This window comes from Mus caroli, unplaced genomic scaffold (genome assembly GCF_978045245.1).
Source record: "Mus caroli unplaced genomic scaffold, Mus_caroli_1 scaffold_15, whole genome shotgun sequence".
Lineage (NCBI taxonomy): Eukaryota > Metazoa > Chordata > Mammalia > Rodentia > Muridae > Mus > Mus caroli.
The window spans coordinates 3,970,716-4,091,419 of record NW_028227270.1 but is presented as its reverse complement, the minus strand read 5'-3'; the positions used below and the strand labels follow the sequence as shown (position 1 = coordinate 4,091,419).

General features: G+C 39.3%; 1 long non-coding RNA gene and 1 pseudogene across 1 annotated transcript; one reads left to right on the top strand and one right to left on the bottom strand.

The window, feature by feature from the left end:
- Positions 1 to 31,936: 31,936 nt before the first annotated feature.
- On the top strand, positions 31,937 to 88,125 carry LOC147000849 (uncharacterized). Its single transcript, XR_015045488.1, has 4 exons — positions 31,937 to 32,066; positions 81,972 to 82,054; positions 84,852 to 85,058; positions 88,037 to 88,125. It is a non-coding gene; the product is annotated as an uncharacterized LOC147000849 (long non-coding RNA).
- A 22,556-nt stretch (positions 88,126 to 110,681) lies between these two features.
- Positions 110,682 to 111,316, bottom strand: LOC147000848 (protein kish-A pseudogene; annotated as a pseudogene).
- Between the last annotated feature and the right edge of the window lie 9,388 nt (positions 111,317 to 120,704).

The window sequence follows — 120,704 nt, the reverse complement described above, 5'->3', positions numbered from 1 at the left end:
GCCTTAAGTAGGACATTTTCCTTGTTCTTTGCCATTGGGGTTTGGACTTCAATAGTGTCCAGAGGGCAGATCCACGTGGTCACAGTACAACACCGCTCGCTACCTGCATGCCTTTGTGGCTCATGGTTTCTGGGTGCCTTTACGTGCCATCTCTTTCCTGGTACCATACCTGGCTAAGTGTGTAAAAATGCATTATTAGTGTTTTACAATAATAATTCCTTTGGCTAACATATAGGAGTACTAGTGCACTATTTTTATGTTGCTGCGAATGCCTTAGACTTAACTTTAAAACCGTATCTGAGATACTTTATGACCTCAGTAGAACCAAATCACTTCAGCATTTTAATGGACATGGAAACTTGTCAATGGCTTTAAATGAAATAAAATGTGCCTTGGATGGTTGGATTAAATGTCCCTTGTGCTGCTGGCTTTTGTGACACACTGCCTCGGGGAAAACAGGGCTACAAAGAGAGACCAACTTGGGATGGTAGTTACAAAAAACAAAACAAAAAAACATGGTTCTTGGTGATTCAGGGATTAGAGGTTGGGTTAAAAGAGTCCACTGGTTTAAAAATGGAAACTATAGAAATGTATGCCTTTTGTGTTAGTTATGAAAAGTGTAAGATTTCTGGTGGGGAAAATTACATAGCATCTTATTTGACTAATGTTTACCAATGTTTATTAGCAAAAATAATACATAGGAGGTAGTTATGGTAGCTGCTTACTGTTGTCTGTTGATGAAACAAAATTCAGTATTTTCTAATAAGACATGTTAACTGCACGTGTGGATTTTTACTGAACTAGAATGTACCTCTTGGTGGTAGATGTTACCTTTTTTCCCCCTTTAGTTTTATTAGCTACACATTTGTTTACCCTTAACTCATGCTTAGTTTGACAAGCTCATCTTGATGCTGGCAGGGTAAGTAGCCTAAACATTTTTAACCCAAGGATTTAAAACAGTGTAACTGTGACTGGATACATACAAAATCCAAAGAAGTAACTTTTCTTATGAGGATTCATCTATTCTCTTTGCCACCTCTATTTAAGTTGAAATAGTTTTCATGAGAAAAATATGCTACCGAGAGGTAAAATGATCTGAAATACTTATGTAATACTCTGAAATGTTAACAGGCATCTGTGCTATTTATTATTCTAAGAAAGATAAGTTATCTCAGTAACTTGGAGTAGAAAAAGTTGTCAAATATTTAAGTTCATTTTTGGCCCTTCAGAGTCTCTCTGGAGTACTTCTGGAAAATTTATTCTATCACTGTTAGATGAAAATGGAATGCTTCTATTAACTAGCTTCATGGAATTGAAGAGTGGATTGTCTGAGGACCAATTGTAAATTGAATGTAAAAGAAACAAAGGCTGAAGCAGGAAAACTATCCTGAGTTTATAAAGTGGACACCTGGGAAATTCTGTTAATCTTTTCAATAGATGGGGTTTTCCAGTGTAATAATTAGATTTAATGATGCCATAAACTTTCCAGATAATCTTAAATTTGTTTTACGTTAAAATATATTTCCTTCTGCCATCTGTTTTCCCCTAGCTACTTAGTCCTTCGGGCTCAAACCTAAAATTGTTTATGCTCTTTTCTTCCTTATTTGGCTGGCTGTTTGTTCCTCTGACTCTCCTAATCTTTCATTAATCCTCAGGGCCTCTCCCACCTCGCCTCCACCAGCTGTAAGGCTATGGTCTAGGTTTCCCTACCTTAGCCTCGTCCATCCCTCCATTTTTCATGGTGCTTCTCCGTCTTTCCCCTTAAACACAAAAGACTCACACTGATGTCTCAGGTCAGGCCAAACCTTATGCAGCTCATTTTTGCCATTTCTTAGAACTATGCTTCCCCTGGTCACCATTTGCCTTCCATTGTCTTGAATCAGCCCAGAATCCGTCTCTGATGCTCCTCCCATGCTGCTTACTCAGCATGTTCAGGCTTAGAGGAAATTCTCATTATCAGTGGGGTAGGTAGTAGCAGCTCAAATCCATGTTTTTTTGTGTGGTTGATCTCCTTCCTGGATTCTGACTTTTAGTTCTGGGTACAACAGGGAAAGTGTTACAGGTGTCATACAATGTATTTGGAGGAGTGTGAAGCTTATATTTTTAAGAATCACTTATGCCTATTTTTAGGAAACTAGTTTTAATTATGACAATTAAGATTGCAAATAAAATATGGAAAAGCAGGTTGTGTTAAACCCTTCAAGTGTGGTACAGGTACACCACACACATTCTCTGGTGGGTTTTTGTTTCTATTGCCCTTAAAGTCCCATGGCCACTGTGTATGTCACACATAAACCTAATTTTTACCTTTTCTTTAGTAAGGTAACAAATTGGCTCTAATTATACAGGATTTTAGTGGTTATATTTCTTGGTATGGGAAGTTGAGATCCGGCATTTGTGCTTGCTCCACTAATATCTTTCCACCCCCAAGTTTTGTACAGTACCTCAGAATTTAATATTATCAGCAGCATGTCACAAAAGGTTTTAATACATTTTGATCATCCAAAGCATACTTGGTATCAAACTGATCTGTAGAAGAAGATACCCTGTCATTTCTACCAGTTTGCTCCTGGTCCTCATCTTTAAGGCACTTAATTCCCTCCCCCCAAATTCCTTGCTACTAAACTTCCCCATATGAAAATGAATCTTTCTATTTGAGTAAAATCAACACAAAAAAAATAGGGAATTCCTTCTCAGTGGCTCAGCTCTTGAAAGAATGATTTGAAGTATGTGTTTCAGTATTAATTGGATGGCATGGTGCCTGCTTGTGGTATGCTCTGAGAAAAAAAAATTCCCGAATGGGTGAAAATAGGAAGACTTGATCACTTTGCGATTTTAAGTTACACATATTTACACACTTACGACTTTAGTGCCAGCTTATTACCCATGAATTTATTCTACTCTGTCGTCGAGAGAAAGACCTGAAGCTATGTGCCCCTTCTTCCTTTGTTCCAAACCTAGATAGTGACAAGTTCCATTAATCAAGTTCCCCATTAACGGTGACCCTCCTATTGTTGAGTCCTGGTCCCTGACATTTGTTGTATGTGCCATGTGCTTGGCACTCACTGTTGAAACCTGCTTTGAAGTGTTTGGTTGAATACTCATTCCATCTCATGACATAAACACTGTTTTCTCTTTTTCATCTACGCGCAATTCCAAGCTTAGAGACGTTGAGAAAATTGTCCAAGCTGCCCCGATGCACATGATCAGAACTGAAATCCACATTTGGCCTCAGCTGACTTGACCTACCTTGTTCAACTGCCCTGAACTGATAATTTATTACTTCCTAGAAAATGAGGATATTATCAATTATCTTTTGTCTTTTAGGTAGCCAGTCATTGCACAAGATCAATAATCTTACTGTAGTTGGGGAGACCGCCGTGCACCCCCCACCCCCTTCACCATTCCTGTGGCCCCACGATGGTGCTGGGGAATACACCAATTTAGGACTTTTATTCTGGCTTGATTTGTCAGTAGTAAGCATGAATATAACATTTATCATCCACACGCTGGAAATGAAAGGGGATACTATATACAGCTTCACGGAGATGTGGAGAGTGGCCCCTCCGGTCTCACATTTAGCCCATGGCGAGGAGCTGGCTTCTCTGTGGTTGTTCTCACAGTGCAGCAGCAAACTGGAATGATTGATGGAAATCAGCTTTCACGGAAATAACTGACTGTAGGTAAGGCAGGGAAATCACCAATTTCAGTAAATGTCAGGTGAGTGCCACCATGGCGAAGTGCCTATAATGGCATCATTTGCCCAGCTTCAAGTTTTATTACTTTAAGTATCTTCAGATGACAGGGTTTGCTGGCATTCGGAAAGTGGGATGCACAGGATGTAAGAGCAAGAAGCTGGCAGAGAACATTCTGCTTTTGCTGCTGTGTGGACTAACTGGCCGATTCCTTGGATTTGTGTATTTTCCGGTTCATTGCTGTACTAGCTGTGTGTGTGTGTGTGTGTGTGTGTGTGTGTTTACAAAAAGTCAAGAATGGCAGATTATGCCTTTACTACAAAAGTTAACTGTGTGTGAAAGTACAAATAAAATGGGCACAAGTACTTTTAATTCCACGAATGATTTATAGTCTGTATTTCTTACTCCTTTGCACCTCAGTGGGAACCTGTTGTGGAAACCTGTTTATAGACTGTTGGAGATATATATACATATATATATTCTTGTTTTAAGGCATTTTCAAGAAGAATTAGTTATAAAATTTTCATTTCAGAATGTTATCACAAATTATTTTTCTAAAGTTTATTTGAGAATCATGAAAATATTAGATTTATTACATATATAATTAATGATAATGCTATTTAATGTTGCAAAAAGAATAGCTGCTTATATTTTCTACCTTTTTTTTTAGATGTTTAATATTTTTATTACATATTTTCCTCAGTTACATTTCCAATGCTATCCCAAAAGTCCCCCATAGCGCCCCCCACTTCCCTACCCACCCATTCCCATTCTTTTGGCCCTGGCATTCCCCTATATTGGGGCATATAAAGTTTGCAAGTCCAATGGGCCTCTCTTTCCAATGACGGCCGACTAGGCCATCTTTCGATACATATGCAGCTAGAGACAAGAGCTCCGGGGTTCTGGTTAGTACATCATGTTGTTCCAACAATAGGGTTGCAGATCCCTTTAGCTCCTTGGGTACTTTCTCTAGCTTCTCCATTGGGAGCCCTGTGATACATCCAATAGCTGACTGTGAACATCCACTCCTGTGTTTGCTAGGCCCCGGCATCGTCTCACAAGAGACAGCTATATTTGGGTCCTTTCAGCAAAATCTTGCTAGTGTATGCAATGGTGTCAGCGTTTAGAAGCTGCTTATGGGATGGATCCCTGGATATGGCAGTCTCTAAATGGTCCATCCTTTCATCACAGCTACGAACTTTGTCTCTGTAACTCCTTCCCTGGGTGTTTTGTTCCCAATTCTAAGAAGGGGCACAGTGTCCACACTTTGGTCTTCATTCTTCTTGAGTTTCATGCGTTTAGTAAATTGTATCTTATATCTTGGGTATCCTAAGTTTTGGGCTAATATCCACTTATCAGTGAATACATATTGTGTGAGTTCTTTTGTGATTGTGTTACCTCACTCAAGATGATGTCCTCCAGGTCCATCCATTTGGCTAGGAATTTCATAAATTCATTCTTTTTAATAGCTGAGTAGTACTCCATTGTGTAAATGTACCATAATTTCTGTATCCATTCCTCTGTTGAGGGACATCTGGGTTCTTTCCAGCTTCTGGCTATTATAAATAGGGCTGCTATGAACATAGTGGAGCATGTGTCCTTTTTACCGGTTTGGACATCTTCTGGATATATGCCCAGGAGAGGTATTGCTGGATCCTCCGGTAGTACTATGTCCAATTTTCTGAGGAACCGCCAGACTGATTTCCAGAGTGGTTGTATAAGCTTGCAATCCCACCAACAATGGAGGAGTGTTCCTCTTTCTCCACATCCTCGCCAGCATCTGCTGTCACCTGAATTTTTGATCTTAGCCATTCTGACTGGTGTGAGGTGGAATCTCAGGGTTGTTTTGATTTGCATTTCCCTGATGATTAAGGATGTTGAACATTTTTTCAGGTGCTTCTCTGCCATTCGGTATTCCTCAGGTGAGAATTCTTTGTTCAGTTCTGAGCCCCATTTTTAATGGGGTTATTTGACTTTCTGGAGTCCACCTTCTTGAGTTCTTTATATATATTGGATATTAGCCCCTTATCTGATTTAGGATAGGTGAAGATCCTTTCCCAATCTGTTGGTGGTTTTTTTGTCTTATTGATGGTGTCTTTAGCCTTGCAGAAGCTTTGCAGTTTCATGAGGTCCCACTTGTCAATTCTGGATCTTACAACACAAGCCATTACTGTTCTATTCAAGAATTTTTCCCCTGTGCCCATATCTTCAAGGCTTTTCCCTACTTTCTCCTCTATAAGTTTCAGTGTCTCTGGTTTTATGTGAAGTTCCTTGATCCACTTAGACTTGACCTTAGTACAAGGAGATAGGAATGGATCGATTCCCATTCTTCTACATGTTAACAACCAGTTGTGCCAGCACCATTTGTTGAAAATGCTGTCTTTCTTCCACTGGATGTTTTTAGCTCCCTTGTCGAAGATCAAGTGACCGTAGGTGTGTGGGTTCATTTCTGGGTCTTCAATTCTATTCCATTGGTCTATTTGTTTGTCACTATACCAGTACCATGCAGTTTTTATCACAATTGCTCTGTAGTAGAGCTTTAGGTCCGGCATGGTGATTCCACCAAAGGTTCTTTTATCCTTGAGAAGAGTTTTTGTTATCCTAGGTTTTTTGTTATTCCAGATGAATTTGCAGATTGCACTTTTTTTTTTTTTTTTTAAGATTTATTTATTATATGCAAGTTCACTGTAGCTGTCTTCAGACACTCCAGAAGAGGGCGCCAGATCTCGTTGCGGATGGTTGTGAGCCACCATGTGGTTGCTGGGATTTGAACTCTGGACGTTCGGAAGAGCAGTCGGGTGCTCTTACCCACTGAGCCATCTCACCAGCCCCCCAGATTGCACTTTCTAATTCGTTGAAGAATTGATTTGGAATTTTGATGGGGATTGCATTGAATCTGTAGATTGCTTTTGGCAAGATAGCCATTTTTACAATGTTGATCCTGCCAATCCATGAGCATGGGAGATCTTTCCATCTTCTGAGATCTTCTATAATTTCTTTCTTCAGAGACTTGAAGTTTTTATTATACAGATCTTTCACTTCCTTAGTTAGAGTCACGCCAAGATATTTTATATTATTTGTGACTATTGAGAAGGGTGTTGTTTCCCTAATTTCTTTCTCAGCCTGTTTATTCTTTGTGTAGAGAAAGGCCATTGATTTGTTTGAGTTAATTTTATATCCAGCTACTTCACCGAAGCTGTTTATCAGGCTTAGGAGTTCTCTGGTGGAATTTTTAGGGTCACTTATATATACTATCATATCATCTGCAAAAAGTGATATTTTGACTTCATCTTTTCCAATTTGTATCCCTTTGATCTCCTTTTGTTGTCGAATTGCTCTGGCTAGGACTTCAAGTACTATGTTGAATAGGTATGGAGAAAGTGGACAGCCTTGTCTAGTCCCTGATTTTAGAGGGATTGCTTCAAGCTTCTCACCGTTTACTTTGATGTTGGCTACTGGTTTGCTGTAGATTGCTTTTATCATGTTTAGGTATGGGCCTTGAATTCCTGATCTTTCCAAGACTTTTATCATGAATGGGTGTTGGATCTTGTCAAATGCTTTTTCCGCATCTAACGAGATGACCATGTGGTTTTTGTCTTTGAGTTTGTTTATATACTGGATTACGTTGATGGATTTCCGTATATTGAACCATCCCTGCATCCCTGGGATGAAACCTACTTGGTCAGGATGGATGATTGTTTTGATGTGTTCTTGGATTCGGTTAGCAAGAACTTTATTGAGGATTTTTGCATCAATATTCATAAGGGATATTGGTCTGAAGTTTTCTATCTTTGTTGGGTCTTTTTGTGTTTTAGGTATCAGAGTAATTGTGGCTTCATAGAATGAGTTGGGTAGAGTACCTTCTGTTTCTATTTTGTGGAATAGTTTGTGAAGAACTGGGATTAGATCTTCTTTGAAGGTCTGATAGAACTCTGCACTAAACCCATCTGGTCCTGGGCTTTTTTTAGTTGGGAGACTATTAATGACTGCTTCTATTTCTTTGGGGGATATAGGGCTGTTTAGATCATTAACCTGATCTTGATTCAACTTTGGTACCTGGTATCTGTCTAGGAACTTCTCCATTTCATCCAGGTTCTCCAGTTTTGTTGAGTATAGCCTTTGGTAGAAGGATCTGATGGTGTTTTGGATGTCTTCAGGATCTGTTGTTATGTCTCCTTTTTCATTTCTGATTTTGTTAATTAGGATGCTTTCCCTGTGCCCTCTAGTGAGTCTGGCTAAGGGTTTATCTATCTTGTTGATTTTCTCAAAGAACCAGCTCCTTGATTGGTTGATTCTTTGAATAGTTCTTCTTGTTTCCACTTGGTTGATTTCGCCCCTGAGTTTGATTATTTCCTGCCGTCTACTCCTCTTGGGTGAATTTGCTTCCTTTTGTTCTAGTGCTTTTAGGTATGTTGTCAAGCTGCTAATGTGTGCTCTCTCTAGTTTCCTTTTGGAGGCACTCAGAGCTATGAGTTTTCCTCTTAGAAATGCTTTCATTGCGTCCCATAAGTTTGGGTATGTTGTGGCTTCATTTTCATTGAACTCTAAAAAGTCCTTAATTTCTTTCTTTATTCCTTCCTTGACCAAGGTATCATTGAGAAGAGTGTTGTTCAGTTTCCACGTGAAGGTTGGCTTTCTATTATTTATTTTGTTATTGAAGATCAGCCTTAGTCCATGGTGATCTGATAGGATGCATGGGACAATTTCAATATTTTTGTATCTGTTGAGGCCTGTTTTGTGACCAATTATGTGGTCAATTTTGGAGAAGGTACCATGAGGTGCTGAAAAGAAGGTATATCCTTTTGTTTTAGGATAGAATGTTCTGTAGATATCTGCCAGATCCATTTGATTCATAACTTCTGTTAGTTTCACTGTGTCCCTGTTTAGTTTCTGTTTTCACGATCTGTCCATTGGTGAAAGTGGTGTGTTGAAGTCTCCCACTATTATTGTATGAGATGCAATGTGTGCTTTGAGATTTACTAAAGTTTCTTTAATGAATGTGGCTGCCTTTGTATTTGGAGCATAGATATTCAGGATTGATAGTTCCTCTTGGAGGATTTTGCCTTTGATGAGTATGAAGTGTCCCTCCCTGTCTTTTTTAATGACTTTGGGTTGGAAGTCAATCTTATCAGATATTAGAATGGCTACTCCAGCTTGTGTCTTCATACCATTTGCTTGGAAAATTGTTTTCCAGCCTTTCATTCTGAGGTAGTGTCTATCTTTTTCTCTGAGATGAGTTTCCTGTAAGCAGCAAAATGTTGGGTCTTGTTTGTGTAGCCAGTTTGTTAGTCTATGTCTTTTTATCGGGGAGTTGAGTCCATTGATATTAAGAGATATTAAGGAAAAGTAATTGTTGTTTCCTGTTATTTTTGTTGTTAAAGTTGGCATTCTTTTCTTGTGGCTGTCTTCTTTTAGGTTTGTTGAGGGATTACCTTCTTGTTGTTTCTAGGGCGTGGTTCCTGTCCTTGTATTGGTTTTTTTCTGTTATTATCCTTTGAAGGGCTGGATTAGTGGAGAGATAATGTGTGAATTTGGTTTTGTCGTGGAATACTTTGGTTTCTCCATCTATGTTAATTGAGAGTTTGGCTGGGTATAGTAGCCTAGGCTGGAATTTGTGTTCTTTTAGTGTCTGTATAACATCCGTCCAGGATCTTCTGGCTTTCATATTCTCTGGTGAAAAATCTGGTGTAATTCTGATAGGCTTGCCTTTATATGTTACTTGGCCTTTTTCTCTTACTGCTTTTAGTATTCTGTCTTTATTTAGAGCATTTGTTGTTCTGATTATTATATGTTGGGAGGTATTTCTTTTCTGGTCCAGTCTATTTGGAGTTCTGTAGGCTTCTTGTATGTTCATGGGCAATTCTTTCTTTAGATTTGGGAAGTTTTCTTCTATAATTTTGTTGAAGATGTTTGCTGGTCCTTTGAGTTGAAAATCTTCATTCTCATCCACTCCTATTATCCGTAGGTTTGGTCTTCTCATTGTGTCCTGTATTTCTTGGATGTTTTGAGTTAGGATCTTTTTGCATTTTACATTTTCCTTGACTGTTGTGCCGATGTTCTCTATGGAATCTTCTGCACCTGAGATTCTCTCTTCCATCTCTTGTATTCTGTTGCTGATGCTCGTATCTATGGTTCCAGATTTCTTTCCTAGGGTTTCTATCTCCAGTGTTGCCTCATTTTGGGTTTTCTTTATTGTGTCTACTTCCCTTTTTAGGTCTAGTATGGTTTTGTTCACTTCCATCATCTGTTTGGATGTGTTTTCCTGTAAGGACTTCTACCTGTTTATGTTATCCTGTTTTTCTTTAAGGATTTGTAACTCTTTCGCAGTGTTCTCCTGCAATTCTTTAAGGGATTTTTGTGCTTCCTCTTTACTGTCTTCTACCTGTTTACCAGTGTTCCTTTGTATTTCTTTAAGTGTGTTATTAAAGTCCTTCTTGAAGTCTTCTACCATCATCATGAGATATGCTTTTAGATCCGTGTCTAGCTTTTCCGGTGTGTTGGGGTGCCCTGGACTGGGCAAAGTGGGAGTGCTGGGTTCTGATGATGGTGAGTGGTCTTGGTTTCTGTTAGTAAGATTATTATGTTTACCTTTCGCCATCTGGTAATCTCTGGGGTTAGTTGTTGTCGTTGTCACTGTTTAAAGATTGGAGCAGAAGCTGTGTTCCACTCACCAGCAGTCTCAAAATCCTGTGGCGGGGGTCCTGTGTAGCTGGCGCTGTCAGCCGACCCTGCGCTCTAGCTACCCTGGTGCTGGTCAGGCCGGAAGAGGCCTGTGGTCCTACTCAGTCCGGTTTTCTGCTTCCCTAACTAATGCAGTCTCAGGTCCTGCGCGCAATTGGATTGGAGCAGAAGCTGTGTTCCACTCACCAGAAGTCTTAAGATCCTGTGGCGGGTGTTGTGGGTAGCTGGCGAGTGTCAGCCGATCCTGCGCCCTTGCTTCCCCGGGCGCTTTTCTGACCGGAGAGGCTTGTGGCCCTACTGAGGGCGGATTTCTGCCTCCCCAACCAAAGCAGTCTCAGGTCCCGCGTGATTGGACTGGAGCAGAAGCTGTGTTCCACTCACCAGCAGTCTCAAAATCCTGTGGCGGGGGTCCTGGGTAGCTGGCGGGTGTCAGCCGACCCTGTGCTCTAGCTACCCTGGTGCTGGTCCGGCTGGAAGAGCTATTTTCTACCTTTTAAAATAGATATTTATGCATGTTTAGTTTTACTTAAGTCAAGGACCATTAATTATATCTTTTTAAAGTTGTGTTTCTCTTACATGTGTGTTTAGGTTCTTGTCACTGACTTTCTATATTATGTAAATGTCACACAATTATCAATACAGGAGCACTGTGAAAATGTCCGTGTTGCATACAGATTTAATGTACAATTAAGCTCAATAAAATATACTCTGTGGGTTAAAACTTTAAGTATTGGGAAATGTATTTTCAAATTCTTCATTTTAAAAGGAATTAGTTCCTTTTGTATGTTGTGTGTTTGGGTGGGGGCTTGCACCACCATGCCCCGCACTTCTTTCCCCATTTTTGAGATGGGATTTCTCTGTGTGGCTGCCCTTGAACTCCTCTTGTAGACCAGGCTATCCTCACACTCATAGAGATCCACCTGCCTCTGCCTTCTGAGTGCTGGAATTAAAAGCATGTGCCACCATTACCCAGACTTTTTTTTTTTTTCATTTTTAATAGTGTAAAGGTGGTTGCATCAGCCATAGGAAACATTGGTTTTTATTCCTGTGTGTATGTTAACAAAAATTTATGTTTTATTAATCAAGGTGTTATCCTCAAGCCCAACACATAAAAAAGTCCTAGCTGGGTCTGTTTTAACGTGTTAAATTGAAAGTCAGCCAGAAAGCAAATTTCAAAACAGTAAAAACATGCTTTGAAAGTTTAAATTACACACACCCATGTCCATGATTTGTTTTTTGTAAAGAGTATTTCAAATGAACTAGTACGTAGATCATTTTGCTTCTTTTCTTGGGTAATTTCCTTTCAGCTTTTTGTTACCAATTTAGATTGCTTCAGCAAAAAAGGGCTGCAAAATGGTTTAGCTTTTTGAAAAAAACTTCTATGAAAACATCTACTGTTATAAAAGAGATCTCAAATAGGGCAGATTAATGAATTCAATAATCCCAGAAAAGATAAATTATTTAAGGAAGTCACTAGGTTAGTTGATTACATATTATATTTGAGTCCTATCTTTATGAAAGTAACAAGACTAGTAGCTAACAAAATAAGTGTTTCTCATCACTAGCATGTGAGACCAATTTACAGGAAGAGAGCAATTGCATTTTGTGAGTGATTTAAAAACTAGTGGCTTGTGGTCAATTTGTAGACAGACAAAACAGACATGTTTTTACTGTGCTCTTGGTAATTGCAGCTGATTATGTTAGGCCTCATGAAACAAAAAGTAAATGAGTCTCACTTTAATCAAATACTACTACTAAAATAAAATTTCAAACTTGCTGAGGCATGTGACTAATCCAGCTGTCAGGAGGGTGACAGTGAGTTTGAAGACAGTCTTGACTACCAGGAAGACCCTGTTCCCCAAAACAGAACTGGGGCAAACTTAAGAAAGTAAATGGAACAGATTTGGCAATGGTGTATACTTAGATATTCACAAAAGTGAAGAAACCTCAAACAATAAGTGAAATATGCATCAGGATACATGGTTTTCAAAATTGAGGAAACAACTTAATCTCTCAAATACCTAATGTATATAGCCTGTATGTGTGTATGCATGCATGCTCCTGTGGAGGTTAGAAGAGGACATTGAATTCCCCGAAGCCAGAGCTGCACATGAGTGTGAGCTGCCCAAGGCATGTGGGACTTGAACTCTGGTCTTAGGGAAGAGCAGCAGGCACTTTCAAGTACTGAGCCATGTCTCAGCGCCAAGACAATGATTTTAACAGATGTTCGCTAGAATCAGCTACAGGGAAAGGACAAACTGAACAACAGCCAATTTGTGACAAGAGACTCTGACATACTCCCACAAGTGTCACGATGTTAGAGTCCCATTGATACGACCAATTCTGCATGTCCAGAATAGACCCTTCATCAGTGCAATGACCATCAGGACATTTTAAGTGGAGGACAACAGGGATGATGCTCAGTAGTGGGCCACTTGCATCATCTCTGGATGATGTTCCTAGCTTCACAGGAAAAACAACTGAAATTCAGCGAGGGACAGCTGAGTGCCTTCATCACTAGTAGGCCAACCTGGAAAAATGTCTAAAGAAAGTTCTCTGAAGAGAAAGGGAGCAATGAGAGATTTTAGAATGACAGAAGACAGGAACAGTGGCCACAGGTAAAACCAACATTTTGATGTTTCTGTTGGGCTGGACTGGGAAAGCCCAAATTGCAGAATTGCACTGCTTATCAATATAATATAAGTGTAAATAAAATGACTGTATTTTCACCAGTGGACTAAAAAAAGGACATAAAAAAGGCAGAGTTCCCAGAATTCACTTCAGCTGGTAAAATGTCAACAGGAGTAAATTTAAACCATGTGATATTGCACAATGATCCACATAATCCTTGGAGGGCCCACTAACACAGTTGTTTAAAGGCCTGTGGCCAATCATTACAAATACAATGAAACTATTAGTGTTTGGGACTGGGATATGGGGTGAGATAAGAGAGGGTGTATGGGAGATAGTAATCAGAATGTATAGTGTACACGTATGAAATTGCCACACGAAATTATCAATGAAAATTCTAGAAGATGTTCTAGTTACCCCTGTACTACAGGGAAAAGCCAAAACAAGCAAGTCAAAACAGAAGACAAGAGACAAGTTAGCAGTGTCAGGACTCACTAATATCAATAATACCACAAATCTCAGTAGACTTCCATATCAATAACAGACATTTGCAGACCCAGAAGAACCCAGCTATCTGCTTATGAGACGCTGAACACACAGGTCTTAACTGAAAGAAAGCAGGAAAGGCTGTATTGATGTTACATCGACTGGATGTAGGGGGAGAAAATTACCAGAGACAGAAAGGAACATTAGGCAAGGGTGAAAAGAAATTGACACATCAAGAAAACACATGCCAAATGAGTAAGTTGTAGAGTGTACCAGGAGATCTTTAGCAGTCACTGATAAAACTGAAAGGCAGATGTATAATTTTCGCCAAAAAACCGCAACACCCATCTCTCCGTTACTGACAGAACAAGTAGGACATCAGTGGTTGTCTCTGGGAACTCTGCCTGTAACCCTAGCAGCTCCAGAGGATCAGCCAGGAGTATTACTGCAAGTTTATCCTGAGGTACTGAAAACCACACACACACACACACACACACACACACACACACACACACACGGCCATGCAGGCACACACATGCTAAAATGCACGCTCATGCATGTATGCGTGCATGCACCCACAGACACAATAAGGTATAACCTAAGGAGAATCTTCAAAGGGAAACTTAAAAAGTACACTTGACAGAAACTAAAAACACGCAGTACTTATGAAAACTCATATCATGAGAGACATATGTGGCTGTAAATTCTCGAGTTGGCCAAGAAAAAAAGAGCCTCCTAGTGTAAAGAAACTAGAAAAGAAAAGAGGGTCCACCATAACTGCCTTTCCTTTTCCAGCTAGTTACAGGCATGGCCACATAAGGCATGGCTGTCTCAGTCAGCGGAAGAAAGCATATAATGAAGACAAGGGGAGAAATCAATGAAGCTGAAAACACAGGCTACACAGAAAATCAATGACATAAAAATCCATTTTTAAAATAAAGATAAATAAAATTGGCAAGCTACCTGTAAGACTGAAAAGGAAAAGAAGTATGTCTCAAAAACTAAATAGGTAATCCTGCTGTAAAGGACAATAAAGGAATAGTACAAACAATTCTTTTTACCCTTTTTAATTTTTTGAGATTATAATATAATTATATCATTCCCCTCCCCCTTCCCTTTCCTCCCTCCAAAGCCTCCCATGTACCCCTCCCCACTCTCCTTCAAATCGGTGGCCTCCTTTTTACTGTTATCGCATGTAAATATGTATATTACTTACATGCATCTTCCTAAATACAGCCATTCCTGTCTATATAATGGGCTTGTGTGTATGCTTTCAGGGTTCACCGTTTGTCACTTCCCTAGGGAGCACATCTCTCCCACCTCCAGCTTTCCTCCGTTGCCTGTGTATGACACTTACAGATAGGTTAGCAATTGTCAACTGTCAATTTGTCAACTGTCAAACCATAAACAAAATTTGTCAAATAAATGAATAAATAAATAAATAACGGTCTAGAGAGATGGCTCAGAGGTGAAGAGCATTGACTGCCCCCCCCCAGAGGTCCTGAGTTCAAATCCCAGCAACCGCATATATGGTGGTTCATAACCATCCGTAATAGGATCCAATGACCTCTTCTGATATGTCTGGAGTGACAATGTACTCACAGACATTTATTTAAAAATAAATCTTAAAAAAAAATAAAAAGAAAGAAACCAGAATTTCAAAAGCTATAAAGGTTTAAGGGACCTCAAAGGGGAACATGTTCACTCTGGAAACATCCAATGGGGATAGAAAAGGGAGAAAACTCCACTTTGAAAATGAATAGCTAGGGAGATATCTAGCATTTAAAGCGGTTCTGGTTAGTTTTAATTTTCAAATAGTGTCTTATTTGTTTGCATATGTGTGGGGGGCACGTGCAGAAGTCAGAGAACAACCTGTGGGACTTAGTTTTCTCCTTCCAGGATGTGAGTGCTAGGTATGGAACCCAGGTGGCCCGGCTTCTTAGGAAGCCCTTTACTCCTGAGACATTGCTCACCCAGGATTGTTACTTTTTCTTTATTGACTAAACACAACGTAGAATTACCTGGGCATCAAGTCACAGTGAAAGATTTAAGCAGGACTCCGCAGACCTTTCAGGCTTATCTAGATTCATTCCGTTCACTCAATTCTATATGCTTTCCTCATTCTCTCTGCTTCTTGCCATTTTTTTCCCCTACACATTTGAAGAAAGTCCTTCTTAAAGGAATTATTCATAGATTGGCTTGCACATAAATAAACGGGGATAGATTAGAGGGACCTCCCCCTGTCCCCCAAGCACTGGGCAGGAGTTAAGCATTGTTAAACACCGCTAAGGAACTGGTAATGGTGTCTTTCTGACAAATCCATTTTTAATGTGTACAATTCTTTTAAACCAGCTAAGGTGTTGGCGACTGGGTGATTAGACTCCCTCATTAACTGCTATTAGGCCCTTCTTAGGCGTTGCAGTTTCCATGAGCAAGATTAGGAGTCAGGCAGCACCTCATATTGCCCTTATGCCCTCAGATGCTTTGCTGACTCTACCGATGCGTTGAGGAAGGCCTATCACAGCCACAGCTGTTTGTTCTTAAATCTTGCCCTAAATGGGATTACCTTGGCCACAGCTGCTCTAAATAGCTTTCCCAGACTTTTGCATTCACCAGTTCTAACAAACACCCGAACAATGCTGCTGCCATTTTTTTGTGAGGCTAGAAATGCAACCTTTCTTTTGTTATTCCGGTGGAAGGCTTGCCAGGGAAGCAAACACCATGTTCCTATTCATAGGGGATTCTGTCATGACTGGTGCAAACTTAGTTCTTCATTTGCATGTCTGTTTGGTCCAAACATTCTCGATATAACCACCCCACTCCCCCATAAATGGCTGTTTAGCTTCCTTTGCAATTCAGCTGGAAGACACGCTCCTGTCAGAAGCATAAACTGTACCCCCCCCCAAGTTGCCTTTTCTTGCTGACTTTTGATCTTGACAGTAATAAACTGAGTACACTCAGGTGGGGTGAGTTTGTGACGGGAAGCAGGATGGTGGACGCTGCCTTGGTGGTGTTAGGCACCGACAGTAATGAGCGGTGAGAGGGGAAGGGCAGAAAGGATGGAGCAAGACACTAGAGACAGTAGGGAACCGTGACAGTTAAGAGAAGGCAAAAGAGATAAAAGCCAAAAATGAATAAAGACAGAAGGTTGCCAAGATCTCAGACACACGAACTGAGGTCTGAGAGCAGTCACTGGCTGTTCAAGAGCGGTGTCATTTAATGATGGTGGCGCGAAGGTTTCAGAACCTGAAGCCTATTTCTATTAAGAGTCGCCACCCTTTGCTGCCTCCTGCTACCCAGTGTCTGCTGTTGCCATTCGCTGCCAAGAGTTAAAGTAGCTGGCAAGCACTGGGACCCTTAGCGATTAAGACTCAGAGCAATGCATTGGCAAACTGAGAGCCTCTAGGTCTGGAGCAAGCGGGCCTCTAGCTTCAGGGGTTGGAGCTGAAAGCCAGTGCAGCCTCAGCCTCAAGGCCGTGGTTGTTCGAAGGGAACTCGAGACTGTCAGTACTTGAAGAGCGTCTCATCTACTCCTGGTAAAGGCACTCAACCCACCCAGAATATTAATAACATGACCCTCATTGATCAGTCTGACCAACGAGGTTCTTTCCTGCTGCCCTAAGCGTATTTTCTTCGTCTTCTTTTCATGGAGTCAGTGATCTCTTGCGCCCTCTGGTGTTTGAGGATGTCAGTTCCTTTAGCAGAATCCTAAAGGGAGAGTGGACATTGGAGACACGTGGTACTCTTTCTCTTTCATTGGGGTGAGGGGAGAGCCTCAGTTCCGAACATTTTTCCCAACCTCAAAGGTTGGTGCTAGCGATATAGTGATCCCCGCTTCCTGTTCTTGGCTGCTTGCTGCTCTAGGCACCTGTATAATCACAGTTCCTTTCGGACCTGGTCAGAGGTGCCTCTGAACCTAGCTACTGAAGGACAAACTGACAAGCTGAGAGCCTAGTCATAGATTCACTCTCTGCCCCTAGGAGAAGTCAGGGACCAAGCAGCCTCTAAAAGCTATGCCGGTTTTAGGAAAAGGTAAGATAAGGTGTAGTTTCTCTTGGTAACAATTTCATGTGGCTCTTCTTGCTTTCTGGCTTAGGTAACGTGCTACATCTTACCTGTATTCAGAAATGATTGCAGTGCGTGTGCGTTCTCGTTAGTTTCTGTTTCTCAAGAGGAATGGGAATGCTGACTTCTTCTACCTTGCTAATATCACTGTCCCCATTTTTTCAACTTTATGAAAGAGCACAAAGGTGTGGCAGAAACGATACAAATTTACTTAACGTCAGCAATGCTACAATTAAGAATACCAACATCGTGAGGGACAGGGGCTGCACACACTTTTAATCCCAACACCAGGCAGAGACAGGATGATCTTTGTTTGAGGTTAGGCTAGTTGACAGAGCAAGTTCCAGGACAGCCAGGGCTACACAGAGAAACCTTGTCTTGCCAAACCAAAAACCAACCAACCAAACTGACGCCGCTGCCTCTGGTGCAGTCGCCGCCGCCGCCACCACCACCAACGCCACCACCACCTCCACCAAAACACACACACCAAAATAAAACAAAACCACCACCACCAGACAAACAAACAAATCCTCAGTCCCAAAGCTTTAATTTCTATCTTGGCTTTGAGAAGGTAGCATATTGCTATCTATGCCCTATGGCATCATTCTGACTTTAACGATTGAGTGAAAATACAGTTTGAATTCACCATCTCCAAACTTGTTCATTAAAATCAGTTGTAGGAAGAAAGTGACGGAAGTTTCCTCATGTAATAAGAATAAGAATTAGCTAATGTTTTTGCTCTTAATCTAAAGTACATGAAATTTATCTATCAATCTAACTTTTCTGCTTTAATTGTATCAATTTGCTCAAAGGTCTGATTCCTTTTGTATCTCTGTCTCTACAGTTGCACACACAGACTAAATGGGCTCAAATTAATGTAATAGTATGTTTCAGAAAGGCGACCACTATCTACAGGAGTGAACTTAGGCTGGATGCCTCTCAGTCCAAATGATAGCTATTAACAGCCAAGAGCTGAATGGTCTTCATTTCGGCTGATTTTATAAGTGTGATCCCAAAGAAACGAACTCAAACTGTACAGTGAGTTCTGCAAAATCTGGGGATTTGTGGCAAAACGTTGAATGGAGATCTTAAGTCAGAACTTATACATTCATTTTCTTTCCATTTTTCTTTATACTACAGTGGAGTGTGGCGGGGTTTGGTAAGTTACCTATGGCAAACACTGAGGGATATCTAATGAATGAGAGCACCAGGCATCGGCTAGTGTTTTTTCTTATCAAAGCAAAGCCTTAGGTAGTCTGGGGACTTATGTCTGGGCATGGCAGTTAAGAGATTTAGAGAGATCATGATTTGAAGCTAGGTGTTTTCTGGGAATTAGATAATAACCTAGTTGAGAGACAGCACTTTCTCCCTCTGTTTCTTCCCTAGACTCTACCTTCAGCCCTTGTTTTATAGTTTGAAAGACAAAATAGCCATTGCAAAAGCATGGGGAGGAGAACTGTGAATTAAACTAGAGTCTTCTTCCCACTTCTCCTTTGGTCGACCACACCCAGGCGTCTTTACAATAAAAGCATACTGAAGTATTAAGACTGCAGTTTCTGTAAGACCCTAAGCATCACTCAAGGTTCAATCAACATAACTAAGATATATTTTTGTTGTGGTAAACCTCCAACCCAAATATGCCCTGGCAATGAAAGCACGATTCAGTTAATATGAATACATTCTTTGTGTCTAGATTGGGCAGATCTACCACTACACCACCATCTTCTCCATCTATGAGACCCCTTAGAACTTGTGGTTTCTCAAGGCCATGTGCTTCTCTCTGCTTTTCTTCTTCCTTCTCCTCTGCATCCTCCCCCTCTTCCATATTCTCCTTCTTCTCTCTCTCACCTTCTGCTCCACCTTATCTGCCTAATCAACAGCTCTCCTTATTTTACAAATTAAGGTGGGAAGCAGGTTTACAGGAAATCACCCGAGTGCTGACTCATTCCTTGTTTGCAGCCACTCACAGGAGAACGGAATTAACATCAAATATAATAATTAGCCCCAGGGCTATCCACAACATATTTAGTATATGTTATTTCATCCCAAATCACGGGGATGGTAATAATGCAATTTAAAAGCTTTGTTTCTGATTCTCACAATTTAGGGACTCTTACTTTCTCAACAGTGTCGTAAGCACTGCAACTCCACACAGGAGAGAAGCCATTTTGCCTTTAAAGCATTGACAGGCTCGTACTGGGAAGAAAGCTGAATGGCAGTTTTCAATCCAACATGAAATATTCTTGACTTTGAATAAATAACCTCTAGAATTAAAAATAGATAAAATTTCTCACATAGCTAGTTGTTCTCAAAATGGGGCCGCTTTCTGCTAGCTTTCGAATGAACAGCTTCTGGAATCTCAGGTCAAACGGGGTCTTGCTTTTAAGCATCGAGTCCTTGAGTTGGACTCCCCGACCCTCTTATTCTGTGTTGCTCCTCCAGCCAGGTCGCCTGCGTGAATTGTCACTAGGGCACAGCTATACCCTGAGTGAGACTGACCCTCTGCGTTTTCAAAAGGGCTCATGCTTTTTCTCTGCCTATTTTATCTTAAGATGCGGGAGATACTTTCTCTTAATTCCCTATGAAATAGGAAAGACAGGTGAAGATTCTACTGAAGGTTTCACCACACTGAAAGTAAATATGACACAGGAGATAATTTACGATTATATAGTTGCAGTCATACACTGTAGGATTGTGTGTGTGTGTGTGTGTGTGTGTGTGTGTGTGAGTTTCTAACCTCTTCCTATTTTTCTTTTTATCTAGGCTGTCTCCAGCAATGAGGGAACCAGCAGTGAGTCACTCAGGCTGTAGAGTTTTGCATGTTTTGTAGGCATGCAAAACAAATTATAGGGTGAACCAAGTCCAGCTCATGGCATGCCTCACCCCTAGGCTTTTTGTCTTTAGGAAGATTAACATCTTTCCTTTATGATTGGCTATGGAAAGACCTGTTGAGCAACATATTACACTCCTGTCTGTAAAATATCCATATCCAATTAACCCTAAAGTCCTCTAGAATCACTGTTTGTAGAATTCTGAAAAGGATAGATATTTTTAAAAACCATGTAGAGCCCAAAAGTTGCCCCGTACATGTGAGGTACAACAAAGCCAACTCACTCTCTTCTCATCAAACTAAGAAACAACAAAAAAATGAAACAGCAGCAGCAGCAGCAGCAGCAGCAGCTCAAACCCCCAAACCAAGCAGACATGAACCTTAAAACTAAATTTCAGGTTTAATCTCAACAAAGGTGTCTGTTTCTTTTAAGTAAAAATTAAATCAACACTATAATAATTTACTGAATGGAAGTTTGAGAATTCTATCTATCTATCTATCTATCTATCTATCTATCTATCTATCTATCTATCTATCTCTGTATTTATCATCTCTCTGTCTCTGTCAGTTGTATCTCTTCTTTGCCTTTCTCTTTCTGTGTCTATGTAGTTCCATTTTGACTGTCACAGTTTTAGTCTGAGACATAGTATGTTAAGCAGAATGAGTTACTTATCCTGATTGAATTTACCTCCGTGTAGAGATGATAGATAAACTAAGGACCAAAGAAACATGGACTCTATTAACTGGATTAGTTAATACTACGAAAAGTTAACGTAGGACATGCTGGGCTCAGCTTTGCTTTTGTGTAGATATGAGAATGCCTTTTCTGACAAGGGTTCAGACAGAGATCATATCAGATTCCTAGGAATGTCTGAGGAGGGAGCATTACATGCTGAAGGGAGGAAGCAGAGAGATGCAGAAGCTGTAGCTACATCGTGGATTAAGCAGGATCTTCTGTATTAATACAGGAAGGGCAGTTTACATAGAGAGCAATGAGAGTGAGGGGAGGATGCCTGAGAGAAGAATCATGAGAGAACATTCAGCCATGGAGAGAATTTTGAATTTCATTCTCGGTTTCATAAAAAAAGATTTGAACTAGGTATAACTTCTGGTAACAACAACTACATATCTATCTTACCTTAGAAAGACAAGCTGTCAATTCCCATTCACATAAAGATGCCATGATAGGGGCTAGGGAGATGGCACTGCACTTAAAGAGTCCCGACTACGGGCTGGAAAGATGGCCCAGCGGTTAAGAGCCCTGACTGCTCTTCCAAAGCTCCTGAGTTCAAATCCCAGCAACCACATGGTGGCTCACAACCATCTGTAATGAGATCTGATGCTCTCTTCTGGTGTGTCTCAAGACAGCGACAGTGTCACTGAAGGACACAGAATCACGTTGACTTTCCTAGCACCCCTTGTTCCTGTCACAAACCTGCACAATCAGCCTTAATACCAAGACACCAAACCCATCCAGTCGTCTTAGAAATCAAGGGTAATGCACTTTAGCAATGAAGAGTAATGACCTGATTTTTAGCTTCTTTTCCTTCTCATTCTTTCTTTCTTTCTTTTTTTTTTTTTTCTATTTGTCCCGTTCAGGACAGCACCACCTAACCCGTCAGTGGGACACAGAGGATGCCAAAGACCAGTCTTTCTTTCTTGTTTAAAACGGGGCAGGACTGAGAGACCAGACCAACTCCATCTTTGGTTCAGACTCAGTCTTAGAGAACCCGACCTAAAGTTGAACTCTACCAACAAGCCTGTACAGCTAACACTAGTTTCCAGGTTACTTCCAAACAAGCCTGCGCACACCTAGCATCAGTTTCCAGGTTACTCTCTAACCTGCCTACACCTCCATGTCACTCCCTAACAACCGCCAATCAGGAGGAAAGCAGACATTATGTTTATAGTTTGGCTCCCAGCACCAGCCAATTATTTTAAAGGGCAACAAAATTCCATAACAGCCCCCCTTCAGACGTGTGTGCCAGGCTCAAACCCCTCTTACTTGTTTGCTCACCTCTGTAAATGCTTGCTTGGATCTGGGCTCTAGGCTTCACCCTCCAGTTCTACTGCGTCAGGGGCAGCAGTGAGGTCAGACTTGATCATGAATAGAGACCCCAGGGTGCTTTCGTCGGAGTCAGCTCCTTGGTCTTTTGGGTTTACGAAGGGGCACAGCAGTGCAAGAGACGATTGATCCATCAACAATTAGCAATGGTTTCATTACAAAATTCTTCAGCTACTTAAAGTGGCCACATCAACAAAATAAGTTCACTGCAGTATTTGAGTGGTGAGACGCCCTACATCTAATTTAGTAGGAGTAGGCCAGCCTCCTCATTCTAAAAATGGTTAGGAATTAAAATTAAGCAGTTGCTCTGGAAGTGGTTAGCCGGTCCACAAATTAGAGTTCTTCAACGTAATTTCCCTTCTTATTCTACTACCGTTGTTTGGGCATTATTGAGATATTATGAATGTAAGTGAGGCTGAAGTTCACTACTAAAATCCATGAACTAGAAAACATCAAATAATCTGCTTTATTAAAAAGGAGTATCTTCTTTTGAAAGTTTGAAATTTATATCCTTTTAATTGCATCTTGTATAGCAGGTAATCAAGAATGGAAAAATATTCATGCTGTGAAAAAATAAATGAGGGCTTTTAAAAACCGAAATTGTCCGTGTCTTTAAATTTCCTCTTTGGGAGATTAGCAAATATTGCAGGAACTGAAAGTTGATAATTACAGTGTTTGCCCAGGAAAAAATTACCGTATGCTTCCAAACCATGAAATGGGAGCCCAGTTTGAATGAGTGATTCAATTGCATTCATTCCTTCTATACTAATTATCTTGTGAAAGGAAATGATATTCTTTTGCTTTGATGTTGCTCACAGTCAACATATCTAAATGGTTCCAATCTCAAGACCACCGGGAAACCACCGTGGCCTGATTTTTTTCTCCTAACTTTGAAAGTAAACATTTAGACTGTGGAGAAAGGCAGAGACCTACTGGAAAAAAAAATGATATTTTAAACCAGTAAATAAGTTAAGAGAGGGCATCTGGACATCAGAGACGGCAAAGCAAAGGGACAGAGTTGAGAGCCATTAGGTAGAAGTAAAAACTGTTAGGGAGTGTGGCGCGTGCTATGAAGATGGGAGGTGCTACTTGGTGAATCCTCAGAAATGAACAGGTGCCACGCTGTGAAGGATCTTGAATAAAGTCTGAAGGTGTTGTGTGTTTATAGCTACACATTCATAGATGAGACAGATCTACTGCCCTTTAAATGACTTGAATTGACTCTGGAGTGTACAAGTATCTGCAACCACATAAATTCTGCTTTCCCTGAGAATCCCGAAAAACACTGCAAACGCGCATGAGCAACATCGAGAACTGCGCTGACATCAGAACTTCACTCCTAGCAGCAGATGTTGGCCTCGCCCCTTCAGATCACTGTATGTAGAGAAAGTAATTTCTCGGGGTCGGGGCATTCTTTTTCATCAGAGAGAACTGCTAAACAAATTTGAGGACAGGAGAAAACAACATTGGAACTAAAGCTGACATTAAATTACTATTGGAAAATGAAAATTTAAGTTGTGTTAACATAATGTAAAGTAAACCCCTTGCATGTATATCAGTGGAAAGAGTCATGAACGGCCTGGGCCCGAGGAAGTACTGCTTCCGGCTAGCGTGGGATAATAAGGGAAGATACAGCCTAGACCTGAAAAGGGGAGACCAGACACAGAAGCGACAAAACAAGAGCTAAGGCAAGTAGACATTTATTATAACAAAAGAAAAAGAAACCCCACAGGACACCAAACAAAAACTGTATCATCCTCAAGTCTCACCAAGGAAAGTGGCCCAACTTTCCTTCAGTGCCAGAGGACAGAGGTCATCCTCTCATCTAAAACTTCCTCCTGCCAGTAGTGCTGTTCTTGAAATCTGAGGGAAAACAGTTTGGTAGAGGTACAAACATACTGTAAGAAGAAATTTAAAAAAATCCAAGAATATAAGTATTTTAACTAATGAAAGCTCCTTTCTCCGTACACATCACTGGATGATAGTGTAATCAATGTTTTCATATGAACATTCTCAAGCAATTTTTGGTGGTAATAATGAAAAGCTAAGGGGCTGGTGAGATGGCTCAGTGGGTAAGAGCACCCGACTGCTCTTCCGAAGGTCCGAAGTTCAAATCCCAGCAACCACATGGTGGCTCACAACCATCCGTAATGAGATCTGACTCCCTCTTCTGGAGTGTCTGAAGACAGCTACAGTGTACTTATATATAATAAAAATAAATAAATCTTTAAAAAAATAATGAAAAGCTAATAATCTTGAACTATAAAGTTCCAATGAGACAGAAATGCCCCTCAAAATAAAATGGCTCTTGTTTTATCTTAAGGAAAAAAAATAAGAATAAGAAAAAAATTATGAAACAAGAAAACATTAAATTATAAGATCTTTTCTTTCTTTCTTTTTTTTTTTTTGGACCCTATTTTGACACTTTATTAGATAAGAGGTCACAAGCCACAGGACTTCAAAGTGCAAGAAATTCACTGGCAATAAAGCCACGTGTACACCAGTTCAAAGTGCAAGAAATTCACTGGCAATAAAGCCACGTGTACACAAGTTCCCCACCAGTCCACAGCACCTCACTTTATCATTTTACATGACGTGGGGCAGAAGTGGAGAGGAGAGGACATTAAAAATAGAGGACAGCAGGAACCAAGAGTGGGCGGCTGGAGGGGCATGCGTATTGTTGGCCTGAACTGCGGAAGGAGGGGCTGCCAGTGATGCTTGCTGAGGGAAGGCTAGGGTCAGCCTTGGGTCTGGTGTGCTGAGAACAAGGGCATGTTTTGGAAAGGGCTTGGGTAGATAGAGACTGCCCTAGAGTGTTAGAATGCGGGACAGGCTTCTTGCTTCCTGGAGAACCAGAGCTCCTCCCGTTGGTCCTTGCTAACCATTCCCTTCTCCCACCAAAGAAACCAGGCTCCCTTCTACCACACTGCCTCTTAGAAATTTGCATGGGACATGCGTGCTTGTGCACATACACACCCCTTCACTACACTGGTAGGCCCATGTGTACCTCTCACTCCGCTCACACCCTACAGCTCCTGACAGTAGCCTCTCCCCACACCCCAATTGGGCCAGTCCCCACCTAGTTCTGAAATTAACATCAGCTAGTGGTTTGTGTCTATTGTATGTATCAGGGATAATACCCTCCAGCCTAACTATAGGCTCTGACGTACTCAATCTCTGGGAAACCAGAGGCAGGTGGAGGAGGGACTGGTCAGGAGGCATGCTTTGGAATTATAAGATCCTTAAGATATGAAAGCAAGCAGGGCATGGTGGCGCATGACTTTAAGCCCAGCACTGGGGAGGCAGAGGCAGGGAGATCTCTGTGAGTTCAAGGCCAGCCTGGTCTACAAAGTGAGTTCTGGGACGGCTAGGGCTGTATAGAAAAATCCCTGTCTTGGAAAACAAACAAACAGAAAACAAAACAAACCAGAACGGGGTGAAAGTAGAGACTATCAAAGAGAATGAAAATTTAGACAAGGATGAAGTGAGAGAGGCTGACCTGACAGTGAGTGAGGAGAGCAAGGAAGGTTAGGGAAACAGCGAAGCTGCGGAAGAAGGAAGGAATAGCGGCAAAAGAGAAATACTTCGCACAAGACAGGGGCTTGGCCGAGAAACAGAATGGATCAGTCAGAAGGACTTTTCAACTCCAGTGAAAACCGACTCAGAGCAATCAAACCATTGACAGAGTTCAGTCAAATCACTACACTTTATAGATAAAGGAAAAAAGACCCACGGACCCCAGGCCTACTTAATAAACACACTGTTGTGCCAGGGAAAAGTTAGCGATCCCCCAAAACAGACACATGAGTCAATCTGATGCAACTCACAGCAGGGCCTTTATTCCATTTCAGCTAGCTCAGGTCCCCTCAATGCACCACCATCACGCAGAATGGTTTTGGTGGTGGGGGAGCCCCGAGTGTCTATCGGGGCAAGGCTTTACTGTAAGCAGCAAGCAGGGAATAGTGGTCAAGCATCTAATTGGCAAGCTCCTGTGGCCTTTAACATAATTGGCTGGTGCTGGGAGTCCTATCATAAGCTTAACTTCTGCTCCCCTCTGCGTTGGTGGTCGTTAGGCAAGGGGTGGGCTTGTAACCTGGGGAGGCAGGTTTGTTGGAGGAATAACCAGGAGACACTGGTCTTGTTGGGGGTTAGCCTGGAGACTGGAAATAATTAAGTGTGCGATGAACACATTTAAGCCAAGGGATTCAGAGAGGTCAGAAACTCAAAGAAGACCAGAAGTGAATCAGGGCCAGTGGAAATGAAGAGAGAGCATGGGTTGTTGGGCAAATAGCAGCCGAGCCAAAATGTGTTCGAGATGTCGCAAGACCACCACAATCCAAGATGGAAGCAAAATGATTCTGAACACCTGTGCATTAAATTACGGCTTGTGTAAAGTGGACATCATAAGTCATGTATAATGACACTTAGTGGGTACGTACTAAAAGTCAGGGATTTTTACACATCTCTCTAAGATTAAAATGACAACACTTTACATTGTATGTAACATTTTATGTTATGTTTGTAACAGGCCTTTACACACCACACACACACACACACACACACACACACACACACACACACAAATCAACTATGTAGATCTTATAGTCCAATAGAATTTCATAGCAATGGATGAAACCAGAACGTAGGTATAGGATATGAAAACCATAACAGAAATAATCCTGTAGGTTTTTATTTAATTTAATTTTACAATTGAGATATAGGAAGGCCAATAGACCAAGAGCAAATTGCCACCAAAAAAATGAGTTTGAGGAGCTGGAGAGATGGCTCAGAAGTTAAGAGTAGTGCGTGCTCTTCCAAAGGACCAGGGTTCGATTCCCAGAACCTGCATGGTAGTTCATCTGTAGTTACATTTCTAAAGGATTCAGTTTCTTCTTCTGTCCTCCATGGATACCACATGCTTGCCGGGCACATATACATGTGTGCAAAACACTCATACGTATAAATAAAAATAAGGAAATCTAAAAAATAACCCCAAACTATTCTTAGTCTGTTAAATTTGCAGATCCCAAGAGGGCTTTGTGCGCTTTGCCCACAGAGGGCCTCATAAGGAGTACAGGGTCAGGAAGGAGACAGATTGGGTGGGAAAACATAATTTTTAGTGTGCCTTCAGTCAAGGCAGGGTAATGTGTGTTTAGAGGTTACAAGGCTAATGGTCAAAGGTAAAGGAAATCACATTGCTACAGACTATGAAAAGGAGGAAAGATGGGGGGATGACAGGAGGTAAAAGGGAAAAGATACATATACAATTAAGGAAAAATCTTATAAAAGGACAAATGACTGGAAATGTCTAAAATCAGGTGATTATATGAAGCAGAATAACAAATAAAATACAAAATTACAGAATACATAAAGTAATGATGCTGAGTGTAGTGGGAAAAAAATATAAAGACTCCCACAGTTTAGAAAAAAAAGTAGCTTATTTCTGGATCTTCAGAAACTGGACCGCGAGGTATTTCTTGAGTGGAAGGACAGGCTGAATTGCGGGCTCTTGTTTTTCCTGTCGCTTATGCTGAAGCCTAGGAGAGACCGCACCTTGGCCGCTCTCCTTTGCGTACCAGCGACCTCTGCTGGACACACTTAGCATTGCAGTTTGTTTGTGAAAAGCCCTCTGAGATTGCATTCTCTCGGTGAACTCATTCTACACTCATTGCTAATCCCAATTCTGAAAACAGACAGAGTATATGTCTTCTCACTTCCCGACCGCCTACGTATTACTTATTCCACCCGCTGCTCTCAGACTCATCCTTGTCAAATCTCAGGGTTATTATTTTTAGTTAAGAGTAGGGCTATGTCTCTACTTCCTTGCTAGAGCAGAGACACCTGAGGATTCCTGACCTAATGTCCTGGTCCTAGATCTCAGGCCCCAGGTCAGTCCAATATCTAACAATCAGTTCTGTCCCAGGATGGTACAGGCCAGTGCCCTCTGTTAGAGTGAACAAATGGGACTTCCCTGTTCTGCTGATCAGACACAGAATCACCGTCTCACCGCGGTCCTCACTTGAGTTAGAGCCCTGTGAAGGCTGTGGTCTGGTCGGAGGGTAGGGATGCCTGAGTCTGGCTTGGCTTACATTTAGGATCTCCCTTCGTGCTTCACCCCAGGCTCCCGAAGGCTATGCTTGGCTCACTTCAGATCAGTGAATCAGCTGTTTTTTCATGCAGTTAACTCTGAGGTTTCTTTTTATCCCCTTTGTGAATGTTTAGGGCTCTCTTCCTTTTAAAAAAAATTAGAAAAGTCTGTCTATCTATCAATCAATCAATCAATCAATCAATCAATCTATCTATCTAACTATCTATCTATCTACCTTCATATAAATGATAACTTTTAAAAACATGGTGTATTTGTGTGTGTGTGTGTGTGTGTGTTGAGGTTGAGTGTGTGTGCTTCTCCGGTGTGCCTTTCCAAGTCAGAGGACAACTTGTGAGACTTGTTTCTTCCCATCCACCCTATGGCATCCACGCTCCGTGGCAAGCGCTTTCACGTGCTGAGCCATCTCACCAGGGCCCCTGTTCTGAGTTTTATTCTAACTCTTTCACCAGCCCCCGATGAAGGCAGCTTGTAGCCCATCCTGAGATACAGGCCAGATAATAAGTGTGTTGCTAAAACTCAGATTCAGACTCCCGTGTTTAAGAGGAGAGCCCTAATGAATACTGGGTGTGCTTGGGATGGAAGAGATGTTTTCCCGCCTGTGGAGAACGCTGTGGGTTGAGGCTCTGGGCTGCCAGCTACCTATGTAATTACATTTGGCTACAATCACTGATCCCACTGCAGATCATGTGATCCGGGGCTACCTCTCAACATAGCTTGAAGAGAATTACTATTTTTTTTTCTGTTTAAACAATGAGCATTATAACAATATTACCAAAGATTTTCAGTTTATGACCCCTAGGTCTAGTCACTGCTTCTTATGAATATAAAATTTTATGGGAATATGCTCAAGTTCACTTACTTGCATAGTATCTTCGCTTGCTTTCCCTTTATTGGCGCACCGCTAAGGAGCTGAAAGGAGAGAAGATGGCTTACACAACTGAACATATTTGCTATTGGAAGCTGTTAGATAAAAGCTAAGCCATGATCTGTAAGTTCAAAGGGCTTATAGATCTTGGATCAACTAAACTGTGTTGTCTGTGGTTAGCACCAAGAAAAACCTTTCAGTTGATTGGTAAAGTTGTCTCTCCCCCAGAAGATTAATTAATTTTTGTGGCTGTCCCTTTAAAAACAGGCCCTGAAATTAATTGCCTTTGGATTATGCTATGCGTTTCTATCTTGAAAAATCCTAATCCAAGGTAAAAGACCTAAAGAGATTTAGTGTTTTCTGGGGTCTGCCGAACCCCCCCCCCCAACATCCATTTATACACATGCCTAATTAAAACAGAAACATTGAGAAGGCCTAAAAAGAGACAGTTCGTAGTTTCATTTTTACGTTAAATAAAATGCACACATAAACTATTACTTTAAAAAACGCAGTGTGAGCTGGGCGTATGCCTTTAATCCCAGCACTCGGGAGGCAGAGGCAGGCAGATTTCTGAGTTCCAGGACAGCCTGGTCTACAAAGTGAGTTCCAGGACAGCCAGGGCTACACAGAGAAACCCTGTCTCAGAAAAAAACAAACAAAAACAAAACAAAAAAACCTCAGTGTGGTATAAATAGGAAACTATTGATAGCTTCAAATTCATTGTGTATGCCATAAAAATGGAATTTAAACCAAGTGAGTAAAAATATATACATACAAAGCAATGGAGTAAGATAGAGAGATGCAGGATTCTAAATAAGCGATTCCTATGAGAGGGTTAACTAGTGAGTGTTGGGAAGCAGGACACAGAGAGAAGGGTTTCTAACACTTTGTCGCACTCCTTTATGGCAAACATGGAATAGTTCACAGTAGTGGGCAGAGGAGAATTTACATGCTCCTGACACACACAAAATGATTTGTGTCTGAAGTAAGAGGTATATTTTACTCTATTGTGATATAGATGCCTTCAAATATATATGTGGATATATGTATTCAAATGACACATGCACTTCATCAACCCAAACTGTTTTTATGTGCTAATAAGAAATATAAATAATTTTAATCAGAGGAAAAAGATTAAACCTGTACCTTGTATGAGTAACTGTGACCAGGTGTCTGGACACACAAAGTATCACTTCGCACAAGTTTGTAAAGCTTATGGTAATTTTACAATTGCTACATGTTATTAGGATAAATTGTTTAAACAAACCGTTGCTCCTTGTTTTCTCTTGTTCTACTTTTCAAGGGCTCCAGAACACGTTCTATGCCATTCTTGTTTGTACACAAGCTTTGGGGAGCTTGGTGTGTCTGTGGCTCCTTCTATGGTCTATGCCCGCCCCTTTGCTGCCTGTGCCCCAGTTTATTCAGTCAGCCCTTTTAACGAGGTGTAGCATTCAGAACTTGTTGGTTAGTTGTTGCTGTTTGTTTATTTATTCTTGGTTGAGGCTTCAGAAATGCTGAAGTCAAATTCTTGTTATGTTTTGATAAGGTTCATTCTTAAAGTAAAATATCCCCACAGACGGGTTTCTAGGCAAGAAGTCAAATGTAATTAAATATCTTTTATAGAACCTGCCCTGAAAGTAACTGAGTCTTGAGTGCTGTGTTCTTTCTCCATATTCCTACTAGCAGTAAAACGTTCCTTATTTAAGAAACGCAAAAATATGTATATGTATATGTATATGTATATGTATATGTATATGTATATGTATATGTATATGTATATGTATATGTATATGTATATGTATATGTATATATATTTACTGAGAAACACAAATACACACACATATATACATGTTTATATATACACACACTTATACATATATATGTATACATATACACACACATATATATTGTTGCATTTAAGAGTAAATACAAAGAAAATGTGTCATCCTTTAATCATCCCTCCTTTTACAACTGGTGGCATTTTACAGACATGAGCACAGGGCCACATCATTCTTACTTTTGATGTCAACTTCTGTAAAAATGTATCATGGACTTCAGAAACAAATAAGTTGTACCTACTAAAGTAAGAAGTATTGCAGCTAATTATTGAGCAAAGCCACGGTTACTATTTTGTGGTTATTAAACTCATCCATAATCTCTCCCAGCACTCATTTTCTAAAGTTAGGAAGCTCAGACATCAGAGGAAGTAAGTATACTGGTGTCCTGTCCATGTTATTTTTATAATTGCTTGCATTTGTTTGTCGGAGCCAAATGGCCAGGGAGTTGAAACTTATCTAGATGAACTTCCTGTGTTTTCCAGTTTGCCCCTATTGTTAGGTAATAATCCTGTTGGGGATTTTCGGTTTCTCTCAGGACTCTCAGGTTTGTATTTACCAAGGTTTGACAATGAGGGATTAAAGCAGTGGAAAGTATCTGGAGTGTAGTGTTTGCACAACCAACTTTTATCTGCTGGCACTCTAGCTAAGACTACAAAACAAACCAGTCTCTTCTAAAGCGAGGACCTGTGATTCTGAATCAACTAACTTTTGTCTTAAAAAGACTGTAATATGGAGCTGGGTCCGCTGTGAAGCTGGCTTCTTCTTTCTTTGGAAATGTAGGTCTTTTCTGAATTGAAACTGGTAAGAACCAGATTGGTTGTTGGTGTCCCTTCTTCTCTGTAATTCCATGCTATAATTGGGTTGACAGGTAGTGGTGGCTTTTGCTTTAAAATTAATTCCTTCTCATATTTTATAGACTCAGAGTTATGTGTTAATTAAAATTATATGGAAAAATCTCATATTTGTGATTAGAAAAGGGGCAACAGCAAAAGGCTGCTTCCTCCTTCTCCCCCCACCCCTCTCCCTTTTCATCCGTCTCCGCTTCTCTCCCCTCCTCCTCCCAATTGTATTTGCAAGTGTTGAGTAGGCTGCTTTTCCTGTGGTTCAGAGAAATTCTCCTGTAGACTCTTGTGCACTGATCTCTGTGCCTGGGAGGGGAACACCATGTGCCAGTTGCCAGTCGAAAGGGAAGAGTCTTAGACAGTTTGATACTTTTGCCAACATTCTTTGGCAGAAGGTTTTGCACAAATATTACTTGAGTTAATCAGTACACTTGTACAAGGTAAAGCAACGTTGTGGCTGACTTAGAAGTAGGGGGGAATAAACAGAATCTCCAAACCCACATGTCAGCATCTATAGGCTCAAGACAGAAGCGCAGGGCAGAAAGTGTCTTCTTCGCATGCATCCTTTGTACAGGGAAGGTGAGGGACTTTGGAAACACTCTACTTGGGGGGTTTTACACTCCAAGAACCTGGAATGTCAAAGTATTGGTATTATAGGACATCTTGCTGTAGGAGGGACCAGGACACAGCCAGGACATCTGGACTGTTCTCACTTCAATATAACACATTCTTGATGCATTCTGCTTGAGAATTGCATGCAAGCTAGGAGGAAAGCAGCTCCTCTAAATTAATCTGGGGACTGGTGGCTGCTCTGCGTCGTCATCCATTTCTGATCTAGGTCCTTCTCTCCTAACTGAAAGACCTCGTTTCTCCTGCTGCATTTTCTAAGGATGTTCATGCAGAAAGGTCTAGCCATGCTGTCCTGGAAGTGTGGCTCAGAAACTGAAGAATTAATTCTTAGATACTTCTCTGAGTTCCTTTGTGAGAATTCTGCACTTCTGAAAACTTCATCTGATCCCACAACTGGATGTGGCATGGGAACACCATATAAAAATCTTAACAATCAGGATTCTGACAAACAGCCTAATGCAAAATTGGCAAAATGGCAAAGACAGGGATGCAATTAGGGCAGATGTCTCCATTCCTTTGCCTCAACTCTGTGGTCCAACGTGTTTTTGTTAATGTAGTGTTTTTTTTTTTTTTTTTTTACCCTTAATTGTTAATAAGTACAGGCTCTCTTTGGTGATTTATTCATTATTGAAAAAGGTTATTGAAATCAGATAGATCCTGCTTCTGATGTATATATAACCTAATTGGATAAAATATATTCTTGTCTATGTAATAAAAACAATATTGAGGGGAGTGTGGGGAATTGGGCTATGCACAGACAGGCTGGTCTCCAGTTGAGTTGAGGTCTGAACCCCGAAATGGTGATAATTCACCTACATGACATGGTAGGTGTTCCCTCATGCTCCTGGAACCCTGGCTCCTGCCTAAGTTATCCCCCCCACCCCCCAGCCTCCACAAGGGAAGCATGGCTAGAAGTCACGTAGGCAATGGCCCAAGCTTCTGACCTTGTGCTAAACTCCTCTCCAGTTACTTAGCAACAGTAAAAGCCATAAAAAGGGCTGTTCAGCCCCACCTCGCTCTCTTACTTCTCACTCTCTTACTTCTTACCCTTCATTTTCACTCCTCTCTGTCTTCTCTCTCCTCTCCTCTCCTCTCCTCTCCTCTCCTCTCCTCTCCTCTCCTCTCCTCTCCTCTCCTCTCCTCTCCTCTCCTTTGTCCCTCTCCCCTCTCCTCTTACTCTCTTTCTTTCTAGCCTTTCCCCGCTCTCCCTTCTCTCTTTCCCTCTGCATATCTATATTATTATTCTATAATAAAGCTCTAAAACCATAGAATGTCTCTGCTCAAGATCCGTCATGCTCACTCTTGCCGGTGTTGGGAACTTCTCTTCCCTCATCGCTCTCTCCCATAAGCCCGGTGGCTTTAGCAAAGTAGCTCCGGGGCTCCCAGGTAGGGGGGGTCCCTTGGTCACCTCCCCGAAGAGTGGGTCATGGGTCATGGGCTTGGATACCCACCCGGGGCTGAGTGGAAAGAATATGGCAGCCCTCCCATGCCTGCCTGACCAGAGCATAGGTAGAACTCTGTCGGGGCATGGGTCTCCCTTCCCTCTCTTCCCCAGGGTCCCCTTTTTTAGTTCCCTACAGGGGAGGAGACATGATTCGGAGGAGTCAAGCCACTTATGAGGAATGATTCTAAGTGGATAGGAAAGGTATCAACTGTGTGAAACACAAGGAAAAAGTACTTATGAATGATGTGCTTTTTGATAAATATTTTACCAGGAATTGTGAGTAATCTTAGGAAACAGGCAAAATTGTTCTAGAGAAGTCACTCTGCACTGGACACTCTGCTTTGTTATACCTTTCCTCTGCTATAGAGATTTTTTTTTTTTTTTTTTTTTTTTTTTGGTTTTTCGAGACAGGGTTTCTCTGTATAGCTCTGGCTGTCCTGGAACTCACTCTGTAGACCAGGCTGGCCTCGAACTCAGAAATCCGCCTGCCTCTGCCTCCCGAGTGCTGGGATTAAAGGCTTGCGCCACCACGCCCGGCTTGCTATAGAGATTTTGATAGTGAATTTTGTTTGTCAACTTGATACACCTGGGAAGGGAGGGCATTAATTGAAATACTACTACCGTTGTATTGTACTATGGAGCAGTTTCTTGACAGGTAATTGATGTGGGATTGCATAGCCCACTGTGGGTGGCACTATTCCTAGGCAAGTATTAGACAGGTAGCTAAACACAAGCCTGAAGAAAGCCAGGAAGCAGTGTTCTTCCATGGTCTCTGCTTTAGTTCCTTCCTCTGGGTTCCTGCCTCAACTTCCTGTGGTGAAATACTCTCTCCCACCCGAGTCACTTTTGGTTATGGTATTTCTTCCCCCCCCCATTCATTTACTTATTCACTTTACATCTGGATCACTGCCCTGGTTATGGTATTTCTTACAGGAACAAAAAAGCAAAGTAAGAGAGAATTTGCTACCTTAAAAGTAGGACTGTTCCTGTGATAGACCTAACCAGGTTATCTTTGGGAAGACTGTAGAAACAGTTTAGACTCTTGAGCAGGTAAGGCTGTTGAGTGCTCAGAATTTGATGCTTGATGGAGTGGCTGTTCTGAGGGAGCTTGGAATATATTAATGTCAAGAGATGTACAGATAACAGATGTCATGCTTGTGATGTTTTAGGGAAGCAAAGACTTTATCAGTGTTGTTTGTGTAATATTCTGTATTAAAACTCCTTTGAAGTGAAATCTTTGTTTTACTGGGATAACGGATGCTGGTTTGCTGGAGCTGGAAAGCCCTTGTGACTAACAAATGGGAAGTATTTCCACAGGGTTAGTACATAGACACTATAGTCCAGTGGAGGGCTGAGGTTACATATCAAGTTGACAGAACAACTTCAAAAATATTATGCAAGACCCTCTAACATGACACTGGCCTTGAAGGCATGGACGGGTCATGGAGAACACTTGGGGCTTGCACTATGTGTGAGGTTCAGAAGACAGACCATGAGAAGTCATTGGTAGAACTGCAGGCTCAGTTGCAGTGAGACTCCAGCATATCAGAGATGGCAGGATCATGAGGGCTTGTGCTGAACAGCCACAGGTATAGAGTGGAGGTGGCCTGAATCCACTAGGCAAAATGTGTGCAGCAGCTGGAGCAGCTGGAGAAAGAATGGGCTGACCATGTTTTTTATTTTGTAGCTAGAAGATGGGTGAATTTCAGATGCTGGACACTGAGCTGCTATTTTGCTAGAGGTGGGGTTTTGCTTTGATTTTAAATGGTGCACCTAGTTGTTCTTTTCTGAAACAATACATTTGTTTTGTTTTGTGTTTTTATGGAATTCCTAAGTGTGTGGATGTTGTGTCTTTGTGTCTATAGGTGTTTCTTGTGCTTTTTTTTTGACTCATTTTCTTCAGTTTCTTTGCTTTGTCTTGTGTTATCTTATTTTATTATTATTCCTTAGACGCCCGTTTTCTTTTCTTATTTTTTGAACTTTTTTTAATTGGATATTTTCTTTATTTACATTTCAAATGTTATCCCCTTTCCCAGTTTACCCCACTCCCCCAAAAAACACTATCCCATTCCCTCTCCCCCTGCTTTTATGTGGTTGATCCTCCACCCACTCACCCACTCTCTACACTGGGGCATCTATCAAGTCTTTATAGGACCAAGGACCTTTCCTCCATTGATGCCTGACAAGGACATCCTCTCTTACATATGCGCTGGAGCCATGGGTCCCTCCATGTATACTCCTTGGTTGGTGACTTAGTCCCTGGGAGCTCTGGGAGGGTCTCGTTGGTTGATATTGTTGTTCTTCCAATGGGTTTGCAAACCCCTTCAGCTTCTTCAGTCCTTTCTCTAACTCCTCAGTCCAATGGTTGGCTGTGAGTATACATCTCTGTATTTGTAAGGGTCTGGCAGGGCCTCTCAGGAGACAGCTGTATCAGAGATGCCTGTTTGCTAATGAGAGACAGAAAGGTTGTGAAAATAGTTGGGATAGAAGGTAGGAAAGATCATTGAGGAAATGGGGGAGGAGAAACTGTAATGGGAATATACTATATAAAATCTATTTTAAATTAAAATAATAGAAAAAAAGTATTTGCAACATATTTTTTATTTTACAGAATTCCACAGTTAAGAGACTTTGAAGGTTTTATAAGAAATTGGACTTTTAAGTGATGAATTGGTTTAAAAGACTGTAGAACTTCTAAAAGTTGGATTGTATTACATAATTTGAGATTAACATCTTGGAGACAAGAAAAACTTAGGCTTCAACATTGAGGTGTTTGTGAAGTTGACAAAAGAAACCTTAATTGAATTGCCTCCATCAGATTAGCCGTGGGCATGGTTGTGTGTGCCTTGTCTTAGTTGATAATTGATGAAGGAGGACCCAGCCCGTTGGGAGTAGGATCACCTCAAGAGACTTGGTAAGAAAGGAGGTGTGAATGAGGGCAAGTCAGTTAGCAGCATGCCTCTATGGTTTGTGCTTCAGTTTCTGCCTCTAAATTCCACCCTTGTACTTTTGCCACGGGCTCCCCTTGCTGAATCTGTGAGCTGAAATAAACCCTTTCCTACCTGAGTTACTTTTTGTTGTAGCATTTATCATAGGAACAGAAATCAAACTCACAGAGCTTATGTAGAACCAGCTTTACCCAAGTGCTTGAGCTAATATATTTATATCACACTTATATCCTTATTGAATATAAAATATCAAATCTAAGTTTGTGAAGAGACCTTTGTTGGGATGTTGAAATATAATCTTCCCCGCCTCTTCAAACAAGAAGTGATACCTGAAGCTTTGACAACTGTTCCAATCAATAGAGAATTGCCCAGAAGAAATAACTTAGGTAGACTCTGAGGATTGCAATGGAACTTTAGGAGACAAGAGGAAAAAAACGGAAGGAATTTGTTATTGATGACTCAAGTCGAGTTATTTCAAACCTTGTCAGAAATATTCTTGTTGTTATTTCAGCAAACAAGTTTCTCATTCCTTATTAAATTACTATGGATTACATGGCTGTGATAGAATCCCATATGTCATATATTGTCATACCTATATGTGCATTATATAAAATTTATAACATATGATCCTTAATGTTGAAAGCCTGCTAGGAAAGAAATAAAGTTAGAGAAACAAACAGAAAAATAAAAACTATGAAAAATGTAACTAAAACCATAAATTATATCTATGTTTTTGAAGAATTCCAGTTTGAACTCAAACAAATTGCCATCTTCTGCATGCAATATGCCACTAGTGTTTTACACACACACACACACACACACACACACACACACACAACTAACACACACAAATTAAATAAATGGGATTAAATTTTTAAAAAAAGATTTATTTATTTATTTATTTTATGCATATGAGTACAATGTAGCTGTCTTCAGACACACACCAGAAGAAGGCATCGGATCCCATTACAGATGATTGTGAGCCACCATGTGGTTGCTGAGAACTGGAACTCAGGACCTCTGGAAGAACAGTCAATATTCTTAGCGGCTGAGCCATCTCTCTAGGCTGGGATTAAAAATTTTAAAGGAGAAACTAATTCAAACTTGCAGAGGCTTCACTCAACTAAAGAGCATATCTGTCATTCATATAAATATAGTGTGTTTAATGATGAAAAAAAGTAATTTTCAGTGTTTATTTAATGGCCACTCCTCTGTGTTTTTGAGCCCATGGTGGGGCAGAACATTACAGTGATGGGAGACTATAAAGGAAGGTACCAACTACTGTGTGGTCAACAGGACAGAGAGGACATGAAAAGGGTCAGGGATCAAGGGCAACCTTCAAAAGTATGTCTCTTGGCACTTACTTCCTCCATTTCTATAGTATCAGCAGCTGGCAGACCAACTTTCAACCTACTAGTCAATGAAAGTCATTGTGTGTGTATAAAATTTTATTTTTATTTTTTTATGACAAAGGCCAGAAGAGGGCATCAAGCATCATTCTGTCACTCCCCACCTTACTTTTTGAGACAAGGTATCTCACTGAACTGGAAGCTCTCCATTTTGGCTAAGTTGGTGAGTTTGCAAGCTCTTACCTCTTCCTGTCTCAGCATCTCCCCTGAGTGCTGGGGTTATAGGCACCAGGAGCTATATCCAGCTTTAACACAGGGGCTTAGGTTTTGATTTCAGGTTCTTTGGCTTGCACAGAATATGTATTTGCCCGTAGAGCCATCTCCACAACCCCTCTGCTCTCATATCAAATAGAAGTGGTAATAGCGAGTATCACTACCTTCTTCCTGAAGTGGGAGGAGAGACGATTTAGTGCATAACGACAGAACATGATGTTAGCTATGGGCTCTCCACATATGCCTCTGTTGTGGGGAGGCAGGTTTCTTGTATTGCTTTTATTGAGAATTTCTATTGAGGTTTCATGTGTGGATGCTGTACTTCCTAACATTGGATGGATGAGGAAACAGACCAGTGAGTATATAGCTGCATGACTGTGAGCGAAAATGCACACAACAGCAATGTGTCTGCAGCCTGCCCTTGATAAATACATCCTTGCTTCACAGTCTCTCTCCCTTTCTTTGTCTCACCTATCCATGGAATGTAAAGAGATGATTACAAAACGAACAGTAAAAAAAGGAAAAATGAAAGAAAAATTAGAGGAAAGTTAGTGTTTAATCAGAATGTATTCTGTAATTCATTTACTAAAATAATTACCAACTTGGAAACATAAACAATTGAGGCTATTGGCAGGTAATAAGTCAGAGTAGAAGAACCATAGTGAACGGGGATTAGGATCCTGGGAAATTTCTGTTCTTTCAAATGTCTTGGGACATAGAGTTCATCTCTTTAAAGTGAGTCCTACATTGGAAGCAGATATCGGCTCCCATCCGACATTCGACCTGAGAGTACCTTGAGCTGGGACTCAATCAAACCTCCAAAAATAATGGAAAATACAGAAACAACTAATTTTGTTTATAAAAGTACCCACCTCAAGTGCTCTGTTACAATAGCATAAAAAGGCTATGCTACTTGGTCATTGTCCCCGTAGGTTGCCCCTTTGACATTGGTGCTGATGCCTTCAATAACACTATACCTCTAGAGGGCTTGCACATGACGAAATTTCATCTGCACGTTGTTCTAAAGATGTTTTCCTTACATCCAAGTTGCTAGATTCTGAATTTCACACTTTCATGGTTTCTGTACTCTTTCTCTTTGGAAAAACAAAGTTTCTCCCCCACATATCAAACATGAAATTATTCACCCACTCTTGGATAGTTTGATAGGGAGAACCAGGAAGTGCCACAGAGCACAGACACCCTCAGACAACTTTGGGCACATTGTGACTAATTTGTCACTAAGACTTTTTGAAAAATATTTCCTCTGTGTGTGTGTGTGTGTAAGGTGATAGCCTTTATTCTGACATAATTTTCTCAAATTATTTTATTATTATATTATTTGTGAAATGCGACTTGGAAAGCTAGTTATTTGACAAATTTATATAAGATAAAACAAAAAGTTGTATTCTCTCTCTCTCTCTTTCTCTCTCTCTCTCGTGTGTGTGTGTGTGTGTGTGTGTGTGTGTGTGTATGTGTGTGTGTGTGTGTGTTTCTCTCTGTGTATATTTGTTTGTATTGTTTTCCACATTATGGCCTTTGTAGTCTGGACTGTAAGAATGACAACATTACTCAAGTGGCAAACATGTAGGGACAATCATAATGTCTAGTTTTCAAAAGACTCAAATGGATAATAGCAGGCTAAGTAACACAAAGGTCTGGGTAAGAGACAAAAGATACTTCCTGACTCTAAACTTTCTATGTGTTTGAGTATTTTTTTAGTTCTTCGGTAAGATGGTCTGCAAACCAGTATTAGAAAGCTTACGATGACTCGGGAGTGATTTGGGACCACAGAGTGCTTTGAAAGTATTGCTATGAACATTTGTTATCATGGTACTCATCCTGCCTAGCTGCAGTTCCAGTCTTCACAGCACTGAATCTGGACAGGTGATTTATCACAGTAGATTCCCAGAATGTTAATGGTAGAAAAGGCTTGAAGAACTGATAACTCTTTGTGCTCATTTAAGGGAGAAGATTGAGAATCGAAAAAGTTTGAGAGGTCTTCTGACTCTAGTGGAATTATTTAAAAAATTATATTGCTCTGGCTCTAAAACCTAAAAATATAAACTTTAAATGACAAAATAACATTTCAGTAAAAGTTAATTAATAGAAACACATAATTTATTGAATTTACAAGGTGGCTTAGTAGATAAAGTTGCTTGCTATGAAGCCTCATGACCTGGCTTTCATCACTAGGACCTACATGGTAGAAGAGTATTGACTCCTTTAAGTTGTCCTCTGACCTTCACATGTGCACTGCTGTATACATGCCCTTATACACACATGCACACACACACACACACACACACACACACACACAAATAAATATAACTTAAAAACTAAAAATACAAATTATTAAGGATAAGTCCTTCGGAAGTTTATCCACTAATAAATTTGGAATCAATTAGATTTGTAAATTAAAGCATCATATCAAAGGTGTCTTGTTTTAAATAAACAGTGAATAATTACCATTTACTAGTGCAATACATGGTTATTAAAGGACTTTACCAGCAAGGTAAGTGTCTCATAGAGTAGAGCATAGCTCCAAAGAAGAAGCATCACCAGTTATACATTGCTCTAAGAGTAGAATTTTAATTTACTGTTTACTTATTAGAAAATTAATCCTTTCAAAATTTCTTTTGAAAACATAGTATTCTAGAAAATATTCTCTATATAGTGTTGTGAAAACTATGTCTGCACCATTGAAAAAAACAAAGTTTATTGCCTTTCTATGACATGATCCAGCTGTAGGGAGGGAGATTTGACACAGAATGCTTACAGAAATGAGCTGTGTGTAAATTTATGATGCATGAAAATATTATGGTGGCAAGAAAATGTGAGGAGGTTTATGAACTGAAGTGGAATAGTCAGAGGGCATCAATGAGATTGTGATGCTTGACTGGATTTATAAGGGAAGAGTCACATGAAAGTCTATCCAGGCGTAGAAAGCAGTACAAGAATCTGGGGTTAGATGTATTCTTGGAATATCCTGAAACCAGCAAACAAGCCACATTGTCAGAGAATGGAGAAGAGAGAGCCAACGTTCACAGGGTAAAAAAAAAAAATCACTAAAGGTACATGATAAAAAGAAAAATCTTAAACCTCTTCTCAGGGATACAGGCCAGTCACTTGCAAAGAAATAGAAATAAGAATGACTAAAGATTTCTCCTGGAAAAAAAAAAAGGCAAGAATGCCATGGCCACAGCAACTCTTATAAGAACAACATTTAATTGGAGCTGGCTTAACAGGTTCAGAGTTTCAGTCCATTTCATCAAGACAGGAGGATGACAACTTCCAGGCAGACATGGCACTGGAGGAGCTGAGAATTCTACATCTTGTTCTGAAGGCAAACAGGAGAAGACTGGCTCCCAAGTGGCTAGGAGGAGAGTCTCGAAGCCCACCCCACAATGACACTTCCTCCAACAAGGCCACACCTACTACAGCAAAGTCTCACATCCTAATAGTGCTACTTCCTGGACCACGCATATATAAACCACCACAGTGGTGTTTAGGAGGTGTGGCCTTGCTGGAGGAATGTCACTGGAGGCAGCCTTTAAGATTTCAAAAGCCACACAGTAGTCCTAGCCTACTCTGTTTGCTTCTGCATGTGGTTTGAGATGTGAGCCCTCAGCATCTGCTCTATTCATCACGCCTGTTGTTTGCTCCCACATTCCCCTGCAATGATGAATTTAATTGGGAACTGGTACATCTTCAGTTCCAGTCTTTAGGAATGAAATTGTTTCAATAACTAAAACAGAACAAAGCAAAATACATCCATTGCAACTTGGTTTTGTCATGAGGGTTCTTGCATGTTAGAGTATTATTATTTTTCTTTCTAATGCATCTTTTAAGGGGAGAAATGAAACAAGAGAAGAGATAGAGCCAGTCATTTATTGGTATTCTTTCTGTTACATCATGTTTTATTTTCTTAGATTAGTTAGGATTTAGAGAGTAAATCTCATGTAATGCCACATCAATACTAACGTATACACTTCTCACACTGAAGATCTAACCACAAAACAAGACTATCGTTGAAATGCAATGTATCAGGTTGGAGTGAATGAAAGGAATGCAATTCATATTCTTTCTTTCTTACTTTAATTTTATTAATCAGGTCCTACTTGAATATTCTTCCTCAAAGTCAACTCTTCCTTTAGCCTTTACTATTGTGAAATCTACTGCTGTTTTGCATTATAAGGCAGATGTAGAAATCTCATCTTCAAAGAAAAGTGTATTTTTCTAGTGTGTTTTCTTTCTTCTTATGTCTAAGCCAGCATATCACACTGAATATACCCAATAAAGGCATTTGGAATCACAGAATAAATCCCTACCACATATAATGTTGCTGAAGAATTTGAATATAGTTAAATATTACCTTTAAATGCCCAAAGAACATCTTTTTGGGAATTCTTTTTCCTTCCTTCCATTCCTCCTATCTATCTATCTATCTATCTATCTATCTATCTATCTATCTATCTATCTATCTATCTATCTATCTACCTATCTGAGATTGGATCTCTTTATGTAGTTGTGCCTATTCTGAAACTCACTATGTCCTAGAACTCACTGTATAGATCAGGCTGATCTCAAATATATGAAGATCTGCCTGCCTATACCTCCAGAGTTCAGAGATTAAAGGTGTGTGCCACAACCACCCAGTTCATTTTAGGTATTTTCTTGCTTTTCTCCCTTCCCTTCCTTCCCTTCCTCTCCCTCTCCCTCTCCCTCTCCCTCTCCCTCTCCCTCTCCCTCTCCCTCTCCCTCTCCCTCTCCCTCTCCCTCTCCCTCTCCCTCTCCCTCTCCCTCTCCCTCTCCCTCTCCCTCTCCCTCTCCCTCTCCCTCTCCCTCTCCCTCTCCCTCTCCCTCTCCCTCTCCCTCTCCCTCTCCCTCTCCCTCTCCCTCTCCCTCTCCCTCTCCCTCTCCCTCTCCCTCTCCCTCTCCCTCTCCCTCTCCCTCTCCCTCTCCCTCTCCCTCTCCCTCTCCCTCTCCCTCTCCCTCTCCCTCTCCCTCTCCCTCTCCCTCTCCCTCTCCCTCTCCCTCTCCCTCTCCCTCTCCCTCTCCCTCTCCCTCTCCCTCTCCCTCTCCCTCTCCCTCTCCCTCTCCCTCTCCCTCTCCCTCTCCCTCTCCCTCTCCCTCTTCCTCTTCCTCTTCCTTTCCTTTCCTTTCCTTTCCTTTCCTTTCCTTTCCTTTCCTTTCCTTTCCTTTCCTTTCCTTTCCTTTCCTTTCCTTTCCTTCCCCCCCTCTCCCCTCTCTCTCTCTCCTCTCTCTCTCTCTCTCTCTCTCTCTCTCTCTCTCTCTCTCTCTCTCTCTCTCTCTCTCTTCTTTCTGGTTGTGGGTCACTACAATATAAGGAACTGAATTAAAGGGTCACAGCACTAGAGAGGTTGAGAACCATTGCATTAATCTCAGTACTTTTCTTGTTGACAAAGCTTCCTAAGAAATTCCCAGACAGGTCAGTTTAGTGTTAAAGGCCTGTCATCATGGAAGCTTTCCCTAAGGTAGGTTCTTTTTTTAAAAAAAATCAATCAATCAATTAATTAATTAATACACACACTCACACACACACATTCATATATGTGGATATATCCCCCTCCCCCTGATTCTATGAGGGTGTTCCTCTACCCACCCACCTACTCTCTACACTGGGACACCTATCAAGCCTCAATAGGACCAAGGACCTCTCCTCCCATTGATGCCTGACAAAGCCATCTTCTGCCACATATGCCACTGAAGCCATGTATACACCTTGGTTGGCTTAGTCCCTGGAAGCTCTGGGGGTTCTGGTTGGTTGATATTGTTGTTCTTCCTATGGGTTTGAAAAGCCCTTCAGCTTCTTCAGTCCTTTCTCTAACTCCTCCATTGGGGACCCCTGTGCTTAGTCCAATGGTTGGCTGTGAGCATCCACCTCTGTATTTGTAAGGCTCTGGAAGGACCTCTTAGGAGACAGCTATAGCAGACTTCTTTCAGCAAGCACTTCTTGGCATCCACAATAGTGTTGGCATTTGGTGACTGTATATGGGGTGAATCCTCAGGTGGGACAGTCTCTGGATGGCCTTGCCTTCAGCCTCTGTTCCACACTTTGTCTCCATATCTGCTCCCATGAGTATTTTGTTCTACTTCTAAGAAGGACCGAAAGAAACATCCACACTTTGGTCTTCCTTCTTGAGCTTCATGTGGTCTATGAATTGTATCTTAGTATTTGGAGCTTTTGGGTTAATATCCACATATCAGTGAGTGCATACTATGTGTGTTCTTTTGTGACTAGGTTACCTCACTCAGGATGATATTTTCTAGTTCCATTCATTTGCCTAAGAATTTCATGAATTCATTGTTTTTAATAGTTGCGTAGTACTCCATTGTGTAAATGTACCACATTTTCTGTATCATTCCTCTATTGAAGAACATCTGGGTTCTTCCCAGCTTCTGGCTATTATGTATTAGACTGCTATGAACATAGTGGAACATGTGTCCTTATTCCGTGTTGGAGCATCTTTTGGGTATATGCCCAGGAGTGGTATAGCTGGGTTCTCAGGTAATACGATGTTTAATTTTCTGAGGAACAGTCAGACTGATTTCCAGAGTGGTTGTATCTGCTTTCAATCTCACCAACAATGGAGGAGTGTTCCTCTTTCTCCACATCCTGGCCAGCATCTGCTATCACCTGAATTTTTGATCTTAGCCATTCTGACTGGTGTGAGGTGGAATCTCAGGGTTGTTTGAGTTTCATTTCCCTGGTGATTAAGGATGTTGAACATTTCTTTAGGTGCTTCTCGGCCATTCAATATTCCTCAGTTGAAAATTCTTTGTTTAGCTTTGTACCCCATTTTTAATAGGATTATTTGATTCTCTGGGGTCTAACTTCTTGAGTTCTTAATCACAACTATCTAACATTCTATTATTTTACTGGATGCTTCTATAATGAAAATATTAATTTCAGTGTGACTTTTAGTCATTTGGCATTGGAAACAGTGAGCATATCAACAAGAGGGGAATACTCAATCAAATTAAGGCATATTCAAATTATCAATGAGAAATAAAATGATAACTATTTTCCTGTCCTTTTAAGACATGGTTTCTCTGTTTTGCTCTGGCTGTCGTGGAACTCTGTAGACCAGGCTGGCCTCAAGCTCAGAGATTCACCTGCTTCTGCCTTCTGAGTGCTAGGATTAAAGGTGTATACCACTACCGCCCAGCTGAATAAAAAGATAATATATGGCAGAAACTATCTAGGCAGATAATGCTGAGTAAGAAGGCAGAATTAACTAACATATGGTGATTATGATTGAAACGAAGCAAGCTGAGCATAACAGAGACATTGACAGAAAATATTCTTAGATGAGCCTATTATTTCTAAGGATGTGGTGGGACAGTATTTATTCAATGGTTATTTAATGATTTTAAAACAATAAATGTAATGAATATCTCAAAAAAATATACATTCTATCTTGTGTCCATCTTAGCATCATTCACAGCAGCCAAGAGAGAGAAACGAGATAACTTTCTGTGAATAGATGAACAATATGAAGACATTATGCATCTATATACACATGGCTGCTCTTCATCTTTTAAAAAAATTGGAAATCCTGTTATCTGCAACAGCATGGATGAAACTGGGGGACATTGTGTCACATAAAATAAACTGGAGATAGAAAATACTGTGATGGTCTCAACTGACTCATGGAATCCAAAATGTCGAATGACTGCATGCAGAGAGTAGAACGACAGTTCTCAGAGTTTGGAGGAGTGAGGGAAATGAGGCTGTAGTGCCCACAAAAGATGAGTAAGATCTAGAATCTGATGTTCAGTCTAAGGCCTTAACTGTATTTGGTTGTATACTTCAAATTGCCAAAGGAAATAGAGCTGTGACTACAACTCATTCTCCGACCAATGAACTCACTTTACAGACAAAGAAGTGCGTTGAGAACCACAGAGGATGCTGCCTGCTGGCTGGCAGGCAGACTTCTGCTCAACTACCTTCCTTTTTTCGTTCAGGACCACTTTGCCTAGTGAATGGTGCTACCCGTGGTAGGCTGGGCTCCCTACACCAATTTACAATCAAGAGACTCCATTAAGGACATACCTACATGCTAATCTGATCTAACCAATTCACCAATTGAAGTTCTCTTCCCAGATAATACTAGGTTTTAACTGTCTAGCTGACAGTTAAAATAATGAGGACAATATCTGAGAAGATAGGTTAATTAGTTTTGTTGTAGTAGTTAGTCCATTTTGTGTTGTGTATATTAAAACACCACACTATATTTACATTTATATGTACGTAACAAAACATTTATTTGGTAAAGCTATATACTTTACAAGCACATTTATAGATATTTGCATGTTATCAAAATTTAAAATATTATAACACAATAACTATGTAGAGTTAATAATAATATTGATTCTAAATCTGCCTTGAAATATCTCTTTAGAGACCAGAATCATCATTTCATTTTAGTAGTCACAAATATACAGTGATAAATGTTATTTAAAATAGAAGCAAACATGATTATTAGAAAGATAACTCATTTTTCACTTCCCAAGCATCCTGAGCATCCTTTTCTCATAAACTGAATTTAAAATAATTTTAAACTGGTAACAACTGTGCAATTCCATAGTTAGCCAGTGGAGGTCATACTTACACTTTACTAGTGCCAACTCAATCTTTTTTTTTTTTTTTTTTGCAACTTTAAAACCTGATATATTGAAATAAGAGAAAATACATGATACTCTCTGAGAAGTTGGACCAGCAATTAAGATACATTTGTAGGTAAGAGCTACTTCTCTATGGGCTGTGAAGTGGGAATTGGAAAAGGAATTTAACATTTATAGTTAAAATTTCACACGGTTAAAAATTTTAAAACGAGGCAAAATTATTTGTATGTATAAATGACTTTTTAAACCTATCAAAAAAAAACTGGAATAGAATAGTAAACAGTTATTGTATTGTATGTGTACATGTGTGTGGTCTTGGGTCATCCACGAACAAAGACATGGTCTGAGAAAGGCTATCATGAGAGCTTCATGAACCCCGTGTACACAGACTAAGACGCCACGGTGTCACTGAGTGGTCTAACACATTGGGTGATTGTCTCATATGCATCCCAAGAGTGGCAGTAAGGATGCTGTGTGATCCATGTTTGCAAATGTTGACACAGATATAAGGCTTATACGCACTTTACTTCTTTGTACCAGAATTTTCTCAGATTTCTGTTTATGTACATCATTCTATAATATGGATACTAGGTACAGAAAAATGGCTTTCTAAATTACTTCGGCTTGAAACTGAGCCCCTCATTCTTTGCAGTGACGCAGTCTGACAAAGATTTAACTGACGTAGAGTAAGATGGCTTTGAAAGGTGACATGGTGTATGTGGACAGGGGCTGCTGCAGGGGTCATTCCCTCCCTCCACTGCTCCCACAGTGCTGGGTCTAGCTTTTGCTTCACCCTCAAGCACGGTGGTTTATTTATTTATTTATTTTTGATGCCACGCATTTTTGCATTCTATTTGTTTTATTGCTTAGATAATTAAATAGGATGTGTATTGACTTGTTAATCCCCATAGCAACCGAACAACATAGAAACTGTTCTTATACCAGTAGGAGAAAAAAAAAAAAACAAAAAAAAAAACATGAGGCAGCCAAACGAGTTGTTCAGGTAATAAGTAGCAAGGCTGGGAGCCGAACGAAGGCAAGCAGTAAGAAGCTACACGTTTTAGCTCCTCTGCTAAACCTCAAAATGCCATATGGACGAATGACAATATTCTCAACAAATACTAAGAATCTTAGCTGGATACAAATCTCAGTGTACAAGAGTTAGAAATAGAACTGAGAGGACAGAGTTACCCAGAGCGAGGCTGACTCCATGACAGGCTGCAAACTGGAAGTTTGGGAGACTAGTTCTATTTCCTAGAACTGGAAAAGTCCAAAACAAATTTATTCCAGGAAAAACTACCCCTTATGAGTAGCTATTCAGAAAGCTGACCTACCACCTATCCTGGGCCAAACTCACGGGCAGCCAATCAGGAGCTGTAGAAGCTGCTCGTATACTAGGCTAGCTTGAGCCTAGTATAGTTAATCAGCAAAAGACATCCAACCCCCCAGAGCCTTAACCAATCACGAAGGCACCCATGCCCCTGGAGATAGAGCCAACCAATTAAAGGAAAGACAGGTAAAAGTCACCCACTCCTTCCCTCACAGGCTTTAAATTAACCCTGCAAAGTCCAAACCTCTTCCATTCTGTATGGTGGACCCTGGCATGCAGGTTCTCTGCAGAATAAACACTCTTTGCTGTTGCATACTGTTTGAGTCTGGGCTATCATTCTTCATGAATCATGGACCCTTACAGAACGAGTACAGAATAATTTCATTTTTTGACTGGACCACTATTTTGAACAGTCTTCCAGGATGAGACAGTCCTGTCTGCCTGTGCTTTGCTTAGATTCTATCTATAGCATCTTTTTACTCCCCACATAGGAGCTGATGGCATAGTCTACTTCCAGGGTAACACACAGACCAGTTTTCAGATCCTCCGCCTGGCTGATATCTTGACCCTTTTCTGTGGCTTCTCCTGAGGCCTGAGCAGTAATCCTTGTCTTCTAGACACTGCTTCCTCTTACCTGAAATCTCCACATCTTGAAAATAAATAAGAATAAGAAATGAACCACAACAAATATTAATAACAAAAAGAATAGCTTGAATGTGACTAAACAAAAGGAGAGTATGGAGGGAAATCTGGTTAAAATTATTAATGTTTTACAAATTTTTTTAACATATCACAGAATATCAAATAGAAAAATGAAATGAAAAGATTGAATATATGATTTTTCATAACAGAACTATATAGTAGGCTTTACATTGCATTGTTTATGTAGATAGCACTTATTGTAATTTTTGAAAGGGTGGGAATAATTTTATTTGCATATAGATAATTATTAGTTACTTGGAGACTCACTTAAAAATTATTTCTTTTTTTCCTTATGATGAAGTGGGGAGAGGGAGAGAAAGACAGCACTGAAGGAAATAAGGAGAAAGGAAAGAAAAAAAGAGGGGAGGGGAGAAGAAGGAAGGGAATGGGAAAGTAAAGGAGAGGAAAGGACACAAACACAGTTAGCTTCTCGCTGCTCTAGGACAAATTAATCTTTTCCTACATGCTGCAATTACTCAGCGCTCCACTGTCAGAAGCCTTTGTTTTATGTTTCAATTAGCCATTTTTATGGAGTTTTGTTTGCCTAATATTTGTGTCCCTTAAAAATAGTTACATTTTCTCAGTAGTTAGAGTTGTTTCTGTGCCATTAGCAAATGTTCTTCTGGAGGGATTTCTGTCTTGTGCATTACCCTTGTGGGTTGATTGCACCAACAGCCAAGGGTAATCTTTGACGGTAACTAAGATGTGTAGACCATAGCAGACACTTTGAGGAAGTTGATTTTGTAAAACATCCTTTTCCCCTCCCTTCTTCTCCCCTACTCTTTCTCTCCAATTCCCTCCTCCTTTCCCCCTTATTTTTCTTTTATCCTGGGGACACCATCTCAGTATGCAGCATAATGTGGCCCTGAACTACTCATCTCCCTGCCTTAATTTCCTAGGCAATTGTGACTGAATCTGTAAATCAGTGACTGGCTTAATATTTCTAATTATCTAATGAATTATGCTAATACACATGGTATAGAAATCAATAAAACTTTATACAGTGAAGACTTTGTGACAATTTTGTTCATTTTTTGGCTTAATTTTAAAAGTGAGCTGTCCAGATATTGCTAATGCATCTTGATGAGAGGTAATCATGTTGTATAGTACTATGGACATGCAAGAAGAGTATTGTGGTTATTTTGCTAGAACATTTTGGCTAAGAAAAGAATAAGTAGTTATATATAGCACAGCATATTAGAATGAGGCTTCATAATACATTGTCTATAGAATTCTGTTGTTAGATTTGGCAAAATGATTTAAAAATTCTGAGAGACCCCATGGATAAAATATACCCATGAATTAGTTTTGGATTATACTTGCATATCACTGGTCAAAATACTTGAGAGAAGAGCTCCTGTTTTGACTCACAGTTTCAGAGGATTCAGTGAACATTTGCTTCATTCCATGATCTTGATCAGGATATCATGGTAGCAGGATTAAGGGCAAAATGTGATCTCAATTCAGATTCATAAAAGGGGGTAAGTATGTAGATGTGGTGAGGATCAAGACACCCACAAGATCTTCCCTAGTGACCTACCTCCTGCAGCTAAATCCAATTTCTACCATTTTCTTCAGTTTTTAAAATAGTGCTAGCATTTAGGGACCAACACACACCATATCAGCTTGAGTGGGACATTTCTTACTAAAACTACAGCATTCCACCCCTAGTTCTCCAGGATTCATTGTCACCTCACAATGTAAAATGGATTTAATCCACCCCCAAGGGTCCCCATAGAATTAAAGGTTCCAAGACTGATAGTTAAGATTGTTTGAATTCCAAGTTTCTAATGGGATTTAAGGCAGATGGTGTGAGCTCTTGTAAACTACAAACAAAAACAAACAAAACTAGTACACATTTCTAAGGTACAATGACACAGCAAATAATTCCACATCAACAGGGAATAACCAAGGAACAACAAGGAAGGTTCACACCAAAGCAAGTTTAAAACCCAACATCACAAAGACTAAATCCTGCATCTCCGTGATTACCATCTGGGCATGTAGTGCTCTCATGTGAACTCTAATAGGGGTGTGCATCTCTACCACTGTGGCTTTGTCATTTGTAACCCACATAGCCTCTCTTGGGTTTTCCTAAGCAGATGTCCTGTGGTCCTCTCATATGAAGTATTCTAGAGTCTACTGCAACCTAATCTCTACCCTCTTGTCTCCACTCTTAGACCTTTAATGCCTCCATGGCACATTTTGAATTATTCATACTCTATATTTTTGTCTGTAGTTCACCCTGTAAATCTGTCTAAAGCAGTCAGCAATCACCATGCCACAATCTTAACGGTATGCTATCTTATAATATTCATCACTTACTTTGAAATTCAGAAATTGCCAAGGAAAGTATGCCTTCCAATGTCCCACTCCCAGAGATCAATTTTATTTAGCTATGACCATTATTAGAATTTCTCCAACTTCCCCAAATGGTGTCACTAGCTAGGAACCAAGTGAATAATATATGTTGCCTACATGAGACATCTTATATTCAAACTATAATGCTCTGTATTTCCTATAAATGGTTGCCAGATTGAGGGTATTTTATTTTGTATGTTTCTTTAAATAAATAAGCTGACAGAAAATGTAATTGTTGCTATCAATTACACAAGGCCTTTTAGAATGCATTTATCTTATAAATAATGTTCTGTAAAGATTTGGTCACTTAACAAATGAGATTTTAGAAGCATCTTAGTTGTGAAAATATAGATAAAGGCTTCAAATAGAATATTTTCAGTCTGAGCATCAAAAGTGCTAGTCTATTTAAGCATCCATAAATTACATGTGACATGTTTTTTTGGCTTCCTATAAATGCAGATTATCAGTGCACACTTTGTATAAAAACCTCTCTTGAAAATTGTAAGTATGCTTGAGAGAATTTTTCATTACTTCAACAATCTCTGTGGGATTTTTGTGAGCATTGTTGCTTTTTTAAAAACAAAGATTAAGATGTAGATTTGGAAGTGAGTTAATACTTGATAATGTTGGCCTAAAATGTATCATACCGGTGACAGTTAATTTTTTTTTGTTTACAAGGCATTTTGTTCCATTGCTTTAGATGAAGAAATAGTTCTATGTGAAAAGACAGTCTTGGTAAAGGTCAGAAGTAAAACACAGAGGGAAATGAACAATATGTCCAGAATGTTGGAATCATGCTGTAATGAACAGTGAAGAAGTCAAGGGAAAGGAAGGGAAAGGTTAGTTCGGTGAAGGCTAACCATATTTGTCAGGCTGGCATTTCAACCTTATCAGGAAACTGGTCAGAACGAATGGATTCTTGGTTCTTCCTACACTACAAGTAGCTAATATGTGGGGTAATTTGTGGGAGAAGACCAATCTTTGTGATGACAAGCAAGGGCCATCTGAAAATAGAGAGATTCAAAAAATATTTGCTAGGGCCTGGTGGCCCCATTCTTATGGTAATCCATTGCCAGAGTCTTAAAATTTTTCAAGCTAAATACTATTCTAGTTTCACACAGATGACTTTTCATTTTATTTATTTGTTTTTGAGAAAAGATGATCTAGCTACTAATGGCAAATGTCTATTTTTTTTTTAATTGGAAAAACTTACTGGCAACCAACAATCCCCAGACATGCTAAACACCAATCCATTCTCCAGGATGACTATCTGAGTGATTCTACTTAAGTGTTGTTTTTCAGTGATTTTTATTTTTCTTTTAGTTACTAAATAAAGATAAGATATATTTTGTAGGACAAAATGGCACTGAATTTTATAAAATAAGAAATTTGTGTGGTTATAACTTTCTACTAGTATGGTAATTCCTATTTTTATTACCCAAACTAAGTACATTGTATGATCTACTAAGATGGGATAGACACCTCTTTTTCTGTATTAGCCACAAGTAGCTCTTAAGTAGATTCAACCAACTGAATTGAGACTCTAATACTAGGGAATTGACATTGCTGTGTAAATACAAGTATCTGTTTATTGAGTCTACATGTGTGTAGTTGCTATAGCTCTTTTGGCTTCTGTAAGAGCCCATTTCTGAAATGTTGTGCAGGATCTCCTGACACATGAACAAATTATCTTCACTATGTAACTCATATCCTCAAGATCCATGGCTTTTGAGTTCTTTTGGGTTCCCATTCTGCAGATTTTCTAACTTTTCTGGCGTGTAGCTAACATGCATATCATATATTTGCTCATATCTTCCATGGATGCAGTTTGGATGAAAGCTTATCTCATGTGTGACGATGGAGAATAAGTTTTCATTTAGATGTCCAAAGAATTTTTCCATAGTTTATTTTCCAGTAATGGCAATAGATTTCTTTTTCTTCCTTCAGTTTTTCTTCCTACTGTTCTCATTTTCTCATGCAATTCAGCCAAAAACATCAGGGACATAGTCAATAAAACATCTTTCTATGAATGTAATCATGAGCATCTTTTCCTGCTTAGATTGTGGTCCCAAACCTGCCCAGCACTAAGCACTTAATAAGTGGTTGAATCAATGACTTCATGTGAGTTCTAGATGAGGAACAAAAGACACTTAATTGGGCCCCATGATAATTGAACTTATAACCCCAGCTTCATTAGTGTAAGCCTCATATCTAAATATAATTGTTGGCATCATGTATATTCTAAAAGGAAGCTTCTAGAATCCTTATTTCAGATGTTATATTTCAGATATCATTTTCTCTCTATCCCACTTAGTAAATTAAAATATAGATAGATTTTGGAATAGATACTGAGCACAGGCAACAGGAAGTAATCTTGCTTGTCAGGTTGTCTGCATCACGTCTGCACATGAAGTCTGACAGAAGTGTTCTCCTGAGTCTTAAAGGTGTTGAAGGAGATGAGCTACAGCATGATCATGAAGCCTTTTGAGGGAGAAAGCCAGATTCAGAGCCATGCTATGTGGGGACATCCCTTGTCACTGCTGGAGGAGCCTGAGTGGACTCAGCTGCTGAAAACCAATTTCTTTTGGTCCTAAATGTAAGTGATTAGATTGTTTGAGTTGGCTTCTTGATGATGCCTTGTTTTTAACCTCAAAGTTCCCCCTTTCACCACTGCAAACACTACAATGAGTGAATTCTCAGTTTGTTATCTAGATGGTTCTGAATGGTTCTGTTTACCACATTATTTAGAAATAATGATTCCTCATCGTATATCACACAATGATTTTTTGTTGTTCAGTAATGGTCTGTGTAGGCAATGGGTGTGTGTGTGTCACAAGAGCATACTGGAATGAGAATATTACTTTGTCTATTGCTGGTTTTATATCATAATTATCCTAACACAGTATGACATAGTTCTCATGTGTTTTCAGCAATGCTGGTTCAAACACAAATATTCCATGGCCAGTTGCATAAAATTACAGCAGACACAGTTATATGAAATATGGAGTATGGAGTCCTTGATATCAATAATAAAGAACCATGGTACCAGTTTATGTGTTCAGTATACCTGTGTGTTGGTTTAAGAGTCTCGTGTTCAAAGGACTCATCTAGCTAGGCCCACCATTGTTATTCTAAAATAAACTAAAAATGAAAAAGTAGGGCTGGAAAGATGGTTCAATGGGTAAAGATTCTTGCTGACAAGGCTCGAGACTTAAGTTTTATCTCTGGAAGGTGTAAGGTGAGACTCACTCCCACATGTTGTGCTCACATCTCCAAAGGTAAAGTATGGGATGTGGACACACACACACACACACATATACAAGCGTGCATGCACTCACGCAGGGGATGGAGAGATGGCTTAGTAGTTAAGAGCACTAGCTGTTCTGTTCAGAGCATCTAGGTTCAGTCCCCAATACTACTATGGTAGCTCACAACAGTTTGTAACTCTAATTCCAGAGCAGCTAATGCCCTCTCTTGGTCTCCCTGGGCACTCATACACAAGATAATAAAATAAAATCATTAAAAATAATAAATAAGTACAAATTAAAAAAAATAAAACAGTTGCTGTAAAGCACTGTACAATGCAGTGTTGGCAGAAGTATTGAATATCAATGTAGTCATTCTTTGACTGCTTCTAATAGCCCACCTGTCTGACTGAACAATTGATAAAATTAAGGAAATTGAACCTATTTTTTCTAGTGTAATTTTAATAAAAATATTCATAGCATCTGTCTCATCTCTGTGTACTCTTCATTCTCTTTATGAGTTGCCCTTGTGTATGCCTACTTTTCTGTGTATTTTTTCAAGTTTTTATTAGATATTTTCTTCATTTCAAATGCTATCCCAAAAGTCCCCTATACTCTCCTCCCGCCCTGCTCCCCTACCCACCCACTCCTACTTCTTGGCCCTGACATTCCCCTGTACTGGGGCATATAAAGTTTGCAAGACCAAGGGGCCTTTTCTGTGTATTTAGTTCATAAATTTAGAATGTCTATGTTGTCAGACAAGAAAATGTTGAGTCGTGCTTTGGCTAGGCATGGTGGTACATGTCCTACCAGAAATAACACAGTAAATTTTCTGATACTACCCAAATAGTATTAATAGCCCAAGTCTATGCATAAAAATAAGCCACAGTAAAATAAACCACAGTAAAATGAAAAGGAAAAAAAAATCACACACTCTTGTAGTTAGGAAGAACACTTCAGTTTCCAAGCAGGACTTAGAAAGCAGTTGCTTCTTGCCATAAGTCCAGAGCCTGCCTGTCTCGTGCAGGGAGAACTTATACCCTGTTCCCAGTCTTGGAGAGGCAGTGTCATTATGTACACTCCCTTTGATTTTAAGAGAAATGCAAGGAAAGAGGTTAACAAACCTTGGAATTTAGTGCTTTGCTTCAATTAGGATGTGACTCTGAGTGCAGTGGTGTTTCTCCCATGAGGATGGTGTGCCCTTCTTCCCTACCCCTCCACCAAACCTGGGCATGTAGCTGCCAGGAAAATACAAAAGCTACATTCATCTTTTGTCTGAAATGGAAACAAAACAGACCTCCTGAGGCAAGTAAAGTTTGAGGCTCTCAGGTCAATCTGAAGTTTAGATAAACACTGAATGTGACTTTATTACAGTGTATGCAAAGTATTATTGGGATATGCTTATGACAACGACTATTGCTCATTAGAAGTTCAAATCTAACTGTGTTTTTGCTTTTAATCTGTTGGATCTGGAATCTGTAATGATGTAGTGTCCATGTGGTAGGACAAGACACTGTCTCAGGAGTAAAACCAAGCAACAGAAAGACCATAAGTCTAATAAAGGTCTGTTGAAATATGACAGCATTTAAGCCTAGAACTTATACCGAACAATGTGCTAATGATGGCTGTACACCAGAGGAGGAAGCCTCAGAGGTATAATAGAAAAAACTTAAAATATATAAGCACAATTGTGTAACCGATACAAATACTTACTGTGCTCCACAAAGGAATTCGAGAAGGTTGTCAGAAGGCTAAACAACATTATTCAAAGCGGTAGTTCAATAGATACAGAAACATATATTTTATACACCATTAATCTACTGTAGGTTTTTGTTTCAATGTTGATGGATTTATATGTGAAATATTATTTTTTGTAATAAAATATTACTGGAAGTTCAAACTTTTGTTGCATTTTTTTCTCATGAAGGCAAGCCAAATAAAAATGGAAAACTTGAAATGTTTTTAATTTAGAAATCTTTCTCATTCTAGCCTAATTTTAATAAAAATATTCATAGCATCTGTCTCGTCTCTATCTACTTTTCATTCTCTTTATGAGTTTCCCTAGTGCATGCCTACTTTTCTGTGTTTTTAGTTTGGAAAACTACAATCCAAATTGACTAATAACGGTGATGATTTCTAGTGTTTCTTTTGAATGACGTTTAAGTCTTTATTTTAAAAAACATTCTGCATTTTTGGTAGTTTCAATGTATATAAAATTCACAAACATTAGAGAGCAAATAAAATAGAAACATGATCCAAAAGTAAAAGGATATTAAGAGGTTAAATTTAGGGCTGGAGAGATGGCTCAGCAGTTAAGGACACTCACTGATCTTTTAGAGGTCCTGAGTTCAATTCCCAGCAGTCACATGGTGGCTCACAACCATCTGTAATGGGATCTGATGCCCTCTTCTATTGTGTCTGGGGATAGCTACAGGGTACTCATATACATAAGATGAATCTTCAAAAAAATGTGAAATTTGATTTAACTAATTGTTATTTTCTTCTAAGAAGTGTTCTTTTTTTTAAAAATTAGAGAAATTATGAGCAGCTACATAAGCTTCTTTATCAAATTATGTAGAAGGAGATATGCTAATAATCAGTTTATTTCATCTATGAAGTATATATGGATATCTATAATACCTCTCTTTCTCTCTTTCTCTCTTTCTCTCTCTCTCTTGGAAATACAGAAAAATAGCAAGAAGAGACAATGAAAAACAAGAAAAAAACTTGAAAGTCTTCTATCTAATAAATAATAATAATAATTATAACATTATTATTACAAATAATAACTTTCTATCTGCAAGTCAATTTCAGACATTCTTTCGGGCATCTTTGCATTCTGAGACTAGTTTATGAAGTAATCCCCATTTACTGTTTATTTTCGGACTGTTGGCATCCCCAGGGAAGAGAGCCAAGCATCTGTCTGTGTGACCAGCCTCTCTCTGCTTATGGAATTGGATCTTTCATTAGAAGGAAGCACAGATCAAGCATTTTCTCTATGCCAGCTTTCTACTTTCCTTAACATCTGCCAAGTCCTCTCAGAATGAGGAATGAATGGATGTGTTCCCAAGGAAAGACAGACATAATTAACGACCTGCTAAAACTTGTCTCCTCTCTCCATTGTAGGGTATTTGTTGCAAATGCCCCTCTTCAGTGTTGAACTGAGACTTGTTCTAATACCTTGTTCTTAGATGTTGGAGATGCTACCTGAGCTAGTTTATCCACTACAACTAAGTACACTGTTAAGTAGCTAAGAAAAGCAATTTGAATTAGCTTCTATTTTGTTACTTTAATTTTTAGAATTAATTGTATAAGAAATATTTTGCAAGTCATATAAAAATAAAAATTTAGAAATCATAAAAAAATCAGGTCTTAGATAACCACTATTATTTATTATACTACTTTGACCAAAGTTACTGAGACATGTCTCAGTCTTCCCTTTCAAGAAAAGAAATGAGTGGACTGAACTAGCTTTGGGGACTCCTATAAATCTTATCAATCTTATCTATGAATCAATCTTATCCTAAAGTCTTATCAATCTTTAAGCCTTATCAATCCCCAAGCTCTTTAAACTCACCATAGTTAACATACTACTACATTTGTCTAACATAGTACTTTTGCCACATAAACAGTTGATGTCTAATATAAAATAACACATCACACTGTACTTAATTTGATTTTTTTCAACAGATTAAATGATGAGTCCATGATTTCACAGGTCACTCAGCCTTTCTTAACCACAACCAAATCATAATTAAATTCATCCATGACTCTATCATTCCAAAGTATCACAGCTGATAAAAACTCTTTAGCAAGGAACTGGAGAGATTTCTTAGTGGTTAGAGTACTGTTGCTCTTTCAAGTCCAGGAGAGTTTACCTAATCTCATCTACACAGTGGCTCACAGCTTTCCCTAACCCCAGCTCCCAGGGATCAAATGCCATTTTCTAGCCTTGCAGGCACTAAGTATGCACATAGTGCCCGTATATACATTCAGATTAAAAGTCCTCATCCATATTAAAAAAACCTAAATCTAAAAAGTTTAGAAAACATTAGAAGAGGTATTATAATTAAAGTTTAATACATCCATGAGTCTTAGCTATATCTGACTTAATGTGATGGAATTCGGTGGACTGTAAGAGAGACCCATGGGAAGGAGTGATTATAGATCTCCTCTGACGCTGAAACTTTTATTTTAAAGGATAATATTCTTGTTGAGGCTATGGAGTGCTCACAAAAAGGGATCTGTCATGACTGCCCTCTGAAAGACCCAACAAGCAGCTGAAAGAGTCAGATGTAGATATTTGCATCCAACCAATGGACAGAAGCAGCTGACCCCTGTTGTTGAATTAGGGAAGGCTGAAAGAAGTTGAGAAGAAGGCCAATCCTGTAGGAGGACCAGCAGTCTTAATTAATCTGGACCCCAGACATGTCTCAAACATTGGACCACCAAACAGACAGCATACACCAGCTGATATGAGGCCCCCAACACACATACAGTTGAGGACTGCTGGGTCTGTGTTCGTTCAGAGATGATGTGCCTAACCTTTAAGAGACTGGAGGCCCCAGGGAGTTTAGAGGTCAGGTAGAGTGGGGGCATCCACATGGAAACAGGGTGGGGTGGAGAGGGGAGGAGGTGTGGGATGTGAAATAGTTGGAGAGTGGATGGGGGGGGGACAGGGAATGGAATACAGAGTGTAAAAAAAAATGAAAAATAAAATAAAAATATTCTTTGTTTTACTCTAGGGGCTAGTTAGTTTCTTAGGAAAAGGGAAGCTCAAAGTGTTAAATAATTATTTTAATTATGAACTTGTTCTAGGAAACATAGAAGTTTATTCATTATCCCCTTTGAGGTGTCACAATATTTATATTCAGAAATAGTGCCAGTGATTTGAGGACAGAGCCTCATACAGACTACAGGGTTTTATGCAGTCTGAGCATCCATGTCTATTAAAGTTTCATGAGGTATTGTCTCAAGGAATCATATTCAACAAAATTGCAATGGGCAGTCATAATATATTTGACTCTCGTATTTGAGATTAGCTAATATATCTATAGAGTTTTTTAGGAGCTCATACAAATGTTTCTGGCTGCTGTTCAGTTATCTCAAAAACTAAATATCTAGAAGACTAAGTTTAGTTCAGTTGCCAGCTTAGTTCTACGAATACTTAGCAAGTCACTTCAGAAGCAACTTACACACACTTTGATGGATGAAATAAGCAGAGATTTATATTGTCAGACTTAGAGGAAAAATAATGCTAAAATTGTAATAGAATAAAACACAGTTGGCTTACTGAAATCTGAAACAAGTTACAACAGGCTCACCTGGAAGTTGATGGAGAAGCATGCTCTTGAATTAAGAACAAGTCAGCTTGGAATTTTTGTTTTGTTTGTTATCCTGAGACTAGGGACAAATATGGGTTGTTCCTGAAATATTTTTCCCATTCAGTCATCTCTGGTTAACACCAGGCTCTCAACTGAATTGTCATCTCACCCATTAGAATGGCAGTAGAGGATGCCAACTGGACAGCGATTAACATAAGAAGACCAGTTCCAGTGACCAACTTTGTTACTAGAAGAAGCAAAACTGAAAGTTAAGGGTAGTATTTTTGTTTGTCTTTTGTTTTTTGTTTTTGTTTGCATCACATTTGGGTGAGCATGTGCTGTTGGTTGGCATCACATATGTGCAAAGACATCCATGTGTATTGGAGAGGCTAATGAGAAGGAAGTATCATCTAAGCAATAAAGAATGATTTTTTTTAACACCATGTTTTTTTTTCATTCAGTAGAATGAAATTTACTGAGTTCTTTAAGAAAAAAGTCTTTCATCTTATTCTTACTTCATGCTGTAGTTTAGATGATAATTGTTCTTCAAAGGCCCATGTAGTCTTAGTTTTGAACCTGGCCATGGCCTTGGGAGGAGACAGTAATACCTGTAAGAAGTGAGGTCTACTGGGAAGGAGTTGTGTCACTGAGGGGTATGTCCTTAACAGGACTGTGGGACTCTGACTTCTTCAACTCTATCTTCTCTTATAAACTGAGTAACATTGGTCTGCTGTGCTCCTTGCTGAGTGTAACTTCACTAGAAGCTCTAAAGCCATGGCATTACAAAGCATGAATGAGACCTCCAAAATCATGGAGCAAAACATGCCTACCTGCTTCATGAGTTGATCTCAACTATTTTGTTATTGTTGTTGGACAAAGCTGACTGATACACTCTAGAAAACATAAAGGTTTTTAAGCTATACAGAATCTGTAATGGAAGCTTCTTTTTAAAAAAAAAAATTATTACGTATTTTCCTCAATTACATTTCCAATGCTATCCCAAAAGTCCCCCAGACCCTCCCCCCCCCCGACTCCCCCACCCACCCACTTCCACTTCTTGGTCCTGGTGTTCCCCTGTATTGGGGCATATAAATTTTGCAAGTCCAATGGGCCTCTCTTTCCAGTGATGGCTGACTCGGCCATCTTTTGATACATATGCAGCTAGAGACACGAGCTTCGGGGCACTGGTTAGTTCATAATGTTGTTCCACTTATAGGGTTGCAGATCCCTTTAGCTCCTTGGGTACTTTCTCTAGCTTCTCCATTGGGAGCCCTGTGATCCATCCAATAGCTGACTGTGAGCATCCACTTCTGTGATTGCTAGGCCCCGGCATAGTCTCACAAGAGACAGCTATATCAGGGTCCTTTCAGCAAAATCTTGTTAGTGTATGCAATGGTGTCAGCGTTTGGAGGCTGATTATGGGATGGATCCCTGGATATGGCAGTCTCTAGATGGTCCATCATTTTGTCTCAGCTCCAAACTTTGTTTCTGTAACTCCTTCCATGGGTGTTTTGTTCCCAATTCTAAGAAGGGGCAAAATGTCCACACTTTGGTCTTCCTTCTTCTTGAGTTTCATGTTAAATAATCCCTACTTTTGGGATAAATATTTATTTCTTTCCATTAATTTCACTGCTATTTGTCATATGATGCTCTTCTATCTCCCTAGCTCAGCTTCACGAGTTTTCTCCCCATCCTCCCTTCTCTTTCCTTCCTCTCGTTTCCCTTTTTCTCTAAAAACAAAATGAAACGAAACAAAACAAAACAAAACATTGAGTCTAGTTTGTGTTGTTCAACTGATCCTGGGCATGTACATCCCTGGAGTATTATTGATATACTAGTGTTCATGCAACTAAAGAAAACTGACTCTTCTTTGCCAACATTCATCCAATATCAATCGCTCTTCAGCTAAGAGTGGGACAATGTGCTCACTCACCCCCAAACAGTCACTGAGACATTGTCTGTTTTGAGCTTTCACAGGTCTTATATATGCTGTTATTTTGTTTTTTGTTTTTTGTTTTTGTTTTTTGCTTTTTGTTTTTCGAGACAGGGTTTCTCTGTATAGCTCTGGCTGTCCTGGAACTCACTTTGTAGACCAGGCTGGCCTTGAACTCAGAAATCTGCCTGCCACTGCCTCCCGAGTGCTGGGATTAAAGGTGTGTGCCACCATGCCCGGCTGTATATGCTGTTATAATCAATGTGAATTAATATCTGCACTTACTGTTTTGTGTCCAGGAAACACAATCGAAAGAATCCACCACCTCTGGCTCTTACAATCTTTATATACCTTTTTCTGAGACGATCTCTGAGCCTCAACGGGAATGGGATGTAAATGCTCCATTTAGGGCTGACCACTCCAAAATTTCTTACTCTCTAAACATTGACCAACCAGTTGTAGGTCTCTTGGGTAAGTCACCATCTACTAGAAGAAGAAACTTCTTTGATGTGTGTTGGGAGATGCACTGATCTATGGGTATAGTGATAGGTTATTAAGTGTCATTTTAATGCTATGTCCATTTAGCAGACTAATAGTAATAGGTTTTCTATTAAGGCCTATGACATATCTAGTCATAGGTTCTTGACCTTGTTAGCAATGCCTGGTTTGTGTTTCTCTTTGTCAGGTGGTCCTTAAATTAATCTAAAATCTGCTTGGTTACCCCTATGCCATTCATGCCATTATAGCACCAATGGGACTGGCTCGCCAGGCAGTCTAGCTTGTAGTACTCATCATTAGTTAGATTGATAATTACTTTTCTTCCTCAGTAGCATGCCTAGCATGTTCCAGCACTGTGAAAGCTAGCCAAGGGGGATGCAGCTTTCAATTCAGAGTTCACTTGACTTCTCCATGCTTATTATTCAAATACATTGTGTCTTTGCAATAAAGTCTTTTTAACACTCTACAATGGATCCAGTAGTATTGGGCATATCTCTTAATGCTTGGTAGTCTACAACTAAAAAAGAAATAGCTTATTTATTGGCACTGAGGTTTTTAGTGGGTAGTGTGTTGTGTCTAGTTGAAGTGCTGTTCCTCCATTATATTTCTGATTTTTTTCCTAAGTGGTATTATTTTCTTGATTTCTTTCTCAGTACATTTGTTGTTTGTATATAGAAAGGCTGCTGATTTTTGTGTATTGTTTGTGTATCCTGATAATTGGATGAATATATTTATCACCTGTAGAAGTTTTCTGGTAGACTCATTAGGGTCTCTTACATGAATAATACTATCATCTGCAAATAAAGATACTTTTACTTCTTACTTCTCTATTTTTATTTTTTGTCTCCTTCGATTGTCTTACTGCTCTAGTTAAGACTTTATGCAGGACAGGATCTTAAGACTTCTGGTGAGTGGAGCACAGATTCTGCTCCAATCCAATTGCGCAGGACCTGAGACTGCATTAGTTAGGGAAGCAGAAACCGGCCTGAGTAGGGCCACAGGCCTCATCCGGCTGGATCAGCACCGGGGTAGCGGGAGAGCAGGGTTGCCTGACACCCGCCAGCTACCCACGACCCCCGCCGCAGGATTTTGGGACTGCTGGTGAGTGGAACACAGCTTCTGCTCCAGTCCAATCACGCGGGACCTGAGACTGCTCTGGTTGGGGAGAGAGAAATCCGGCCTACATAGGGCCACAACCCTCTTCCGGTCAGAAAAGCACCGGGGCAGCTGGGGCGCAGGGTCGGCTGACACTCGCCAGCTACCCACAACACCCGCCACAGGATCTTAAGACTTCGGGTAGTGGAGCACAGCTTCTGCTCCAATCCAATTGCGCGGGACCTGAGACTGCATTAGTTAGGGAAGCAGAAACCGGCCTGAGTAGGGCCACAGGCCTCATCCGGCCGGATCAGCACCGGGGTAGCAGGAGAGCAGGGTTGCCTGACACCCGCCAGCTACCCATGACCCCCGCCGCAGGATTTTGGGACTGCTGGTGAGTGGAACACAGCTTCTGCTCCAATCTTTAAACAGTGACAACGATAACAACTAACCCCAGAGATTACCAGATGGCGAAAGGTAAACGTAATAATCTTACTAACAGAAACCAAGACCACTCACCATCATCAGAACCCAGCACCCCCACTTCGCCCAGTCCAGGGCACCCCAACACACCGGAAAAGCTAGACACGGATTTAAAAGCATATCTCCTGATGATGATAGAGGACTTCAAGAAGGACTTTAATAACACACTTAAAGAAATGCAGGAGAACACTGATAAACAGGCAGAAGACAATAAAGAGGAAGCACAAAAATCCCTTAAAGAATTGCAGGAGAACACTGCTAAAGAGTTACAAATCCTTAAAGAAAAACAGGATAACATAATCAAACAGGTAGAAGTCCTTACAGAAAAACAGGAAAACACATCCAAACAGATGATGGAAATGAACAAAACCATACTAGACCTAAAAAGGGAAGTAGACACAATGAAGAAAACCCAAAATGAGGCAACACTGGAGATAGAAACCCTAGGAAAGAAATCTGGAACCATAGATACGAGCATCAGCAACAGAATACAAGAGATGGAAGAGAGAATCTCAGGTGCAGAAGATTCCATAGAGAACATCGGCACAACAATCAAGGAAAATGTAAAATGCAAAAAGATCCTAACTCAAAACATCCAAGAAATACAGGACACAATGAGAAGACCAAACCTACGGATAATAGGAGTGGATGAGAATGAAGATTTTCAACTCAAAGGACCAGCAAACATCTTCAACAAAATTATAGAAGAAAACTTCCCAAATCTAAAGAAAGAGATGCCCATGAACATACAAGAAGCCTACAGAACTCCAAATAGACTGGACCAGAAAAGAAATACCTCCCGACACATTATAATCAGAACAACAAATGCTCTAAATAAAGATAGAATACTAAAAGCAGTAAGAGAAAAAGGCCAAGTAACATATAAAGGCAAGCCTATCAGAATTACACCAGATTTTTCACCAGAGACTATGAAAGCCAGAAGATCCTGGACGGATGTTATACAGACACTAAAAGAACACAAATTCCAGCCCAGGCTACTATACCCAGCCAAACTCTCAATTAACATAGATGGAGAAACCAAAGTATTCCACGACAAAACCAAATTCACACATTATCTCTCCACGAATCCAGCCCTTCAAAGGATAATAACAGAAAAAAACCAATACAAGGACAGAAACCACGCCCTAGAAACAACAAGAAGGTAATCCCTCAACAAACCTAAAAGAAGACAGCCACAAGAACAAAATGCCAACTTTAACAACAATAAAAACAGGAAACAACAATTACTTTTCCTTAATATCTCTTAATATCAATGGACTCAACTCCCCGATAAAAAGACATAGACTAACAAACTGGCTACACAAACAAGACCCAACATTTTGCTGCTTACAGGAAACTCATCTCAGAGAAAAGGATAGACACTACCTCAGAATGAAAGGCTGGAAAACAATTTTCCAAGCAAATGGCATGAAGAAACAAGCTGGAGTAGCCATTCTAATATCTGATAAGATTGACTTCCAACCCAAAGTCATTAAAAAAGACAGGGAGGGACACTTCATACTCATCAAAGGTAAAATCCTCCAAGAGGAACTATCAATCCTGAATATCTATGCTCCAAATACAAAGGCAGCCACATTCATTAAAGAAACTTTAGTAAATCTCAAAGCACACATTGCACCTCATACAATAATAGTGGGAGACTTTAACACACCACTTTCACCAATGGACAGATCATGGAAACAGAAACTAAACAGGGACACAGTGAAACTAAGAGAAATTATGAATCAAATGGATCTGGCAGATATCTACAGAACATTCTATCCTAAAACAAAAGGATATACCTTCTTCTCAGCACCTCATGGTACCTTCTCCAAAATTGACCACATAATTGGTCACAAAGCAGGCCTCAACAGATACAAAAATATTGAAATTGTCCCATGCATCCTATCAGATCACCATGGACTAAGGCTGATCTTCAATAACAAAATAAATAATAGAAAGCCAACCTTCACGTGGAAACTGAACAACACTCTTCTCAATGATACCTTGGTCAAGGAAGGAATAAAGAAAGAAATTAAGGACTTTTTAGAGTTCAATGAAAATGAAGCCACAACATACCCAAACTTATGGGACGCAATGAAAGCATTTCTAAGAGGAAAACTCATAGCTCTGAATGCCTCCAAAAGGAAACTAGAGAGAGCACACATTAGCAGCTTGACAACACACCTAAAAGCACTAGAACAAAAGGAAGCAAATTCACCCAAGAGGAGTAGACGGCAGGAAATAATCAAACTCAGGGGTGAAATCAACCAAGTGGAAACAAGAAAAACTATTCAAAGAATCAACCAATCAAGGAGCTGGTTCTTTGAGAAAATCAACAAGATAGATAAACCCTTAGCCAGACTCACTAGAGGGCACAGGGAAAGCATCCTAATTAACAAAATCAGAAATGAAAAAGGAGACATAACAACAGATCCTGAAGACATCCAAAACACCATCAGATCCTTCTACAAAAGGCTATACTCAACAAAACTGGAGAACCTGGATGAAATGGAGAAGTTCCTAGACAGATACCAGGTACCAAAGTTGAATCAAGATCAGGTTAATCATCTAAACAGCCCTATATCCCCCAAAGAAATAGAAGCAGTCATTAATAGTCTCCCAACTAAAAAAAGCCCAGGACCAGATGGGTTTAGTGCAGAGTTCTATCAGACCTTCAAAGAAGATCTAATCCCAGTTCTTCACAAACTATTCCACAAAATAGAAACAGAAGGTACTCTACCCAACTCATTCTATGAAGCCACAATTACTCTGATACCTAAACCACAAAAAGACCCAACAAAGATAGAAAACTTCAGACCAATATCCCTTATGAATATTGATGCAAAAATCCTCAATAAAGTTCTTGCTAACCGAATCCAAGAACACATCAAAACAATCATCCATCCTGACCAAGTAGGCTTCATCCCAGGGATGCAGGGATGGTTCAATATACGGAAATCCATCAACGTAATCCAGTATATAAACAAACTCAAAGACAAAAACCACATGGTCATCTTGTTAGATGCGGAAAAAGCTTTTGACAAGATCCAACACCCATTCATGATAAAAGTCTTGGAAAGATCAGGAATTCAAGGCCCATACCTAAACATGATAAAAGCAATCTACAGCAAACCAGTAGCCAACATCAAAATAAATGGTCAGAAGCTTGAAGCAATCCCTCTAAAATCAGGGACTAGACAAGGCTGTCCACTTTCTCCATACCTATTCAACATTGTACTTCAAGTCCTAGCCAGAGCAATTCGACAACAAAAGGAGATCAAAGGGATACAAATTGGAAAAGATGAAGTCAAAATATCACTTTTTGCAGATGATATGATAGTATATATAAGTGACCCTAAAAATTCCACCAGAGAACTCCTAAGCCTGATAAACAGCTTCGGTGAAGTAGCTGGATATAAAATTAACTCAAACAAATCAATGGCCTTTCTCTACACAAAGAATAAACAGGCTGAGAAAGAAATTAGGGAAACAACACCCTTCTCAATAGTCACAAATAATATAAAATATCTTGGCGTGACTCTAACTAAGGAAGTGAAAGATCTGTATAATAAAAACTTCAAGTCTCTGAAGAAAGAAATTATAGAAGATCTCAGAAGATGGAAAGATCTCCCATGCTCATGGATTGGCAGGATCAACATTGTAAAAATGGCTATCTTGCCAAAAGCAATCTACAGATTCAATGCAATCCCCATCAAAATTCAAAATCAATTCTTCAACGAATTAGAAAGTGCAATCTGCAAATTCATCTGGAATAACAAAAAACCTAGGATAGCAAAAACTCTTCTCAAGGATAAAAGAACCTCTGGTGGAATCACCATGCCGGACCTAAAGCTCTACTACAGAGCAATTGTGATAAAAACTGCATGGTACTGGTATAGTGACAGACAAATAGACCAATGGAATAGAATTGAAGACCCAGAAATGAACCCACACACCTATGGTCACTTGATCTTCGACAAGGGAGCTAAAAACATCCAGTGGAAGAAAGACAGCATTTTCAACAAATGGTGCTGGCACAACTGGTTGTTAACATGTAGAAGAATGCGAATCGATCCATTCCTATCTCCTTGTACTAAGGTCAAGTCTAAGTGGATCAAGGAACTTCACATAAAACCAGAGACACTGAAACTTATAGAGGAGAAAGTGGGGAAAAGCCTTGAAGATATGGGCACAGGGGAAAAATTCTTGAATAGAACAGTAATGGCTTGTGCTGTAAGATCGAGAATTGACAAGTGGGACCTCATGAAACTACAAAGCTTCTGCAAGGCTAAAGATACCATCAATAAGACAAAAAAACCACCAACAGATTGGGAAAGGATCTTCACCTATCCTAAATCAGATAAGGGACTAATATCCAATATATATAAAGAACTCAAGAAGGTGGACTCCAGAAAGTCAAATAACCCCATTAAAAAATGGGGCTCAGAACTGAACAAAGAATTCTCACCTGAGGAATACCGAATGGCAGAGAAACACCTGAAAAAATGTTCAACATCCTTAATCATCAGGGAAATGCAAATCAAAACAACCCTGAGATTCCACCTCACACCAGTCAGAATGGCTAAGATCAAAAATTCAGGTGACAGCAGATGCTGGCGAGGATGTGGAGAAAGAGGAACACTCCTCCATTGTTGGTGGGATTGCAAGCTTGTACAACCACTCTGGAAATCAGTCTGGCGGTTCCTCAGAAAATTGGACATAGTACTACCGGAGGATCCAGCAATACCTCTCCTGGGCATATATCCAGAAGATGTCCCAACCGGTAAAAAGGACACATGCTCCACTATGTTCATAGCAGCCCTATTTATAATAGCCAGAAGCTGGAAAGAACCCAGATGTCCCTCAACAGAGGAATGGATACAGAAATTATGGTACATTTACACAATGGAGTACTACTCAGCTATTAAAAAGAATGAATTTATGAAATTCCTAGCCAAATGGATGGACCTGGAGGGCATCATCTTGAGTGAGGTAACACAATCACAAAGGAACTCACACAATATGTATTCACTGATAAGTGGATATTAGCCCAAAACTTAGGATACCCAAGATATAAGATACAATTTGCTAAACGAATGAAACTCAAGACGAATGAAGACCAAAGTGTGGACACTGTGCCCCTTCTTAGAATTGGGAACAAAACACCCATGGAAGGAGTTACAGAGACAAAGTTTGGAGCTGTGATGAAAGGATGGACCATCTAGAGACTGCCGTATCCAGGGATCCATCCCATAATCAGCTTCTAAACGCTGACACCATTGCATACACTAGCAAGATTTTGCTGAAAGGACCCAAATATAGCTGTCTCTTGTGAGACGATGCCGGGGCCTAGCAAACACAGGAGTGGATGTTCACAGTCAGCTATTGGATGTATCACAGGGCTCCCAATGGAGAAGCTAGAGAAAGTACCCAAGGAGCTAAAGGGATCTGCAACCCTATTGTTGGAACAACATGATGTACTAACCAGAACCCCGGAGCTCTTGTCTCTAGCTGCATATGTATCGAAAGATGGCCTAGTCGGCCATCAATGGAAAGAGAGGCCCATTGGACTTGCAACCTTTATATGCCCCAATATAGGGGAATGCCAGGGCCAAAAGAATGGGAATGGGTGGGTAGGGAAGTGGGGGGCGCTATGGGGGACTTTTGGGATAGCATTGGAAATGTAATTGAGGAAAATATGTAATAAAAATATTAAAAATAAAAAAAAAAAGAATCATGACAAGCTTCAAAAAAAAAAAAGACTTTATGCAGTATACTGAACAGAAACAGAGAAAGTGAACATCCTGACAATTTAACATGACATTGGTAGTAAGGTTGGTATAAACTGTCTTTGTTGAGATAATATTGTGTATCCTTAGATTCTCTAGAATTTTTGCTATGAAGGGACATTGGATTCTATTAAAGCCTTTCTGCCTATAATGAGGTGATCAAATGGTTTCTGACCCTTGAACCATTCTTGCTTCTTTGGTTGAAGCCAATTTTGATCATGTCAGATAATCCCCGTGGTATTCTTTTCTTTAAATTAATTAATTTACAGTCCAAAATTAGCCCTTTCTCTCCTCCCAGTACCCTGTAATACAAGTTCTTCCCCATTCTACCTTCCCTTTTTTTGATAAGAGAAAGGACCCCCTCTATGTGTGTGTCAACCCTGAATACTAACACTCCCTTCCTTAGCACATTAAGTTGCTAAGGGATTAGGTGCATCTTCTTCCACTGAGGCCATGTTAAGGTGGGACATTCAGGGGGTGCAGGATCCACAGAGAGACAGGCAAAAGGCTCAGGGACAGGCCCTGCTTTAGGTTTTAGGAACCCACGTGAAGATCAAGCTGTTCATCTGCTACATATGTGTGTGGGGCCTAGGTCCAGCCTGTGCATGCTCTTTGGTTGGTGATTCAGTCTCTGGGAGCCCCCAAGGGTCCAGGTGTGTTGACCCTGTTGGACTTCCTGTAGCTCTTTGATGTTCTTTTTAAATTTGGTCTGTGAATATTTTATTGAGAATTTCTGCATCTGTTTATTGAGAGATTGGCCTCTAATTTTCCTTTTTTAGTGTATGTTTTTCTGGTTTTATTATCATGGCAACACTGGACTCATGAAAAGAACTTAGAGGTAGTCTTTATTTTTCTACTTACAGAAATTTTGAGGAATGGTGGCTTTTCTTTTTCTTTTTCTTTTTCTTTTTTGTAGATCTGGTAGAATTTTCTGCTCTGCTTCTTTGAGTTGGAAGACATTTAGTTACTGCTTCAATCTCATTGGTTGTATGGATCTTTAAATTATTTACTTCATCTTGATTTCATAGGCCACGTATGTCTAGAAACTTATTAACTGCTTGCAGGTTATACTTTGAATTTCCTCAGTGCCTGTTGTAATGTCTCCCTTTTAGTCTGTACACTTGATTTGTGTTCTCTCTCTTTTTTCTTTTAATTAATTTGGCAAATAGTTTGTGAATCTCATTAATCTTTTCCAAGAATTAGTGCTTCAGTTGATTGATTTTTAAATTTTTTTCATATTTATTTTGTGTTTGTATATTCTATGTGTTGTTTTTAATCTTCATTCAGTTTTAGGAATTTTTACTAGATATTTTCTTCATTTACATTTCAAATGCTATCACAAAAGTCCCCTATTAACTCCCCCTCCCCTGCTCACCTACCCACTCACTCCCACTTCTTGGTCCTGGCGTTCCCCTGTACTGGGGCATATAAAGTTTGCAAGACCAAGGGGCCTATCTTCCCAATGATGGCTGAGTAGGCCATCTTCTGCTACATATGCAGCTAGAGACATGAGCTCTGGGGGTACTGGTTACTTCATATTCTTGTTCCACCTGTAGGGTTGCAGACTCCTTCAGCTCCTTGTGTACTTTCACTAGCTCCTCCATTGGGGGCCCTGTATTCAATCCTATAGATGACTGTGAGCGTCCACTTCTGTATTTGCCAGGCACTGGCATAGTCTCACACAAGACAGCTATATCAGGGTCTTTTCAGCAAAATCTTGTTGGCATATGCAATAGTGTCTGGGTTTGGTGGCTGATTATGGGATGGACCCCTGGGTGGGGCAGTCTCTGGATGGTCCATTCTTTCATCTTAGCTCCAAACTTTGTCTCTGTAACTCCTTCCATGGGTATGTTATTCCCTATTCTAGGGAGGAATGAAGTATTCACAAGTTGGTCTTCCTTCTTGTTTTTCTTGTGTTTTGGAAATTGTATCTTGGGTATTCTAGGTTTCTGGGCTAATATCCACTTATCAGTGAGTGCATATCAAGTGAGTTCTTTTGTGATTGGGTTACCTCACTCAGGATGAGATCCTCTAGATACATCCATTTGCGTAAGAATTTCATAAATTCATTATTTTTTTATAGCTGAGTAGTACTCCATTGTGTAAATGTACCACATTTTCTGTATCCATTCCTCTGTTGAGGGACATCTGGGTTCTTTCCAGGTTTTGGCTATTATAAATAAGGCTGCTATGAACATAAAGGAGCATGTGTCCTTATTACCCATTGGAACTTCTTCTGGGTATATGCCCAGGAGAGGAATTGCTGGATCTTTTGGTAGTACTATGTCCAATTTTCTGAGGAACCACCAGACTTATTTCCAGAGAGGCTGTACAAGCTTGCAATCCCACCAGCAATGGAGGAGTGTTCCTCTTTATCCACATCCTCACCAGCATCTGCTGTCACCTGAATTTTTGATTTTAGCCATTCTGACTGGTGTGAGGCAGAATCTCAGGGTTATTTTGATTTGCATTTCCCTGATGATTAAGGATGCTGAACATTTTTTCAGGTTCTTCTCAGCCCTTCAGTATTCCTCAGGTGAGAATTCTTTGTTTGGCTCTGTACCCCATTTTAATGGGGTTATTTGAATTTCTGGAGTCCAGCTTCTTGAGCTCTTTGTATATATTGGATATTGGTCCCCTATCTGATTTAGGATAGGTAAAAATCCTTTCCCAATCTGTTGGTGACCTTCTTGTCTTATTGAGAGTATCTTTTGCCTTACAGAAGGTTTGCAATTTTATGAGGTTCCATTTGCTGATTCTTGATTTTACAGCACAAGCCATTGCTGTTCTGTTCAGAAATTTCCTCCCTTTGCCCATATCTTCGAGGCTTTTCCCCACTTTCTTATCTATAAGTTTCAGTGTCTCTGGTTTTATGTGGAGTTCTTTGATCCACTTAGACTTGAGCTTTGTACAAGGAGATAAGAATGGATTAATTCACATTCTTCTACATGATAACTGTCAGTTGTGCCAGCACCATTTGTTGAAAATGCTGTCTTTTTTCCACTGGATGTTTTTAGCTCCCTTGTCAAATATCAAGTGACCATAGGTGTGTGGGTTCATTTATGGGTCTTCAATTCTATTCCATTGATCTATCTGTCTGTCGCTGTACCAGTACCATGCAGTTTTTATCACAATTGCTCTGTGGTACAGCTTGAGGTCAGGCATGGTGATTCCACCAGAGGTTCTTTTATTGTTGAGAATAGTTTTTGCTATTCTAGGTTTTTTGTTATCCCAGATGAATTTGCAAATTGCCCTTTCTAGCTCATTGAAGAATTGAGTTGGAATTTTGATGGGGATTGCATTGAATCTGTAGATTGCTTTTGGCAAGATAGCCATTTCTTGTTGTTGTTGTTGTTGTTGTTGTTGTTGTTGTTGTTGTTGTTGTTGTTGTTGTTCTTCTTCTTCTTCTTCTTCTTCTTCTTCTTCTTCTTCTTCTTCTTCTTCTTCTTCTTCTTCTTCTCCGTCTCCTTCTCCTTCTCCTTCTCCTTCTCCTTCTCCTTCCTTTCTCCTTCTTCCTCCTCCTTCCCTCCTGCTCCTCCTCCCGTCCCCCTCCACCTCCCTTTCTTCCTCCTTCTCCCCCTCCCCTTCTTCTCCTCCTCCTCCATTTCTATACTTATTATATTTGTGAGCATGGTCTTTCATAGTGTCCCAGATTTTCTTCATACATTTTCCTGTTTAATTTATTTAATACTTAATTTTAAAAATTGACATTTTGGACTGAGTAATTTATTTTTTTTATCTCAGGGGCCAGATAGTCTTTCTCCTATTTAGTCTAATTAGTAAGGATTACTAGTAATTCTTTTAAGTTATAAGATATAGTTATAAGTAAGTCTATTAGTAAGGATTTCCTCTGAACATTTTTTTTTGACCTTATGTAGTTTTCATTTCAAGTTTTATTTCAGTTTGGCTTTTCTACACAAATTCTATTTCTTTATTTAATTTTCATATCTTGAGTTGTCTTCATTCTTTTATTCAACTGTGTCAGTCCTTTCCCATGCATTTATTTATATTTTCTTAGAATTCTTTGAATATAGTTATAGTTGCTACCCTGAATTCATTTCAGATAAGTTTGATTTTCCAGGGACTATTATAATAGTGGTGTTAATTTCTGGAGAAGACTTATTGTCTTAATTATTCTTGTCTGTATTTTCGGAATGGGATCTAGGTATCTTGAGTAGGATATTGGTGGTATTTCTTGATAGAATATCTATCTGGTCTTGTCTCTGTTGAGTGGGTGTTTGGACCTTTCTTTGACATTTCAGATTTTGCATATGTTGAGTGACACTTTGTTCTCAGATCTATGGCCACCTTGGGGTTCTCAGTCAGATTCTTGGAGCAGAGAATTTGGGAAGCTGATAGTCACATGGGTGTGGGGACTCATTCTGGCACTTTTTACCTGGTATTCTGGTGTGTATTCCATGAGATAGAAGGATCAAGCAATGTACAGGGTTGTTGACTGGCAGGTGGGCAAGGCAATAGGGGCCTGGCTCTGAGTTGGACTTCACATAGTTCTGAACCTGAGAGGGGGATGGGGTGGTTTATAGGTAAATGGATATGAAGGCTGGCTCTGGGGTGTTCTTACTGTGCCTTCTAACTTTGATCTCTACATCTTTTTTGGGGGGAAAGGTCTCTCACTAAACCTGGGCCTAACTCATTGGCTAGACTGGCTTTGTCATGTATTGGCCATGTCTCTGTTTCATCATATCTGGAATTACCTGCACACGCTCCCATACCCAATGTTTTATGTGGGTGCTGAGGATTCTCATGCTTACACAACAATCACCTTAGTCTCAGAACCATTTCCCATGGAGATAATTCTAAGGACAAGAAGTAGAAAGGTATTTCAATAAAATTAATTAGTTTCATCTATTTTATTGCTTTTTTTTTTTTTTGAGTAAGATTCAGTTAAAGGTAGCAAGTATGTCCTTGGTTAACTAGGATCTTTTATTACAGGAAAACAAGATTCTTTGATTAATAGTCTTTTTGAGATTATCTCTTTAAACTATGCAACTCTTCTTTAAAGAAAAATGGGAAACTTGTGACCAGATGAGAGAGATTCTAATCAGAAAATAAATTCATACTCAGGATGAGTAGTTGGTAGGTTTTAATGACTTTAGTGTCTTAACTTAGTTTTGTTTATTTACTGGTACTTTGCTGGTAGTCATTCTTCCTGACTTTAGAGGAAGGTTTAGAGGTTTTCTGAGACTTCTCTTAATTAAAATATCTTATCTTAACTGAAAACAATCAAGCTCAATTTAAAAAATGTAACAATGTTCAGTAAATTCTGATATGCATTTTTTCTTAATATAAAGTATCAGAAGACACAATTTTGTATAAAAAGAATAGGTAAAAGGGTTTCTAAATAGCAATATCTAGAAATATAATAAAACAACATAACCTATGGGGAAAGTGAGAGTTGTTGGGTCAGTATCAGCTAGTTGGCTTTTATGTAACTGAGCTCTTGTGTGTTCATAGAAAATAAAGTTTTATTTAACTCTCCCAGGGCTCTCATCCTCTGCAATATTTTCTGCTCTCTGTGTATAATGATGAGTTCTATGCCTAAATTCAGGGCAGACCTTCCCCTTTGGCTCTGAGTCTTGTTGTCTTCCTACTTATTTGGATCCTCTTCTACATGTCTTTCTTCTCAAGCCTTCTTCTCTTCCTCTAGTGTTCTGCATCCTAGAAAATGGCAAAGCCAAAAATCTGCAGAGTCCCTGTGACTCTCCTTCACTAGTTACATCCCATTGTTTAAAAGTAATTTGACTGTATCTAAGTCAGTTTATTCCACTCCTATTTCTTCTTTCCATCTCTAGTGGTTTAAGTTCATGTCCTCATTATCTTTCATTAAGATTCAGGAAGTTTCTCCTCTCTGGGCCTCATGCTGTTTAGGACTAATCATTACTGTTGGGAGAAAATTTCTTCTAATTCATTCTGTGTCATAATTGGATTTGGAAAAGTTTTGGGCTTCCAGTGTCCTAGTTAGGTTTCTATTGCTGTGATAAAACACCATGACCAAAAGCAACTTGGGTAGTGGTGCTAAGAGTTAACTTCATCTTACAGCTTGCAGTCTGTTATCCAGGGAAGTCAGGACAGGAACTCAAGGCAGGGGCCTGGATGCAGTAACTGATGCCAAGACAATTGATGAGTGATGTTTATTCGATTGCTCCTCCTGTCTTCCTCAGCCTGCTTTCTTATACTCTCCAGACCGTCAGCCCAAGGATGAGACCTCCCACAGTGTGTTGAGCCTCCTATATCAGTATCTAATTAAGAAAATGCACTAAAATCTTGCCATAGGCAAATCTTATGGAGGTATTTTCTCAACTGAGAGTCCCTCATCCCAAACCTCTCTCTCCAGTTTGTATCATGTCACTGAAACACTAGCCAGCGTAACCAGTATCATAAACACTACATTTAGGCGTGACATAAATAGCCTTTTCTGAGCTGCCTTATTTTGCTGGCCGATAACTGTATCCTTCTTTTTCTCCTTAGTACTCTGAACTATCCCAAATTATTTGTAAGCTACTAAGTGTACTAAGCTGTTGCTCAAATGTTAGTTCGTCAATCCCTTCCTGGCCACTAAATCTCATACTGTGAACCTCTGTTTACCTTTCTCTTTTTTGTGTCATTGTCTTTGGTCATCACTATTAATGGCTGACATACTTTTACTTATATATTTTTTTAGTGCTTAGGCCTCTCCTACCCCAGCCAAAAATAACAACAACAAACCAAAAACAGCAAAACAAAACAAAACCAATAAAACCCCTTTCCGCTAACCAACATATCCAATCAAATATAGTTTGCATGCTCCGTATTTTAACTAGTTATTCCTTTATCTATATGCTCATAGACTAAAGTTATAATAAATACACAAGTTTCTCGTCAATATTGTTTTTATTGGATATTTTATGTGTTTACGTTTCAAATGTTATCCCCTTTCCTGGTTTCCCCTCCGGAACCCCCTTATCCCATTCTCCTCCCCTTGCTTCTATGAGAGTGTAGGGCTTTGCAACCCCATAGGAAGAACAACAATATCAACCAACCAGGCCCCCCACCCCCCAGAGCTCCCAAGGTCTAAACCACCAAAGAGTACACATGGGAGGGCCCATGGCTCCAGCTGCATATGTAGCAGAGGATGGCATTTCCTGGCATCAGTGGGAGAAGAGGCCCTTGTTCCTGTGAAGGCTCGATGCCCAGTGTAGGGGAATGTCAGGGAGGTCAATATTGTTAACTGATATACTACCAGATTCTGCAACAGTACTTGAGAGTGGACAGTAAATCACTATGGATCTAAAAATTAATCCTTCCATGCAACCATTCTTTCCCTTCCTTCTTTCTGGCTTTTATCCAGGGGTAATAACAAAAGGAAATGTAGCGGGAGTTGGTGTTTCAGCAATCAAATATTTTCTCATTAAGTTGTCTTGCTACAGACATAGTCTAGTTCTGTGTTACACTATGCATCTCAAGTTGGAATATTTCTGTATCTCTCACAAAATGACTCTAGGGTTTCAAGTGCAAAGCATGATTTTTCATTAGCATCTTTCAGAACTGTAACATTCTGCCTTAGAGGCTCAAACAGATGACTTGCTTGTCACAACAATTCTCTAAATTGCTCTCATTCATCTCCCCCTCCAGACTGAGCAGGCCTGAGTCCACTGGACCTTTCATGTGTCCTCATTCACACTGTGAACTTCTTTCCCCTTGCAGTTAATCCTGAAGCTGACTTGTAGTCCAGTTCTCCAGTCTGCCTGCTTGAAAGTAGAACCATACATTGCTCTGTGTGGTTAACAGTCGCCATTGATGGACTAATTAATTTATTAGTTAATAATGCATGTTAGCTCCACATTGAGGCATTCATAATAGCAGAAAAGGTATGCATATGAGGATTTTAGTTATTTTGTAAATACTGCCATGGCAGTCTGACTCAACAGGGCTGTCTAGCCCTGGGTAGTGTGCAGTGTTCTGTGACGGTAAAGGGGTATGGCAGGAAGATGGTCATAGAGCTGAGTTCTGATGTGCAGTATGACTTTGGGATGATTGTATAGTCTTCCTTAATTCCATTTACTGGTCAATTAAAATTCAGGTAAAAAAGACCTTTATGGATTTGCAGCAACATTACATATGATTATATATGTATATATGTATATACATATTGTAGTACATATATATGTATAGGGCATACATTTTAAAAAACCATTCTTGGTCAAAGCTGTTGTAAGGTTTATGAATACTGGTAGTACTTAAAGGATTTAACTCTAGAAGAAAAGACCAGAAAGTAAACAATAAAATTTTAAATTGGCTCACTCTGTCTATTTGCCAGCTTTGTGGGCAGCCAGACATTTATGCTATCAAGGAATCCATCCATCCAGGTGGGAACTATTCTGATGCTATAATTACAGGGGAAGATACTGAACTCCAGTTATGCCTTGCTTTTTCTCATGGTCATATCTCTAGGAAGTAATGGTGCTTGAGCTTGAACCCAGAGACTAGTAGATCTCATAGTGTGAACAAATTTCCAATGGGCCAGAGAGATATGCAGTCATGATGACTAATGTAACTACTCTAGCAATTTTCTACATGCTAAATCTTCCTGAACCAATTCAGTGAGGGCTTGCTGTCCCACAAGCATTGGCATTAACACTACAGCTTAGATTTTGCAGACAAAGAATGGTTTATTTTCGTTCTATTGACATGGAAACAGGAAGTACATACACTTCTGACTTGTTTACTAGCTGTTGAAGAAGGAATTAAGGTCGTCAGGGTAAGGACAGGGAGTGCTGATGGCTTGTAAATAGGAGAGCTGGTAGAATAGTCTGTGGCTGGTGCACAGGAACAAAGAGAATTAGAGGGTAGTGGGATGTTTTCAGTCTCTCCCACTGTGGTCCTCCTGCAAGTATTGAGGGCATCCCTCTCTTTTGTGTGCCACCTTCTGCTTCTTCAGGCTGTACCTCTTGGAGGATTTTTGTTCTGCCACACATTCAAGGTCATTTTTGCTCAGGTCCTGAGATTCTGCAACTGTGTTTTGAAACAAACAATGTGCACTCATCAACAGAAGTGACCATTTTATGATCTGATTTTGGGACTAGCCTTATTTCTTATTGATGTAAACCTGAGAAAATTCACGGTAAACCCACTGGATTAATCTGCCTTCCTCCTCCCTATGAAAAGGGGTAATTTTAAGAATAAGACAAGAGCTTCAAAGAGCTATTTGTTGTACAGTTGGTGGGAGCGCTGGACTGTGGCTTGAGCCATGTATGCCCAAATGCAGGGATGCAGGGGTTGGAGAGGCAATTGCTTTCAGCAGACAGTATTGTTTATGGTGGATTAATTTTTATGGCATAGTCAGAAATGGCTCATCATTAATTCTAGAATTTACAAGTAAAAAACAAGCAAGAACAATGTAATTAATACAATGTAGTAAAGTTCAGAAAGGATACAATTGAGTGGTGGGATTTATCATATTTGATATTGGATATACAAGACAATGAATAAAACCTCAGTAAAAGCTAGAGATTATAAAAGGGTGCTCTTTTAAAAACTTAAAAAGAATCACATTGTGTGTGTGTGTATTTGTTTCTGTTTATGTCTGCTTGTATCTATGTGTGTTTATACATACATGCCAAGGTCAGAGGATAACTTATGGGAGTCTGTTCTCTATTTCCACCATATAGGTCCCGGAAAACAAGGCCAGATTTTTATGATTGGCAGAAAATACATTTAATAGTAGGGCTATCTCACCAGACCCAAAGGGATGTTTCTTTGTCTTCTATAGTAATAAAGCCTCATGTCTCTTTGAAACAGAAATGTTAAAGGTAAAATTTGGTGAACATAACTGTAGATAAGAGAGAAAGGTCATGGATATGGGAGATGTATACAGCAGATTTTATTTTATTACTATAGTTGTACTTAAATTAGTCTTCTAGGAGTGAAGGGAGAGAAGCTAAGGGTTGTTGGAAACTATATTCTACCTCAGAATTAAATGAATTACACATCTAAATAAACATTCGATGTGTAAGTCACAGAATGCTGCTAAAGATCTTACACATTTACTTAATATAATGACACTATCTGCATCAATCCCTTTGGGTACACATATGCAGATACCCTGCTTCATTCACTTACTAGAGACAGATGCTGCATTGGGCCTGGGAGTCATCAGAGCAGGATTTTTGTTGTTTTAAAACCCTTTTCTATATGACAAGGGGATAATTTTACAGCCACATTTACCTTACCTTCAGAGGTAACCATCCTTAAGAAAACATAGTGTCATGTCCCGAAGAGAACTGGTGGGGGTGTAGAAGTTGCTGAGATCAACTGTTTCCTGTTAGCCCCCGAGAGGAAGGTGAGCTACCAATGAGTCAGGCTGTACCTGCCCTGGCACAGCTGGCTCAGCTGGCTCAGCATGGAGGCTAACAGATTGTTTTCTATTCATCTGCACTCTGCTCGGCAAAGTTTAGTATTTAAAAATGTCATATTAGGTTATACTGTTGTATTGTAAAGGTAAACCTCAAGAAAAAACCCAAATGCCTTTTGGATTTCTGAGCCTTTAGATGTCAGCCCAGTAGCAGACACTCTATGAACACTGTTTTGTTTTGCTTTGACACCATGTTGGGCTAATATAAACCTTTGCTTTTATTGTTTGTTTATTTATTTATTTATTTATTTATTTATTGGTTTTACAACATTCGAGAGAAACTACAACACATAAGGAAGTGCTAGACACAAAGAAGAGCAGGGCTATAAAAGGACAACCAGCCTGATGTTCCAAATGTTGCATCTCTACTTGGAAACTTTCACACAGAGCCCGAGGAAGGAAATTTAGATCAAGAGTGAGGAAGAGCTGCTAAGCAAAACAGTTGCAGACTTCAAAAAAATAAAATAGGCAATATGAGCTCCACCAGACATTCTCACATTATTGTGGCCTTTCCTTAACCCTTTCGCCTGATTAGCATTCGGTTGTCATGCTAGCCTTAAGACATGGACACCCAAAGGTGTTTCAGGACAATTCTCTGTCTAAGATGACTGCAAAAATGTGCCAAATCTAAAACCAAACCAGAGAAACGGACTGGAGAATGATAACAATTAGGCCATTGAGATTTTTTTATTGGATATTTTATTTATTTACATTTCAAATGTTATCCTCTTTCCTGCTTTCCCCTCTGCAAACCACCTATCCCATTCCCTTCCCCCTGCTTCTATGAGTGCTCACTTACCCACCCATCCACTCCTGCCTCAGTGCCCTAGCATCCCCCTACACTGGGGCATTGAGCCTTCAAGGACCAAGGGCTTCCCCTCCCATTGATGCCAGATAAGGTCATCCTCTGCTACATATGTAGCTGGAGCCATGGGTCCCTCTCTTTGATTGTTGAGATTTCTATTGGCTTTTGTATCTCTCTCTCTCTCTCTCTCTCTCTCTCTCTCTCTCTCTCTCTTTCCCAAAACAGTAGTTCAACTGCATTTATATTTAGGGACACATCTTTGGGGTCATAGTGTTTTTAATGTTATAACAAGATATTAACTTAACTTGCTCAGGGTGCAATTTATATATTGTAAGCTGGGACTACTGCAATGCTTTCCATGACAGTTTGAAGTGATTTTGTTTCAAGAACCTGAATAGCTTTTAAGAGCAAGTCCATCTTTTATAAAACCCGAGGCATGACAGAAAACAGAAAGGAAATGACATCTTAGCCCATTCCTGTAAAGGGCAGCTGCATCCAGTTTCTTATACAGTTTGCATAATTTCTGCTCTGGAAACCCTGGAGCTTTGTTCTGATTGGTTAAATTATTCAGGCCACTTTCTCCATCTTTCAGCATCAGGTGAATGACCCAGCCTGTGCCACAGGAATATAAAACACAGTCTCCTGGCCATCGGCGATCTTCAGACTGTCCTGATGGTAAGGGCAGGATAGACTTTGTTTTTAACCTTCTTCTTCTAGATCTTACTGATTGAGGTGGGGCTTGGTTTGACTAGGAGGCAACAAGGCTGAGAAGGTGAGCCAACAGGGTACCAATAAGTGTTGCTTCTGTCTCTGACCAGCAGAAAAGAGTGACGACACAACATTCTTCTCAAAGCAGTTTATTCAGGAACCTTTCAACATGCAAGCAGGAATCTCTCTCTAGCCCCCAATCGCAGTCCCTTATATAACCCCCCAACATGCCCCATCAGCCCAGTCCGCGTAATCTCAGTTCATTGACCTTCATCAAATGGCCTGATCTTGTGTCATGGTGCACCTGTACAGCTCTCATGATGGACGTGGCTTATTTTCAGGTGTATGAGGAAGTCAGGTGCAAGTCATAAGATTTGGCTGCAGTCCCAGGAGCCATCTTGGGACTACCACCACACCCGCTCCCCACATTTCCCCCTTTTTTCTTTTTTGGCAAAGAGAATGTCTGTCTTAGGTTGCCCCCTGCAGCAATGCCCCTTACCCATCATTGGGAGACAAACAGCTTTGGTTTGATCCCTGTCTTAGGTTGGTGACACACCCAGGGAGTCTTACCCGTCATTGACTACTTCTCTAGCATGCCAAGCCACACTTGAGGAGACTGTCCTGTCTCCACTGCTGCAAAAGCCTGTATCATCAAGGCTTGGGTTCTGCACTGACAAAACTGTATACGGCAAATGCACCAAAAGGCCAGGATGCTGATTAATATCAGACACAGGGCAAGTCCACCAAGTCTGTCCCCAAACCAGGAACCTTACAGTCTCAATCCGAGAACTTAACTTGTCCCAAAACCAGGAACCTTATAGTCTCAATCCGAGAACTTAACTTGTCCCAAAACCGGGAACCTTATAGTCTCAATATGAAAACTTAACTTGTCCCAAAACTGGGAACCTTATAGTCTCAATCTGAGAACTTAACTTGCCCCAAAACTGGGAACCTTATAGTCTCAATCCGAGAATTTAACTTGTCCCAAAACCAGGAACCTTATAGTCTCAATCTGAGAACTTAACTTGTCCCAAAACTGGGAACCTTATAGTCTCAATCTGAGAATTTAACTTGTCCCAAAACTGGGAACCTTATAGTCTCAATCCGAGAATTTAACTTGTCCCAAAACCAGGAACGTTATAGTCTCAATCCGAGAACTTAACTTGTCCCCCAAACCAGGAACCTTATAGTCTCAATCCGAGAACTTAACTCGTCCCAAAACTGGGAACCTTATAGTCTCAATCCAAGAACTTAACTCGTCCCAAAACCGGGAACCTTACCAGCTAGCTGCCCTGACTGTGATGAGTTCTGAACAAAGAGAAGGTTCCCCATACGGGCCAGGACTTGTCACTTCTGTCTCCGAACCAGCAGAAAAGAGCAACGACACAGCGTTCTTCTCAAAGCAGATTATTCAGGAACCTTTCAACATGCAAGCAGGAATCTCTCTAGCCCCCAATCGAAATCCCTTATATAACCCCTCAACCACACCCTATCAGCCCAGTCTGCATAATCTCAGTTCATTGGCCTTCATCAAATGGCCTGATCTTGCATCATGGTGCACCTGCGCAGCACTCATGATGGACGTGGCTTATTTTCGGGTATATGAGGAAGTCAGGTGCAAGTCATAAGACTTGGCTGCAGTCCCAAGCGCCATCTTGGGACTACCGCCACACCCGCTTCCCACAAATAAGGAATTAAAAATATAATATATATTGTGCCCTGTCCTTGACAATGTTACCAAGGAACCTACCATCCAGGAAAGCTGCTGATTTTTTAACTTCTTATCCATGAAAAGCCTCTATTTAATTAAGTAAATGTAATCTTAGTTTCCCATTTTTTGAGGCTGAAAGCATCTTCAGACAATAATAACAGCAACACTAGTAACAGAAGCTCCTGGGTAATGAGGCAGCTTGGTGGAACTCTTTGTCAAGCCAGACATCCTGAGGCCCCACAAGATGAAAAGAGAGAAATGACTTCTCTGAGGCATCCTGAGCAAGCACACTTGCATGCTGTGGTAGTCCTGTGTCCCCCTAAACCAATTAACAAACAAATAAAAGTGATGAAGAAAGTTAAGATGCTTGGTTCATCCCATTGTGTCACTTTGTTTCTGAGTAATACTCAGAAAAAAAATTATACTTTATGGTCTAAGAATTTGAATTTTCTCTCCATTCATGTAGTTATTGACACCATCTTGATATAGGAAAAGCGCCAAACCTGTCTTCTAGTTTCCCTTTAAGGTGGAAATCTCTTTTTCCCACCTCTGAAGGCTAGGATCCACTCTTTTCTGTAACTATAGGTTTGTATTTTTGAGATAGTAATAAAAATGGACTTAAGTAATATGGAACTAGGAGAGTGGCTGAATTAATTAATTGTTTTTTGGAAATTGGTTCAAGTTGATAAAGGTATTAAGTTTGCTTCTATTTTTTAAATTAATTTATAGATGTACAGACTGCTCAGTCAGTTATTATTAAAGGGCATTTGTTCCAGTTTGGTGGGTGTGGTTGTTGTCCTTAACTGTCAACTTGATGGGATTTAGGATCAATATAGTGACCTACTTCTAGGTGTGGCAGTGGGCATGTGTCCAGAAAGTATTAACTAAGTGGGAGAGAGTCACCTACAGAGTGTGTGACACCTTTCAAAGTTTAGTCCAGATAGAAAGAGATCCAAGAAAAATGTGTTTTGTGCCTGCTTGCTTTTCTCCCTAAGCACCTTTATCTCTGTGCTGCCATGATCCTCTGCTGACACAAAACTCTGGCACCCCTAGTCTTCCAGGCTGAAGCATACAACACCGGTCCTCTTCGCGGCCTTTGGCAGTAGTCTGGAACTGCTGCAGCATTCATTGTCAAGAACTGAGCAACCAAGTATCATAGCATCAGAGACCTTGGGCATAAACTCTGCAGCCAGTCCCACAAGACACAGAGGAAGATCCACTCCCAGGTGCTCCAACACTCCCAGGATCATAGGATCAGAGGTGAGGAGGATACGACATCTGCCTCAACACTGGGAGTAACTAGGACCAGCAGGAGCCAGACACCCAGGAACTCCATCTGACAAGTGGTACAGGTTTCTCCCAGTCTGGGCCAGCCAGTGTCCTGAGCAGACCTTGGGCGGGAACTCTTTAGCCAGTCCCACAACACCCAGAGAAAGCTTCACTCCCAGGCACAATAACATGTCCAGGACCACAGGATCCCAGGATCCCAGGAGCTTGGTCACACCAGGATCTCAGAGACCCAGAGGCAGCTTAACTCCCAGCTGACACACCCAGGATCTCAGGATCACAGGATCCCAGAAACACAGGATCACAGGATCCCAGAAACATAGGATCACAGAGACAGTTGAACTCTGAGGAGTTCTGACACAAACTGGATTATAGGAAGGACCAGCTCCAGTCAGATATATCGAGGGCAGGTAGCACTAGAGATAATCAGATGGCAAGATGCAAGCATAAGAACATAAGCAAGAAAAACCAAGGTTACCTGGCATTATCAGAACCCAATACTCCCACAATATCAAGTCCTGGATACATCATCACACTTGAAAAGCAAGATTCAGATCTATAATCACTTCTCATGATGATGATAGAGGACATAAAGAAGATATCATGATGGTAATAGAGGACATAAATAACTCCTTTAAAGAAATACAGGAGAACACTGCTAAACAGGTAGAAGCCCTTAAAGACGAAACACAAAAAATCCCTTAAAGAATTACAGGAAAACACAACCAAACAGGTGAAGGAATTGAACAAAACCATCCAGGATCTAAAAATGGAAATAGAAACATTAAAGAAATCACAAAGGGAGACAACCCTGGAGTTAGAAAACTGTGGAAAGAGATCAGGAGACATAGAATCACCAACAGAATAAAAGAGATAGAGAGGGAATAGAAAACATGGACACAACAAAGAAAATGCAAAATGCAAAAATCTGCTAACCCAAAACATCCAGGGAATTCAGGACACAATGAGAAGACTAAACTTAAGGATAATAGGTATAGAAGAAAGTGAAGATTCACAACTTAAAGGGCCAGTAAATATCTTCAACAAAATTATAGAAGAAAACTTCTCTAACCTAAAGAGAGAGATGCCCATGAACATACAATAAGCCTACAGAACTCCAAATAGACTGGACATAATAATCATAACACCAAATGCTCTAAACAAAGAAAGCAGTAAGGGAAAAGGGTCAAATAACTTATAAAGGCAAACCTATCAGAATTACACCATACTTCTCACCAGAGACTATGAAAGCTAGAAGATCCTTGGCAGATGTCTTACAGATACTAAGAGTAGCCCAGGCTACTATACCCAACAAAACTCTCAATTACCATAGACAGAGAAAACAAGATACTCCACAACAAAACCAAATTTACACAACAAAACCACATTTACACAGTATTTTTCTACAATACAGCCCTACAAAGGATAATAGATGGAAAACACCAACACAAGGAGGGAAACTACACCCTAGAAAAAAAGTAATCTTTCAACAAAACCAAAAAGAAGATAGCCACACAAACATAATTCTATCTCTAACAACAAAAATAACAGGAAGTAACAATCATTTTTCCTTAATATCTCTTAACATCAATGGATTCAATTCCCCAATAAAGAGACATATACTAATAGACTGGATACGTAAACAGGACCCAGCATTTTGCTGCATACAGGAAATGCACCTCAGTGACAAAGAGAGACACAACCTCAGAGTAAAAGGCTGGAAAATAATTTTCCAAGCAAATGGTCCCAAAAAAACAAGCTGGAGTAGCCATTGTAATATCGAATAAAATCGTGTTTCAACCAAGTGTTATCAAAAAAGATAAGAAAGTATATATCATACTTGTCAAAAAAAATCTAGTAAGTTTAACTTTCAATTCTGAACATCTATGTTCCAAATGCAAGGGCACCCACCTTCATAAAAGAAACTTTACTAAAGCTCAAAGCACGCATTACACCCCACACAATAATAGTGATAGATTTCAGCACCTCACTCTCATCAATGGACAGATCATGGAAACAGAAACTAAACACTGACACAGTGAAAGTAACTGGAAGTTATGAACCAAATGTATTTTACAGATATTTATACAACATTTCATCCTAAAGCAAAAGAATATATCTTCTTCACATCACCTCATGGTACCTTCTTCAAAATTGACCATATAATTGGTCACAAAACAGGCCTCAACAGATACAAGAAGATTGAAATACTCTCATGCACCCTATCAGATTATCACAGACTAAGGCTAGTTTTAAATACCAACAAAAACAATGGAAAACACACATACACATGGAAGCTGAACTCAATGATAACTTGGTCAAGGAAGAAATAAAGAAATTAAAGACTGTTTAGAATTTAATAAAAATGAAGACACATCATACTAAAACTTATGGGACACAATGAAAGCCGTCCTAAGAGGAAGACTCATAGCTCTAAGTGCCTCCATAAAGAAACTGGAGAGAGCTTATACTAGCAGCTTGACAGCACACCTGAAAGCTCTAGAACAAAAAGAAGCAAATACACCCAAGAGGAGTAGATGGCAGGAAATAATCAAACTCAGGGCTGAAATCAACCAAATAGAAATCAAAAAGAACTATACAAAAAATCAACCAAACCAGGAGCTGGTTCTTGGAGAAAATCAACAAGATAGATAAACCCTTACCCAGACTAACCAGAGGGCACAGAGACAGTACCCAAATTAACAAAATCAGAAATGAAAAGGGAGAGATAAAAATGAAATATAACTTAAAATAATTATTCTGTCTGGTCAATATTAACAGTTGAAAATATTAAAATTATGTTCTACAACAAACAAACAAACAAACAACAAACAAAAAACTGAGCAACCACTTGGTTTTCAGCCTCTCTGCTATAAAGGCCGCTTTTATTGGACTTCTCATCCTTTGATAAAAATTGCTTTGTGCTAATTCTATTGGCTCTGTTTCTCTAGATATCCTGCTGGTACAGAGGGTTACCTGAAGAAACAAAGGCTTTTATAAACATGTGAATACCCAAGACTGAAACTGTTGAATCACATGGTAAATATATTTTACTTTCCAAGAAGCTACTGAGCTATTTTTGAGAAGGGCTTTGCATCTTGCATTCCACTTTGCAGTAGATGAGCATTCCAGTTGCAGCACACTCATGACACTTGATATAGTCTTTTATTTTATTTTATTGGATATTTTCTTTATTTACATTTCAAATATTATCCCCTTTCCTGGTTTTTCCTCCAGAAACCCCCTATCCTGTCCTCCCTCCCCCTTGCTTCTATGAGGGTGCTCACTTACCCACCCACCCATTCCTGCATCACTGCCCTGGCATTCCCCTAAACTGCAGCAATGAGCCTCTCCTCCCATTGATGCCAGACAAGGCCATTCTTTACTACATATGTGTCTGGAGCCATGGGTCCCTCCATGTGTACTCTGGTTGGTGGTTTGGTTCCTAGGTACTCTGGGGGTTCTGGTTGGTTGATATTATTGTTCTTCCTATGGGTTGCAAACCCCTTCAGCTCCTTCAGTCCTTTATCCCCTCCATTGGGGACCCCTGTACTCAGTCCAATGTATGGCTGTGATCATTTGCCGCTGTATTTGTCAGCCTCTTAGGAGACATCTATATCAGGGTCCTGTCAGCAAACACTTCTTGGTATCCACAATAGTGTCTGGGTTTGGTGTCTGTATATGGGATGGATCCCCAGATGGGGCAGTCTCTGGATGTTTTTTTTCTTCAGTATCTGCTCCACACTTTGATATGGTTTTAATGTCAACATTTTATACCATTTTAAAATACAATAATGGCTATATGGCTCTTCATTTTACTTTGGACACTTCTTGTTTGTTTGTTTGAGACAGGGTTTCTCTGTATAACCCTGGTGGTCCTGGAATTTACTCTGTAGACTAGGCTGGCCTTGAACTGGAGAACAACTAGCTTCTGCCTCCCAAGAGCAGAGTTTAAAGGTGTGTGTCATCACAGTCTGGCAAAATCCATTTTGGTCACTTTTAGCAATTGCAAATTTTAGTTTTTGGTATACAAGTGTTTTACTATATGCTCCACATATATAGAATGTATATGGAAACATACTATATCTAGTAGTTTCATATTTTGTAGGAACTATTTAAATTGTATTATTTTCAAATTTTAGAATTCATTTGTTCATTTTCAAGCTGTTCTTACATAAAAAATATAGGTGACCTGAGTTTTCTTTGTATCTTGTAACCTTGCTCAACTCACCAATTGGTTCTAGAAGTTTTCAAAACTGATTTCTCAGGATTTTTGTTTTTAATTTTTTAACATAAACAACCATGTTGTCTATTGATTGAGCTGGTTAGGTTTTTTTTTTTTTTTTTTTTTTTTTTTTATTAACTTGACACAAAATAGGTATGTCTGGGAAGAGGGAATTTCAGTTGAGAAAATGTCTCTATTACAATGGCCTGTGGGCAAGTCTCTGGGAACATTTTGTTGATATGGAGAATTCCTCCCTCCCCAGGGGCAAGAGGTCCTGGGCTGCATACAAACCAGACTGAGCAAGCCAGTATGCAGCTTTCCTCTCTAATTTCTGCCTCTATTGGTACTTGGGTTCATGCTTTGACTTTTATCAGTGATGGACTGTGATTAGGACATATACAGTCAACAAACCCCTTCCTGCCCAAGTTGCTTTTGGTGAGTATTTTCTCACAGCAACAGAAACCAAACTAGAATACTCCATGCAGAAGAGTTCTTTTAGTTTTTCCTGTCCAATCTGCTAATTTATGTTTAGTGCATCATCTCTCCGTCATTGCATTTCCTTGGTGATGACTATCAATGGTGAGAGTTCATATCCTCGCCCTGTTGCCAAGGATATCAGGAAATAATCAGGGAAATGATTCAGGGTTTCAATATATGTGAGGCACTAGCTATTGTTTCTTAAGTTATGAGCTAGAAAATGTTCCTTAATCTCTGAGTTACTTGCATCTATGTTTTTCTCAAGTGTCTACTGATTTTGAACTTTGTCAAAATCATTTGCATATTAAATGATTCCATGATGTGCCTTTTCTGGCTGATTTATTCACAAGGAAGATTACACTCATACGCATTTTGAAAGACTATCCTTCCCAGACTAAGTGTCCAGGTAATTCATGCACTTCATTCTGGTTCACTGTTGCTTGTATCTTGAGTGATTCGGTTTGTGCTTATGCTGTTGAGAATTTTGCCTTTTTATGCCTGAAGAGTGATGGTAATTGGTGTACTGATGTCTGATTATTTTTTTACAACGTTACAGTTGCTTCAATACTGGCTCCGTGAGATATGAATGACTTCCAAAGTGTTTTTCTCTGCCTGTCGTCTGCATTTTCTGACACCAGCACAACCTTTTACTTTGGTTTTCTGAAGAGTTTTTGAAATTGTCTGCATTTCTGTTCTACTAATTTTATCCTACCTATGCCATATTTTGAAGTGAGTTTCTTTCATACAGCATAGAAATAGATCATTTCATTTCTAATCCATGCTGAAGATTACTGGTTTCTATGTTTGCTTGATTTTATTTAATGTCATTATTAATGTATTTAAGATTAAGGATGGCTGCCTTTTTCTTCTTTGGTTCTGATAATTCTTTTCATTCTTGGTTTCTCTGTCCCTTCTTTCTCCTTTTGGTTTCTTAGATCTTTTTTTTTAAAGCTGAATTTAATTTTATTATTAGTTTTGGGGTATGGTATGCGTGTATGTGTGTGCATATATGTATATTTATGTGTGTATGGGTGTATGCATGTGTTTGTGTGTGCATGTGCATCCATCCAAGTGAATTGGTTTGGTGCCAATAGGTTGAAGTTAGGTGTCTTCCCCTATCTATATCTATAATTATGATGTACCTTTAGCATGTCCCTCCTCAATTTTTTGTGTATGTATTGGTGTTTTTGTTTAACTTCCCAAACCTTTAGGTTAAGCTTTCACCAAATTGGGGGGGGGGTGTTTCAGCTAATATTTTTTTACATATGGTTTCTATGGGCCTAAAACCAAAGATCTAATATGCTTGCTTGATTTTTACTTATTGTAATTATTGACACATTTGGAATTAGAACCTCCTTTTTGTTATTTGTTTTTGACTGTCTTTTTCATTGTTTTCTTCTCTATTGTTGTTATTTCTCAACAGATTCCTAAGTTTTTTGCTCATTTTAAACATACAAAACCTTTTAAAATATTTATTTATTCTTATATGTGTGGATGTTTTGTTTGCTTGTATGAGTGTACACCGGGCATGTACAGTGTCCACAGAGAAGAGTGTTGGTCCCTGTAGGATTGGAGTTACAGATGATGATGAGCCACAATGGAGGTTCTGGGAACTGAACCCTAGTCCTTTGCATGAGTAGTCAATGCTCTTAACATCTGAGCCATGTCTCCATACCAAAGTTTTTACATTTAGAAGATTGCATAGTTTCTCATGGTGTCTTTTTAAAATAGTTTTTTTTTCCTTTGCCAACTCTATTCTGATACTAGAGCCCATGCAATTATTGTGGATGTATGGGGCTGGGGAGGGAACCCAGGACCTTGTGCATGTGATATAACTGAGCTGCAGCCACAGTCCTTATTTTGTGTTTCAGGAAACTGGCCTCAAACCCCTGATCCTCTCTTCGGCATTTCCAAGGGCTGAGATTGTAGGATAAAGTTTATTTATTTGTAGTATCTTTTCAGATTTTCATTCATTTCTTTAGGTTGCCTCACTTCACTTTTCTAATATTTTAAAAATAGAGCAAGCAGAGTTGAAATACCACGTTGAAAGTTAAAAATTTTAAGCTAATCTTACAAATAAAATAACTGTATTAAGTCCAAATAATCTCTGTACAAGAACAAAACAGGTTTTTTTTTAGAATACAAATTGAGATTTTCCTACTTTTTCTTTTGAAAAATGAACTTTAAATAACTTATGATTGTATCCTGGACATTTTGCAAGGACTGTTTTGGAGACTTAAGGCCTTTCCTGATGATGGGATGGTACTTTTGGAGAGAAACAAAAGTGGTGTATTCATATTCATCCACAGAACAGATAACCCAGGTGTTCTTCTGCAGAGTGTCTGTTTGCATTTTAATTTTTAAAATTAATTAATAATTATTAAACATTTAAATTAATCCTTGATTGCCTGGTCGTGAATTCATACATGTAATCAACAAGAAAGGTCAGATTGAGCATACTTGCAACATCATATAGGGAACTGAATAAAACAGTATTGTGTTTAATATCAGCTACAATGATTGATACTCACTATGTATATGGTACCACAGTGTGCATTTAGCTTGCTATACATCATTTTTTCTCTATTTCTTAGCTCTATGAAATTAAATGCCGTTGATTGAGATGGTAAAATTGAAACTTGAGCAAAATAAACCATATCTTCAAGTTTGCACAGCTAGAAAACACTGTTCTATGAAAGCACCAACCTATCCTAATAGGAGCCAAACATTTATTCCTAGTTATTTAATACTGCCACAGCTCTCATAAAATAGTCACTAAGAATTTACAAAACGTTACAAGAAGAATACAGCCATATGTCAGTGTAATTCAGGTGCAGACAACTTTTGGCTGAATGGTCTGGACAATTTATATTGGCTTACTAAAGAATTTCACATTAGAGATATTATTAACATATTAGAGTATTTTCTTATAAAAGTTATAAAAATTGGATGTCAGAACTTTCTGTATAGCTAGAGCCTACTTTCCTCTTTGCATTTTCTCCAACCTATTTCTGTAAACGTTTTTATTCTCATCTCCTTTGTGACATTTTCAGGCTGTGTGTCATATAATGTCCATCACTTCAATAAGTAAGGAAATGAAGACGACGTACTACAACCTAGTGTGTTGTAATGCAACTTGATACACTAGCTAAAATGTTTCTTAAAGTTCTGGTGAATGTGTGGATGTATATGCACTCAGTCTTTGATGATCTCTTCATCAAAATATAACTGGACAGCATTGCCTTTGTCAGATTTAATCTTTCAATAAGTCTTTAGTTAGAAAGAAAACCTGCTCTTTCATACATGCAAAATCTGTGTCTCTGTGTTTGTCTGCTTCTATAAATATAGACTAATGTGAGCAGAGTATTTTTTTCTGTAATAAACAGAGCAAGGCAAGGCATAATGGCATAGATCTGTAACCCTAGCACTTGTTAGGCAGAGGCAGGAGGATCAGAAGTTCAAAGTCAATCTCTATTACCAAATGTGTTTGGGGCTAGCCTAAGCTATATTAGATACTTTCAATACCCCTACCATAGAAAATAAGACACAAGTCCTCCAAGACAAAAATCAAAACAAAATAGTACAAATATTGGGTCAGAGAACTTGGGCTTCAGTTCAGTTGGATGAACTTGGGCAATGGATGGCCTTGGGCAATACATTTATCTCATTAAATCTGCTTCTTTTATATCTACTTGGTTATAATAATATTGCTACATTTTTCTTATAGTAGTATACAAATGATATTATACATGTAAAGCACTTTGTTTCTTGCTTGGATACTGAGTCATTAAAACATATATACTGTTTATCTGTTAATTCTGGTTGTGCAGAGATGAATTTTTCCCATAGGTCTATATTTTTGTAACTGTCAAGGTAACATATTGATCTTATGAAGGCAAACAAGTATATTGATACCTGTGAAGTATGATTGCAACTAAATTAAAAAATGTAGAAGCATGATAATTTCTTGGGGCCTTATCAAATTCAAATTGATTTTCCCAGTGACTGTGTCAGCTTCTGTTTAATAAAGTGTGGGGTACTTACGCGCAATGACCCTGCAAAGTAATTTGATTTCTAGCATCAAACCACAGTCATGGTTTGCTTGGAATCAGTCATTAATTCTGTCCAACAGACATGAAGAGAGTGTGGGAATTACGGTTCAGTCTGCAGCCCATATGCTCCAGCTGACTTAACCAGTGACATCATTCCACTCTCTACTGTCCAATCACACTTGTCCTGAACTCTGACCGATTCATGCCAGCCCCAGAAAAATAATCTTCCAAATGACCTATATTATGACAAATAACATTTATGTCTGAGGGTTCCATCTGTCTTGCATACCAAATAGAGGCAGAAACTGGTTAGTATTTTCCATCTTGTCTTGGCAGTGACTTCTGGGAAATAGCTAAACAGCCACACTCTGTTGAAGCGGACCTGGAATTTGTTATATACTTAATACTGCCTCTTCTCTCTTTTTTTTTTCTTCTCTTTTTAAGATTGCATACATGTTGTGAGAAAAAGGGCCTAATGATTGAAGCAACTATTTTATCTTTCCAAATTATTGTGATTTAACCAGTTGAATTATATAATATATATTCCAAATCCACCAGGGATTATGTTATTTTTTTCAAAAGCCTCCATTGAAATGATGATATTAATAAGAATGGAGGACACTTCAATAAGGCTCCCAGCTGCTGAGAATAGCATTGTTAATTAAGTTTTATAACAGAGATGCTTCTTTAGTCCAAAATAAATGGATCTGGGAACAGAAAAGTAGACCCAGTATCTTTCTGTTGTTGGAAGAAAAAGCATTAAAGAAATATTAAAGAAAAATTTAAAGGCTTACGCAATGATAAGTAAACTTCCCCTGAGCAAATTCATTAATAAAAAGAGCAAGTAGTGAGGGGAGGAAGGAAAGGGGATTAAGGAAGGAGGCAGGGAGGAAGGAGAGTCACTATAGATGCTTGAAAGAAAAGTAGTTATTTAATCTTGCAACCAAGCAGTATCTCAGTAGAACTCATTACATTTAAGGCACGGAGAAGAAGAAAGACACCTTCACCTTGTGCACAGGTGAAGTTTAAAGTTCACTATTAACTTATGAAGAGCTTGGCTTGTTAGGTGTATGAGTGAAGCAAATAAATCAGTCCTAGCTAGAAGAGAGGAACCTATAAGAAGGATGTGGATAATGTCGATGAGAATGCTGGAGAGGAACTCTGTGGCTCATTTCCACCATCCCCAAATCGTCCCCTTTCTCCTGCAGTCAGATAATAGTATGCTTCCCCACCATGAGGGCCATACTGCCCTCATGTAGTTAAAGTTCTGGTTCTGATTTCCGATTTCCATCTTCTTCTCCATGTAATCTATTGGCTTAGGGCCCCAAACCCCGGTGTTTTATATTTGGGCAATGAGTCATTCCATTTCTTATTCAATAGCTGTCAGTCTAGGGGCAGACATGATTTAAGGCACGAGACATATTAGAGTTTCCTTGGATTCTTAGTTTCTTGAAAACAGTAAGTTCTTTGTCTTTTCTGCTTTCCAACTGCAACTCACGATTCCCTCTTTCAACTAATTTTCAAGGTATGAGAAATATGAACCATGAATTACATTTAGTAGCCAAAGTGTTGGCAGTTGTCCACCTGGGGGCTTTCCCAGGTCTCCAAACTATTCTCAGGAGACTGATCCTCACACACGCAACTTCAGATTGATGTTCATACTTCATTTTGTTGTTTATACTTCTCCAGCTGGTAACTCCTAGAGGTATATTGGAATATGAATAAGTAGGTTTAGGAATGCAAAGTTTGTTGAAAGTAAATGGGATGCTATCTTTGAGAGTATTCATTTCAATAAAAGATCAATGTAAAGCATTAGTAATTTAAGTTATAGGTGGCCCAAATCACTTATACAGTAAAGTGAACAGTAGCATAATAATGCAACTAAATTTTGTCTATTTTTTCTTAAGATTATAATGACATTTCAGTTGGCATCTTTGGGCTATGTTTCTAGGCTCCCTGGGGGCAATATCTGTTCACGTGGTGAGTGAAGAGTTGGAGAGGAATATTCCAGGGCTTCTTGATTTAAGAAACAAAGAATAGCCAAGGTAATTTTTATCATTCACTCTACATCTTTGCTGAGTAGCGAGAGAGCTCCAGGTCCTTCCCTGACATCACTAACATTTCTGTGATCTCCTTTAGAGGTGTGATCAATGACTCCCAGAGAAGCACAGGAGCTGAGCAGTTAGCCACAGGATACAGGCACAACTGAAGCAATTTTCTATTTCTAACTGACATCCCTAGAACTGGAAAAAGCCTAGCACATGCTCTGGTTTTCCCCAAGGATTTCATCTGGGGTGCTTAGTAAGAACTATGCTCTTTCATTATAAAGTGTCTTGATTTCCAAAATTTCTCTTGGAGCTGGAGAGATGGCTCAGCAGTTGAGAATGTGTCCTGCTCTTGTAGAGGGTCTGAGGTTGTTTTGGAGCATCCATGCATGTTCCCTACTCAAAAGCACTTGTAACTCCAGCTCCAGGAGATATGACGGTCCTCTTCTGGACTCTGTTGGTATCAGCACACACACATGGGCACATGTGAGTATATAACAAATACACACCCCACAGATACACATAACATAAAACAAAATAAATCCTACATTTTATAATAGTTTAAGGATTTAATCTTTTTATTTGTATGTGTATATGTGCACATGTGTGCATGCATGTGCATGTGCAGGTATGCGCGGAAGCGTGTGTGTGTTTGTGTGTGTGTGTGTGTGTAACAATTAAAAAAGAAAAGGGGGCCATGATTTTAAAAGAGAGAACTGGGGTGGTGGTACATAGAAGGGGCCGGAGGGAGGAAAGGAAAGGGGGATATGATGTAATTATGTTTTAGTTAAAAAAGAATTTTATAAAATTGAAAGAACTACTAAAATTAGAATTGTGCTTTGAGTCTTGTGTTAGTGACAATGGGTTGGCATGGTAATGGTGATAGATGGAGTCATAAGAAAATTTTGTGCTTGGAATCTCTTGTGGAATGATTAAGAACACAAGTGTGGTTAAGTTGAATAAAATTATTTCGACTCTTGGCACTTTTGTTCTAGATCTAAAGTTAATAAACACAAATAATTCAAGATGACAAAAAAATCCTTTCTAAAAATAACAATGTCATTATTGTATCTAAAAATTGACATAACTAACTAATATGACCCAACATTAAGTTCAAATTAAAATCCCACAGTCACTTCAGAGTGACTTCAGAGCTTTCTCTTCTCTACTTATTACTAAATTTTTGATATAATAAATGGGTCTGGGAACCCAATATTGGCACAGCCTGAATTTTTTTTATTTTTTATTTTTTAAGGAGAGAACTATGAGCTGCAAATTTGATATTTAAAATTCTGTTTTCTGAAATGTCAGATTAGAGCTTATAGTTATGGAAATTGGCACGGAACACCTAAGATTAGATTATTATTGAAAGGATGTAATTGAAGAAAAGCCATAAAGCTATGTTGCTGCTCAAGGCAGCAATAGTAAAACCTTTTGAATGCGAGTGGCATGAATCAATCCTGGTAGTTACAATGTGCCTGCTGTGACTGTGAAGTTATAATGGCACTTTGGAAGGTCATACCTTACACACATTATCAGACAAGCCGTTGCTATTTAACGCTATACCATAAAGCTCCTAGGCTGCCTATAAATCGTGGCAACACGCATAAGCTCTCAGGGCCCTTTCTATCATTGCTTGCCCTAAAACTGCTTAGTACAGCCCTATCCTCTACATCATTGCATGTACTCAGGACTGAAGAAAAATTGCTATGGTGCCTATGCACAAAGTGCTGTGTAGCTTTTAAGAGAAGACTTAGGCGGGGTTTCCGGAATTTTCCATTCGGGCCCTCCACAGCCTTTGCTATCATCAGCAGATACTCTGTGATTCTTTCTTTGTTATTTTTCCTACTGCTCTGACTCAAGGTGGAAATTGCTATCACATGGCAAGCCTGTCGGAGGAAAGTACCTCATTAGCAATATTATTTTCTTTGCAGGCACCAGGATAGAATAAAGCAAAATCCAGAACAGTATAGCAGAGAAAAAAAACTTTAGTGAAATGGTGTGATTTAGAAGGTATCCTGGCTCAGGTCGTAGAAGCATTAACCTTGGGAAGAGGACTTCGTAAAAATGCTTCCTGATGCTTCAGGCTCATCACCTATCAAATTGGAGGTAAAATATTGGAATTCCCCAGGAAAGATAGAAATCAGATGAGCCCAGAATCCCACTATTTTATGCATTACAAATGACTTCCCACATACATAATAATGGGGGCGTCTCTGTGACCACCATGGCCAGCAGGAAATCAGCTAGACATGACTCAGTAGTGTTGGTTCAGACTCCTAGAATCTGTCATCAGAATTTTTGGCATATTTAGGTACAGCTCAATTTGGAAATCCCTGAATCTTTAGTGTACACAAAGATGTGATTACATTGAAAATCTTTTCAACTTACATATGCCCCCTTCCATAAAAGATGGGCTCTATAGATTCACTACATGTGACATGTTAAGAGTCTGGGGGAGGACCTTGTGTGGTTTCAGTCCTATGTATATCAAGGTCACCAGGCTGTTGACAATCTCTCTTCCCATTTTTAAAGTACATGTGACATTTTCCATTAGGTGAGTTCTAATGACTGTGAAACAATACTCAAGGTAAGAGTCTAGGGAGTCAGACTCAGATAAACATTAAGAGTATGGGGGAGACTGGTGTGTTCTTGTCATGCAAGTAGTGCAGAGATCACTAGGCTGTTAAGCACATTCATTCCAAGCCTTCTGGTTGGAAAACAGGTTATACATCTTTTCTTTTGAAGAGACAATAATGCATATTAAATATTCCTGGTTTTCCTCATGCTAATCTATGAGCACCAGGATTTCTGTTCTCCCTACAATGTTGTACTATTATCAGTATGTTACTGAGAACCTACAGGATGGAAAAATAAAAGAAATGTCTTCATGGCCCCCTTAAAGATACTTATATGAATCAAGCTACATAGACTTCAAAACTTTTGTCTGGGAGACTCTCAATATATGATGATGATTCTTTATGTCATTTCTTCAATCATAGGCCTTAGAGCATTCTAATGATTCAGAAAAGATATTTGCTATGCTTTATCTATTGGGAGCAAAGCAGTTGGTGCAAATTCATCTAATTTAAATTGACATGGAGACCTGAAGCAAGAAGGGGTAGAGAATCTAGTATTGTAGCTGCAGTCATTTGGCCCAGATCTTTACAGGCAAGACACACACAAGGAGGAGCCCCTTAAGTGCTTTACAGAATGTAAAGTTGTTTATTGGTTCCTAGGTGAAGGTTGGCTGTTCATTGCTGTTTCCCTAAGCAGAGCCTGGATTGCAGAAGGAAAACAATTAAATCACACCCTCAAGCACAAGTCTGAGTAACACTCAATCTAACCTGCTCACCAAACTCAACTGAGAATTGCACTCACTGAGTGCCCAGAAGGATGCTAAGAAAAAAAAATAGGGTCTTTACACAGGAGGTTTATGTGGAGTAGAAAGGATTTGATAGTAAAAACAAGTAAATGAAAGGAATTATATGTGATAAGAGGTTGAAATTAAACTCTTTCAAAGAGAAATTCTCTTTGTTCTCATTCACTGTGTTGAAAATCCTTCTTCTCATCTGACATCAAATCTCTTTAATAGATGAACTGTGTACAGAAAACCTGATTCTACTATGACTGATCATTTAAATATCTAGTTCTGCTGTTTTGGAGAGAAGGAGAGAGGGAGGGGGGAAGAGGAGAGGAGAGCAAGGAAAGAGAGATAAAGAGAGAGAGAGAGGGAGGGAGAGAGACAGAGGAAGAGAGGGAGGGAGGGAGAGAATGTCAGAGAGTCAGAGAGGGAGAGAGAGAGGGGGAGGGAGAGAGAGAGGAAGAGATGGAAGGGAGAGAGAGAGAGAGAGAGAGAGAGAGAGAGAGAGAGAGAGAGAGAGAGAGAGAGAGAGAGAGAGAAGGTGGAGACAGGTGGTTGAGGCAGGGATACTATCTAGTGCCCTAATTTATCTAGACACTAAGCTGCCTTGTCTGGATCAAGGAAGGAATAAACTGGTGTTTCTAGTGTTTATGCAGAACAGTATTACAGCATCTAATTTATCTATAAAACCAAAGTGACAGTAATATTTAGACTTTACACATAATGAAAACAATCTCACCATGATAACACAAGTACCCACCCCATTCATTGCACTTTTTCTTTATTTTTTGGATCAAGGCTTTTAGATGCCAGCATTTCAGCCCTAACAATCTCCCTGCCAGGCTCATGTAAATAAGGATAATATGGTAGAAAGTGCCAAGAACCAGGCCTCCCAGGTGTTGGTGAAAGCCTGAAAGAAGCAGAGATTTAAAATCTCCACAACAGCTCTATGCAAACAGAGCCAAGGGGTCCTTTTGTCAGGCTAGAATACCAGTGGTATTTGCATACCTTGGTGAGCTAATTAGGAATCAGATGTCCTTCATGGGACCCATGGATTTGCTATTGTTCTGCACCTGGCCAGTCAAATGAGTAGGTCAATGTAAGCCAGTGGCTTTTCTGGTTTATGTTGGGATTCATTACTTGATCAAATAAAGTAGCAAACAGAAAGGTGAATTTTTTTCTGAAAGCAGATGCTTATTTTCTTGTTATGGTGGCATAGATTTTTGAGAGGTTTAATTGATCTCTAACAGAAAGGAACAGGCAAATGTATTTTGTAAGATCTTCATTAAAATGCTTCCAATTCTAAAACTAGGTTGTTCTGCCTGCTAAAAACCCAAGGCTTCTGGCTTTCTCTTCACATGGTATTCTTCTGTCTCCTGTTTTATTTTATTTTATTTTATTTTAATTTGGAGGGATGCTTTGTTAGCACAGGTTTGGCTGCTTTCATCCCACCATCCTACCCCACTTCCCATTCTCCACCCTCCATCCTCCTTTCTTAGGTAACACAGAGCTGCCTACCAGTGTGATCCTTTGCCCTCAGCACTCCTCCATTAAGACACTGTTCAAAAGAAAATCACACCCACAGACTGAACTGTGCACTACTATCCTCTCCCCTAAACCTCAGCTCACAAACCTTCACAGCATCTTCTCTCAGGTGTCTCAATGTCACTGCAAGGTGAAGTTTCCTTCTTCACCTCACACACGTGTTTTTCTTCTTTTGCAAAGTCAATTTTAAATACAACATGGAGATGCTGATTTGTGCTTTTTTTAAACCAAGAATTACTTAAGTGGCTTCCAGTTTTGCAAATATAAGGCAAATAGACACCTGGTGGAAAAGTATAAATGACCTTTCCTATTTGCTTGCTTATTGATTTATTTTCCTATTTGAGGGCTTAGTATAGTGGTTCTCAAAGGGTAGACCTCATACTAGCAATACCAGCATTACTTGAAGAGGTTTTCATATAAACAGATTGAGAGGGGTTATCTAGATCAAATGTTTGTGGAAATATGGCCAAGAAAATCATGGTTTAACAAGTCTCCGACAGATTTTTGATAAATGTGCCCTTAGGCATGGATCTATTGATTTATACTCCAGAAAAGACAACCGAACCATTTGGCATATGGAATGTATGGCCTTATGGGAAAGAATTCCTGAGTGCCTACCTTCATTTTCTGAGATCCAAATATATGTGTGTGTGAGTCTGTGAGCACGCGTGCAAATGTGCATGTTTGCAGCAGGTCACTTGGGATTGGGACAACTTATCAGGGGGTTTGTCCCAAGAGAAGTCCAAACCTCTCTCTTTCAGCAGCCTATAGGTCTTTATCTAGGGGGAAAGGCCTTGTGGGATTTTTTTCCATCTCATTAGTATGTTAACCAATCTTGCTATTGTCCAGGTTCAGTCTACTGTATAGAGATTTTTTTTTTTTTATGCAGCTTCCCTGTCACAGAAGACACTGTTTCCCAGCAGGCATCTTGGTCCTCTGGCACATAGAATCTGTTGTTTCTTCCATGATGCATCCTAAGCCTTACGTAAGGGTTTGTTTTGTGGATGTGCCAGTTAAGGCTGGTCATTCCATGTGATATGTAATCAGGATGCAGTTAGATATTATGTTGGTTTTGGAAATTGGCAGTAGTAGCTTATTCTCTATGGTGTGTATGACCTCACCAGACACTGGTAATTGACCTGGTTTCCAGTATGGGGCATGAGTTCACTCCTATTATTTGGGCTTTAAATCCAGTTAGACAGCTGTTGGTTGCTCCCAAGATGCATGTGCCACTGATGCACCCTTTGGGATGTCTTGCCAGGCTCATCATTGTTGTGGTTCATAGACTTTACAGCTGGGTAGGGCTATGGCTTCCTTCTTCTCCCTTAGCATTTTGCGTAGTACCCTGAGACACTGTCAAAGAGGGAGGAGGGATACATAATCCTAAAGATGCTTGAAAAAGTCATATGGAAACACTGTTTTATGTTTACTTAAAACTATAATATGTATTATATAACTATATCTACACACTCTGAAATAATTTTTGACACCTGGGGTGACAATGTTGCACTCAAGAGTCATAGATTACCTAACAAAACTCTAGTGCTGAGCATGAGAAACACCATTACAAGTCATTGGTCAGGGGAGTTGAAGAGACTCACTAAAATATATATATATATATATATATATATATATATATATATATATATATATATGCTCTTGCTGTTGCCCTTGATTGTCTTCCAGAACTTGGAGTTGAGGCCCTATGGCTGAAGAAGACACCACATAATTTGAACTTGAGACTTGGAGGAATCAACCTAGAACTGGCGTGGCGCTCATTCCCAATGACAAACTCTCACAGTATCTGAGGTTATTATCGTAAAATGGATGTATTCGGACAAATAGAGTGGACCTACTTTCTTCCCTGGGCCCATGATTTTTTTTTTTAACATGAGTCTTTTTTATTACAGCTCATTATTATACAGATGGGAACACTAAAGTTCAAAATAGATCTCTTTGCAGCGTATACCCAGCAACATCTTAGCTCAGAGGCCAGAAGGCCTCACTGGCCAATAATTTTACAAGAATAAATTGACAGTATTGATTTTTTATTAGGTATTTATTTCATTTACATTTCCAATGCTATTCCAAAAGTCCCCCACACGCTCCCCCACCCACTCCTCCACCTACTCCCCCACCCTCCCACTCCCACTTCTTGGCCCTGTACTGAGGCATATAAAGTTTGCATGACCAATGGGCCTCTCTTTCCACTGATGGCCGAATAAGCCATCTTCTGATTCATATGCAGCTAGAGACATGAGCTCCAGGGGGAGGTATTGGTTAGTTCATATTGTTGTTCCACGTATAGGATTGCAGATCCCTTCAGCTCCTTGAGTACTTTCCCTAGCTCCTCCATTGGGAGCCCTGTGATACATCTAATAGCTGACTGTGAGCATCCACTCCTGTGTTTGCTAGGCCCCAGCATAGTCTCACAAGAGACAGCTATATCTGGGCCCTTTCAGCAAAATCTTGCTAGTGTATGCAATGGTGTCAGTGTTTGGAAGCTGATTATGGGATGGATCCCCGGATATGGCAGTTTCTAGATGGTCCATCCTTTCGTCTCAGCTCCAAACTTTGTCTTTGTAACTCCTTCCATGGGTGTTTTGTTTCCAATTCTAAGAAGGGGCAAAGTGTTCACACTTTGGTCTTCATTCTTCTTGAGTTTCATGTGCTTTGCAAATTGTATCTTATATCTTGGGTATTCTAAGTTTCTGGGCTAATAGCCATGATTTTTTTTAAAGGAAATTTTAGCAGCTATTCTAGAAAATCCCTTTACTGAAGCTTTCTCTCAGCTCAGTTTGATTTATCCAGTCACTCTTCAAAGTTGCTTGGTAAGTGAGGACCACATGCCCACTACATCATCGTAGCGTCTGGCTCAATAGCTCTTCTGACTTTGGGTTATCATCATCTCTTTTATGTTGGTGTGATCTTTAATTTTATGACATCTTAATATATTTTATGTATTCAACGTTGAATCCTATTGACCTTCGTAGAGCAGCAAGGTGCCTTTCCCCCAGCATTGAACTGGTTAAATAGACCTTAATTTTTTGCCTTGGTTGGACCTTAAAGACCCATGTAGAGTCAATTTCCGACAGGAGTAGACTGCCCACTGAGTCTGCTTTGCAACATAATCCAGCTGAAACAAAGCAACTCAATCCAGCTGAAACAAAGGATGGTGGGGTCTGTGGGATTTCCCAATATAAACGCAGTGCTGACTATTAAACTTTGAGCCTTGATCAGAAACTTTGTCTTGGCTTCATCAGGTAACCCAGTTCATCCATGGCTGCTGGATGGTGACACAGCAATGTGATTGGTAGGAAAGAACATTTATTCTATCCATGGCATAGGAAAGGCGAGCCACACATTCATTATTCACTTGCCACATTGCACAGCTACCTTGTGCCTGTAGCAACTACTGCCAGTTGTACCTAACCTGTTTCAGAGAGCTAGTATATGGGCTGGAACTCTTTTTTTTTTTTAAATAACACTTAGCAGAAATGATAAGCAGACAGATATATTTTATTCAAGAGGAAGTGTAATACCTTTCTAAAAGGAGAATTTGGTTAGAAATTACTTCAGTTTAAAGCTCACTAGGGATTAATTAACAGTGAGGCTGTTTCCCCAATGGGCATATTTTTACAGCAAACTCAAAAGCTCAGTATAATATGTTTGTTTTCCAGTCTGTTTTTATTTAATCAGCTGTATGGTTTTGATTACTTTTTAGAAAATAATTTTGTTTCCTGCTACCAATTCTCCAGATCATTAGTTTGAAATGAAGTGAGAACAGAAAAATGCATTTCTTAGATCATGCACTTAAGTCCCATTATTTAATCTCATCGCACTTGTGTTTGGATTAGCAATAGGACTGCGGCAATGGGCTTCCAGAAATAAACATGTTTCATTTTGACAAATATATATACTTCAATCTGAAAAGAGGGATGTGTGTGTGTGTGTGTGTGTATGTGTTTGTGTGTGTGTGTGTGTGTGTGTGGTTTAGCCCTTAAATTTCAGAGTCATTTTATTCTTCTGTCTTGAAGACCCTGTTACCACAAAAAAAAAAAAAAGAAAAAAAAAAGAAAAAGAAAAAAAAAAAGAATCACTTTCCTAGAACTGCTTTTTCATTTTTTTCCCTGTTCAGTATGAGCAAGGCAATTATAGAAACTGGGGAGCTGATATGCAGACATCTTTTGTTGTATAATTTAGCCTTAAGCAGCACATATGAGCATCTTTGCTCTAGTGCCTCATAGAGTTTTAGTTTCTGGAGTGTGTGTGTGTGTGTGCATGTGTGTGTGTGTGGTGCATGTTTTCCCTTAAAACTCACATACTACAGCCTAATCTTCCAGTGTGATGTGGTCTGTTTCTCCATCTGTCTCTCTCAGTCTTTCCCTCCCCCCCTCTCTACTGTGAGAGATAGACCATTTATAAAGCAGAAAACTGTCATGTCAACACTGTGATATCCGATGTCTAAACTTCAGAATGGGCAACAAATAGTTTCCTGCTTCTTAAGGAATGCAACGTAAAATCAGACTTCTGGGTTGTACCTTCCAGAACTGCATAACTTCTGAGCCTGAGAGTTGTTACAGCTTCTTGAGGCTGCAGCTGTCTGGACTGTGTTCTCTTGTTAGAAGGGTCAGCCTTTTCATTGTCTATGTGAGCAATCCATCAAGGACGAGGAGCTGTGTGGCAGGCAGCAAAGCCACTGTTTGTAGGTCTGGAGAGATTTGTCTGGAAGATGAATGCTCCCATACTGCAGATGCAGTGATTAGTTTTTTTTTTTTTTTTTTTTTGTCAGTTTCATCCTTTCTTTCCTTAGCAAGCCATTTTCCTTGCCTGTTATTGAAACCCTTTCATAACACAGAAATGCTCTTTCTGGCTTCTCCTCTCCTTGCTGTTTGGACTTTGCTGTTAATACTTCTTGATCTTGTATCCTGGGTCTCTCAGAGACCAGTTCGCGCAGGAGAGCATGCAGGCCTCAGAAGCAACAGAGCTTCTTGGACAGGGTCCCTTTGGGCCTTCATCCTCAGGCAGACACAGAGCTGAGACCCAGACTTCTGTGCACCTTCTCCGCCAGAGGAGAGTCAGCCTCCAGGGAAGGCTTTGACCTCGGGACTCAGGCGAGATCACCATCTTGTATCCTGGGTCTCTCAGAGACCAGTCTGCACAGGAGAGTATGCAGGCCACAGAAGCAACAGAGCATCTTGGACAGGGTGCCTTCAGGCCTTCATCTTCAGCCAGGAGGCAGAGCTGAGGTTCAGACCTCTATGCACCTTCCCTGCCAGAGGAGAGCTTGCCTGCAGAGAGTGCTCTGACCACTGAGACTCAGGAGAGATCTGGACTCCCAGGAGTGCTAACAGAGGCTAACAGAATCACAGGAGGAACAAGCTCCAACCAGAGACATCTAATACCAGAGATTACCAGATGGTGAAAGACAAACGTAAGAATCTTACTAACAGAAACCAAGACCACTCGGCATCATTGGAACCAGGTACTCCCACCACAGCGAGTCCTGGATACCCCAGCACACCCAAAAAGCAAGATTCAGATTTAAAATCATATCTCATAATGCTGATAGAGGATTTTAAGAAGGGCATTAATAACTCACTTAAAGATATAAAGGTGAACACTGCTAAACAGGTAGAAGTTCTTAAAGAAGAAATAAAAAAATTCCTTAAAGAACTACAGGAAAACACAACCAAACAGGTAATGGAATTAAACAAAACCATCTAAGATCTAAAAATGGAAGTAGAAACAGTAAAGAAAACCCAAAGTGAGACAACTCTGGAGATAGAAATCCTAGGAAAGAAATCAGGAACCGTAGATTCAAGCATCAGAAACAGAATTCAAGAGATGGAAGAGAGAATCTCAGGTGCAGAAGATTCCATAGGGAACATGGACACAACAATCAAAGGAAATGCAAAATGCAAAAATATCCTAACTCAAAAACATCCAGGAAATCCAGGATACAATGAAAAGACCAAACCTAAGGATAATTGGTATAGACGAGAATGAAGATTTTCAACTTAAAGGGCCAGTAAACATCTTCAACAAAATTATAGAAGAAAACTTCCCTAACCTAAAGAAAGAGATGTCCATGATCATACAAAAAGCCTACAGAACTCCAAATAGACTGGAACAGAAAAGAAATTCCTCCCGACACATAATAATCAGAACAACAAATGCACTAAATAAAGAGAGAATATTAAAAGCAGTAAGGGAAAAAGGTCAAGTAACATATAAAGGCAGACCTATTAGAATTACACCAGACTTCTCACCAGGGACTATGAAAGCCAGAAGATCCTGGACAGATGTTATACAGACCCTAAGAGAACACAAATGCCAGCCCAGGCTACTATATCCAGCAAAACTCTCAATTACCATAGATGGAGAAACCAAAGTATTCCATGACAAGACCAAATTCACACAATATCTTTCCATGAATCCAGCCTTCAAAGGATATTAAAGGGAAAAACTCCAATACAAGGAGGGAAATTACACCCTAGAAAAAGCAAGAAAGTAATCCTTCAACAAACCTAAAAGAAGACAGCCACAAGAACAGAATCCCAACTCTAACAACAAAAATAACAGGAAGCAACAATTACTTTTCCTTAATACAATGAACTCAAGAAGCTGGACTCTAGAAAATCAAATAACCCTATTAAAAATGGGGTACAGGCCAGGCAGTGGTGGCACACGCCTTTTTTTTTAAAAAACATCCCCTCCAAATTTATTTTGACAAGTCATAGATGAATGGAGATAAGCTACTCTAGTCATAATGGCCACCCTCTAAGCTCCATGTACTGCTTTCTTTCAATGTGATATAACAAAACTAGAAGGCTTTTGACAGTTCATTTTTTTTATTACATAGCAGATGTATGAACTAACCAGAGACTAGGATGATTACCTCTTTTAAACATGAATTCTACTTCTTTCTACAAAAGGTATTGAAATGGCCTGTCAGATTATATAGGAATTAGTTTGGGGCAAAGTGGAAATGATATGAAGTTATTTCTCAGAAGTTTGTCGTGACTCCCTGTAACAAGGGCGATTGCTAGCACCGGTTGAGAACATTTATTATTACTAGAAGATACCAAAGGAAGAGAAGAGCAGACCCTAAGAACTTTCCATTCATGTTTTCAGATAGTAATGATAGAGTAGCTTCTCAAAGGCTTTTGTGGAGCTTAAGTTCTTGATAAGTAGAAATATTTTCTGTATGTCCAGGAAATGTACACTGTGCACTTTTGGGATGGGTGCTTGTTTTAACAGCTGGGGCTGCTTTTAGCAGATAGAATACGAGATTTTACAAGTTTCTGAAAACACAGCTTTGACTGGCCAGTTGCCTCTACAATGTTTACAGAAGTCTCAGGAGAATCTACTAGTGTATTCCTTAGTCAACTTTGCTCACTCATAAACCAAGGGAGACTTTATTATCTTCCTGAAGGATTTGTGAGGCAGGAGGGGACAATCTCAACTTCAATTTTGAGGTAGGTAAAATACATGACTTTCCAGAATATAAAATCCGTTGACCTTTATGGCCACGCATTACCTCACATGTGCCACAACAAACTAAGGGACATACAATCCCTAACATAGAATTGTTTTTTTTTTTTTTTAAAACACTGTCAAGTTCAGTTTAATTCATGATCTCTGAGAAGTTCTACCCGCAATGAATCATCACTCTTCATCTTTTTTTTCTAGAATACTGGGATTATGTCAATAACAAGTACTAGCACATTATACTTCATAGACATTAATTTCATCTTTCACGTACATTATGAATACAGACAAACAACTCATCTATTTGCAATGGTCACATGCCATACCAATTGTGTAAATGTTTCCTGAAAAAAATATTATTTACAAGTGGTAAATAATTTTCACAAATGGAGGCAAGGATTTGTTTGTCTTCGTAAACTTGGAAGAGTTAATTTATGGAACTCTGTGTCACCCTATGGTACAAGACTAATTTTATTAAGAAGATGAACAAATTTATTATAAATTTATAAATATTCTTACTAACCCCAGCAGGAAACACCTTGAATTGAAACATATATGGTAGTTTCCAGCCTAAGTAGAAAAGGTATCAATAGGACACCATATTGGAATTTTAACTTTAAAACTATTAAGACCAATTTGACATGTGTCCTTTTGACTATCTTGCAAGACTACCTGGAAACAAGACATATCCCGCCCTGTCAATGGTCCAGATAAGGCTAATCAGGAAGCAAACAGCAACATAAAACAAATGTGGGGCCATGGATTGAAGATTCTAGGGCCAACAAAGCGCTAGGGAGAGCATGTGGACATTGTCAGACCTGAGTCTTGGTGCTCCTCGCCCCTAAGCTTTGTGTTTACAGTCTGTGCAGATGCCAGCTGCCTGAAGTGCTCTACTGCTCCTCCACACCTCCCACACGACCCCATGGCTTAGAAAACAGGAGTCAGTGTTTGTACACCAAAATGCTAATTGCCTTTCTTTATATGATTCTTTTATCTTTGCAGCTTTTCTACACCCCTAAAGAGCCTGTACTTTAAAAGATCAGGATGGTAGCAGCTAGAAATACCTGTCTAGACTGCTCAGTATCTACATACCGCGCAAAATTTTATGTTACCATGCATATTTCAAGTTAACTATGTCTTCCTCTAATTTCCACCTACATTGTCTAAAATGTCAAACTAAAGAGAACATGTTAGATGATTCTTTATTCTCTCCTGTTTGATATGAGATGCATGTTAACTTAGGGAAAAAGTTGACAACATTTCTGGAAATTTTGTTAGTGATGATGAACAGATGGCCACCCAGAAATCAAACTGATAGATGACTACTTACTGTGCACAAATATGGTGACGAGGGAGTCCTACTTTTGGGACACAGTGAAAATCCTTGACCTAATACAAAGCCTAAGGTGAAATTCAGAGTAGAACAATTATCATAACCTGATTTCAAATTCAAAATAAAACAGACCAGTTTTAACTAGCTGTAGGCATCCTAAAGATCTTTTTGAAAACAAGCAACCCCTAAGAAACAACAAGTAAGCGTTCCTAGATGTTAGACTACACTGTCCTCCACAGCTTAGAGCACTACTTCAAAGCTGATGGTCTAGCAGCTCTGGTGGCCACTTGGGCCACACAGTGAAGACTGCAAGTTCAGTGCTTTGTTTTTATAGAAACTTCACTTCTAAGAAAAAAAATTTTTTCTTTTTCAAACTTTAAAAAGAGCAGTTAAACCCAGTAATTAATTAATAAATGCTATGTATAGTTTTCAGCTAGGATTTAATTCTTCTTTGTTTTGAAACAGTAACTGATTTTCAGCTGAACCTGAAGAAATGATGGATACAAACTTGTAAGTATCCTTTGATATTTGTCTATTCACATTCTGTGTCAAAGCTGAAATGTACTTAGAGCATAGTACCCAGACTAAAGCAGATATGAGATATGTTTATAATCTACAAAGTTACAAAAGAGATTCCAGTTCAAGCTGACAGAACATAAACTAGACTTAAAGTACTGCATTAAGAATAGCACAAATGCCACCTTTGGGTAACTACAATGGACGTTCTATTTGGAAGCCAAGACTACAGAGAACGAAGACTGCACGGTGCTTCCTTGCTCACCGCTTCACTTGCTGCTTTTCATTCTAAGGTACTCTTCATCATAGGGTGGCAGCTGTATCTTTGTGACTAGAAGCCAACTCTTAGGCTAACTAAAGAAATTCAGAGTTTTGTTTAAAATACTTTAAACACCTGTAATAAACTACGGAATTTGCCAAGAATAGAGGTACTCTGGTTAGCAATCCAAAGGGTTTAAATATGAATGCAATCCATAAGAACAGTAACAACAACAAAAATAGAACAATTTTTTTTCTCAATAAAAAATAGGCCAGTCGCTAGAAGGTATCATTCTGTGAAGACATTATTTTGAAGCCCTAGTCAAAGGAGCCTGTGGAATTTGCCACTGGGTTTCTACTTTGTGCCTGGAGAACCTTATGAAAAGCAGTCCTGACACAACAGAATGACATTTGCAGAATGTAATACTGGAGTGAGAGAACTGAGGTTGATGGCTACAATCACATTCCTGTGTATTGAACTGTTACATCTTAATTATTCATTCAGCTCATTGGTCCAATAGCATAAAAATAGAAAACAGCATCTTGAAGTTTATCTCATTCCATGTTCAGAGACAAATGGCTTAACCATTCTTCCCATTATTTTCTGAAGGCAAGTCCTTGTTTACAGTCTGATGGTAAACACATGCTGGTAGTTTCCAAAGCTACTGTATGAAGAGGATGCTGAAGGCCACCACTATACAGCATATGGCGACATAAGGACTCTTGCGTTCCCCAATTCAGGCACACTTCCAAAATATTCCCAATAGTTCAGTTTTATTTCTGTCCAGGATGCTGGGTGCCAGGGATCGGATATAAGCACATGTACATATAAGCAGCAAGATTACAGTCAATAGACTCTGAAAATTGAAAATGGCAGACATAGTGAGGCCGGTGCTGGTCCAGTCACATCACCCTTCCGGGCCGGGGCGGCAGCACACGCCTTTAATTGAAGCACTTGGGAGGCAGAGGCAGGCGGATTTCTGAGTTCTAGGCCAGCCTGGTCTACAGAGTGAGTTCCAGGACAGCCAGGACGGCACAGAGAAACCCTGTCTTGAAAAACCAAAAAAAAAGAGGGGGGGTGGGTACAGAGCTAAACAAAGAATTCTCAACTGAGGAATACCGAATGGCTGAGAAGCACCTGAAAAAATGTCCAACATCCTTAATCATCAGGGAAATGCAAATCAAAACAACCCTGTGATTCCACCTCACACCAGTCAGAATGGCTAGGATCAAAAATTCAGGTGACAGCAGATGCTGGCGAGGATGTGGAGAAAGAGGACCACTCCTCCACTCCTCCATTGCTGGTGGAATTGCAAGCTGGAACATCCACTCAGGAAATCTGTCTGGCAATTCCTCAGAAAATTAGACATAGTACTATCAGAAGATCCAGTAATACCTCTCCTGGGCATACACCCAGAAGACTGCTGATGCAAAGAAATAGTGAGATACCTACTAGATTTTTTTCAGCGATCGACTGTATAATAATTTCTTACACATCAACATAAATATAATGCAACTACAGACATTTGTTTTCAATTGTCCACTCAAAATGTCCTTCTCTGAATTTTATAGACATCCTTATGGATGTTTAGCAACCATCTCACCCTCACCCTACTCCAAACAAATGTAGTTTCTCTTTCTCCATGTGTTTTTTTCTTCTTATGTAAACATACTCTTTCAAGAGTCTTCCCTGATCAGCTCATTCTCCTCAACCCATAATTCACCAGATATTGTAAATTTTGTCACAGAAAACACTTTGAAATGAATTCAGACCATTTATCATGTTGCTGCAATAATTGCAGAGCTTCCTTCTGGTCCTAAGGTTCACTGTTGGGTGTGTATTAATATTATAAAGTGATGACTTCCATGATGACATATCACTTGTGTATACACTACACCTTGTATTCACCTCCACATTGCCCTCTTTTCCCTTCTATTTTCTCCTTACTTTCCATTTCTACTTTGAGGCTATGTTATAGGGATTCACTTACACACACACACACACACACACACACATGCATGCATGCACACACACATGTATCATATTGAGATTATAACATGAGATAAAACCCATGTTATTTCTGAGTCTGACTTATTTTGATTATCATTGTGGCCTCCATTTCCATAAATTTTTCTGTAAATGACATAATTTTATTCTTCATTATTGCAGACTCAAACTCCAACCAGGCCATCAGAGGACAATGTGAAAACCAACCAAGCAACCAACCGAAGAAAACTTCTACTCCCTTGCTCCCAACAAAACTCAAAACAATACAACAAACATAAATTTAAAAATTCAAATATCATTATGTTGACTTTTCCTATTGGGTACTAGGATTGAATTTAAAAGGTTTAGATAGACAAAGAAAACTAGATTTTAATAAAAACTTTAAACATGTTTTATATCTCAGCCTTGTGGAGTTATTCTATCAACCCAAAATTTATCATGTTTTCTGATCTCTACTATCTAAAATTTAGCCATTATATTCATTCATTAACCCATTTATTTATTTAACACAAGGTTTTCTGGTTAGTTTAGATGATCATTATCATCCGTACCTTTGAGGAATTTATATTTTTATGATGATTCAGAAAGTGATAAAGAAAATAGAAATACAGAGCCAAATAATATATATCAAAATACACTGATTCAATGAGTGCTGTAAAGTGAATAGGGGTATTATATTTGGAAGGCCAGGTAGACAGACACACCTAGAAGAGGAAAATCAAAAGAGGCATTAATACAAGTTGGCATGAGCTATGGGTTCTTGCAGGGCAGGAGATCTCTATGTATGGAAAAGGGCCAGAGTAAAGACTGAGATGGTTTAAACGTGACATATTCTAGCAGAATCAGGAGGCTAATGTGCATATAAAATGATATTCAAAGAGAACACGAAGGTATTGAGAAAGAAAATACGGCCTGTGAAGGTGATGGCAGCATAGTGGGCTATGTCACTTGCCTATCCTTTGCCCCTCCCTCCCTCCCTCCCTCCCTCCCTCCCTCCCTCCCTCCCTCCTTTACTCTTTTTTTTTTTTTTTTTTTTTTTTTTTTGGTTTTTCGAGACAGGGTTTCTCTGTATAGCCCTGGCTGTCCTGGAACTCACTTTGTAGACCAGGCTGGCCTCGAACTCAGAAATCCACCTGCCTCTGCCTCCCGAGTGCTGGGATTAAAGGCGTGCGCCACCACGCCCGGCTCCTCCTTTACTCTTATTGTATCAATTGTAATTATTGTACTGTGATTATTCTACAATGATATGCATATGTATATATATATTTATATATGTACATTGCACATATTAAATATCTCACCTTTAAGAATAGAATTAGGTGTAGTTATCTGCCCCCCCATGTATGTGTATGTGTGTTTGTGTGTATGTGTGTGTTTGTGTGTGTGTGCTCCTCTGTGCATTTGTGTATATTAAACTTAGGTATCTTCTTTTATTGCTCTCCCCTTGACCCACTTTGAGACAGAATCTCTTACTGGACCTCCAAGTTGTTGTTTAGTCTGGACGGGCCAGCCAATGAGCTGCAGCCCATCTGCCTCAGACTCCAGTGGTAGGGTTACAGATATAGGCACCAAGGAGATATAAATCGAGACTAAGAATTAATAAAACAAAATAATAAAGTAATCTATGAACATGGATGTGAAGGTGTTTACCTATAATTTCAGCACTGGGGATGCTGAGCCTGAAAAAGTCCGAATTCAAGGCTAGTGTAGGCTACACAGTAGGCTCACGCTGTCCCTTCTAGAAAATGTAAAAGATGACAAATAGGAGGAATACGTCTTGAACAGCAGTTATAGATTATCCCATTGCATGGTAATCAAAATTAAGAACATAATACTATTTAGGATTTGTTTGGCTTATTATAGCTGAGGAGTCTTTTTTTTTTTTCCTTCTTTTTTTTGTGGTATTGGCTAACTCTGAAAAACTCTGAAGACAGTTCATATTTCTTTATAACTGTATTTTTGGAGTCCTTATTTACCAATTGTTAAAATATAAAAGTATTCTCACTAAAGCTAAGGACCATGTATTTTAACCATAAACTGGACTAGATGGTTTCTACATGAAAGGTGCTATATACTATCATGAATACAACTAGTGTGGATTAAAAACCAACTCAATGTGTTAAATCAGATTATATAAAATTGTGTATCAAATTTTTAAATAACTGCATAGTTTATATAACTACTTCATAAATAACAAAACAATGAAACTAGGTTAGAATAATATAATTTAATAAATATTTTTAATGTTAGATTTCATTAATTTTATAGGTGCTATAGCTGATTTTTAAAGAAAACTTAATAGGAGTTGGCTAAGATTTGGCAAGGAATTCTCAGGTTTGCTAGCTTGGCCTTATTACAAGGCACTACAAAGATGATTTTTCTGAATTTTTTAAAGTGTAGGTAGAATTACGGATTTGTAGGGAATAATCATGTTGAATACAAGCATTTGAGGGCGTATTGAAATGCTATCTATGCCCTTCTATGGAGGATGCTCTGTTTTATTTTGTCAAGTTATTGATTCCAAACTCCAAGATGAAATCAAAAGCTATAATGAGCTTGAAAGCATTTAGAGAAATATGTAGTATCAAACAGATTTAAAAGGCAGTATACACATTATTGGTCTAAGTTTTAGACATTTAATGTTATATAGTGAGCTTTGAATATATGCAGTGACAAAAACTTGTGGAAAATTTAGATTTTTAAAACGGCATTTTTTCTTCCTTTGACAAATGACACATCACAGTTGGTATTCTCGGTGCAGCTCAGCATATTTGATAAAAATTTTTTAAAATGGCAATTTTGATTGTTTCTTGAAAGCATTTATGTGATGTAGAGCTTTAGGTAGCTCACCTTCACGGATGGGCATATGAAAGTATAGAAATTATAGTACTTCAAAGGGTTTCTATAGAAACTACAGAGCTCTTGCTGTGTTTCTGGTCATGGTATAACTGATGAAAATCAGGAAGCTCAAAGATGCAGAATATAACTTGGCAAAAATTACAATACCGTGTGGGTTGGAGGGACTAATTTGCCTTTTGCTTATAAAAACAATGTTTATTTTTAACTCAGTGTACCCAAATACAGATACCAAGGGGGTAGTAACTACTTAACAGCTACCATTCAAATCAAAGATATTAATTTTTTTCATTTAAAACTAGATTTCTCTAGTTACCAAAGGGAGACAGCATCTCCTGGGTGTCATTTTTCATTTAGAGATGAGGCCATTAGTCCAGTAATTTTGTTTGACATTCTCAGTCTTGTTTAATTTAGAAAGAGGTTTTTGCTAAACTTAAAAGTATTTTTTTTTCTCACTTGCTTCTAAGCATTTGCACGGTTTGCATGATCGCCATCAGTCAGAAAGTACAGATTTGCTTTGCATGTGACACGCTAAATAAAACATATGTAAGTTTTAAAGTGAATTTAGTCTTAATTAATTTTTTTATGAACCCAGAATAGTTTATACTCATTAGAATGTGCACGTGTGTATCCATCATTGTACAATAACAAAAACTTTTGTTCTTAGTGCCATGATTCGTCTCTTGCTCCAAAAGGTGTTAGCTTGATTTATGCAATTAAAGTTACTAAGTCCCGGTCAGACATGGTGGGACATGCCCTAATTCTGGTGCTTGGGAGTTAGAGAAATGCAGATCTTTATGAGTTTGAGACCAACTTGTTCTACTTAGTGAGATTCAGGACAGCTAGAGCTGCATAATAAGACTTTATCACAAAAAAGCAAACAAAAATTTTATTGAGGCCATATTGCTAATCTGTAAAACTATTATATAGATAAGATTATATACGTATACATTATAAATATACGCATGTACACATACATACATGTACACATATACATAGGTTCCTCTTACCCCACTCAATCTGTTTCATTCTTATTTTCTTGAACACAATAGATTTAGCATGGGTTATCTAAAAGCTCAAAAAGTGGGCCATGATAATCAGAAAATGAAATTTTAGTATTTTGAGTTTTTTAGCTTTGTACCTTTAAACTTATTTAAAAACAATCTCATCTTGTTAAGTTTACAAGTAGCAATTATTTTTCTGTGTAGTTATAGCTACTAAAGATATCCCAATCATGTTGAAGAGTAATTTGCAGTAAGCCTGAAACACATTATAGGCTTTGGCTTGTAGAGATGAGCTAGCATGGCGTTCATATATTTCATTATTTCCCATGCCCTTTGAGTTTCTTTCACTGTTATCTGTATCTTGCAGTGTTGGACAATGATGTCCAATGACAGTATTGGATTTCTTTTTTTTTTTTTTAAAGATTTATTTATTATATGTAAGTACACTGTAGCTGTCTTCAGACACTCCAGAAGAGGGCGCCAGGTCTCGTTACGGATGGTTGTGAGCCACCATGTGGTTGCTGGGATTTGAACTCCGGACCTTCGGAAGAGCAGTCGGGTGCTCTTACCCACTGAGCCATCTCACCAGCCCTGGATTTCTTTTATAACACACACACACACACACACACACACACACACACACACACACACACACACACACAGTCTTTACATATATTTAGTGTCTTGAGTTAGTCTTTTGGCAAACCCCACCATCAAAATGGTGACTATGAGGAATTTCAGGAGAAAAAAAAAAGACCCCAAAACAAAACGAAAACAAAAAGTAAACCAAAACCCACCACCACCACCACCACCACCACCACCACCACCACCACCAAAAATCCCTTTATTTGTGTCTCTGCTCTCAGAGAATATGTTCTCATCAGGAACATACTGCAGGAGAGCTCACGAAAAGACTGATAGACTTCTTTTTTAATGAGACGTTCTCTAGTCAGCTCATTACTGTATCAAACTGATGACATAATCAAGGTGTGGCGTGCAGTGTTTTCTTTAGTAAACCATATTTGATCTCATATGCTATTTATTTGGAAAGTTTGTCTCCCACTTTGTACAGGCAATGCTCTGCTCTAACATTTTAACAGGGCAGCATGCATTCTAAATGGGCCTTTATATAACAGTGGAGAGTTTTTTCCTTAGACAGCAGAAGAGCTCCAATGATGACCTGGATTGGATTGAACAGATGGTCATTTTTAAAAGTTCCTTTTGTATTTTTAAACATTTGGCTTTAGGTATTAAAGTTTTGTCTAGCTAGGCAGATACATTGGACACTTGGGGTAATTGTCTGATAAGACAAACCACGGCCATTTTAACTCTCTTTCAGGTGCAGACAGTGAGGTCTGTCCTGATATCACTGAGATCTAAATATCTGATTCGATAACAGCCAGTGAAAAAGTGCTTAGATTCACACATCAGGCAGCTAGAGGCCAAACAGGCGTGAGAGGCGTCTTCCTGAGGGTTTGCCCTCCAGACTTCATGTAACTTCTTTAAAAGTTTCTTTGTAAAGGAATTGCCTGCCTTAAAAGTGCTTTAGTCCTCTTTTTAACTTAAAAGTGACATGCTAAGTGTCCAGATGAAAATCCAGGCACAGTTCCTAGGACACGTGATACCTTAGAAGATTGCCAGCATCTTAAGACCAGAAACTTAACCTTGTCATTAAACTCAACCTTGACCTGACTTGAGTGAGCCGACTTACACTAATGAAAGTCACAAGAGAATTCATGACAAACCACAAGGCCAGCTCATTAATTTATAATTAGAGGAGAGGAAATACAACTGACCAGCATATTATTTGAGAGGAGAAATATACATGCAGATGTGAAATGGTAGCCTGGTAGATAATCAACAATGTTGAGTCTGAGCTGTCGGCCAGAGTCAGAGATTCCTTTTCACGCGGTAGAATAAGACCAAGCTGAGGAAATGCTAGACCAAGCTGTGTCTTTGCACATTTTCATGTCAGTTTTTTAAGCCGTATATGTATAGGGTTATGTTTATTTACATTAGTGTTATATTTATGACACTTTCTGAATAATCCTTAATTTTCTTAATTGGAGACTAAGAATATTCTTTTTTAATCGGCAACATCTTATTTATAAATTATCTTTGTGTTATTTGAGACTGGCCAGTTCCTGAAAAATTTTAATTACCTTTTATTTGTTTATTTTGTGTGTATATGTGGGTGCACACATGCTGTGGTATAGATGTAGTATCCAGGGAATTGCTTCTGGGGGAGTCAATTCCCTCCTTACAACGTGTGGGTCCCATAGATAGAACCCAGGTGGTCAGGGCTAGTGACCAGTGCCTTTCTCTGATGAGCTATCTTGCTGGCCTAACTTGCTTGTTTTATTTTATGTGTATATATCTATATATCTATATGTATCTGCTAGTTGCAGTATTTTTTGGAAGAAAGAGTTATGAATTATATGGATTCATATTATAATGAATACTTTCTATTAATGGTCAATCCCATTTCAAAATATAGGAAGTACTAGTGAACTTGTTTTATACTTTTATACTGCTACTACTGATTTGGGATTTATTATGTTTTGTGAATATTCTTTCTGTTAGAACCCATGTGGCATAGGACAAAGGAAGGACGAGGAGTACCTGTGTGTACAATTCACCTTTCTTTTCCTGGATGGGGACACATTTCTGGTGTTTTTGAGGAGCACTGAGAATTGGGTAAATTAGGTGGGGCTGAAGAATAATGTCACTCCTAGTCGCCATGTATGAAGGTTGGAAAAGATGTGATAATGTAAGGTTTTCCTGTTCAATAAACACACACACACACACACACACACACACACACACACACACACATGCACGCATGCATGTACACACATTCACACACACAATCTGGGGACATAATTCAGTGGTAGAGTGCTTACCTGGTGTGCTCAAGGTTTATATTTATATTTAATTTCCTACATTATACCCATATACAAACACACACACACACACACACACACACACACACACACACACACACACACATGTTTATACCATTAAAACTATCAAACAATAAATTTCTCGCTTTTGGGTGACAGAAGGAATCATGGGGCTAGTATTAAGAATATATGTTATAACTTTAGGTCAACAGTCTTTGACAATGCATTTCCTTTAAAATAATGTTATAGGTCAGGGTACCTGAGAAGCCAAGGGTATTAGTCAGCTTCATAGAAGGATTTTTACATATTCACAGGTGACCTATGGGTTAGAATAAATTAGTAAACAGCAGTGAATGCTAAAAAAATTAGTTATTTCTTATAGAGATGCTCTCACATTTAAAAAATATAGGTGTTCTCACTCTTACCCTATAAATTTTCAAGTATTGAGATAATTAAGATAAATTTGATCCAATTTTCTTTAATTATAATAAACAATTCCCTAAAAATCTTCAATAATTTTTTAAAAATAATGTTTTGTATTCAATTTATCTGTTTTTTTTCATTTAAAGTAACAATGTTCTATTTTTGTGGTTTTATATAGCTATTTAGGGCTGGTATGCTTTTTTTTTTTTAAATCGGAGAATACTAATGTGTGAACAAAAATTTTGTAAAATGACACAACTAAAAAATCTAGAAGAGAGATTATTTTTAATTCTTTCAAAATCTTTTTATCCATTTTGCCTTTATAGATGAACCATGCATAACACTGTCTATGTTTGGCTCTGTCTATGGATCGTATTTATTAGTTAAGAGCCAGTTATGAACAGTTATTTATTAGTTCCTGAGGATCTTATGAAAGTTGCAAACAGATAAATACTTCGAATACTCTGCTCCCCGTTCATCATGTTTTAGTGATCGGAGGTCATCAAAACTTATAGCAAGGAACAAAGAGTACGCTGGAGGGGGGCACAGTTAACCCACACTACCCTGTGCTTGCTCCCATGACCCCCTAGCCACGCCCTTGTCCTTCAGCTCTGTGATATCACATTGCCGCTGCTGGCCTCTCTCCAGCTTAAGAAGTTCCATGTGCTTAGCAAAGTCTAGGCAGCAGGAGCATTCTGTTGGATATGCACTTTTACAGAACAGCTGGCTTTCCGTGTCTTCGGAATCACACTACAGTCAGCAAAGAGTCCACAGGAACTCAAGGCATGGTTCACTTACACTTACTATGATATATGTCCTCTGCTTTCTATTCTCCAAATTTGTAGATACTTGTGACTTTTACTAAAAGAGACTATTTAAAATCATACAGTGTTAGATGGCTTTAAGTTCTCTGCTTTAAATGGCATCAGCAGCAATAAACTAACTCTCTGCTAAAAATGTGTATTGACATTTGTCAGTGTGCTTCATGGATTTTTTTTTATATGATGTAAATGTATATCTAGTCTTCACACCCCTGGGCATATCTGGGTACAGGTTCAGTGACTCTGAAATTGAATGAGAAATAGCTCATCCATGCTGTCTTGACTATAGAATTCT